Source organism: Glycine soja, chromosome 8 (genome assembly GCF_004193775.1).
Source record: "Glycine soja cultivar W05 chromosome 8, ASM419377v2, whole genome shotgun sequence".
NCBI classification, from domain to species: domain Eukaryota; kingdom Viridiplantae; phylum Streptophyta; class Magnoliopsida; order Fabales; family Fabaceae; genus Glycine; species Glycine soja.
Genome location: NC_041009.1, coordinates 44,989,224 through 45,106,237, shown reverse-complemented (window position 1 = coordinate 45,106,237; position 117,014 = coordinate 44,989,224). Strand labels below are relative to the sequence as shown.

At 31.1% G+C, this 117,014-nt stretch overlaps 10 protein-coding genes across 15 annotated transcripts; 5 read left to right on the top strand and 5 right to left on the bottom strand.

Moving 5' to 3' along the window:
- Positions 1-1,963: 1,963 nt before the first annotated feature.
- On the bottom strand, positions 1,964-5,051 carry LOC114423538 (ER membrane protein complex subunit 3-like). 2 transcript variants are annotated; one of them, XM_028390335.1, is made up of 9 exons: positions 4,813-5,051; positions 4,536-4,706; positions 4,351-4,444; positions 3,932-4,051; positions 3,758-3,806; positions 3,385-3,484; positions 3,249-3,310; positions 3,015-3,073; positions 2,347-2,451 (listed from the first exon to the last, which is right to left on the bottom strand). In XM_028390335.1, exons 2-9 carry the CDS (start codon positions 4,685-4,687, stop codon positions 2,347-2,349), a joined length of 741 nt encoding a protein of 246 aa, XP_028246136.1. In that variant the 5' UTR covers positions 4,688-4,706; positions 4,813-5,051. The 2 variants fall into 2 exon arrangements, with proteins under 2 accessions (XP_028246137.1, XP_028246136.1); XM_028390336.1 differs by lacking the exon at positions 4,813-5,051 and having other exon boundaries at positions 1,964-2,451; positions 4,536-4,687.
- Positions 5,052-9,382: 4,331 nt separating this feature from the next.
- LOC114421143 lies at positions 9,383-12,574 on the bottom strand. Its single transcript, XM_028386955.1, has 6 exons — positions 12,152-12,574; positions 11,055-11,600; positions 10,874-10,969; positions 10,677-10,778; positions 10,472-10,552; positions 9,383-9,937 (listed from the first exon to the last, which is right to left on the bottom strand). The coding sequence occupies exons 3-6, from the start codon at positions 10,910-10,912 to the stop codon at positions 9,614-9,616; spliced, it is 546 nt and encodes a 181-aa protein (XP_028242756.1). The 5' UTR covers positions 10,913-10,969; positions 11,055-11,600; positions 12,152-12,574; the 3' UTR covers positions 9,383-9,613.
- Positions 12,575-18,642: 6,068 nt separating this feature from the next.
- On the bottom strand, positions 18,643-24,450 carry LOC114423535 (WEB family protein At5g55860-like). Its single transcript, XM_028390332.1, has 3 exons — positions 24,262-24,450; positions 22,927-23,137; positions 18,643-20,716 (listed from the first exon to the last, which is right to left on the bottom strand). The coding sequence occupies exons 2-3, from the start codon at positions 23,101-23,103 to the stop codon at positions 18,932-18,934; spliced, it is 1,962 nt and encodes a 653-aa protein (XP_028246133.1). The 5' UTR covers positions 23,104-23,137; positions 24,262-24,450; the 3' UTR covers positions 18,643-18,931.
- A 9,452-nt stretch (positions 24,451-33,902) lies between these two features.
- Positions 33,903-39,488, top strand: LOC114423532 (cellulose synthase-like protein E1). Its single transcript, XM_028390329.1, has 8 exons — positions 33,903-34,271; positions 34,995-35,322; positions 36,215-36,355; positions 36,476-36,610; positions 37,246-37,458; positions 37,579-37,803; positions 37,905-38,252; positions 38,770-39,488. Exons 1-8 carry the CDS (start codon positions 34,003-34,005, stop codon positions 39,319-39,321), a joined length of 2,211 nt encoding a protein of 736 aa, XP_028246130.1. The 5' UTR covers positions 33,903-34,002; the 3' UTR covers positions 39,322-39,488.
- Positions 39,489-44,120: 4,632 nt separating this feature from the next.
- LOC114423531 (cellulose synthase-like protein E1) lies at positions 44,121-52,031 on the top strand. The gene is made up of 8 exons (XM_028390327.1): positions 44,121-44,661; positions 47,098-47,419; positions 48,427-48,567; positions 49,257-49,388; positions 49,521-49,733; positions 49,868-50,098; positions 50,379-50,726; positions 51,258-52,031. The coding sequence occupies exons 1-8, from the start codon at positions 44,390-44,392 to the stop codon at positions 51,813-51,815; spliced, it is 2,217 nt and encodes a 738-aa protein (XP_028246128.1). The 5' UTR covers positions 44,121-44,389; the 3' UTR covers positions 51,816-52,031.
- A 1,335-nt stretch (positions 52,032-53,366) lies between these two features.
- Positions 53,367-56,509, top strand: LOC114423533 (transmembrane emp24 domain-containing protein p24beta2-like). The gene is made up of 4 exons (XM_028390330.1): positions 53,367-53,620; positions 54,675-54,861; positions 54,990-55,097; positions 56,066-56,509. Exons 1-4 carry the CDS (start codon positions 53,417-53,419, stop codon positions 56,209-56,211), a joined length of 645 nt encoding a protein of 214 aa, XP_028246131.1. The 5' UTR covers positions 53,367-53,416; the 3' UTR covers positions 56,212-56,509.
- Positions 56,510-56,909: 400 nt separating this feature from the next.
- LOC114423534 (protein NOI4-like) lies at positions 56,910-59,932 on the bottom strand. The gene is made up of 3 exons (XM_028390331.1): positions 59,772-59,932; positions 57,926-58,114; positions 56,910-57,295 (listed from the first exon to the last, which is right to left on the bottom strand). Exons 1-3 carry the CDS (start codon positions 59,775-59,777, stop codon positions 57,251-57,253), a joined length of 240 nt encoding a protein of 79 aa, XP_028246132.1. The 5' UTR covers positions 59,778-59,932; the 3' UTR covers positions 56,910-57,250.
- Positions 59,933-61,799: 1,867 nt separating this feature from the next.
- Positions 61,800-68,218, top strand: LOC114423530 (poly(A)-specific ribonuclease PARN-like). 2 transcript variants are annotated; one of them, XM_028390325.1, is made up of 7 exons: positions 61,800-62,630; positions 64,132-64,262; positions 64,796-65,118; positions 65,279-65,392; positions 66,159-66,285; positions 66,367-66,637; positions 67,090-68,218. In XM_028390325.1, exons 1-7 carry the CDS (start codon positions 62,275-62,277, stop codon positions 67,922-67,924), a joined length of 2,157 nt encoding a protein of 718 aa, XP_028246126.1. In that variant the 5' UTR covers positions 61,800-62,274; the 3' UTR covers positions 67,925-68,218. The 2 variants fall into 2 exon arrangements, with proteins under 2 accessions (XP_028246126.1, XP_028246127.1); XM_028390326.1 differs by lacking the exon at positions 61,800-62,630 and having other exon boundaries at positions 64,815-65,118.
- An 8,408-nt stretch (positions 68,219-76,626) lies between these two features.
- Positions 76,627-87,973, bottom strand: LOC114423528 (NAD-dependent protein deacetylase SRT1-like). The gene is made up of 14 exons (XM_028390324.1): positions 87,674-87,973; positions 86,237-86,266; positions 86,039-86,131; positions 85,017-85,136; positions 84,777-84,877; positions 84,107-84,215; positions 82,587-82,666; positions 81,836-81,914; positions 80,344-80,397; positions 79,537-79,633; positions 78,834-78,916; positions 78,091-78,158; positions 77,751-77,853; positions 76,627-77,294 (listed from the first exon to the last, which is right to left on the bottom strand). Exons 1-14 carry the CDS (start codon positions 87,770-87,772, stop codon positions 76,992-76,994), a joined length of 1,419 nt encoding a protein of 472 aa, XP_028246125.1. The 5' UTR covers positions 87,773-87,973; the 3' UTR covers positions 76,627-76,991.
- Positions 87,974-105,845: 17,872 nt separating this feature from the next.
- LOC114423526 (nudix hydrolase 10-like) lies at positions 105,846-110,224 on the top strand. 4 transcript variants are annotated; one of them, XM_028390322.1, is made up of 9 exons: positions 105,847-105,993; positions 106,630-106,826; positions 107,423-107,488; positions 107,941-108,078; positions 108,210-108,287; positions 108,378-108,428; positions 108,537-108,571; positions 108,976-109,084; positions 109,864-110,224. In XM_028390322.1, the coding sequence occupies exons 2-9, from the start codon at positions 106,638-106,640 to the stop codon at positions 110,056-110,058; spliced, it is 861 nt and encodes a 286-aa protein (XP_028246123.1). In that variant the 5' UTR covers positions 105,847-105,993; positions 106,630-106,637; the 3' UTR covers positions 110,059-110,224. The 4 variants fall into 4 exon arrangements, with proteins under 4 accessions (XP_028246122.1, XP_028246123.1, XP_028246120.1 ...); XM_028390321.1 differs by having other exon boundaries at positions 105,846-105,993; positions 108,378-108,571; positions 109,796-110,060; XM_028390319.1 differs by having other exon boundaries at positions 108,378-108,571.
- The last annotated feature ends 6,790 nt before the right edge of the window (positions 110,225-117,014 follow it).

Here is a 117,014-nt window from a genome sequence, read left to right as displayed (position 1 = left end):
AATAACATCTCATGATTGATATAGTCAATTTTACTTAACGAGATAAGACTTTGTTATTGTTGTACTTATAGTGTATTTGATTGAACGTCCGGGACCTATGAATAGGGGTGGAAATGAGTTGAGCAGCTTGTCGAGGGCCTTTGGTTCGGCTTATGTAAGGCTCGGCTCGACTTGTTTAGTATAAAGGTCAAGCTCAAGCTTTTTAAAAAACCTTTTTAGATAAAAAGGCCAAGCTCAAACTATAAAAAAAAGCTTATTTAGCTTGACAAGCCGGCTTGTTTAACTAATAATAATAATAATAACAACAACTTTATTTTATCAAATCTTATCTTATCTAGATTTTATTCTATATAGATTTTATTTTATCCAGATTTTATTCCATCTAGATTTTATTACTATTGAATACTGATCAGTTTTTCCTCTTCACCAATTACTTTGTATTTGTTGCTATTAATACATGCATGTTTAGTGCTTGATTAATTGTCTCTGTGCTTAATTTATGTTCATGTTTAATGATTAGTTTCGTTCATGATTAATTGGTGTATGTGTTGTTTAATAACATAATGACAGCCTTATGTTAATTTTCGCTTAGTAATTTAATTTAGGATTGGATTAAGTGGTTGAACTGATTAAGGATAAATTCTCGTAACCTAGGATAAGAAACTTGCTTGTGAATCAAGGGGAAACATTTTTTTTAATTATGGTATTTTCTAATTCAAATTTGTTTGCTGTTTAATTTACAAAAACAAACAACCCCCAATTCGTTACTGTTTTATTACTATCTGTTATGAACGTTTGATTGAACATTGCTCGTTGGGAGACGACCTAGGATCACTTCCTAGATTCGTTATTGCATTTTTAATGTTTATTTGATTCGGGTACGACCTCGATCAATAGTATATAAGATATGACTTGAGTAGACTAAGATGAAATTATTGTAGATATATTTTTTTAAAAAAATATTTAATATAATTATATATTCAAAAAGTTGGATTAAAAATTGTTAATTTAACTAATAATAATTTTTGTTTGGTTATATTAGTGTAAATCATCTCTAATCCATACATTTTTTAATATTATGCTATTTTTATTTTCTTTTAATATACTTTGTGCTTTAACGACTTGAATTCAATATAATTAACGACTTAAAAAAAAGTGTATGACAGGTAATGAGCCTAGTAAAACTTGGCTTGACTTGACTCATTTCCACCCCTACCTACGAACAAGGAATAATCATGTTAAAACATACTCAAAATAAATTATTTGTTGCTTTGGTGATGTGCTTTGCCTCTTTGGAACTGCGTCCATTATTCTACAAATGCAACTCCTCATGAATTTAAACATACGGTTAGTTCAGTCTTCTCTCTTTTCTCATGTTAATAAAATGTTTCAACAATGTTTGAAAAAGTAGAAAGTAGTACGAGAGAAAAAAATTCCATACGGAAAAGAAAATATAAACGTCTTTCATATTATCACATTTAAACAATTCTCAAAATAATAATTGTGTTAATAAGTGACAATAGTTTTTTATTTTATTTTATTTCCAATTGCAAAGTTATTAAACTTTTCCAGAAACATTTTCAAAAATTGAACAAGCAAATATAATTTTTAATTTGTTTTCCAAAATGTTATTTTTGAAAATATCATTCGTAAGAAAGTAGTTTAATGAAGATTCTATGTACCAAATATTAAATCGTTTCGTTTAACCGATTCCAACACAAATATTATATGGCTCAACTATAATTCAGTTGAATCACAAATTTAAGCAATAAACTAATCAGATCACAAGCCAACAATTTACCATTTCAATCATTTAGTTCAATTTTTAAAACATTACTTTCAGCTTTTGGTAATTTGAACATTCATTACATCACATTACAATTTTTACCATCTGATTATAATCAAATGCAGCTCACCTGCATTCTAATTCTGCAACAAAAGCGGGTTAAGAAATGTGAGCGTGTATTCAAATGAGTATTTAACATTTGGGTAAAAATTCTAGGAGTGTGGAAGTGGGACTTATGGGTACCAAGCGTGGATACAGATAGAATAGGTCTTGAAACACATTACAGAACTCAACATTTCCTGGGAAGCCTTCATGCGTCTTATGGTTATGGCATTAAGAAAAATAAGCAAGAATGAATAATTTCAGTTCTAGCTTCAACAAAATCGTGACAACATTCTCTGATAATAAAATGAAAAATGTCAAGTTTCAAGACCACTCATTGTCTCAACATGATCTTTGATATCTTTTGCTGCAAAAGGTACAGCTCCTACCGCAACAATAGAATTTCCAGAGAGTATCCAGCAAATGTAAGCAATTAAGCCTCCTACATCATAACATGGTTAACTGACGACTTTCCTCAACACAGCTTCAGCCCGCTGCTCAAAATTCGGTAAGGCCCAGTCATGCTGGGTTATGTCAAGATTGTCTTTCTCAGCACTTAGACCCTGAAAAATATATTAAAAGACAGCAGAAGTAAGATTGAGATTTGAGATTACTTTGTTAGAGAATACACTAGGATTCATTTGAGTCAAATTTATGTCTTTAACTAATCCGTGTTTGAACACTGTATTTTCCCATTTTCATCATTCAAAATTAATGACCATACTACAAAGCCACGGCAAAGTTTATCCTAACCCCACATTGCACATCTAATAATCTCCAGACAATTAGCTAAGGGTGTGTCTGAACTTACTAATAAATAATAATCTCTTATCAAATAAGAGCTTATTTCATAAGCTAAAAAGATTATAACATAAGTCATCTTCATAAGCTCAAATAAGCTTTTACAAATGCCCCCAAATCCTCAGCAAAGACTATTCTTTTTTCCTTATACATTTAGAAGAATGCACCTACAGAGAGTAAACCACATGGACTCACACTGAAACAAATTATCCCTTTTACCTTGTGGTATGGCCGGGGGAAAGGGGGATCAACAAGTCATGGAATCACATGATAATTTTCAATGATTGATCTTTAAAATTATGAAAAATACCACTCATATTTGTACCTTTGAAGGATCAAATCCAAATCCACCCATTTGCATCATACGTTGTGTATCATCTACAGCTGCATTAAAAATAGCACACATCACAACTCCTGACTATTGTCTAACTAACCCAATCCTTGCTATAATGGAAAAATGACAACATAGTGACAAGAGGTAAAAATTCATATTCATGAAACTGATGAATCAACTAAATGTATACATATAAAAGTGACCAGCTTTCAAGTCATAACTAACCATTTTCTTCACCCAAGATGAGACTAAAGAATCCTCTTAATCCAAACAGATTGAGGAAGTACCTGAAATGCAATCTTTTGACAATTAAACCAGAGTATGAGTGAAACAGGTGAAGATCCATAAAAATGAAGATTACCAAGAGCGACTGCTGACATAGCTAACATCTACTGTGCTAAGGTCTATTCCGTTCTGTAGCATTGACCTAAACCTCTGTGTCAATGGAAAGGGTATCTTGGCTGCATGAAAGTTTAAAACATTTTCAAGAGGTAAATAATAAATAGTAATGAATCCAAGCTATGCCAAGCAGATGACTATCATAAGTCAGCACTTTATGCGCTTATACAAGAAATAAGTTGTATAGTTAATTAATTATTAACAGAAAAAAATGGCATCTTGGCACTTTAAAATGATGTATATATATAAACAAAGGCATTTTAAAGATTGTGGATTCACACTAAAATAATATTCCAATCAAGTAAGAAACAAATAGGGGAAGTATAAAAAATTACCTGCTACAAATCCAGAAAAGAAAAAGTTCACCCAAGCAAAAGTAAGAGTCTGTGGGAAAATAGAAAACAACATAAGTAAAAGCCAGTGAGGCATCTCCTAATAATGGGAAAAAAAGTACAAGAGCATGATCCAAAATCTAAAGCTAGTGCACTGTCAAACTCCAATTTTAACACCTGAGGAATTATCATTGAAAGGTTTTTCTTCATCATATCCATGGCCATGTTTGGATCAGAGAACATCTGTGCTTGCGGATTCTGGCCCTGGCCTTTTGGAACAAACAACAGACCATTTTCCTTCAATGGAAAGACACAAACAATCAGTTCACTGTTGAATTGGTCAGGCACAAGATCATTTAAAGTACTGCACAAATCTCATGACAAAGTTACTAACTTCTAACTAATGAATTCTAGAGCGGATTAAAGAACATCAAATTTGAAATCCGTTTATCAACTAGTAAATTAGCCAGTGAAACAAGGCTTGAGCACAAACAAACAGTATAATGAAACTTCAATATTCTCCCGATCAAGAACAACACACTTAAACCATAAAACCTTCTGGAAAAACAAGAATATACACTAATTATCAAACAAACCTCGTTACAAAAATAAATTTTGCGAGCACGAAAAGCCTTGGAAGGAATAAAATTCGCCGCAGCACGTAAATTCCGAGCTCTAACGATCACTTGCCTGAATTGATTAACATCACTTAGATATCAAATTAAGAGGAAAAATAAAACCCCAGCCACATAAGCAACTAATGAACAAAGGTTAAGCATACCCTTCTTTAACAATTTTGGCGTCAGGGGTTTGAGAAGAGTGCATAAGCTTAGAAACAAAATAACGGAGCACCCCAATGAGAACCATAACCACAGAGAGAGGGATCAGCACCCAGTCTCTGATTGCAGTATCCAGCACCAGATCTTCTGCCATTGCTCTAATTCCTAGTTTCCTACAACCCCATATGAAATTAAAGCTGCTTATAACTCCAAAATATATTTTTTAAAGGTAAAGTGCTTGTAATATTTGGCTTTGCCTATTGAATTTGAAGAACTTACCGTGCCGCACTATCTGATTCAGTTTCGCGGGTTCCCAAAACAAAATCGCGATGCGTCACGGCCTCACGGAGAAAAATGGATCCAAAAGGCGCGTCAATTGGAGGATTCAAGGATGGTGCAGGGTGAATTTGGGAAATTGAAGACAAGTGAGCGAACCCTAATTTCGCGATGGAGGAACAAACTCAATACTAATAATACACTTCGTTTATTGTTAAAAAAAAAACTTAGTGTTAGTGGCATGCTGCGTTTCTTTACGATGCCCTTATAAAAAAATATGGACAAGGTCGTAAATTAACTGAGATTTTCTTTTGTAAAATAAAAATAGTTTCTCTTTTTTTACGAACTAATTTCTATATACCTCTTTAAAAAATCACTTTTTTTATAAATTTTTTTTTGAATTTTTTGTTAAAATTTAAATAAAGTAGCCCTTCTTCCGAGGTGTTTTGTTAGGAATGAATAGAACACATTATTAAATCTGATGTAGTCTTGCTCTATAATTTTGTATAGATAATATTAATATCAATAATTTATCTCTTAATAACATAAATGATTATTATATGATTAAAATAATAAGAATTATAAATAAATATTATAATTTATAAATAAATATTAATTATACTTATGTTTTTTTAGATTATAATTACAAATGAATTCTTTTAAGTATCACAACAATATAATCTTATTCTGTGAGTCAATGTTTTTTCTTTATATTAAAAATTGGTTAAATATTCAACTTATTTTTTTAATTATTTTAAAGTATTCAATTAGATCCTGAATTCATTGAAAACTAAAATACGATCCTCTATTTTTTTTTTAAGTCTCAATCAAGTTTTTTAGTTCAAGGAAGTGACATCATTAACATGAAAATTTCAATAATTTTCATTTACAAACGAGACAATTTTTTACCTTCACTATATTTTTTACAAAAGTGTCATTATAATATTTGTCAATTACAAATTGAAATTGGTATAAAAAAGAAAAGGCGCCTTTTCAAATCTTAAAGTTTCAAAGGAACTTACTCGTTAAATAATCAATTATAACTAACTCAGTTTTTTGGCACCAAATTTTAAAATTTCTCTCTCAATATAACACGATTATAAATTTTCTCTCTCTCTAAATTTTAAGAACTATTTAAAACAAAATTATAAATTTAATAATTCATCCAACTAATCATGTTAATTCTTTGGATGTATTTTATATTGTAAAATTTTCTGTTTACTTTGGATAGATACCATTTTCAAACTATTTCCGTTAACTTAAAAAACTGCATATTTAGTTAATAATAAATTGGTATTGATTTGCTCGTGATAAATTTGTTTGAATGGTGTCATTATAATATTTGTCAATTACCAATTGAAATTGGTATAAAAAAAGAAAGGCGCCTTTTGAAATCTGAAAGTTTTGAAGGAACTTATTCATTAAATAATCAATCATAACTAACTACGATTTTTGGCGCCAAATTTTAAAATTTCTATCTCAATATAAAAGGATCAATTGAATTCAAGAAAACCACACAAGAAAGAAGAAAAAGAAAATCAAGAAAACCACAGCGAAAAAGAAAAAGAAAAGAATGTCTCACGAAGAAAACAAGAATGTCATTGAGTTCCTTGATGAACAAGCTTTCTATTATGACGAGGAAGACGAGCAGTGGTTTAAGGAAAAAGATGATCAGTGGACAAAGAACATACCATGCTACAAAGAAGACGCAGCAAACGTAGTCTTGAATTCAGTCGACTTCGATTTTGACATGCAAGATTTAGATGAGTTCTTGAAGGATCTTGGCACTGAAGATTCTTCCCCTGAGAGAGTTCCTGATCCTGTTGTTCCTGTTACTCCTCCTACTTCTGGACGGGTTCAGGTTCCTTCCCCTCCGAGAGTTCATGCTCCTGCACCTCAGAGGGTTTATACTTTTGCCGATTTGGTTTCTGCTACATCTGCCCCTACAGCTCGGGTTCCTACACCACACGAGTCACCGGAGGAGACATTCAATGGCATTGCATCTGGTCAGGTCCATGCGCCGATCAGCCACCAACACCACTTGCTTCAGCAGAATATGGAGTCCAATCGCGTCATGTTAGCCGGTGACTCATCCCGATCGGTTCCTTGCAAGAAATACACACATTGGACCAGAGAAGAACACATTTCGTTTCTCCTTGGGCTTGAGAATGTTGGAAAGAAAAGTTGGACATATATTTCACAGAAATTTGTTCCATCAAAAAATCCATTTCAAGTTGCAAGTCATGCTCAAAAATACTTCAAACGCAAGAATACCCCAAAGAAAGAGAGGAAAAGGAAAAGCATTCATGACATAACCTTAGACGACATTAACACGATTGTTAATCCCCGCATTGATCAACACAATTGGATTCCTCCTCCACCAAATTTTGCAACGCAACCAAATGAAATACAACAAGCACAACCCATGCAGCAGTTCAACCTACATAATCCGTTTCATCAAATGCAGCAGTTCAACCTGCATAATCCGTTTCATCAAATGCAGCAGTTTCAGCACAATATGTCTAGTCAAATGGACAAATATGGATATTTTAATAATTGGCTTCACGCAATTGAACACGGCAATTGATCTTTGTTGGGATGTTGTTCCCTTTTTTTGCTCTCTTCATTATGCCTGTAAATTTTAGGGGCCTCTTTCTTGTGGGATAATTTGCCTTGACATGTATTTTTGTCTAGTTTCCCATGATGTTTTGTTATTGGTCTTTTGGAAATAAAATTAGTTGAGTTATTGACCGAATATTTTCATCCTTGTTTCCGAGAGTACAGAACTAAAATAGCAAAATGTCTTTTCTTAAGAAGATTCTAATCCTTAGAGAAGGATTCTAATCAATTTAGTATTCAACCTTGTTTCCAAGGACAAAAATAGCAAAAAAATAAATATAAAAAATTTAAAATTTTCATCACAAGACTGCTAGCTTTTTAATGTATTGCTGATCACACATATGCTTGATGTTTTCTGGCAATGCAAGAAAGGCCACTTTGGTGCTGCTTTACATCACCAAATAGCTTTACATGAATCTGTGATGGTATCTCTCCCTTTAAGCCTGGGATAATAATGTTGTCTATCACGTGCTGTCACAAGTTTTTGCATTGCTCATTTTGGATGAGATCAAAATCGTGTTTCTTTTTATTTATTCATTGAATAATTGAGATGTTTTGTATTTCTGAAAAGCATAACTATTCACCACGTTTTCTTTTTCATTTTAATTTTTGCATTGACTTCTTGAGAAAGTTAAAGAAGGTAAAGAAAAGCAATGGACGAATGTTAGTCATCAATGAGGTATGCATTCTCTTTTGTCCTGTTTATATCAACAGTGATTGTAGCAGTAGGTTTCAAATAAGCTACATTTCTTCTTTCAGAGTTTTTGTTTTTTTAAATCTCTATAAAAACAAATACTTAAATATTATATTTTCTGTTCTGAAATCTTACCATTCTAGGGACAAACAACTTTTGTCAGTTTATTTGTAAAGTATAAACATTGTAAGACTGGTATAATAACAATGCCACGTAGTTTTCTACATGCTTGTTGGGAATTCTACTTAGGCAAAGTTAATTAGGCTTGACTCTCTGAATCTGTTACATTGGACAAATTTTGCAACATTTTTCTCTCTTTCATTGAAAAATCTAGTTGATTGAAATTTGTTTAGAGTACTTGGGTTATCTGTTTGCTTTGTTATGAAGTTATTAGTCAATTGGCATCTTCGGAATTTTAGTGTTTCTTCTTATATATATATATATATATATATATATATATATATATATATATATATATTTTAATATCAGTCTGTGAAGTGGCTGGTTTAATCATGTCAAGTAGAGTTATAAAAATGGTGAAAAGAGCAAGTTTTAACATTTAAGAATGAAACGTGAGATATTGATAATTCAACATTGTAACTGATTTTTTCTTGGGGCCGTTGGCTCAAAGTTGTTTAATTTATACAGATACTAGGAAATTTTTGTATGGGTCATTGAGGGAAAGATATTGAAGTTTGGACAGGGCTGATCCCAGTATTGCGTGCTTCTATTTCATTAAACATGCATCATAGATTTCAGTCTTACTTTGATAAGGTTAGGAGTACTAGGAGACAAATTTTTTCCTCTATTTTGCTTCAGCATTGTAGGCTCCAATTGCAGACAGTGATGTTATATTTCTTTATTCTTTATGCTTATTGCAAATTTTTGAGAAAAATCCTACCAAGATCTTTTGAATAATTTAGTTTAATCTCTTTGTACCCCATTGCCCAGAGGCTCTTCGCTATGTGAAGGTATGAGGGAGGGATATTGTACACAACCTTACCCTTGCATATGCAAAGAGGCTGTTTCCGGATTCGAACCCATGACCAACAAGTCACCAAGGCACAACTTTACCGCTGCACCAGGGCACAATTTTTTTAATTTGGACTTGAAAGCATCAAAATTCATTTGATTATATTTTGTGGCATGAACTAGTCTCTCCATGCATGTCAGGGTTGATGTGAACTTATATCTCTGCAGTTTAGAATTTATTCTTCATAAAAGTATTTTATCGTATTTTAATTAATATTTGCTTGGGTGGGGAGAGTTTGCATAATGCTTCAAGTGCATGCCATAAAGATATAAGAGTGGGAAGATTTTTGCATGGACTTGATGTAAACATTACAATATTACATCTAATAACCGGCTATAAGTTTGACCTCACAAGTATAACCCTCCTTATCCAAAAGGGATGATAAAGTAATCAACAAATAAAAGTGGCTCAGGACAGGCCAAAAAACACAGTTACTAGTAGCTTTAGTAGCATTGCTTTCAATGGCCATTAACTGTCAGACCATTTAGTGAGTTGCTAAAGCCATTCTTCTGATTCTCCAATTTGTGGAACTCAGTTTCTATGGTCTTGGCTATTTTGGCATCATCAGGGTCTGACTCTTGTATCTCTACATAGAAGGACCCATGTCTGATTGGTGAAATTGACTCCACAATGATGGATTGTTGCTTGATGTGATTGTAGAGTTGTTGATGGAAAGCGTGATTGAAGGAGAAACAATTTCCAGTTTTTCCTAATGCATGATGTTTGGAAGACTTGGAATCTTCTTTTCTACAGAAGTGTGGGAGGGATGCATAGTCCATTACCTACAACAAGTTTTAAGAGATGAAATCCAAAAGTACCATGACATGAGAGAGAGAGGGAGAGATTCTTATTGAGAATAATAATTATATATATGATGAAGCAATATGAGGAAATATTGGATACATCACATACTCCACAATGCAAAGTAGGACACTATGCAGATCTTGTCAAATTTTCCCTTGTCTAACCAGTTATAAACAAATTGATAAAATCTTGTTTCTTATGAGTTAAATTGACGACAAGATAAAATTAAACATTAGCATCTCTAGAATAGTAATTTGACAGTATTGAACTGGAAACAAGAAAAAAAAAACGCACAGGCATCATGATGCTGTTATCAGGGCTAGTGTAACAACACTAATATGACAAGTGATATAGATTGGGTTAGACCTAGAAGTAAAATATCACTGCTGCAATTATTTTCATTGATGTTACTTTAATTTGTCAAGAGAACCAACAGGCAAACTCTATACATATGGCATTGGTGATATTGTGAGAGCTAAAAATAGATCCTTGAAAATAATGTTGATATTTACCTTCAGTAATTCCTCCTTCCCACAACCTTGCAGCACCTGGATATTTCTCCTTGTTCTTTCTTGCAAAAGAGGCTTCACAACCTTCCAAATATTATTGAAGAAAAAATATTTCAGCCGTTAATGTTTGGGTTTTGAATGATGTTTATGAAATTAAGGATGAAAGTGAAGCAGTCCAAACTCTTCAAACATTAAGACATGCACAAACCTTCCAGCATGCTGAGAATACATATGGCACATTAACAATATAGTATGTGTCTGTCTTTTCCAGATAGTTCAAGTCATCTATTGTAGATAATGCAGTCAACAACTGTAGAAGGTGATCAAACAGAGGCTGTCAACTATGAAGAAAAGGGGAGACTGGGAGAAGGAAAAAAAAATATTTTCCCTAAAGTACGGGCATACCCTCAATTGATTCAATGCTGAAAATTTTAAACCAGTCATATCCAAGACTTTCACAGTGGTGCCAATGTATTGTCCATGTTTCCTTGTAGCTGTTGGCTGAAATAAAAATTTCAAATAACTGAATATGCTACGAGAGCATCAGAGAATTTCTAAGATTAACTAAGCAGTCTATGGTACTCACCAAGATCACTTGATCCCTATATTCATTCAGTTGGATGTGTGATTGTATACAGTATTTTTCCTGAACAAAAAGAACTGGCAATTTAATATCAAATAGATAATTTAAAGGAGCTTAGATGCGACGTTGAGGAACATAGGCAGCAGACACCAAGCACTGAAGCATTTATGTAGAGTAGTGCAATTGTTAATGTCTATTGAAGAAACCTTGTAAGGTGCTAAAAGATTCTCAGAAATTGAAGTTTTCCAGGAAAAGAAAAAAGACCTCTAGTCCAGTAAGGAATCGCTAATGAATTGGTGCAGTCTATGTAAAGGTAAGATGATAAATATCCATACAGATGCTTTATCATATGTACTGAGACCAACACCAACAGCAATGACAGGTAGACCCTGGTAAAATTCAGCCAAAAAAGAAATAAATTAAGCTTCCTACATCATAACATGGTTAACTGACGACTTGCCTCAACACAGCTTCAGCAAGCTGCTCAAAATTCGGTAAGGCCCAGTCATGCTGGGTTATGTCAAGATTGTCTTTCTCAGCACTTATAGCCTGAAAAAAATATTAAAAGACAGCAGAAGTAAGATTGAGATTTGAGATTACTTTGTTAGAGAATACACTAGGATTCATTTGAGTCACATTTATGTCTTTAACTACTCCATGTTTGAACACTGTATTTTCCCATTTTCATCATTCAAAATTAATGACCTTACTACAAAGCCAGGGCAAAGTTTATCCCAGCCACACTTAGTACATCTAATAATATCCAGACAATTAGCTAAGGGTGTGTCTGAACTTAATGACTAATATATAATAATCTCATATCAAATAAGAGCTTATTTCATAAGCTAAAAAGGTTATAATATAAGTCATTTTCATAAGCTCAAATAAGCTTTTACAAATACCCCCAAATCCTTAGCAAAAGAGTATTCTTTTTTCCTTATACACTTAGAAGAATGCACCTACAGAGAGTAAACCACATTGAAACAAATTATCCCTTTTACCTTGTGGTATGGCCCGGGGGAAGGGGAATCACATGATAATTTTCAATGATTGATCTTTAAAATTATAAAAAATATAGAGAAAACCAATAATATTTGTACCTTTGAAGGATCAAATCCAAATCCACCCATTTGAATCATACGTTGTGTATAACTAAACCCAATCTTTGCTATAATGGAAAAATGACAACATAGTGACGAGGTAAAAATTGATACTCATGAAATTGATGTATACATATAAAAGTGATCAGCTTTCCAGTCATAACTAACCATTTTCTTCAACCAAGATTGAGGAAGTACCTGAAATGCAATCTTTTGACAATTAAACCAGACTCTGAGTGAAACAGGTGAAGATCCATAAAAATGAATATTACCAAGAGCGACTGCTGACATAGCTAACGTCTACTGTGCTAAGGTCTATTCCGTTCTGCTGACATAGCTCAATCTTTTTTCTTTTATTAAAAATTGGTTTAATATTCAACTTATTCTTCTAATTATTTAAAACTATTCGATAAGGTCCTGATTTCTTAGAAAACTCTAATAAGATCCTCTATTTATTTTTTTTAAATAAAAAATCTCAATCAAGTTTTTTCGTTAAATTGAAAGTGACTTATAAAAAAAGGGAAGGCGCCTTTTCAAATCTTAAAATTTCGAAGGAACTTACTCATTAAATAATCAATTATAACTAACTCTGCTTTTTGGCGCCAAATTTTAAAATTTCACTCTCAATATAACAGGATCAATTGAAATCAAGAAAACCACACAAGAAAGAAGAAAAAGAAAATCAAGAAAACCACGAAAAAGGAAAAAGAAAAGAATGTCTCACGAAGAAAACAAGAATGCCATTGAGTTCCTTGATGAACAAGCTTTCTATTATGACGAGGAAGACGAGCAGTGGTTTAAGGAAAAAGATGATCAGTGGGCAAAGAACATACCATGCTACAAAGAAGACGAAGCAAACGCAGTCTTGAATTCAGTCGACTTCGATTTTGACATGCAAGATTTAGATGAGTTCTTGAAGGATCTTGGCACTGAAGATTCTTCCCCTGAGAGAGTTCCTGATCCTGTTGTTCCTATTTCCGGAGGGGTTCAGGTTCCTTCCCCTCCGAGAGTTCATGCTCCTGCACCTCAGAGGGTTTATACTTTTGCCGATTTGGTTTCTGCAACATCTGCCCCTGCAGCTCTGGTTCCAGCACCACACGAGTCACCGGAGGAGACATTCAATGGCATTGCATCTGGTCAGGTCCATGCGCCGATCAGCCACCAACACCACTTGCTTCCGCAGAATATGGAGTCCAATCGCGTCATGTTAGCCGGTGACTCATCCCGATCGGTTCCTTGCAAGAAATACACACATTGGACCAGAGAAGAACACATTTCGTTTCTCCTTGGGCTTGAGAATGTTGGAAAAAGTTGGACATATATTTCACAGAAATTTGTTCCATCAAAAAATCCATTTCAAGTTGCAAGTCATGCTCAAAAATACTTCAAACGCAAGAATACCCCAAATAAAGAGAGGAAAAGGAAAAGCATTCATGACATAACCTTAGAGGACATTAACACGATTGTTACTCCCCGCATTGATCAAGATAATTGGGTTCCTCCTCCACCAAATTTTGCAACGCAACCTCATGAAATACGACATGCACAACCCATGCAGCAGTTCAACCTACATAATCCGTTTCATCAAATGCAGCAGTTCAACCTACATAATCCGTTTCATCAAATGCAGCAGTTTCAGCACAATATGCCTAGTCAAATGGACATATATGGATATTCTAATAATTGGCCTCATGAGAGTGAACACGGCAATTGATCTTTGTTGGGATGCTGTTCCCTTTTTTTGCTCTCTTCATTATGCCTGTAAATTTTAGGGGCCTCTTTCTTGTAGGATAATTTGCTTTTTGACATGTATTTTTGTTAGTTTCCCATGGTGTTTTGTTATTGGTCTTTTGGAAATAAAATAAGTTGAGTTATTGACCAAATATTTTCATCCTTGTTTCCGAGAGTACAGAACTAAAATAGCAAAATGTCTTTTCTTAATTAATTTAGAATTTATTCTTCATAAAAGTATTTTATTTTAATATTGACTTTGGTGGGGAGAGTTTGCATAATGCTTCAAGTGCGTGCCATAAAGGTACAAGAGTGGGAAGATTCTAATCCTTAGAGAAGGATTCTAATTAATTTACTATTCATCCTTGTTTCCAAGGACTAAAATAGCCAAAAAATAAATATAAAAAATTTAAAATTTTCATCACAAGACTGCTAGCTTTTTCATGTATTGCTGATCACATATGTTTGATGTTTTCTGGCAATGCAAGAAAGGCCACTTTGGAGCTGCTTTATATCATTAAATAGCTTTACATGAATCTGTGATGGTATCTCTCCCTTTAAGCCTGGGATAATAATGTTGTGTATCATGTGCTGTCACAAGTTTTTGCATTGCTCATTTTGGATGAGATCAAAATCGTGTTTCTTTTTATTTATTCATTGAATAATTGAAATGTTTTGTATTTATGAAAAGGCATAACTATTCACCACATTTTCTTTTTCATTTTAATTTTTGCATTGACTTCTTGAGAAAGTTAAAGAAGGTAAAGAAAAGCAATGGGCAAATGTTAGTCATCAATGAGGTATGCATTCTCTTTTGTCCTGTTTATATCAGCAGTGATTGTAGCAGTAGGTTTCAAATAAGCTACATTTCTTCTTTCAGAGTTTTTGTTTTTTTAAATCTCTATAAAAACAAATACTTACATATTATAATTTCTGTTCTGAAATCTTACCATTCTAGGGACAATAAACTTTTGTCAGTTTATATGTAAAGTATAAACATTGTAAGACTGGTAAAATAACAATGCCACGTAGTTTTCTACATGCTTGTTGGGAATTCTACTTAGGCAAAGTTAATTATGCTTGACTCTCTGGATCTGTTACATTGGACAAATTTTGCAACATTTTTCTCTCTTTCATTGAAAAATCTAGTTGATTGAAATTATTTTAGAGTACTTGGGTTATCTGTTTGCTTTGTTATGAAGTTATTAGTCAATTGGCATCTTTTGAATTTTAGTGTTTCTTCATATATACATATATATATATATATATATATATATATATATATATATATATATATTCTCTTTAATACCAGTCTGTGAAGTGGCTGGTATAATCATGTCAAGTAGAGTTTAAAAAATGGTGAAAAGAGCAAGTTTTAACATTTAAGAATGAAAGGTGAGATATTTTGATAATTCAACATTGATACTAGGAAATTTTTGTATGGGTCATTGAGGGAAAGATATTGAAGTTTGAACATAGGTTGATCCCTGTATTGCGTGCTACTATTTCATGAAACATGAATCATAATTTCAGCCTTACATTGATAAGGTTAGGAGTACTAGGAGACAAATTTTTTCCTCTGTTTTGCTTCAGCATTGTAGGCTCCAATTGCAGACAGTGATGTTATATTTCTTTATTCTTTATGCTTATTGCAGATTTTTGAGAAAAATCCTACCAAGATCTTTTGAATAATTTAATAAATATAAAAAATAATTTTTTTTAATTTGGACTTGAAAGCATCAAAATTCATTTGATCATATTTTGTGGCATGAACTAGACTCTCCATGCATGTCAGGGTTGATGTGAACTTATATCTCTGCAGTTTAGAATTTATTCTTCATAAAAGTATTTTATTATATTTTAATTAATATTTGCTTGGGTGGGGAGAGTTTGCATAATGCTTCATGTGCATGCCATAAAGGTATAAGAGTGGGGAGAGTTTGCATAATGCTTCATGTGCATGCCATAAAGGTATAAGAGTGGGAAGAATTTTGCATGGACTTGATGTAAACATTACAATATTACATCTAATAACCGGGTATAAGTTTGACCTCACAAGCATAACCCTCCTTATCCAAAAGGGATCATGAAGTAATCAACAAATAAAAGTGGCTCAGGAGAGGCCAAAAAACACAGTTACTAGTAGCTTTAGTAGCATAGCTTTCAATGGCCATTAACTGTAAGACCATTTAGTGAGTTGGTAAAGCCATTCTTCTGATTCTCCAATTTGGGGAACTCTGTTTCTATGGTCTTGCCTATTTTGGCATCGTCAGGGTCTGGCTATGGTATGTCAACATAGAAGGACCCTTGTCTGATTGGTGAAATTGGCTCCACAATGATGGATAGTTGCTTGATGTGATTGTAGAGTTGTTGATGGAGAGCGTGATTGAAGGAGAAACAATTTTCAGTGTTTCCTAATGCATGATGTTTGGAAGACTTGGAATCTTCTTTTCTGCAGAAGTGTGGGAGGGATGCATAGTCCATTACCTACAACAAGTTTTTTAAAAGAGCCCGAGCATGTTAAAAGTCTTTTAGTTGCAACAAATGTAGGAAGAAAGGATTTTTGACTCACTCGTTCTCAAGTCTCAAGATGAAATCCAAAAGTACCATGACATGAGAGAGAGATTCTTATTGAGAATAATAATTATATGTAGGATGAAGCAATATGAAATATTGGATATATCACATACTCCATAATGCAAAGTAGGACACTATGCAGATCTTGTCAATTTTTCCCTGGTCTAACCAATTATGAACAAATTGATAAAATCTTGTTTCTTATGAGTTAAATTGACGACAAGGTAAAATTAAACATTAGCATCTTTAGAATAGTAATTTGACAGTATTGAACTGGAAATAAAGAAAAAAAAACGCACAGGCATCATGATGCTGTTATCAGGGCCTGTGTAACAACACTAATATGACAAGTGATATAGACTGGGTTGGACCTTGATCTGAAGTAAAATATCACTGCTGCAATTATTTTCATTGATGTTACTTTAATTAGTCAAGAGAACCAATAGGCAAACTTTATACATATGGCATTGGTGATATTGTGAGAGTTAAAAATAGATCCTTGAAAATAATGTTGATATTTACCTTCAGTAATTCTTCCTTTCCACAACCTTGCAGCACCTGGATTTTTCTCCATGTTCTTTCTTGCAAAAGAGGCTTCATAACCTTCCAAATATTATTGAAGAAAAAAGATTTCAGCCGTTAATGTTTGGATTTTGAATGATGTTTATGAAATTAAGGATGAAAGTGAAGCAGTCCAAACTCTTCGGTTTTTTTTCAGCAATGTAATTTTTTTTTACTGTAATTCGAAATTATGAACTGGTACAAATTAGTCAAACTCCTTACTACGAAACAAGTATTTAAATATTCATTCTTACATATAAATTAGATATTTTCAACTTGTAGTTAAAAGACTAATCTCTTGAAAATATGAAAGTCATTGCAAACTTTATATTTTTAATAAAGCATTTTTATATATACAATCAGAACATTATTGGTTAAATATTCATATAGCTAAATATTCGATGTATCAATCAATTAAATTGGGCATATGTTACTCGTAAAAAATGGGCATGCTGCTTTTAAACTATTATTAAATCTTAAGTGTATGTTTAAGTTTTAGTGGTACAAGTACCTAATCTGTTTTACCTAAAAAAGTACTTAATCTGTTAATCTAGGCAAAAAAAATATTTTTTATTTTTCGTCTCAGCTATAACTTGGATTTTTTTTTTTAAAATAATAGGCACAAATTTCCTACGGAAGGTTGGGGGTTTGGTAACTTCATTATTTTTTAAAAGACCCAATCTTAAAAACTATTGCTGGTTAATCTCTCCTTTAACAACTCATTTTTTTAAAAGAAAAATTAGGGAATTTGACTTTTAATTTTAACATGATTCTCTACTGAACCAATTAAAATAATTTAGGACCGATTCACTTTTTAAAAAATTTAGAGTTAAATTGTACTTTTTAAAAATTTGAAAACTAAATTTATTTATTTTTAAGAACTCGATGATCAAATTAACTTTTTAAAAATTTAAGAACCAAATTATATAATTTAAAATAATTTAGAAACTAAACTGACAACTAAACCATTTTCAAGCTAAGCAAACAACAAGCTGTGAGTTGTGATGCATTTTGACAAACATATGAATTGCATGGCATTAATTTAAATGAAATCTCTGTACATTGCAGCTGAATAATAAATTATGCAATAATAACTTCGTGTCTTTTGCCTAATAGACTTGAACACCCAGTATTATCGCTGACCAAAATCTCATGATTTTCCCTACCATAGTACCAGTTAAACATTTACGGCTAACCCTGAAATTTTATTATTATTTTTAAATTATAAATTTAAATTTTCGCGTGTTTTTAAGAATTATTCTCTTCGTTAACCCAATAACTCCTCTTACATGTTTAAGTTTCAAAAATACTCTATGGTCAAGGAACGTTAAAAAAACGCGTAAGAACAATAATTTAAATTTGAGGCTAACCCTGCATTTTTTTATTGTTGTTACTCCCAATAACCCAAAACAAGTTTTAAGTTTTAACTCAATGTGCAAAATAAAAAAAATAAAAAAATTGGTTAAGGAACTTATTTTCATACTTTTTTTTCCTTATTAGGACCAAATTAAAAAAAAAACGAAATTTGTATAGGAACAGAAAGCTTAGTACCAACAAAAAGAAGAAAAAAAGATAGAGAGATTTTAATCTAACTACTGGTTCAATTTGCATGATGCATCTCCTAGACGAAAAGTGTAACCAACTATTCACATTACACAATCTTTTCCTTCAAATATAGTTCAAACTACCAGACATGAAAGCTTAGTATCAACAGAAAAATACCAATAGATTTTAATCTTACTTCTGGCTCCATTTACATGATACATCCCCAAATTTGTCACCAAACTATAAACACTACACAATTCTTCAAACAGACTACAATGACAAAATCTGATGAAATAAATTCCTCAACTACACACAAATGTTTCTCTCACATTCAAGAGCTGCACAAACTGCTAAACATTTCAAATTTCATACAGGGTTCTCACCAGGCAGATAAGAAGGAGAACCACCCTCAACCTGGTTCTTTTTCCTTTGGAAGATGCCACTAATATTAGGCAAGAGGGCTTTCTTTGAAACTGAAACCTTCTCCTTTTCAAACCTTTTCACCTCCACCGTTGTACGAGGAGGATTCTGCTTTTGAATCCTGTAGTGCTGAGGAGATGATTCTGTTGACACCTGTGTTTCAGCCAGAATTCGAGACGCAGCTTCGGCAGCTTTTTTCTGCTCCCTCTCGCGCCATCTTCGAAGCTCACTCTCCACTGCCCTTTTCGCTGCTTCAGCCATTTCAGCCTTTTTCAAAGCTTCCTGTGTTGCAGTCTTCATATCCTCAATCTCCTTTTGTGTTGTCTCCAACCTTTTGAGAGCCTCATTTTCACTAGCCTTCACAGCTTCAACCTGTGCCTTGGCAGCAGCCACTTTCATATCTGCTAATTTATCTGACTCCTCAACTTTATGGCTTAGTGAGTCAAACTCCTCCTTTGAGATCGTAATCACAGCACCAGATTCAGATGTTGATGCACGTGCAGCAGTAGTCCTTTCAGTTAAAACTGTAATATGGTCAAGAGCACTTTTCTCAGCTGCTTTTGCTGCTTCTGCTTCTTCCAGTGCCACTTTAAGCTTTTTCTCTGCTTCTTCAAATGCAAGCATGGTAACTTCAGCTTCCTTCTTCAATTCTGCTGTCCTGTTCTTCATATCTTCTGCTTCTCGCCTTGCATTTTCAGTTTCAGATGTCAGCTGGCTAAGTGTCAAGATCATTTCCTCGGATGCACCTCTAACTTTAGATTCTCTTGCCATGCAGGCTTCAAGCTCAGACTTGCTTTTGCGGAGCTTGACATGCAGATTCCCAACAATGGATTCAGTCTCAGATTCTTTCTCCTTCAATTCAGAATGTTCTCTTTTTAAATTCTCCAGTTCCCCCTTAAGAGATTCCACCAAGCTTCTAAGAGAGCTTTCCTCATCTGCTACTTTCTGCAAAGACTCCTTAGCATCGTCTAGCTCCAAAGTGACACTTTTCACGGAGTCCAAGTCCGATGTCCTTTTATTTTCCATTTCCTTTTGCAGAGTCCCAATTTCATTCATTGTCTCTGCCAGCTGCATTTCAAGATTCTTGGCAAGCTCGGGACTGAATTCCTTCTTTAAAGCAAGCAATTTCTTTTCAGATTGTCCCAAGGTAGCTTTATATGATTGTCTTAGAACATCTTTCTCAGCTAAAATCATTGTTTGCTGTTGTTGTGCTACAATAGAAGCAAGCTTTGCTTGCTCAACTGACTCCTTTACAGCTGAAATTTCTTTAGAAAGCTCAGATGCTCTTTCTGTGTTTTCCTTCAATGCATCTCCAGCTTCTGCTGCTTGCTTGAAAGCAAACATTTTTGCATCCAAGGATGAATCATACTCTTGCCGAGTCTTGCTCAGTGCTTGCTTTGCAGCATCAAGTTCTGTCATGACAGATGCATACCTTTTAACAGCAGATTCTAACTCTTCCTTCCAAGCACCATTTGTTCCGCCAGGGACACCATACTTTTCTTCTGTAAGTTGTTTTGCCTGACACTTTGCAGCTGCTGTTGCCTCGATTGCTATCTCCCTAGAATCACTGATAACTTTTATCTTTTGTGTCAGATCCTCAACTGTTCTTTTAGCCCTTTCAAGCTCCACAAGAGCTTGAGCCTTGGTAGTTTCAGCATTCTTTACTTGTTCCCTTAACTTGTTCAGCTCTTTTTGGGCTACATGAAGTTGTGTCTCCTTGGCCAAAACTCTCTAGTAAAAGAACAAACTTTTAAATTGCAAAATGAAAAAGACAGTACAATCAAAGCTAACCTTGAAAGAAGGAAATAGAAAATAATTATCTGATAACCCAATTTAGTGGTCAGATGTTAGAGCAGCTTGCGTTACTAGAAAAACTTAAGTGGTGTCCAATTAAAACAGATATTCCTATCTATGGTAATTCATTATCTAAAATGGTGGACATAGATTTACATAATGCTTCATGGAAAGTGTAATGTTACCCTTAAGTAAATCGAAACGTGTACCAATTCATCCATGCACAAGATATTCCCTCTTAAACAATGAACATCACATCATCTTGTATTTTAAAAATATCTAAACAAAACAAAGTATAACAATGTAGTTTTAATATCCTTCAACCATGAACATTGTTGAGAGTTGAGACACCCTAATAATTTTGTTTCTTATTCCCATATGCTATACTGGTGAATACAATTGTGTAAAAAAAAGACCATTTTAGGAACCTGATTTATCCCCCAAACTGTTTACATAGTCAAACTGGGAATGATTATCACTAAAATAAAAGCTAAAACTGTTTAAAATTCTGTCAGAAGATTTAAAAATAATTAAAACTGAAAGGCTATTACTAATAGAATAAGATGCACAAGTTCTTCACTTTTCGGGGGAAAAAGTGATGAGAAAAGGAGAAATTCAATATGACATTATAATATTATTCTTGATTTTAAAAGTAAAATGTTAGGCCCACGAGTAGAAGGATGATACCATGGACAATGTTGAGAATATTTATGCTATCAGACTGCAGCATAACAGAATTTTGATGTGGCAGTGAGAGGAAGAGGAAATGAAATGTTCCAGGGAGTGTAAGGGGAAGAAGAAGAAGAGAGTTAAGCATGAATTGAGTATGGTTTTGGGGCCTTTGGTTTTAGAGGTTTTCCATAGGATTCTATAACTTATTATGTTGAAGTTTTTCTATAGAGAGAAAGAGGGACTTGTATACAGAACCTTCTTCTGGAATCGATACCATATTTTTATCCATAGAGAAAATACCCAGAGTTATTTAATAAAATTCAGTCTGCATTTTCAAGTCCTATAATAAGCACACCAATTTTCACACTGGTATCAGAGTCAAGTGTCTCCTTGCATAATAGAAAGAAACTCAGGACAGTATAAATAGTGTAACACTTTTATTAAGTAAACTAGGTAGGGGTGTGACCGGGTCAGTTTGAGTTGGGTTCGATTAAACCCATGATCCAACCCAATCAAATTTGAATGGGCTGGTTTGGGTAAGTTTTCTAAGAAAAAAATGAAACCCAACCCAAACCAACCCGTTTGTAAATGATTTGGGTTGGGTTGGGTCAAAACATTTAATTTTGTCTATTCTTTTTTAAAATGAAATATTTTTTATAAGCTAAAATTTTTATTAAATGAATCAGACACAATTTTTTCTTGTTAGATTTTTTATTAAAAAGGAAATTTTGTGATGCTGTCACATCCAACTGCACTCCACTAGTTCCTATCTATCTATCTATTTATGAGAGATAGGAAATTAAGCATGCCATATTTGAGATAAGGAATTTCAATAAACATAGTGAGAATGAGTTTCAAACACTTTTTTCTATCAAAACAAATGGGACATTACAAGGCCTACTCTTTGTAAATAGATTTGAAATATTTTTAGAAGCCCATCCGAAGTGACTTTAATTAATAAAACCTTTGTTGCTTTGATCTTGAAGGTTAAGGATGCATTGATACTTACTCAATTCAGGTCGATAAGTCTATATATCAATAGTCAATACTATTTGATTTTTAAAAAAATTAAAAATATATATTATACATTACATATATTAATAATGATAATAATATAATACAAATTAACGGGCTAACAAACCGGGTCAGCAGATTTAGATATTAAAACCTATGACCCAACCCAAAACTCAACGGGTTTGACTGGTTCAGTTTGGGCCTGACCCAAACACAAAAATTACCCAACCCAAACTGTTTGGGTTGGTTTGAGTAAATTCGGGTTTGCAAGTGACCCACACCTGCTTACACCCAAAAACTGGGTAACTATCTGCTCCATCCAATGCATATTATTAATCCTTCATAAGCTTTTTTTCTTTTTTATGTTAAAGGGTTATGCTAGACCATGCAACTTTCAATATAGTCTTGCAACATGGGATTTGTGATTGTGAACACATGCAAATATGAAAATGACAATTTACCTCAGCAGAATAAGGTTTTGCCTTCTTAAAGATAGGTTTTTCATCAGAGAAAGCACCTTCACCAAATAGAGAGACTGCATCTTTAACAGACTGAAAAGGTGGGCTGGTGTCAATCTCTCCAACCTCGGGTTTTGGATTAGGAGACTCGGTAGCACTTTGCCGGATTTTTGCTACCATTGTGTCTTACAATATTAAGTAGTTTGAAACCAACCTGTCATAAACAATAAGTTGCAAGAAAGAAATTAAAATAAAAGTATTATCATCATAAACTAGTAAATTATAAATATCAAACTTAAAAACAACTCCATATTTCAAGAATCACCAGTCAAAACACACAGTAAGACCACTATGAAGCTACACAAACAACACTCCAGATACCAAAAATCTATTACAATGACTTTGTGGCAGACACGGGATCATTATCCCACCAAGGGGAATAAAAATTTACTGTTGTGCAGTGTCAAGAATCACGAGACATAATAGAACCCTAAAACCAGTAATTCTACTGGCCTTAGGTACATTGAAACAGTAAGATTCTTTCTCAAAAATACTTTTGACCTATCAATAGCTTATTTTGGAATTTGGATTAATGTCCAAAATCCTCCAAGATTCCAGAATACCCTTCAATTACATCAACTAAGAACCTACAAATACAACATAACCCTCACACAACAACACCCTCAATGCATAAGCATAAACCCACCAAAGAATCAAGTATATTGCAAAATTAACAACGCATGTATAAGAGCCCATTCACAAAACCCATTATCCACAATGAATTGAGAAGTTAAGTACCTTTCTGCAGTGCAAATAGGCTCCAAACACAATGCAAAAACTTCAGGCAATTCAAACTTTACATGCAAAAAAATAGTACCAAAACACTTCAAATTCCACTCTATTCTTTTTCAAAGGGTTTTTCAGTCCAAACTACCCCCTTCAGAAGAAAAAGACCACATATATATATATATATATATATATATATATTAAAAATATTGAATTTCTATTTTCCAAAATATGAACAGAAGTTTGTCCAGCCTACACGACAGAGTGAATAACACTGCAAATTTAAAGTCCCTCAAGTCGGTCAAAACGACCCGAAAACGACATAAAAACATCATCAAACGCCGCAAACAGAACATGAATTAAAACGACTACCAACGAAGCAAAAAAGCAAAAAGAACGACAAAAACAAACGAAAACCGAAAGCAGCTCGCTCAGACAATTCCACAAAAACCCACCAACAAAACCCAAAACACTCCAAAACCCAGAATCACAAAACCATCAAAGCTTCCACCTTCACAAAATTCACAAAAAAAAAAAAAACAAAAACCTCACCTTCTAAGGCTTCTTCACAGAGCTGACTCTGAAAAATCTTCAAAACGTTAAGAAAGCCTCCGATATTGAATCACTCTGGAGAGAGAAAAAGGTGTTAGAGAGAGAAAGTGATGGATGGGTTTGAGACAAAAAATTTTGTTTCAGCTGCAGTCAAGTTCAAAGAGATGAGAGTGCGTGATCCTTTGCACCCGTTCGTATTATAAGCTCTCCCTTTGCGCAGTGTTGTATTCTTGTGCCTTTTTATCAAATGGCTATTTTGTCCTTTCAATACAATGATAATTACGTGTTGGCGTAGCGCTAGGGTTAGCCACGTCATCGGTGGCACCGTCCAAGAAAGCACCCCTGGGTGACGATGACCCCAAATAGAAAAACGGAACAGATGGTGAGAGAAAGAAATGTTAGACAGCAAAAAGGCAAATTCTTTTAATTTTTTTTCCGTTCCTTGTTTCTCTATGTTTGTCTCCAATAATTGAGAGAAAATTTATTGATGCTAAAAAAAAAAGGTATGAGAAAATTAAACAAATAAAAATCCCGAATCCTTACACATTTGACTTATACAAAAATTGTCAGAATTAATTTTTGATTCAATCACACTTTAAATGTTTATTCTTTTTTAAGTATATGTTCAATCACAATCTTAGCATGTTTTAAAGTTATCAAAATCAGTCCAACTCGATAAATTAGGATGGACAAGGCTTTTAATTCAAGATCTGTAAAGAATCAGAGCTAATTTGGCTCAAATAATTTCCCATTTAGTCTAGTATTTTGTTATTATTTTTCTTATAAAATATACATAAATTTATGGGGAAAAAAATCAATATGATCAATCCAACGAACTAAACAAATCAAGTTGAGACAATAAAACTATGAGGAATTTGAAAATCAGGCTGACTTAGTCTATTTTTTACGTCTTGGCTTATCATATTGAACCAAACAAACTATTTGATAGATCTAGCATGTATTAGTAAACACTATGCACTATAAATTTAATTTCTATATTACATGTGATATTTGAATATAATAAGTTGTTCACGAGGGCAAAATTCTCACTGCAATCTCACATAATCTAATTAGATAGAAAGAGATTGAGTAGGACGAGTAATATTTTGATTGTATTGCGAAAGTAGACAAAATGAACATTGGCTAGTTGGTGAACTGTGCTTGCTAGGGTTTCTTTGATAAGTTTTTAGTTTATAGTTTTTTGAATTGGGGTGCCGAAAGGTGAAAGCTTACATTATAGCATGATAAATACACTTCATACATTGCTTTCTGGTCTTTGATGGAGCTATTGTGGGGTTTGGATAGTGCCATATTGACCTACTATTGGATTTTATAGGACGTTGAACCCTATTGTATATATACAGTTCCATTATTATTTATTGTATCTTTCTCCATCTCGTTATCATGAGCGTGCCCTAAAAAATTAATTACACTATGTCCCTTTTTTATGCAGTAAACATATTATCAAATTTTTTTTCAAGCAAAAATTAATACTTGATAACTTGGAAATTATATGTAAAAGTGAAATTAAAAAATAAAAGAAAATGAAATGTACATTTGAGATTATTTATTTTAAAGAAACTATTAAAAAGAAAAAGAAATCTCTCAAAATATTGATTTAAAAATATTATTTCTTAAAATAGATGAATTAAATATTCACTTATTATATGTACAAGAAGTTGATTTAAGTAATATATATTTATTTATTTTAAAATAAAGTTTTAATTTAAAACATTGTATAAAAAATATGTTAAAAAGTTAATTACACTATAGGTTTTTTTTTTTTTTACTTGAATAAGACCACCTCTTGTAAAAAAATAATTTTGAAATGATCTCTCTGAGATATGCTAAATGTTTGAGATAAATTATATTGTTGACTTATACTGGGCTTTAGTGGGTGTTGATTGAGTCATTGAGATCTTAATGTTCCAGTTAGACGTGAAAATGAGAGATTTAATACTTGTAAAAAAACATTTGAACACTAAAATTTGTAAATGTTTTACTAATGTAACAATATATATCAAATGTTTACCTTTTACCTTACCAAAAAAATATATATATATATTTACCTTCTTATATGATGAATATGATAACATTTATATGGATTGAATTATCTGTACCTCTTGAGATTAGTAAGTTATCTATTTTAGTATAATGATAAAGTAACTTTTTTTTTATTATTCATTACATATCTTAAGCACTTATATTTGAATGTTAACTTTAGTCAACACATTAAACATTAGGCCAAAACATCTTATACCGGGATAACCCATCATGTGGGTTTAGCAGTAAGCCCAATTCATACTATGAACTAAACAAAAACAAAATACGCTCCTATACTAGATTATAAAAATTGTAACACCTATGGTTTTCTGAATGTGTATTGTAAAATTGCACGTATATAGTCTAGTATACTTAATAGAATTTTAGAATTTAGATTAAATGACTGGATAACCAAATCAGACTTAGACTATATATTTTTAACTCAGACTAAATTCAGATCTAACAAAAGCTAACTTTTTACAATACAATACAATACACTACAATACACTTCCACGAGGTCTCTAAGAGCAACACGTAAAATTCAGAAGCACACGTTGAGGCACCTAAATGGGCAAAAGAGTGGTGCAAGATTGGCACTTGGCACAACACATGACCACTCATTGAGTTGTCAAATGGGTTGGGGTTTTAGTATAGCCAGCAATGATGTGATAACGTCATTCGTTTCTTTGTTGTTCTTTCTTGTGTTATCTTTGTGTTGTCTCTTTAAAATTATATAATTTTGATGATTTTTTCTTGTGTTATCTTTGTGTTATTTCTTTAAAATTATATAATTTTAATGATTTTTAAAATTAAATATTAATATAATTGCCCTGAAATGTTATTTTTATAGGACAGCACAGCATGAGAAAGGACAACAAAAAAGTCAGATTCCTTAATTGTGATGGTGTTATTTCATGTGTTGTGGTGGATTCAAATACTACTTTTCACTTTTATTATTATTATTCCTGCAAAATTGTATAATGGATATAAAAAGAAAAAGAGAGAGAAAAAAATGCAGATGTAATAAAAATGAGTTTATATAAAATGAAAAAAATCCTGAGAAACTCAAAGTTGTATCGCAAATAAAGATACTGTAGTCTGTACTCGGTAGGGTGGATAAGTCTCTCACGTGAAAAAGAATAATAAAATTTTCAAAAAGAATAATATAATAAAATTTATTTTACAATTTTGGGTAAAGCGGATAGTGTGGAGAGATGGAAGGCATTACTATTCTTTAGCGTTAATTGTGCAGAGGGATATAAGAGAAAGAAATTAGTAATAAAAAAAGAGAAAGAAATTGAAACACTGTAGAAGCGGAAACAGAAATGTTAACAGCTGTAAAAAAAAAACAACGTTAATAGCTGGTAGAAAAAAAATCACAGCTTAATAAAGTGTTATTGAAGTACTTGCCAAATATAAGTTCTTCTCATTTTTTAAGTATTTAAATACAAAATGTTTATATTATTATAAATAAGGTTAAATTTCTTATTGAAAAAAATGATAGAATTGAGAAGTACTCGTAATACTATTAAACAGGGCGATAACGATATGATAGTACTGTTGACAGAAGCTTATTTAGAGATGACCTAAATCGCAAATAATTTGTGAATCTTTTTAAAAATTAATAAGAAGTTGTATTCGTTTATAAAAGTACGGGTCTATTCATGAAAAAGTGTAAGTACAAAGATTGTATTCTTTGGTGAAAATGTGTCTTCTTCAATAGATGTGTTTTTTTTTTTTTTTGAAGATTTATATTTTTTCACCAAAAGTTACTAGTATATCTCTTCAAAGGATTTTATCTCTTTACCAAAAGTCATGACATATATCTTTTTAAAAAGGTTGTATCTCTTCATAAAAAATGTATAAGATGATATATAAATAGAACTAGTATACATGCAACAAAAAATAACAACACATTTAGTCCGTTTATTTTTTTATAATTTTAAATTTATAATTTTGATTATTTTATTTTTAAATCAAAACATTTAATTTTTTATTTTTTAAAATAATTAATTTTGATCTTTATATCAATTGATCATCTAAGGTGACATTGATGTGACATACATGATATGAAACTTACATAATTTATTAATATGATACTTGTGTGAAAAAAATTAAATAAAATAAAAAATAAAAAAATGTTTAATAGATATTGAGCTCATTATCTTTCTTTATTCATAAACAAGATAGTAAATCACTAGTAAATTTGTTTTGTTTAATTAACTACCTTAACATTATTTTTTATGTATTATTAGTCTAGAATTATTTTTTTTCTTCAAATTATCAAAATTTATAAATTAAAAAATATTTAATATATAAATCTTTTTATTTTATTTTATATCATTTTAAATGTTTTTATTTTGAATAGTTTATATATATTATTTTTATTTAACCAATTTTTCATTAAATTTCATAAATTAATCTATGAATTATTTTTATATTTTTTTTTGTAAATTAATTTTAATATATATATATATATTATTTTTATTCTAATTATTTACATAAAAGTATTCATAGACAAGGTAATAACAAACTTATTTTATTTAGTTGATTATATTAACATTATTTTTTATGTATCATTAGTATTAATTTTTAAAAATATTAAAATTTATAAATTAAAAATATTTAATATATAAATTCTTTTAATTTTATGTAAATAATTTGACTAAAAATAATTGATATTTAATATATAAGTTATTTATATAAAATTTTCATGAATTGATTTATACTGATTATTTTTATTCTAATTATTTACGTAAAATTAAAAAGATTTATATATTAAATATTTTTAATTTATTAATTTTGATAATTTGAAGAAAAAAAATAATAACTCTTGACTAATGATATATAAAAAATAATGTTGATATAATTAACTAAATAAATTAAGTGGGTTAATGATTTATTATTTTTTTTATGAATAAAAAAATTATAAGTTCAATTTTTATTAAGACACTTTTTATTTTTTACTTTATTTAATATTTTTTAGATAAACAGAAGGATCAAAATTATTTATTTTGGAAAATAGAAGAAGTAAATGTTTTGATTTAGGAGTAAATGTTTTGTTTATTTAAATAAAGAATTATAAAATGATAGGTTGATTAGCCACTAATTGTTAAAAATAAAAGACAGGAATATTTTTTTTTTAAAAAAAAAAAACAATTGTCTAACCAATCCAACATCGCACACAACATTAAAAAGTAGTAAGATGTAAATCAAACACTAATAAGTTACAACAACTAATATTAAAGTTCTTAAAAAAGTAACCTAGAAGCTCGACTTGCTTGACCCATCAAAATGGGTTAGAATGACTCAATCTTTTTTTTAATTAAAAGCTAACAGTCAAAACTACAAGGGATTTCTTCGGGGATAAGAAAAATCAAGAGTTCGCTAACAACAGATTACAACAAAAGGACGGAACAATATCAAACGAGTGAATCCCAAAAGGAAAATCATGACCCTTTCCAGCTAGTGCATCAGCAACTAAATTACCTTCATGAAAAGTATGAATGAATTTCATGTGCCAATCTTTAGACAACCAATGCTTAATATACCTTACCATATGAGCATAGTGATTATTATAAATAGGAGGCCCAGTAAGAATGTTCATATTAAGAATGACTCAATCTTTTTTTTATTTTGATACTATAAGGAAGAACTAAAGAACTACAACTTGACCCTACAAGGGAAACTAATCCCGACAAAATCAGCCCACAAAGGGATCATACAAACATCAGAAGCTTTCTCAAAATAATGAGAACCTAGAGATAACTTGTGGCCATATGCTGCCAAACGATCACCCACTGCATTAGCCTCTCTATGAATATTAGAAATACTAACTTGCCAATCTCTGGAGCCAAGCAAAAATTTGCCTAACATAAGTTGCAAAAGGGTGATTAATCACCTTCTGAATATTAACCAAATGCACAAGTACTGCAGAATCACTCTCAATACAGACCTTGGTTAATTTCTTTTCCCCGGCTAGCTCTAAGATAACTAAAATTGCTGACATTTCAGATGGAGAATATCAAATTCTTCAAACCTGCCACACATCACACAAGAGCTTTCATCATCCATTCCACAAAACACTCTTTTTAACTTAGTCTTTAAAGCTCCATTAACTAGAAACCAAAGGAAACATCGAATCTTCTCTGGACCCTCCCATTTCCAAATTGAATCCCAATGAAAAGGTTGTCGCTGATGATCACTAGTCAAGGAGAGAAAAGCTGATTTTGTAGAAAAACAGCCAATGAAAAAAGGTTGTCTCCACAAAGGTTTATCAGAATGACTCAATCTATCCCACCATCTTTTTACAAATTAAGTGAGTTGACCTGCCAAATCATTCATAGTTTTCAACTTTAATTACCACATGTGAATGTGAATGTCGCACCACTACATTATCAAGTTTCTTTTTGTATTTTTTGTATACAGGTAAAGTGTTCGTTTTTATAAGAGAAAAAAAAAATTAAAAAAATGTCTTTATATATAATTTTATTATTCAGTCTTCTATTCACTAAAATAAATAAAATACTTATTTTTTATATATTCATTTTAATAATACATTTTTATTATATATTTCTTTTATTTCTCTTCATTTTTTAATTTTTTATTTGATCCCTTAATCAATCACAACGTTAAAGGTATAATGGATTAATGAATTTTTCCTTATCCTTCTAATGCATGGATTTACTCGGTTGGTATATTTTACACTAGAAAATTTAATGGCATAGTTGCTTCCTGCACTTTCCGAGTTGTTTCTTACATTCTTTACGAAATATTTTTGTGACCTTTTGTATTGGTCATTTCGGAAGTCAAAAGAAGAAGTGTATTTCAGAATGTAACTTTACATTTCAGATCAGCCATTGTGAAAGGTAAAAATAAAGGAGTGCAGGAAGTAATTGAGAAGTACAAGAAGCAATAGCCTTGATGGTTTGATATAGCTCATGGAAGCCCAACTTAGACCAGGTGACCTCTCTCGTCTTTTGGACTGTATAATATAGGGGTGTTGCTAGGTGCACCCAGCATATTTTTAAAATACTAAAATTGTCACTGTGCTTTTTTTGCATTTGTGATGGGTGTGTGTGAGGGTGGTCCGTAAATCGTACGGATCAAGTTGATCCATAAAGTTGATACAGATCAAGTTAATCCGTAAAGCTTCTACGGATCAAGTTGATACGTAAGGCTTCTACGGATCAACTTGATCTGTAAAAGGCTTATGGATAAAGTTGATCCGTAAGTCTTTTACGAATCAACTTAAATGACTTACGGATTAAGGATATTTTTATCATTTCACCTTAAGTATTGGGTGCACCTAACAACACCCATAATATAGGCAATGGTATTGATTGGGCCATCTTAAAGTTAGTAGTCGAAGAAGCTAATTCTTGTGTGTTACTTCATCTTACAGCAAATGAAGCTGAACCCTCACCTGCGTTCATATATAGACACCAAGCTTTCCTGGCTTCAAATCATTTTATTTCCCTTGTATTTTTCAATTAAAAAATAAACACAAATAAAATTTTCTTTTAAAATATAAAATTATAAATCCCCTTTCTTAATTATTACCTCTGATCCTTTTTATAAGAAATAAATTAAAACTTATTTCTTATAAAAATACCGAAAAGAAAGTATTAATTTTTTTTCCTAATACTAGGAGTACCCATATACGAACATTGGACATCAAAGTGATTTGCTCCCCAGTAACTCGTTGAACACACTGCAAGTGACAACTCGGCACATATAGTACACCACGAAAACCTGCATTGCCCTTTTTTTTTCCTAAGAGAAGACTCATAATAATTTTAAAAACAAAAGAAAAAAGTGATAAGAGAATAAAAAAACCTAAATTCATTGTGGGGGAATCTAATACCACTTTCATCCTATTTACCCAAAAAAAAAAGTAACGTACCAAGAAAATATCACTTTTACCCTGCCTCCTCCTCTGCTCGTCTCCATTCACAGTTCACCTACATTTTCATTGCATTCACAAAGCATCTTAGATGGGCTATTATTCAATTTTCATATTCTAAAATTTGATTAGTCTTTTTTTAGAAATTTGTATCTTAATTTTCTTGTGTTGTTCTTTTACTGAGTTTGATCATGTAAAGTTGTAAACGAAAGTGACACACACCCAACATTAATCATTATTCTTATTTTAGGATAAAAAATAATTTCATAAGAAATCAAATCAATTGATATAATTTAAAGGATTGACGTAATGGTGTGAGACTCTCTTGTGTTCACACAAGTGAACAATTTATTTAACAAAAAAACTCTATTCGATTTTCATCATGTAGAAAATTCTTTTAGTTCAACGATAATCACATATCACGAGTAAAATTAGTCTCTCATCCAGTGGAGAGATATACATAATCTCTGACCTAGACAAAAAAGAAATTGATAATTACCTAAGTAAATACGAGATTTTTTTACTAGTGAGTCATGAACAACCACATAAATAAACTTGAAATCTTACTTTAAACCAAAATCTTAAAATTCTAATTTATGATCCTTCTCCTAACTTATATGGTGCTCAACTTTTTCATTACAAATAAGGCCCCAATGAGTACCCCTCCCCAAAGAAGCTTGGTCACGAGGTTCTTTTCCCTCTCCCAAAAGCTCTTTTGGAAAAAAACATGCATCCTCTTGGAGGGTGCCATGGCCATGAATTCTCCATAAGTAGGAACCTCTAATCCTTAGGTTGGAAGCACTCTCTTCCCCTCATTTTCTTTTAGAAAGAGACTTAGTTTTTTTTTCTTTTTTCTTTCTTTTCACTTTCTTTTGGGACAGAGTCAAATTTAGATGAATAGTGTAACATTCTATAGAACAATATCGTAACTCAATTTTAATGTCATGATGAGGAAATTAGAATGAAGGTGGTTGAGGTAGTTTGATGCGAATGGTGAATGTAATAACTAGAAGTTTTTATGTCGGTGTGTAGTGTGTACACTGGAGTTCTATTCAGTTTCCAGCGTATCCAAGTAAATGATTCCACGGTCACCGTCGCCAAATTTGAGACCCATGTTCGTTGGTAATGTCAATTTGTGTGTGTCTCTTCGATTGACTTTGCCACCATCAAATAAAAATAATCCAGTAAACGATTGGATTGAAACACTTTGAAGAATGAAGATATATACTTCAAACCGTAGCTACAGTTAATAAGATATAATAATATAACGTTTTAATTTTTTCGCATATTATAATAAATTCAAATTGAACTATTTTATAATTCTATTTTCTATTGTATTTTTAAAATAGGACGAAGATTAAGCTATTTCATAACTAGTTCTTATAAGAATCACTTCGTTGAATAACTTTTTATACATACCTTAAGTTTTAATTGAATAATTTAAGTTTAAAATTAAATTAAAGTTTTATCGAATAATTTAAGTTTATTTATTTTAAAATTACTTTGTAAAATAGATTTTAAAATAAAAAAATAAAACCCCAATCGAGCACGTCTTGATCATGTCATTCCTGATGCATACATCTTCTCATTTTTGTCCACTTTCTCAGCAGCCACCAAATTATGCAGCAATATCCTTTTAAAAAAAGGCACGCTAACTCAATGGAAAATAAGTCAATTAAATACAAACTTTCAAATGCCAATAATGCCTTAGTATTGGCTACAAATACCAATGCAACTAATAGCAAAAAAACCAAATTGTGTAGAACAAGACACACATAATTAGCATAGTTATTATGGGGAGGGTTGAGTACTCCCCATTGTTTGAGACAAGAAGGTGCAGAGGAAGGTTCATCTACAGGTCCTTTGCAATCTCATTATTTGTGGCCATATGCTTTATATGGCATTACAGATTTAGCCACATAACAAAGGGTGAAGATGGAAACTGGGCATGGCTTGGTATGCTTGCTTCAGAGCTGTGGTTTGGCTTTTACTGGGTCCTTACTCAAGCCCTTAGATGGAACCTTGTGTTCAGACAACCCTTCAAAAACAGACTCTCTCAAAGGTACTGCTACCTACTTACTGTATATTTTTATTTCCTCTATCACTTTTTTCCCCCACATTTTTTCTTTAAATATTTCTGGCTATTATGAGGGGTGAGATTCTATGTTGGTCACTAAATACTCTAGACTCACTCTTTATTAGTAACATCAACATGAGATTTATCTTATGATAAAAGAAGCCAAGATGTATGAACTAACAAAGCTTGATTAGTTAGTACATATAGCCGAACCCTTAAGTTACACTTATTTATGAAGAAAGTTGGAAGATGTCATAAAAAACTATAAAAAAAATTGATTTTAGTTCCTAAAATTCTTGATTTTAGTCCTTATATTTCATCATTTAACCTTTTGGTTATTAAACTTTTAAAAATAAAGTATTTTTAGTCCCTTAGGACATATATTATTAACAGCATTTCTTATGTAGTGTGTGTCCTAAGTATTAGAAATACTGGTTTTTAAAAGTTTAGAGATCAAAATGTTCAATGATAAAATATAAGAATTAAAACAAATTGTTTTACAAAGTACAGGGATTAAAACATATTTATTTTCCATTTTTTTGACACATTTCTTGTTATAAACCATATATTATGCTTGTATTATATTAGTCTTATTTTCTGTTTTAGCTTTCATGCTTTGTAACATTTATTAGGGGTAATAGATGGGTATGATCGTATGAAAAAGTTCCAGAGTGATACATAATTGGAAAAAAATGTGTTTCTGAACAGATATGAGAAAAAGTTGCCAAGAGTGGACATATTTGTGTGCACAGCAGATCCAGATATTGAGCCAGCAATGATGGTGATTAACACAGTGCTATCTGTTATGGCTTATGATTATCCAACTGAAAAATTGAGTGTGTATCTCTCTGATGATGCTGGATCGCAAATCACGTTCTATGCTCTGCTAGAGGCTTCAAACTTTGCAAAACATTGGGTCCCATTCTGCAAGAGGTTCAAAGTGGAACCCAGGTCACCATCTGCATATTTTAAAAGCTTAGTCTCATCAGGTTACCCTACAGACCCAAGCCAAGCCAAAGAACTGGGAAATATTAAGGTACTAAATTAGTGAATTAATGAACTATTCTATCTAAATTGTCTGGTAGTGTGGCCACTAGTCAATTGATAATATGTGTGTGGTCTTATTTAAATATATACAATTTTTTCTTAAAAAAGAAAACATAAATTTTAATATGATGGTCTCACAAAATTGTTATATGATAATTATATAAAAATTAAACATGCATGAAGGGTGAAAAGTCAACATGGATCATTGATCCATTTCTGGTGGCTACAGCCCACATTATTGCTTATATTTTAAAGGGTTCTTAGTTTATAACTTATAAGATTTGACTAGCTTATAAACCTTTAATTAACTTTTAGTTCTGTGAAACATTCTCTAAATGGTCAATTTGTAAGTTAAAACATTTTTTTAAATGGTTTAACTTTGATTTAATATATCGAGATCGAAGGGTGCTCAATTGAAAAGATTAAACTGAAAGCCTTCAATTCTTATTATAAAAAGAAAATTCTAACTCTAGATTTGTCCAACAATTGCTCGTACAAATTCTTTAAAATTCGTTTTCAATTATGTTTTTCTATTTATATATGCTCAAATTTAAAACCTTATTTAAAAGATCAAATTCAGTTTCACTTGAATGTATTGGTAAAATAATTAGATAATTATCAAAATATATCAAACACTTATTTTATTCTTTTTATAAATAATAATTTTTTCTTAGAGTAATGTTTTTTAGACAAAAAAATCTTAATTTAAACACGTAAAAGAGAGATAACGAACAAAGAGAAAGAAATATAAGATTATATTTGTGATGTGACAGAAATGAAGAAGAAAATACATAATACTGTTGCAAAAATTTGTTGTATAAATAAAATTTATGTTTTTCTTGTATTATGGAGATTATAGTTCTCTTTGTTTCATGTTGTAGAAATTATACGACGAAATGGAAAAACGCATTGAAGATGCGACCAAATTTGGTGAAGTAGCCAAAGAAGCACGTTTAAAGCATATGGGGTTTTCTCAGTGGGATTCATATTCTTCTCGACGTGACCATGACACAATTCTTCAAGTGAATTGCTTTCTTAACATGATCAATTCAATAAATTGCATAAGTTTTGACATTTGTCATCATCACACACACGCCCCATTGCTTGTTTACAATTGTATATATCTTGTTTTTTCTTGCTAGATACTACTTCATAGAAAGGACCATAATAATTCAAAAGATGTAGATGGGTTCGTTTTGCCAGCTCTGGTGTATTTGGCCCGCGAGAAGAGACCCCAATATTTCCACAACTTCAAAGCTGGAGCTATGAATTCATTGGTATATATTTTATATACAATTCTTTAATATTCTTAGTTTATATATTTATATTTCACATTCTCACATTTTGTACAACACTTTTTTTCTCCATCATATCACTTGTCTTAATTTCACACTTTTCTCTCTTATCTTCCTCTGTCTCTCCTCCTTGTAGAAAATGTTGTGAAAATAACCGGTGACTAATGAAAACAACACTTAGAGAGCAAATGATGAGTAGACACCTAAATGTTACTTAACACTTAGAGAGAAAAGAGAGAAACATGTAAGTATAATAAGTGATTGAATCTGATATAAAAGGAGAAATAAAGAAAAAATAAGTGTTAACAGAAAATTTGAAGTGAGAAAGGATATTTAGGTATTATTACTCTTTGTACAAAAAGTTTATTCAAAATAAAGTACACATTTTATAGGGTTGATAGACTACTCATTTTTGGAGTATAAATATAAGGTGGAAGTCACACATCCTGTAACAATGAGAAGGTTGAACACCATATTAGTGAAGACAAGATCTATAAAACCTGAACCTTAAGGTTTTGAGTTAAAGTGTGATGTCATTGGTGTTCCTGGTTATGATTATGAGAAATGTAAATTGCAACAATTACTCACGTTCTTTTCTTTGGTTTGAATGCATGTAGTTAAGGGTCTCTTCGAATATCAGCAATGGGAAAATAATTCTAAATGTAGACTGTGACATGTACTCAAACAACTCACAATCAGTGAGAGATGCTCTCTGCTTTTTCATGGATGAAGAGAAAGGACAAGAAATTGCCTATGTGCAGTTTCCTCAGACTTTTGAGAATGCCACTAAGAATGATTTATATGGGGGTAGTCTAACATCAATATTAGAGGTGAGTAATTTGTAGAGTAATTAAGATGGTTCAGTGCAAATTTTTGCTGTGATTACTTCACTTTATATAATATCATCATGCTATTATCATTGATAGTCATAATTTTGTATGTAAATGAAGGTGGAGTTCCCTGGGTTGGATGGTTATGGCGGTCCCTTGTATGCAGGAACTGGTTGCTTTCACAAGAGAGAGTCTCTTTGTGGGATGAAATTCAGTGATCAATATTGCAATGACTGGAATAGTGAAGATGATCAGTTTAAAGAAGCAAACCTGCAAGAACTAGAACAACAATCAAAGGTTCTTGCAAGCTGCAACTATGAGGAAAACACACTATGGGGAAAAGAGGTGCCTCTCCCTTTCTCTCTCTCACACACTTCTCATAATGATGTTATGTAAGAGTAATGTTAAGACTAATTTAGTTATATAATGTTTTAATTAAATTGTAGATGGGTTTAAAATATGGGTGTCCAGTGGAGGATGTGATAACAGGATTGTCTATACAGTGCCAAGGGTGGAAATCAGTGTACTACAACCCACCAAGGAAGGCTTTCTTAGGTTTAGCTCCAACTACCTTGCCTCAAACACTTGTTCAGCACAAGAGATGGTCTGAAGGAGACTTGCAAATTTTGCTTTCTAAATACAGCCCTGCATGGTATGGTTTTGGAAGGATCAATTTTGGGCTCCAAATGGGATATAGTGTTTATTGCTTATGGGCACCTAATTGTTTAGCAACACTATACTATTCTATCATCCCTTCACTGTACCTCCTTAAAGGCATTCCCTTGTTTCCCAAGGTAACAAAACAATCCCTTTCATAACTGCTTAATCTTAATTAAATAAATGGACCCTCCCCCTCGTAATCTGTTGTTTTTTGTTTCAGGAGAAAGAAAAAGTAGAAAAAGGAAGTAGTATAAAATGGAATGTAAAAATGTATTTTAGAATTGTAGGAACTTATATTTTTATTGAATGAAACTCATATTTAGCAAGCTCAGTTAGTCATTACAATTCTGTTTCTTTTTTCTGCTTGTTTTATTTTACTCTTTATTTACATATTAATTTTTATTTTAATTTTATTTTTCACTTTGGGATTTCAAGATGTTGTGGATTTGTAATGAGATGTTCATAATATTGGTCTTTAGGGAACAGAAAACAAAATCAAAGTGGAAAAACATGTTAGGATTATTATTAATATGTGCATGCATCATTATTCTACATATATAGATTTGTGATTATGCATGTAACTTTTCTAAGCAAATAAATAATTATTATTGAGCATACATGTGTTTAATTGATTCTTGGTGGATTCATCAGATATCAAGTCCATGGTTCATACCTTTTGCATATGTCATTGTTGGGGAAACTACTTATAGTTTATTGGAGTTTTTCTTCTGTGGGGGCACATTTCAAGGTTGGTGGAATGACCAACGAATATGGCTATACAAAAGAACAAGCTCTTACCTATTTGCCTGCATTGACACCATTTTGAAGCTTTTTGGGTTCTCAGAATCAACTTTTACAATCACAACTAAGGTTACTGAAGAAGATGCTTCTAAACGCCATGAGAAAGAAATAATGGAGTTTGGAACCTCCTCTCCAATGCTCACTGTATTAGCCACTCTTGCATTGCTCAATTTATTTTGTTTTCTTAGTGTATTGAAGGATGCAATCCTAGGTGAAGGTGACATTGGAGCTTATGAGACAATGGGGTTGCAAGTTCTATTGTGTGGTTTTCTTGTTTTCATCAATTTGCCTATATACCAAGGACTTTTCTTAAGGAAGGACAATGGAAGATTGCCTAGCTCTATTGCCATCAAATCAATAGTATTTGCTCTAGGAGTATTCATATCCTTCATCTTTACATGACCACACAATAAAGTGTGTTTATTAGCACATTATTTAGTTTTGCCCTTGCCTGCTTCAGAGTTTTGTGACAAGAAATTCTTAAGGTAAAACATTAGTTTAAAATCTTCAGAATGGAACTCGAATCCATATTGAATATAATTAATTATGTATGGCATCAATTTAAATAATGTTATTAGTTGATTTTATCAAGTTTATTTAAAATTTTGCGATAAAGTAATATTTACAAGGGTGTTAGCTTACTCGCATAATCAGAAAAAAAAAACTTGCATGAAAAATGATGTACCAATACCTAATTAATCACAGATACTTAGATGTTATTATATATTTAATCAAACAATCAAGATTAAAATGATAAATTTGGAAAATAAAAAATCCTTTCTCTTTCTCCTCTTTTGTTATTGTTAGATTCCCTTTTCTTCTATAGCTTCCTTTCTTTCACACCCTTCTTGACCTTTTCCTCCCCCATTACTGTCATCCTCTCAAACCTTTTTCACTAACACCTAATTAATCACAAATTCTTAAATATGATAGTTTTTAATTAATAAATAAGACTGAAAGAATAAGTTTGGAAAAACAAAAAACCCTTTCTCGCAATCCAACAATTTGGTGCTGGTTTGATGGTCACAATCATGGCCTGGTGAAGATTGTGGGTGGATGTGGTAGGGGAGGGTTGCTTGGTTTGATTGATTTGGATTTAATGGATAAGGGGTGTGTGGATGAATAAGGGTGATGGTCTAGACTATGGTAGAGAAGATGAATAATAGCTGTGTGATTTGGTCAAAGAGTAGAAACTAGAGTCCAAGAGATGAAGTAGTGCTAAAAGGAGAAAAATTTTGTTAGGATTTATTTTTTATTGCTATTCTCTTTTTTATCCTTGGATATTAATACACAAAAAACCCTTTCTCGCAATCCAACAATTTGGCCTAGACTATGGTATTAGTTTTTTCTTTTCTTTTTATTTAATGACAAATTGGACCAAATAAAATTTTGAAACTTTTAAGAAATTAAGCACCTTACTTTTTATAAAAGAGAATACAAAAATAACTTTGAAAATGTTTTTTTTTTCTTGTCCTTCTCATCTCTACCAAATTCGCACTCTCTCTTGCCTTGCTTTCTTTTATCTCTCCCTCCTCTCTCCTCTCTTTCCTGGATAAAAATAAAAAATTATCAAATAATTTTAAGGTAATATTTGACTCAACTTTTTTAGTTTTAACTTTTCTTTAAAATTGAATCAAACTTTTCTTTTTGAGTTAAACTGTCAAATGATTTGTATTTTCTTTTTCAAGTTTTTCTTTTATATATTAACTTAAAATGATTTTAAATAAAAAAATTAAACCAAAGCTTTTATTTTAAATTTTAACTTTAACATAACTTTAAAACTAAAAAAGTTATGCCAAACATCTTGATAATTATTATTGCTAACGTAGATTCATTTTTTTTATAAAAGATATTTTAACAAATTTCATTTTAAGTGTATTTAAGACAATAAAAGTTGTATGTTACTAATATATTCCTAAAAAATAAGTGGATTTAGATTAATAAACAAACATACGCACACACCATTAAATCATATGACACATCTTGACAATTATGCATGTAAAAAATTATAAAAATTAAATATCCACATATATTTATTCTTATACCCAACATTTACTTTATATATATATATATATATATATATATATATATATATATATATATATATATATATATATATATATCAACGACATAAAGTCGACTCAAAATAATATTTATAGTAATTATATATTATTATAAGGTAATTGTTTAAAAATTAATTCAAATGATTTTTTGAATAGGTATCTCACTTGATCTTCCTTCACCAATTGTGAAAAAATAACCTCTAAATTAATTAAGCTTTATTCTTTTTTGAATGAATTAACCTTTATTCTTAGTTAACCAAAATGTTAGTGAAATTTTGATTTATGCTTTAGTTAGAAATTGCCTTGAAATGCAAACATGATGTGAAAAATTAGTTTTTTTTTTTTTTTTTATCTATGGGAATTAAAGATAATACTAAAAAATTTACATACATGCCCAATCAACTGAGATAAAAAATTAGTTTTAATTGTTTAACAAATGAGATTTTTCTTTTTCATCTAATCAAATACCTTATTTTATATTTCCTTTTTCTCCAATGTATTTTTCAAATCCATTCTCCTTTAGTTCCGGTTGATTTTTCCCCTTCTTCTCCATTAAGGGACAAAACAACAAAATATAATATTTATTTTATTTATATTTAATTATTATCATAAGATAATTTTACTCTCATCAACATTTTGTTTTCTTCTTCATTAAGAGACAAAATGATAAATTATAATATTAATTTTAATTTTATTTATTTATTTTTATCATAAGGCAATTGCATTTTTTATAGATTATAAGCTAATTGTTTGAAAATGATTTCAAATACTTTTTTAAAAAAAGTTAGCAAATTTGGTTGCTCATAAACTAGCTAGAGCGACAAATTCTTTTGCTGGTCACTAAGTCATTGTAACAAAGATACTATTTCTGATTGTATTGTTGATCCGGTTGTTCGAGAAATAATATAAGTACGTTCTTATAAAAAAAAATCATCTTTCAAAAATGATGCAAAGATAACTTCTAAATTGACTAACCTTTATCCTTTATAACTAAAAATTAGGGAAAGTTAATGCTTCTGTTAGAAATTACGTACATTTCCATGTGTACACCATGTGAAAAATTGAGTTGAATTGTAAAACAATTGGGAATTTTGTTTCCCATTTAACCAAACATTTTATTCTACATTTCCTTTTTTTCTCATTTATTTTTCTTTTACTTTTGTTGAATTTTCTTTCTTCTTCATCAAGGGACAAAATGACAAAGTATTACAATAATTACATTTATTGCTGATGGTGTCGTTATTCTTGTTGTTATAATTATTTTAAAGTAGTTATTTAAAAATATTATTTCAAATGTTTTTCTGAAGAGATTACTTGATCATCGATCATTCACCAATGAAAGAAAAGTAACTTGTAAATTAAGTAAACATTATCCTTCATTAACTAAAAATTTGTGTATATTTCATGCTTCTATTAGGAATTAGTACATTGAATGTAAACATGAAGTAGAAAAATAATTTTAATGGAAACATGAGAATTTAATTTTACATCTATTCAAATAGCTTATTCTATATTGTCTTTTTTTCTTTCAATTTATTTCCCAAATTCTCTTCTTTTACTCTGTACGAAAAAATATATGACATTACATGAGCTTATTAGAATAACAAGTTTTTATATGAACTAAAAAAAATTGTATTTCATTGAGACCAAAATGTTGATGAAGTCCTAATTTTGTTTTTGTTTTATTTTTTTAATTATTTATTTAAAAAAATTATTGCCAGAGATATTAAAAATTTTAGTTTCTTAATAAGTCATTTTACTGTGAATTAGAACTAATGTTTTTTAAGATGAATTTATTTGAATTGTTTAAAAAAATATATTTTTATAATTTTTTTTGGAAATATTTAAGATTTTAATGATTATGTTTTGTCATTCAATTATAACTCATTCATTGTTAATATAGTTTTTAAAATAATTATTATAAAAATTAATAAATTTATCATATAAAATATGTTATAATTAGATGGCGGTATAAAACCTTTTATACTTTCAGTCTATAATTATTTTTTTAATATTTAATTGAAAGTTAAATTTTAATAAAAAGATGTTAGTTAAAAATTCAACATATTAAGTCAGCCTATCAAATTAAAAATCTTTAGGTTATCTTGGTGGAAGGTTTGGGTAGTTAGTATGAATTTCAGGATCAAATCTTATTTCTGTGACTGACTCACTATATAAAAAAAATAAAATGAAAATGTTACTCTAATATGCCTAATGATTATTGAGATAAATTACTTATTAAATGATTTTATTTTAATCATATAAATTTATAACGCTATATCTTAAAAAAATGATTAACTTTGAAGTCATCATGAAGTGTTCCACTTGCCTTAGGCATATCACTCGCCATGTCCAATTAATTGTCGACAATAATTTTGAACTTTAATGTCATTATGCAGATGTTTCAACATATACCTTATCTTATAGCAGTGTCGTTGCGTCCCTCCATAAATTCTTGAATGTGTAGAAATATAGATCAAAGACATCATCAAGGCATCAGTCAAAGGTTTCAAAAAATAGTAAAAAATACTTTTGATGTTGATTTTAATGCAATTTAATAATAATAATAATAATAATAATAACAATAATAATGTTTGGAGTTTATAAAAGGATAGGCCAATATTTAAGATCATTAGATTAATTCGAGTTGGACCCCAACATAAAAAAATCAGAGTCAATTTAATTAATTCGGATTTATAAACCAACCTTTTTTATATTGGAACCTTTCCTCACCCTTAACCAATTGAACGTTTAGGCACCGCATTGTTGAGAATAGTCAGTATTCAATTAGCTGGTGCAAGCAATTTCCCTTAATTTTTTATTTTAAATAATATCTTATCATATAGCCTTTGACGCATTTATAGCATTTATATTCCAACGTTACGTAACAAAATTGAGTTTGAGATTTTCATAAAGTGTCTTAGTTCAAGTCAAGTATAGTAGATAAAAAGACATGATTAGTGGAAAAATTTAATGAAATAATTGGTCAGGTTTTGTGTGAAAATCAATAAAATTGGTAAATATTTTATTCCTATATAATGAAAAATATAGCACAAATAGTATATATATAAAAGAAAGACTTAAATATGTGTCACATATCACATTTATTAGATGATTCTGAACCAGTGCTTAGATGAAAACTTAAATAATTGTTGCATAGAAATGAGTCTAAACTATTTTATGAGTAATTGATGATGCAAAACTATCTAATAATTCTCCTATGATGGCATGTGATATCAACATCAAGGACAACTGATGGCATGACACAATCGTGTAAATTAGAAACACTGCATTTAACCACAATTACTCTTGACCATAACAAAGTGACAAATTGCGGGGGTGTATTTATCTATGGTGGAATATAAGAATAAAGAATAAGGAAGAAAGAATAGTAGGCAATAGAATAGATGGCAGAGGAAGAGTCTTATCCATTGTTTGAGACAAGGAGGGCCAAAGGAAGGGTCATTTACACAATCTTCTCTTTATCGCTTTTTGTGGGCATTTTGTTCATCTGGGTTTACAGAGTGAGTCACATACCCAGAGAAGGTGAAGATGGGAAATGGGCTTGGATTGGTTTGCTTTGTGCTGAACTATGGTTTGGTCTTTATTGGCTCCTCAGACACCCTTTCAGATGGAACCCTGTGTTCAGGGAACCTTTCAGACACAAACTCTCTCAAAGGTACCACACTCATCATCATCATCATCATGGCATAACACTGTTGATTATTGTTGAGATTCATTCACTTGTGGTAAAGCTTGGTTTAATTAACCTAAACCTTGAAACATATGCTTGCTAAATTAAATAGTAAGTGGACATTTCTTACATATCTAATGGTAGTATAAGAATTAATGGCTGTGTATATTTTAAAAGGGATATTTTCATTAAAATAAGAATATATCATTGTATTAATCTCTCAAAGTGTATAATGTTATTATACTAGTCTCTAAAATAAAACTAAGAAAATTTCAAATAAATTTCTGAAAGTACAATTCATCAATCACATTAATCTAAAATTCAAAAAATAATTTGAGTGAACTTATTAACACATATTTAGAAACTAAAATGATAGGAAGTGATTACATTTAAGAACTCAGATAAAATAATGTAAAATTTTGATAGTTTATTTAAAACTTCTTTAGTTCCATGGATTAATATTACACTTTCAATTCAATAGTAAAATGATGTTTCTCTTAAAATAAAGTAATTAGAGCAGGGTACTTAATTTTTAAACTTTATTAAATATTATATGATTGATTGTCTCGCTAGAAATTTTTATCAAGTGATGTGATAACATATGTATGAATATATCTACTTTCCAATTATTTGAATAAAATTGCAACACATCCTTTATAATTTATTCTTTCTTGTGTTCAAATATGCATCCAGTGCTAGTCTGAATACTAGCCACGAACTGAATTCTAAATAGAAATGCACCAGAACAGAGCTGAACAAGCTTACATGCAAGAAACCTCTCTTTTATGTCATTCTTTTCTCTTCGTCTACAGTCATTTAGAAGTGAAAAGGGAATCATCTCCCAGCATTCTGTTTTTTAGTTTTTAAAATATTTATTTTGAAGACAGTTTTTAAAACTTGAGAAATTTTAGATGATAAATTGATTTGTAAGTAAATTAAGTAAAACTGCTAATCTTGCTAATCAAAGGTACATGTTAAGAATCAAGGAGGTCTAGCACAATAAATTAGTAAATTATTGTAAATTCCTTAGTTATCTTTAACTCTTATGAATAAAAAGAAAAAAGTATTAGTTAAGGATTCAATAAATAAAAAAGTTTTTACTTTAAGAGTTACATTGAAAAATGAAAATCTTGAAGGAGTGTTTTATTACATTTTTTAAAGGAATATTATACTTTAACTAGACGTTTTAGTTAATTTTTTTCCTTAATTAGTTCTTTAATTAGCATTTTATTATATAAAAATATTAACTTTGAATTTTTTTAATGGATAAAAAGCTTGTATTTATTTATTTAAATAATCGATTTTAATTTTAACATATAACTCTAGATACATTGCCATTATTAGTTTACCGATAAATGTTTAAACATCTATTTATATTATCTATATTATCGCTAAAAGCCAGAACAATTGGCACCGAAAGGGGCTTTTGATGTAGTGGATGTAACTCACATAAAGTAGACTAAAAACAGTAAAAAAAAAAACTACAATAATAACTTGAATTAATCATTACAAAATAATAATAAGAAAAAGGATAATCAAGCTAGTTCATCTTATTGTGAACTAGTCCATATATTGCGTTGGTTAAGTTTCGGATTAGATGAGTTTTTTCTTTTTAGCCAAAAATGGCCAAGCAGCTCAAACTCTGCAGGCCAGAAATATATCAATCAAAATATGGTGAAAGAAACAAAGGGGGGGCAGAGATAGCAACCATGGGCATAAACCAAACCCATGTGCAGAACAAAAAGCAAAAAGCTCTGTCTAAACCTATAATAGGGGAGAATTTTTCTGTCATTTACAAGTCATCAATCGAAATACTATGAGAGACAAGTTTAACTGCTCAAGTGTTTTTCTCATGATTGTTGGATGAGTTGAACTAAAATAAAATTATAGGTTAAAAATTTTAAGATTTACATCAATGGATCACGAGTCATCACATAAGGAAATTTCACACCACACTTTAACTTAAACCCTTAAAACTATGTCTATGGGTCTTCTCCTCACTTACATGGTGTTCAATTTTTCCACTTTTGTTCTATGTGAGATTTCATCTCACACTTGTAATCCAACTCCTTCAGGTATGAGTCTCTTCCACATGATAATTTCTTCCTCAAGCGCAAGTCATCGTCCACCAGTATAATCATTAGAACTTATATGCTCCAACTACTTAATTGATGTGCTTACATATATGAAATAATTTAATTAAGTATATTTTTTTTTCTGTCAACAATTTGTTAATTCGAATCTTCACTAAAAAAAACTAACCATTAAAGACTAACGAATAATTGAATATTAACATTGATCGAAAAAAAAAGTATTTTTTCTTTTTTTATGGTTTCATTTCTTTTTATTTTTTTTAGTAAAGTGTAGTTTGACATGGATTATTATTAAAATAAAACCAAGTACATGTATATTTTGAAACAGATACGAGGAGATATTGCCAAGAGTAGACATCTTTGTGTGCACGGCAGATCCAGGGATTGAGCCAGCAGTGATGGTGATGAACACAGTGCTATCAGTTATGGCTTATGACTATCCAACTGAGAAGCTGAGTGTGTATCTTTCAGATGATGCTGCTTCAGATATTACCTTCTATGCTCTCTTAGAGGCTTCCCTCTTTGCCAAACATTGGCTTCCATTCTGCAAGAAATTCAAGGTGGAACCCACCTCACCAGCTGCATATTTCAAAAGTATTGCCTCATGCACTCATCCAAATAATCATGTCAATGAATTGGTCCCCATCAAGGTGACGTTATTATCCACTACTTTATTATCTAATAATAATTCAGAGCATGAAGACAAACTAATCAACATCAGCAATATCATATTATGTTAGATATTTAGTGTGTGTTAAAATTATATTCACATCACATGCAAAACCAAATAAATCTAGTTTCTGTGTCATTTTATCACTTTAACGTGGTTTTATTGCCTCAACTTGGATATAAGATGTTTTTCCTAAAACGCTCTTTAAGAGTGAGTCAAATGAGATAGAATTAGATAAGATCAAATAAATTTTATAAATTAGTTTTACTTGATTGTTTAAATATTTTTAGAGGGCAGAAGAGAATGATTGTATCTCACATTTCTTTTCCGGCCATCTTCTTGATTTTGCCCTCATTTTAATTAAAAAAAAACATTTCTTAATTAAAAGGATTCACACAAAATAAATACTAAATATAATAGAATAAAAGACTTAAAATGACTTTTTGGGTAGATGATGGTTTTTTTAGTGGGTTTTTTTTTAAATGAAATAAAGATAATGATGATTTTTAGTTGTTATTATGTTAAATTAATTATTTTAACATTTAAATATTAACGAAATACTAATTTTATAAATAAAAAGTTGAAGAAAGAATTAAAATGATATCTTTTAGAAATATAAAAGATTAAAATAAAACTTTTAAAACTTAATTATAAAAAAATATTAAAATATAATGGATAAAAATAACATTTAAAGTAAAAAATATAATAATTTCATACATGAAAATATCGATCAATGCTTCAAACCAAATAAAGCAAACTTTCTAAACTATATAAACCCACATACAATTCTACAATTTTATAAATCCATGCATGCGACATTTAATCCCAATACTTCTGGCATCCACACAAACCTTATCAACTTTTGGTTTAATTAATGATTGCAAATTATCCAGTCTTTACATTATATATCGCTTTGCAAAATTAGCATAAAACGGATCATTAATGTATAGAATATTGAAAATTTTATTTATTTTTTCCTTGTTGCAGAAATTGTACCAAGATATGGAAAGCCGAATAGAAAATGCAGCTAAGGTGGGTCAAGTACCCGAAGAAGTACGCCCAAAGTATAAAGGATTTTCTCAGTGGGATTCATATACTTCTCGACGTGACCATGACACAATTCTTCAAGTATGACACTATTTCGTGAGCACTTTAATTTTGGCTTATTAAATCAAGTTATTCTGACAAATAATGTAGAATTTTTGCAATTTTTTATTTTATTTTTTTAAAATTTGTTTTTAATAAATTTCTACATTTAATTTTTTGTAAACTGATATTTTATTTTTTATTAATAATTTTTAATTAATGACTTAGCAGGGATTATTTGTTAAATAAAAAATGTGGAATTTTAAATGCTATTTTTAATAACTTCATAACATAGAAAACATACAAGTTATAAATAAATATAACAATAAGGCTTAAAAGTCTAGTTGAAGTTAGTGTGAGACTTTAAGAATAAGAAAACTTTATATGTCAATATTACATCCTCAATTCCTAGGGGACTATAATTTAAAACCTTGACTTAGAGTTTTAATTTAAAATTAGAAGAGTAATGATATACATATAACAATTTTTACAATTTTTACAATATTTACATTTATTTTTCTTTCTTTATATCTTTTCATCACATCACATTATCTTATCACACATTTCATTATCTTATTTTTCTCGCTATATGACTCGTAAAGCTAATTTTGATTCTTCTTAAATTATCGATGTTCAGTTAATATATTATATGATATGCCAATCATATATGAGACACTGTTTTTCTTTTTAATACTATATCTTATGCCTAATATGTAGTATTTTCTTTGTAGATATTACTTCATGGAAAGGACTCGAGTGCCAAAGATGTAGATGGAAATGTTATGCCCATATTGGTGTATTTGGCTCGCGAGAAGAGACCCCAAGTTGCACATAACTTCAAAGCTGGAGCAATGAATTCATTGGTAATGTACTAATGTATATTAACTATTAAGACAACCTTCCATGCATTAACATTTATGATAAGGTTTGTGCATGTTTCTGTGAAATTAACCATTGGTCATTTGGTTGCGTTGTGAATTATTGGTCTAATGCAGTTAAGGGTGTCATCAATGATTAGCAATGGGGAAATTATCCTTAATGTAGATTGTGACATGTACTCAAACAATTCCCAATCTCTAAGGGATGCACTCTGCTTCTTCATGGATGAAGTTAAAGGCCATGAAATCGCTTTTGTGCAGACTCCACAGTGTTTTGAGAATGTCACAAATAATGATCTATATGGTGGTGCTCTACGAGTAATTTATGAGGTAGATTAGTTAATGATTTAAGCTTATCAAACCAAAGTTGTACATGGATTACTATGTATTGTTTTCTGTCACAAAAGGCACTCGTCATGTATTACCTTAAAGTATGTGATGGTTTGAATTTTTAACATGTGAAGGTGGAATTCCATGGTTTAGATGGACTTGGTGGACCTTTTTATATTGGAACTGGCTGCTTTCACAGAAGAGAGATACTATGCGGAAGAAAGTTCAATGACCAATACAAGAATGATTGGAAAGAGTATAAGAATATTGATCATATGAAAGAAGGCAGCTTGCATGAACTGGAAGAAAAATCAAAGGCTCTTGCTAGTTGTACCTATGAAGAAAACACATTATGGGGAAAAAAGGTCACATTCTTTCTCATTGTCCCTCTCATAGCTCATTATTGTGAAAAATAAGAACTATATATATAAGTACTATAAAATCATATTTGAACAATCAACATTAAGAGATAACATGCATGTAACTTTTTTAAGTGATCACGTGACCATTAATTAACTTTTAATCTTGATCTCCCATGTATGGTTATATGACTCAGATTTATAGTTCTTTTTTCTCATTATATGAATCAAAAAGTGTAATGACTAATCATTAATCAATTGAAGCTATATGAAAATTTGATTGCAGATGGGACTGCAATATGGTTGTGCAGTAGAGGATGTTATAACAGGATTGTCTATTAAATGCCGAGGATGGAAATCAGTGTACTATAATCCTCAAAGGAGAGCTTTCTTAGGTGTAGCTCCAACCACCTTGCCAGAAGCACTAGTTCAACATAAGAGATGGTCTGAAGGAGGCTTTCAAATTGTGCTTTCTAAGTATAGTCCTGCATGGTATGCTTATGGATTGATCAGTCCAGGCCTCCAAATGGGATATTGTTACTATAATCTATGGGTGCTTCTTTCCTGGCCAACTCTGTATTACTGCATCATCCCTTCACTGTATCTCCTCAAAGGCATTCCCTTGTTTCCACAGGTATGAATTAATATGAGACCCTCTTAGCACTTAGCAGCACAAGTATAGTTTGTTAAGGACTGAATCTCTTTTTACGCTGTTAGATAAGGGCATTTTTACCACTTGGGGTTATTTTATATTGAAATTGCTTATTTCCATTTCCTGTCCAATAAGTGACTCATTGCAAAAAAAATAGTAAGAACTTCCTCTAGTTGTAATTTTTTTGCTGGAGTATCTTTGTTTAGTAGACAAAACTTATATGCAGTTTCTCAAGTACTTCTGGTGGTTTTTTCTAATCAGGATTAGAGTTTTACCTTGATGATCTATGTTGATTTTTAATGTTTGCATTAAAGATCAACATTGATTATCAAGATAAAACTCCAATTCTAATTAGAAAACAACATTAAAATCACCTAACAAATTGTACGTAAGTTTTGTACTTTTTTTATTAGGAGAATAGGGAAGGACACAATAAATGAAACAGATCATTTGGTTTCAAAATTTTGGTATCTACTTATGCATTTCTAACTTTTATCTTGGTTCATTGATCAGATGTCAAGTCCATGGTTCATACCTTTTGCATATGTCATACTTGGCGATTCCTCCTACTGCCTGTTGGAGTTTTTGTGGTCAGGAGGCACAATCCAGGGTTGGTGGAATGACACACGGATGTGGCTTTATAAGAGAATAAGCTCTTACCTCTTTGCTTTTTTTGATATCATCTTGAAGTTTTTCGGGTTTTCAGAATCAGCCTTTGTTATATCTGCAAAGGTAGCAGAAGAAAATGTTTCCCAAAGATATGAAAAAGAAGTTATGGAGTTTGGAAACTCATCCCCAATGCTCACTTTACTTGCAACACTTGCATTGCTCAATTTGTTTTGTCTTCTTGGAATGTTACTAAAGCAAGTATTCATAAGTGAAGGGGGTCTCAGAATTTATGAAACAATGGCATTGCAAGTTCTACTAAGTGGAGTTTTGGTTCTTATCAATGTACCTGTGTACCAAGGCCTCTACCTAAGAAAAGACAAGGGAAGATTACCAATATCTGTTGCAGTTAAATCAACAACATTGGCTCTAAGTGCATGTGTCCTCTTTATTGCCATAAGTTAAAATGTTTAATATTCTCACTTTTAGTTTAAAGTGTTCTTCATTTGCAAAGTTTTTCTGTTTTAGTGAAGTAATTTAGAAAACGTGAATGTTAGTCATCTCAATTCACCAATATCCTGATGTTATTTATTCAAGTGCTGAAAAATTGTATTACAAAGAATATATCAAAACTAATTTAAATGAAGGTTCTGAATTTGAGTATGAGTATTCCTGATACAATTATAGATTTAAATCAAGTGTTTTCTTTTAAGTACACTTATAAAGCATTTTGTTGTTGTTCATTTTATTTTTTACCCATGTTCATTTTATTGCTTCTGTTGTGCCACGAGATCCAATTGTAGTTTACATTGCTTTACGCTTGAATGTTAGGAAGAGTAAATCCAACATCAGCTGGTAAGTTTCCATGAAGATGGTTTTGAGCAAAAGTGAAACAGTATAAGGAAGAGATGTTATAGATTGAAGAAGGAACACTGTGCCTGCAGACAAGTAATTCTCATATAGCACAAGAGATGTCAAGCTTGATAAAAGGCCTTCCTCATATTGTATGCTTCAAATGAAGTTGTTTATGCCAAAGCTAATGCGAGACAAAGAAGAAAGGTTTCCTATCCAAGTTGCGATTGTTCCCTGTGTTTGGTGGGGCAAATTTTTTTCATATCGGGGAATCAATTATTCCTGTAAAGTTGATCATGGGAATAATGATTATTGAGAATGCATAAAATACATTTGATTAATCTTGATATATTTCTTAAAAATTAAAGATTTATGTAAAATACTAAGTAAAACTTTTTTTTCATTTGGAAAAGTTGGATTCCTATCCCTTCTTTGCAAATATTTTTGTGAGAAAGTAAGTTAAAATTAATTCTTGAGTATCATAATTTCCTGAAAATATTTTTTATTAATTGTATATCAAATATGAGAATCATAACTTTTCAATCTAATATTAATGAAAAAATAAAAACTTTTCATCAACGAAACGTCCTTGCAGCGAACACTCTTAGTTTTATTGAGTGATTCATTTTTATGTTTTACTTATAAGTAAAACAAAGACAATTATTATCTAGATCTTGTAATAACTCACTCACCCACTTTATAAGTCACTCACACACTTTGATCAGTCTAGAATAGAAAATTTATTTTCCATTAATTCTTCAAGAATTTTCACATTAATTTAATAAGAATCTCTCGTATGTTTATTAATATTCATTTTTAGATGACTTTGAGTCTTGCATGTATGTTTCTGATCATGCCACTTCGTTCTTATGCGATACATTGAATGCTTAAACTAATTTGGAATTCATTTTTGTAACATATATATCACTTATCAGTTGCATGATGATTCCCTGCTTTTCGGATGGATTTTTTTCCTCAGAAAGTTTCAAAGGAAATATATTTTGTTTTACATAATCATCATTTAAAAGATGATGATCAATGTGAAAATTGTGGAAAGGACAAATTTATCATGTTATATAGATTACAAGATAGATCAGTTTCATGCACTACATGGAATATTAAGGAAAATGATGATGGAAAATGGTACAATTTTAAAGAATTTTAATAGCATACTACTCACTTGTGTCTTGTTGAATGTGTCAATTAGTGAAGAGATGAAACTGGGGCTATCAAATTTTGCCACTGCAGTTGTAATCTTTTCCAGCCTGGATGCAGTGCTTGGGATCAGATTTGTGATTGACAAAGAAGATTTTTTCTCTCATAATGTTCAATATGAAGGGGATAGAGTCCATGCTTCATTTGTTGTGATCAAGGTTGATACATCTTGGCAACATACTCATGAGGGTGTAGACCTTTCGGTAAGCACTGTGAAATATATTTCGGACCCTTTTGTGTGAAGTTGTTTTTCTAAACACAGAGATTCCTCATTTCAATTTTATATGCTCCTTAAAAAAAATGTATAACTCTTCCTACGTGGGGTCTTATGTTATTTGAAATGACATAGATTGAAGCATATCATTTCCTGAAATAACACCACTGGTTTGTTCCTACAATAACGAGAAAATGGTGTACGTACTAACAACGTAAATGTAAAGGAATTTTAGTCTGTCATTCAATAACAAACTATTATCTGGGATAATTATGTAAATTTTTATAAGAAATATTTAAAAGTGATATTAATCATGATTACTGATCAGTTTAGTGTGTAATATTTTTACACTCGAAGTATATAGAAATTAATCTCATAATAAATATCTAGGACACTGCTCTGTTTTTTAGTTTATTTTTCTGTGCAATGTCAATTAAGAGCTTCTTCCCATGTTATGATAATAAAACTATAAATTAGGGTCGACTTAAAGCTCAAACAACTCAAGCAAGGGTTTTAGACCCCAAAAAAAAAGGTCCCAAATTTTTTTTTGAGTACTAATATACCTAAAAAAAATTATTGTAAAATTATATTTGAAAATAAATTTTAATAAAATATTATAACTAACTGTTAATTTTTTTATTGCTTCAGCTGAAAAGAGTTTTTCAAAGTTAAAAATAATAAAAATTTATTTAAGATCAATAATGTCTCAGCAAAGATTGAACATGTTGACATTATTGTTTATAAAAAAAATGTTAAATAAAATTAATTACAACAATTTAATCAATAATTTTACATAATAAAAAGCTCAAAAAATTAATTTTAAATAAAACAATGATAATATTAATAAATTATTTTATGAGTAAATAAAATGTTTCATTCTTAAATTTATTTTAGACCTCTCAAATCTTAGAGCCGCCTTATTATAAATTACAACAAATTATTACATATCTTGTTTAAATTTAAAATGAATATTGATATGTTAGTGCATTATAATGCTTTAGAAGTCAACTATTGATCCTATAAATTTTTGTTGGAAGCATTAGGTGAAAGGACCTTCTGGTGAACCAATTAAAGATTTTCATGACATGACAAGTGAAATATTCGAATTTGTGGCACGAAACAGTGGACCCTATCGCTTCTGCTTCATCAACAAGTCTCCCTATCATGAAACAGTTGATTTTGATGTCCATTCTAACCACATTCATTTCACTGATCAGCATGCAAAAGATGGTGGGTGAGCCATACTGAACTGATTAATTCGTTACAGTTTATTAATTAGTCAATCCAAGCTGGTCCATTTTTGCAACTGTGAATAGGTGAGAGTTGCTGTTGACATCTTTTTTTTTTTATCTTTGCAGAGCATTTAACTCCTTTGTTGGATCAGATAGTAAAGTTAGAGCAAGCTCTTTTCAACATTCAGTATGAACAGCATTGGCTTGAGGCTCAGACAGAACGCCAGGCAATAGGTACATCACACATCACAATGAGCTTCTATTGGTTTAACTTCTTGACTTATTCAAATATCTAGTGGGAACTATTGAATAAAAAAGAAGTACCAATAACACACTTGTCAAAACAAGTGAGACACTCTCCACTCTTATTGATTAAAATTTATGGAAAACTCTAAAATTAAAAGAGAGATTCATCAATAAGAAGTGAGACTTATAAAATTATCATTATCAATAAATTTCATCCAACAAGATGTGTGATAAAAAAATGTGTAAGACTCTTGAATCAAATTAGGGAAACATGGTCACTATTATACTTTAGGCTTTGACTAAGTGGCACTAAGTAATAAAGAGATTGTTTTCTTAAAAAAGAAATATTTGTCTTCTAAATAAAAAAAAGTTGCTAGTCTCATTAAAACTTGACCTGAGTTTGGTTGAACCACTATTTATTTATGTTCAACTCTACTAGTCTACTTAGGTTTTAGAAACTCAAATTTCCAAAGAAATTTTGACAGTTCAGTTTTTGACTTTTTGGCCACCTTGCTTCTTGACTATGCTTCTTGGCGTCTTGCTGCTTTTCTAGTCCAAGTAATCAACGGAAGCAAAAGAATAAACAAGCCTTGTAGTTGAACAGTGCACTTCGACTTGCTTTAAATGAAATTAATACAAATTTATCAGTCTTTTCTTTCTGCAGAATTTATTTAATAAATTACCATACCTGTCATAATAATCTATTTTTTATTTAAAAAAAAGGCTATTTTTCTTTAAACTTCGTGATTCTTGACTCACTATTATATCTTCAAGTATACTATACATTTAATGTCAATTTTGATCTTTAGTATAAACTATCTCCTAGAATGTATGTTGATAACACGTGCTCACTCAAGTCCACCAAGAATATCCTTTACAAAGTGACTGGTTTCATATAAAAAATATACTACAGCTGATTATATCTTAGAATTTCATTTATTTATTGGCAATTGCAGCAAGCAATGCAATGAGCTCCAGAGCAATTCACAAGGCCTTACTTGAATCAATGACACTAATGGGTGCCAGTGCCCTCCAAGTTTATCTTCTCCGTCGCCTCTTTGAAAGAAAGCCTGCCTATAGAGTTCAAGTACCTGAACGTTGATTTTGGAGCATAACCTGTTAAGTCCACTAAATTCTGTTGGCCATTAAAGGTTACATTGGAACCACCTAATTGAAGATTATTTAGCTCTTCTTTTAAGGCACATGGACATGCATTCCTGTCTTACTTTATGCTAGTCATGTTAACATTGCTGTCTCCGAGCTCTCCAGCTGAGTCCTCTTAAATTTCGCAGGATAAGTGGACCAGATAAATGATAAATAATTGGCCATAGAACTTGCAAGCATACAAATTGTAATTTGCGATTTCGAGTCACCATGGATGCTTTTCTTTATAAAAATCTATACGCAATAAAGGCAAAGATGCTCCAGCATACTAACAATTATTGTCACGTTATTTTTAACACCATCAAGGCATCTACTTCATACAAATTTCAGACTTCATGGATAACATTATGTAACCTTTATGACAACAAAAACATCATCTTCATAGCATATTTCTATTGACATGATAAATATGTATTTGGAATTTTTATTTATTTTTATCAAACATGCATGCAGGACTAGGTTATGACTTTATGAGCAAAATTAAGCAAACAAATTTGTCTCTGTTTTTTTTTTTGTTTTTTGTTTTTTTATTGTTCTCTTCCAGCTTAGAAGAAGAGTTTAAACTGGAAAGGAACAACTAGTGGTAATGAAAAGCAAGGCATACACCAAATTGAAAACTTGATCAGGGCAAAGAAATAAAAGGAAGGAATAAAATGGGTTCATAAAATAGGATTTGTTTCATAATACAAGCAATACAATGTGACAAGCAACGCTCTAGCTCATAGCGCAAGACAAGGCAAAACAGGAAGCAACCCTGGCTCCTAATAATAAACCACAACATTGATACACACACATAAATAATAGTCTGTCTTCTTTTCTTTCCCCCATTGCAGCTCACTTTTACATCACATAATATAAATTCCGTAGAATTCGCTTATGGCTCTACAGCTCTTATCTTTGAGAAAATACTGTGACGCTAGTTACACATAAACATTGTTCTTCTGTTCAGGCTTTTCACAGGAGCAACCATTGCTATGCTATGATTCGGCAGAAGGGTTTTGCATGCAGCAAAACCATTTTTTCTGAAACCAAGTAAAATTCGTTCATAAGGAGAAAATGGCATACATATACTGTGAATGAATTTGAATGCTCCTTATCTATTTAAAATAATTACATCTCAATTTGACAATCTAAACCCAAACAAAATCCAATGCAAACCACTGTTTCTCTGATCAATCTGGCTAAAAAAAACACTTCATTTCAAAGGTTCACAAATTATCAGGGATAGGTTCACCCACCATAGACCAAAATTATTAGAGAAAATCAAATCAAATAGAAGATAGACCCATCTTTTCCTCTTTTGTTTTGGACATTCTAATGTGTATATTTCAAAAGCAAGAGTGAATACTAGTTATGACTGACATTGATACCAAAAAGAGTTGGGGGGGGGGGGGGGAGAAGAAAATCAAACAGAGATTATAAATTTTACAAACTTAAAATATCATCCAATAGTTTCTCAATTCATGCAAAAAAACACAGGCATACATGATGTGACACCCGGGTGCACACATGTCACAACACAATCAGCATTTTGGCAAGGTTAAAATTTCTGTTCAGATGGGTAAAAATATTCTGCGTTTACTGTTCAGATTACAAATAAAAACAGTGGTGTGTTTGCAGATTAGAGAGAGAATTAATCAAGAACATCTTACAGTCTGAGTTTTGCCAGGCTCTACTGCAGGTTTGCTATGAGGATCAGTAGCAGTCTTTCCTGGTGACTCTGGGTTGCCACCTGTCTTTTTCTCATCCCTGGCCTTATTAAAAATCACCGTGAACCCCTCAGCTGAGGCTGGATCATTGACATCCCATTCACCAAATTTGGGAAGTGGCCGACCCTTTTCCTGTGGGATAATTAGATTTTAAAATAAAGACTCAAAATAATTTTAAAATAATTCATTAACATTTTTATGAACTTGATAATTATAAAACTCTGGAAGGAAAGTACGGAAAGCTGAAACAGAAGAGATTTTCTACATATTACAAAAGTTTGATACACGCATGTCTCAAATAATAAAGTTTGGTGCCTATTAAGCTTAGAAGAAAGAAGACCAAACATAACGCATAAAAACAGAGAAGTTTGATTAATAGTTGTTGGTAAAGAACCCGAACCTTTAAGATCATACACTATTTGTATTATTCTGGGGTCAATTCATGTAAATTGTTCTTCCAAATTCTTATTCAATCTCTAGAAAGAGGCATGTTTCTAATTGCCAGCCCCCTTTGCTTATCCATCATACATCACTCCCACAAAGGTCAAGTCATCATTTAAAGTTTGGACAGCACTTGACATAACTAATCACATCTGATTTGCAGCACATCTACAAACCACACAAGGTTCTCTCTACTTTCTTTTTTTCCTTTTCCCTACTCATAGACTAGCAGTCATTCATTCCCACACACCCAGTGGTTTAAGATCTATGGTATAGACTCTCTTGCATCTTTTTGAGAATGTTGGATTTGTCCTACTAGTCAGAAAACTGTAACAACTTCTATATTCTGTCACCATTCCAAATATTATGGGAAGATCAAACAGGATAAGGCTCTATTACATTGTACAATTTGAGTCCTTTTATGGTTTGGTATTTTAGCATTCTTGTTTCCTTTACACGGATTACTCATTTTCAAGTGATCAACTTCCCTACTTGCCCTTTCTAATAAAATCCTGTTATTTTCTCTAAAAGAAAAAACAATTATCTGGCCAAATTGTTTAAGCAACAAGAACTGAGGTTCACATATCATAATTCATACATAAAACAGAAGAGGAAAAAAAGAGGTCAAATCACGAGGCAGTAATTCCAAAAAGGGCAGGTTGTACCAGAACAAACCAACTAAGAATTCAGTAATTTCACCCCACACAAGAAAAGAAGCAAAGGAAATCAACTAGAAATTATAACATATCTGATCTACAAACACCTCCGATACTGATAAGTGATAACAGCCTTCACGATTCAGAAGCTACTAGAAAAGAGAACAAACCCCAAAATAGCAACAATCCAATCACCCAAACACACGGTGATCCAAAAATAGGAAAAACCCCACACCCAATTTAAGGCAAAACCAAAGTATGAACTAATACATCTAAATGACTTATTCCCCAAACAACATGCTAAAAAGCAGCAACATCCTAAGACTATACTATTCTTTTACATGACATTTGAGGATCGAACCAAAAAGGAACACAAGTAAAAAATTTATACAGAAACGAAGAAAAAAACATGTAATCAGTAGAAATCGAAGACATGAACCTAAAACTCAAATAATCGAAGGATCAAAGTACCAAAATCCAGAAATGAACAAAAAAAGTAAGACAGATAAATCAAAATTAATGGGAGAAAAAAAGCTTAAATTAACCACAGAAAAAGAAAATCGGAAACGCGAGTTAGCGATTGGGGAATCGCAAACAACAGTTCAATACAATGATCAGAGAGAAAATCAAATCAATTGAGAAAATAAAAAGTAACAAAAAAAACAGAAATAGAAAGAGAAAACAAAACATACCGACATCAATACGAAGATGAAATGTTTTCAGGGAAAGAAAAAGGAGCGAGAAAACTCCAATTAATAAAAGGAATCGGAGAGAGGAGAAAATTCTGAGAGAGAGAGAGAGAGAGAGAGAAAGAGTGTGAAAGTGTTAGAGAGAAAAAGTGCGTGATGACGATGAAGAAAGAAAAGAAGAGTAGTAGTCCTTGTTGCGACTTCGAGTTGGGCCGAAAATGGGCCTTACGGAGTGGCGTAACGGGATTCGTCGAACGTCGTTACGTGTTCCGCGGGAACGGAACACTGTGCCGTTAGATTTAGCGTCACACGTGACGTGGGGTGGGGGATATGCGTGGGGAAGGGTTCGTGGAAAAGTGACGGAACGGTGAGCTGGCAAACGGTGACGCCGTGAAGTGCCGTTCGCTTTTTCGATGATGCCTTTCTTGGAAGGGAGCGACTTGGTTCTGAGTTGTTGGTCTCTTCGCTTTTTCTTGTTGTTGATGAGCCTATAAAGATACTACTACCTTTTCTATGAGCAAATTTCTATGTATGTATAGCAGAAATTAATGGCTTCATTAATGTTGATGACTGTATTTGAATTTAAGGCAATGGTGTTGTCATAGGAAGCCACCTTTAAAAAGATGTAATTAATTGACTTATAGTAATAATCATTAAATCCACATATATCTCTTCTATTAACAAATTCTTGACACAAGTAAAACGATCCTAAATTTATTTTAGTTTTTTTTTAAGTAAAATCACTAAAAGTAATTAAATATGTTTTTTGGCGGAGAATATTCATCAATAAAATCGATTCAAATTTAATATAAATGATTTTTTGTGAGATTATTTTTTTATGACTAAACTTTTGTTATGGGAGATTAACTTTTTAATTTATAGGAATGTGTTTAACTAGGATGAGATTTATAATCTTTTTTTTGGTAAAAATATATGTATGCATGAAAAATAATATGATGGGATAAGAAGAGACCGAAAGAGTTAATGAAATTTTTGAAATATTACTACTTATAAAAGTTATTATTTTTCTCTAGGATTTCTAGTTGGAATTAGTGGTGTCATCTTTCACAATAATAGTATTTTACTCTTAAAGTAACACTTCTATTTTTGCATGCTAGTTTTATTTTGATCCAGGTTATACAGCTCATTAGATGGAACAAAAGAAGATGATTTGAAATGTCTGGCCATAAGAAAAAATGGGGCCAAACAAAACTGACAAGGATGAAATTCATCGTAATAGAATTGGTTTTTACTACATTCGATTGTGTCAAGACATGAGATACCTTAAGTTTACTGTTGCTGAATAACTCAGACTACAGTAATGGCAACGTTTTGCTGCCTATGCAAGTTTGCTACGTTCAGCAACATTAATTCTTCTTCTTCTTCTTCAACATTCTCATTCACATGGGACGATGCCTTTCGCGTATTTCAACCTGAAACTGCCACACAACACCGCTCAACTTATCTTTAAGGCTTCTTCCACAAAGTTCAACTATGCAATCGTGCTCCTGTAAGCTGTTGTCAGTGTTTTATAATTGTTTCCTTAGAAAACACAAATAATGAAATGAATGAAGCGAAGTTAATGTCTTGAGAGACACCCAATTGTGCGTTTGTGCATCATCCCTTCTATTTTCCCATAAAGATTTCCCTTTTCGGCTATCGAATTATGGGGTTGGCTAATGTTGAAGGTCATACTAATATATATATATATATATATATAGGTGGAGACAACCCTTATCTCATAATTTAGCTAGCTTTTGGGGTTCCAAATTCAAATTATAAGATGACAGGATAACTTATCTTAATCATTATTGTTAGGCATATGGGACCACTCACTCATGCATATGTTTAGTTTTGTAAATTTTACACTTGAGATGTTAAATTGTAGGTGGAGGGTGTGTGTTAGGCATTCCACATTAATTAATGATATGGCTAAAATAGTAAAAAAATCCTTATCTCATAAACTAGCTAATTTTTGGGTTTCAAACTCGAATTATAAGATGACAACAGAGTCGATCGTGATGATTATTGTTAGGCCTATCAATCAACCCCTATCATGTGAATATGTTTAGTCTTGCAAATTTTACGCTTAACATGTCAAATTCTCAATGCTAGGGTGTGTGTTAGAGATTTTACATTTGCTAGCAGGGTATTAGTCTAATAGAGGGAATATAATTCTACATTACAGATTATTAGTCTTTCTGGAATGTAATCTGGAATGCAAATTTTCACATTCCAGAATGTAAATTACATTCTGGATTAGGGTGCAGGAAGCAAGTCCGAAGGTGCAGGAAGCAATTCCCAGAAAACATTTGATTCCTCGCTGCATTTTTTCTCACCAACTGGATCAAATTCAGATGGGCCGATCCAACAAATTCTGAGCTCAAGCGTAAACGACACTGACCCACACAATAAACGACGCCGTTTAGGTCTCCGCCTTCCTCTACTCTTTCGCTATCCCTCTTCTAAACCTCTGACCGAAAAATGCAGCACAAGTGCACAACCAATGAAACCTCACAAACTTCCTTCTCCGTCGCTCTCACGTGCGCTCGCACGTGCCCTAAGCTCCGCCACCATCACCACGCATTGTGGACCGGCGTTTCCTTCGAAGACCGTTACCACTGCGAACTTCGAACCGTCGCTGGCGGAGCTCCGGCACCACGTCCGGTGTTCGGACTTCGTGGCCATCGACCTCGAGATGACCGGCGTGACGAGCGCTCCGTGGCGCGAGTCCTTGGCGTTCGACCGCTCCGACGTGCGGTACCTGAAGGTCCGTGACTCCGCCGCCAAGTTCGCCGTCGTTCAGTTCGGCGTTTGCCCCTTCCGTTGGGATCCCTCCAACCACTCCTTCGTTGCGCATCCGTATGTTCCCTTGCTATTTCGATTTGATTTCTAAACAATTTATAATATTAGTTAGAGATTCGTGATAGGATAATTTCACTATTCCCTGAATTTACGAACACTGTCAATTTAATCTCTGAACTTACGAAAATGTCTTTTTAATGATTGAAATTGTCAAAAGAAAGATCATTTTAATCAAATGACGTTTTTATAACTTGGGGAACTAATTTAAATTGAACAGCTAATGATATCAGGAACTAATTTGATAATTACTCTCTCTATAGTCTAGTTTTAGGAGTGTGTATGTGTGTGCGCGTTTTTAAATTGGAGTGAATGTAGTTGGTGTTAGGTCAAATTTAGTTTCTATGGAAATTACATGGTGTCCTAATCAATTTTAATGCTGGATGGATGGTGTTCTGAAAACAATCCTTTCAATGTGAAGATGTTTACCATTGAAATGGGAGTGATAAATGAGGACATTACAGTTTTTTACCAGTTTGATAATGCTGAATGCTGCATAGTTTTGTAGTTGTCATGTTGGGTTTCACAATGTGTTGTATACTGGGATTTATAAAATGGAAGGCAACTTGAATTGATTTTCAGTATATTAGGGGTTGTTTGGTTTGAGAAAACATTTTCTATTTTCATTTCCTGTTTCTATTTTTTAAAACAATTTTCATTTTCATATTTTTAAAGTTTAGAAAATGTGTTTGGTTTAATTTCTTATTTCCTGTTTTCAAAAAATAAAAGTCTGGTTTAACTATTTTCAATAAAAGCTTATGAAATGATTTTAGTATAAATTTCATATATAATTTTCAAATGAAAATTATAATATATATCCTTTATAATAATTATTAAAATCATTGTATTATTTCATATAATAAATAGAAATAATAAAAATATTAGACAAAGGAAATGTGAGAAGATATACTGAGGTGGTTACGGAAAACAAATTCGAGGAAGTGGCAGTGCAACACACCTAAAACCGCTGAACAATATGCGTATGGGAAGGAAGGAAGCTTCATATAGTTACGTTCAATGCCACCACTTTACAGTGGAATCGTTCCCATTTTAGTGAAAATGCCAAAAACGTGGATTTTGTGTTTTCAAAATTCCTCTGTTTTCTAAAAATATTTTCTACGAAATCATTTTCAAAATTTTAACCAAACATATTTTCAACATTGTTTTCTGTTTTCTATGAAAATGAAAACAGAAAATGGGCAAACCAAACAGCCCCTAAGTATAATATTCAACTTCCAAGTAATAGAAAAGAGCCTCTATTTTTTTAATAATTGATATGGAATTATGAGCTTGCAAATAAAGTTTATAAGGATTTGTGCAGTTTTCTTTTGATTATTTTATTGGGGATTCTTTCTGCTTTGGATTTCCTTGACAGTTTGATTCTGATTACTGTTACTGTTGGAAATGGTTTCATTTTACTCTTTTTTGTTTCCTTTATTTTCTTTATTTGTTTGATGAATGTTCTGCTGGTGTTCTAAGTTGAAGAATTGCTCCTTGGCAGGCACAATTTCTATGTTTTTCCTCGACAAGAGATTGCAGGTTTGGGTCCATGTGATGAATTTCTCTGCCAGACCACTTCAATGGATTTCTTGGCTAAATACCAGTTTGATTTTAATGCTTGCATACATGAAGGTAGCTTACTTTTCCTTTTATTTCTTGCCACTGCATTTGGTATTAATTGTCAAGCTAATTAGCTAATGAATAGAAGAAAAGAGTTTGTGCATTAACATCTACCATAAAAGGTCCCAGCCTTGGTAACTGAGATTACCTTGCATGCTTTATTTCTATACATGGAAAAACTAAGCTAAAGATGCTTCACTTCTGGGTCTATAACTTAAATGTTTGAGTGGTTCAATGGAAAAAGAGGTAATATACAAAGAGCTCTGTGTACTCTACTTTTAAGGTTATTTGCAAACTTTAATGTCTTTATATACATGAATTTTAGAGATATAGGAAATTAGTAAATTATGGGGACATTAAAGATGCTGAAGGCCTATGATCTTTAACCAGTAACCATATTTTGAATTTCTGGAAATATTTTGGCGTTGGTAGATCTTCCAATTCTGTCACTGGCTCCTAGGATAGGTATTTTGGTTGCATGTATAACCTCATCATGACTTTTATGGCTTCTCTAGTTTGAGAATTTGCACCCTTGATAATGTCAGGAATATCTTATTTATCCAGAGAACAAGAAAGGGAAGCATTAAGGAGTTTGAATTCTACATATGATAATAGTGAGTGGTCAGACATTGGTAAATTAAAAAATGTTAGGGACATACCACTGCTCAGCACGGCGGACATTTTGTTCACTGCAAGAATGAAAAATAAATTCGGTGAATGGCGTGATGGGTTATTTCAGGAGCAAAATCAAGAAGACCAAATTCAAGGAATTTCAAAAGACTCAAAATTTCAAGTGACTTTTTTTGAGATGCATCCAGCTCTTAGGCTTAATGGATTCACGTCTCACCAGCTTAAATTGATTCAGTTGGTAATGTTTCTATATTTTGTGCCATCAGCTGATACGTTTACATTTTGTTTCTCATATTGGTATTTTCATTGTGTCATTTATCTGTATCCTTGGGCCAAAGACATAGTAGTATTGTACATATATTAAGTTTGTGCTGACTATAAGCTTAAAAAATTTTCAGGTAATCAGAAAACACTTCAAAGATCTATCATATGTCAGTGTGAACAGTGAGACTTCTGGTTCACAACAATTAGTTGTATATACAGACTCAAAGGATGAATTAAACTTACTTCTGGTAATAAGTCTTGATATTGTTTTGTTCACTTTTAAATTGTAACGTGTGATTTTACATTGCTAATGGTTTTTGAAATTTTTTTTTTTATCAGCGAAAATATGTTCTATATATTATATATACTGTAAATAAAACTGTATAGCACCAGTGGTGCTGGTATACACAGCCCTTATGCATCTTAACAGATACATTTGAGATGTATAATAGAAAGATTATTTGGATTTGTCACTGAGTGAAAGCCCCCACCTCAAAAAATATTCTCACAACAAAAAATTTCCACTGATGCTTTTCTACCACACTCCTCCCCTTACAAAATTCATTCTAGCATTACTACTCCATACTTGGAATGGGACATTAAAACCCTTTTCCAGTGCCTTCAGCCACGACCAAATGATGGTGGAGGTTTTTGAAATCTAATTGCTCCTTCTGCCCTTTTGAAATAATGGTGGAGGGTAACTGACTAAGACTTACCAGTAAAAGTGAAAATCTGAATTGACTTTATATTGGCATTAATTTCTAATTTAAAATCTGTTGATGACTAAGCATTTTCTATAAACAAAGCTTAAGCCTGATTTAAGTTATAAATGGACACAATGAATATTAAAAATTAATACTTCTATATTTTATATAATTTGGCATCTTATGTATAGGCCTAGCACAGTGGTGCTGAAAGATGAGAAAGGTATAATATAATGCACTAATGTGTTTTATTGACAACAAATCACTTTATTATATTATTAAAAGATTTTTTTAAATTAATATCTGGCAGAAGAAGGTGAAAGAAGAAAATCACAGGGCAGAAGAGAAGAAGATCCAAGCTGCCGTGGGATTTCGCCATGTTATTGATCTCCTTTCATCAGAACAGAAGTTGATAGTTGGTTACAATTGTTTTTTAGGTACCAATGACATTCTAAATCCTTGACAAGCTATTTAATTTTATAAGACACTAAGATGATATATACCATTCCATGATACAGATATTGCTCATGTCTACAGCAAATTTATTGGCCCTCTTCCGGGGAGTCCTGATGAGTTTGTCGCCTCTGTTAACAAGTGCTTTCCACACATTGTTGACACCATTATACTCCTGAACACTAATTTGATGTTCCAAGAAAAGATGAAAAGGTCCAGAAAATCACTGGCCTCTGCATTCACTTTATTTTGTCCACAAATTGCGGCTGGCTCCAGAAGCACTGATCTAGGTTCACTGTCACATGTGAAAGTGGATGTTGAGGTTGATGGTTCGAGGTTTGTCGCTGCTTTCTTTCTATAAATCCTTACCTGATTATTGTGATTTAAGTTTACCAATCTAGTGGTGCAAAACCAGCGCCTCGCCTATTTAGTTTGCATAGGATTGTTGTTACACATTTTCAACAGTTTTCATACATGACACAGTTCTTTCCTTTTTTTCTGTATTTTTTTTTTCTGATATCTAACCTCAAAATGAAAAGTTTATAAAAATAAAAGAATACACATTTTTTATTTTATTTGAAAAAAAAGTTCAATGGTAGGTGGATAACATTTTAATTTCTTGTGAGGCTTTTCATTTTCTACATTGCACATAGCTTGAGGTGATTGCTTCAGAATTTGGACAGTCAAGTCTAAAGATTTAATGTCCTACTTGTCTTAAAGTACTGCTGTCCTAGCTGTCTCTTTAGATAAAGGTATTTTCCATACTAACATTAGATGCATATTTGCAGATCATGCAGCTGGAACCCTGGAGGCAAGCATGAGGCAGGATATGATGCCTTCATGACTGGATGCATCTTTGCCCAGTTATGCAGTGATTTAGGTATTGATTTTAAACTCCGTGATTCTTCAAACCAATTAGCCCTCAATGAGAAACTGCAGAAGTACGTTAATCGTCTATATCTTAGTTGGATACACGGGGACATCATTGATCTAAATACTGGTAATAAGGTTGCAGATTCTTCACCCAGTCATAGCCTGAAGAAGCGGTACCCAACAATTTTGTTTGAGAACATTGTTATTATTTGGGGATTTCCTTCTAAGCTGAAGGCAAATGAAGTAAGAGAGTGCATATCTAAAGTATTTGGACCAACTTCTGTAGTTTCTGTCTTCCACTTGGATGCAACTGCAGCATTCGTTCAGTTTAGCAAAACTGAATTAGTTTCTGATTTTCTATTAGTGAAGGATTCCTTAGAGAGAAGTGATGGTGCAATCTCGGTTTTGCATCCACTGTCAAAACTTTTGGAAGGTGGAAATACATGTGCTGCCAATTATGATACTTACAACGAAATATGTGGTTCACCCTTATCAGAAGGTCTGTTTGCTGATCAGGCAAAGAAAGTTGGTATAAAGTGGAAGACCAAATTAACAGAATGCAAGGTAGCATCCAGGGGTGAAGAACATGAAAATCCAAGTTTACAAGCTAATGATGTAAATACAGCTATGAAGAATGTAGAAAAGACCAAGCCAAACACAATTGATCAGTTAGGAAATGCTTCATCTCGTGGACAAGTCTCAACTTTTGAAATTGAAGATTCTTCTCGTGTTGCAGAAGCCAACTTGTGATTTCTGACTAATGATTTGTACACGGTCAGAATGAAGATGTAATATTATATTAAATTAAATTTTTTGAAGCAACCTGTACTTTGGGCTGATATTGTGCGAATTTAGAAAATGTAGCAGTCTGAGAAGCAGAAGGGCATGAAATATTGATGCCACTTACAAATTTTCTGTGATATAGTTTTACATCTACGAAATATCCATACTTGATAACCCAGCGTAGATTTCCACCTGTGTGTCTAGGTAGGATAAATGTAATGGCCTTGTTCTGGCGAATAAAGGGTGACTTCCAACTCTCAAGACAGATTCTAAAGAAGTATTTTCTATCTTTCTTTAGAAGTCTTCCTTTCAGTTTGTCATAAGTCATAACTAAGTGAAATATCTTATCATAACTTTCAAGGCATTGGATCATTACTTCCCGAAATCTCTAATGTCAAATTGCTCTAGACTACACCTCTAGATATTAGAGATTTCGGGTTGACATTAGAGATTTCCATTTATTTTTTCCTTTTTAAGTATAAAACATGTCATCTTGTTTTTATTATGTTATCCATTTTTAAAAGTTTGTATGGTGGTGAAAATATAAGAGGAAATAGATTATTTTTTTTACTTTTTTCTATACAGATTTTTTTAAAATAAGAAATAAAATAGAAATAAGGTAATATTTTTGTCGTTAAAAGTGAAAATAAAAAATGTTTTTTTAAAGTTAAATTACCCTATAAAGTAAATGTAGCTTTGGCTCTACTTTATGCTTTGAAGACCTACGGCATTAGCAGTTTAGTAATGTGAACGTGATTATGGTGGATCCGAGATAGCAATGGCAAGCTCCTTGCAGCTTTATTTAATTAGGGGTTTCACGGCATTATTGATCCTCTATGTGAGTAAATTGATGGCAAACATAATTGTGATATTCTTAGAATGTTGTGTTATATGTACTAAATAAATTTTAAAATACTCCCTTAAAAAAATAAATTAAAAAATAAAACATTATCATATAAAAATTCATATAATAAGAACATTTGAATAAAATTGACATTTCAATGCTTTGTTAACTCAACAGCGGGTATATTAAATTTACACAATAATCTCTCTGTGAATTGTGAAATGTTCATTTTCCCCAACGAAGGTGGAGAGGTCATGTACTACTGCTCAAGGGGTCCATTACTATTTGTTTCCATACGAATGATTCGATGAGTCGTCTAATGACCGTTGCAAAGTTTTCATTTGTTATGCTTTTTTACATTATTTGCTTTCCAATGTCACATGCTCTGTTTTTTCCTCATGTTAAATGTTTGAATTTATGTAAGCAATATCCATAACAAATATATACTTTTTTAAATTAAAGGCATCCATCAATCGTGTTCACCTCATCTCATTATGTAGATAGATTGATTGATACAATTCCAATTCCAAGCCAAGAAATTCAACTTCGTTTGTACATTAAAGTTAATGCTTTTGTAGCAATTGCTTCATATAATCTAGAATTATTTAATAATTAAATTATTTTCTTATGGGCACGAGATTTTTCTTTTTGGGAGTTTCTTTAAAGCTCAATCTTTTTTCGTTAATTTATTTCTTGGTCAATGGTCATAATGGGTTTCAGACTTCAGAGTTTGCCTCATATAGCCGTTACACAAGTCAATCGCATCTGGCTCCTAGTCAAGCTGCGAATAATGCAAATTAACTTATGATTGAACTAGTCACCAAATTTTCCTAACATATAGATACGTTGTGAGCCTTAGCATTAATCTTCAATAGGAAATATTTAATATTTTATGCAATTTCTTAAAGGACCCATGCTTGTGCATATAAAACAGTCGATGATGATTGAAACATTCAAATGATCCTTTTTTATTTTATTTAAAGTAAAAAAAATCATTTATTACATAAAAAATATTTAAAGCTATGTACTTAATGCATAGAATAGAAAAAACAATTCAAATCAGCACACAGGCCAACACGTGTCGGTGCTTTGGTGTCAGAGTCTGAAGCCAAAACATAGGAATAACAAATACTACTATTTTGTTGAACAGATTCCTTTGTGCCTATAGAATCCATTTCACTCAAAAATTTGCAACACCATTCTATTCAAAATTAAAGAGAATATATTTCACTCCAAAGTAATGTACAATACAATTGTTTCACAAAGCAAACTTGAGAAACATCTAATCTAATATATATGACCAGAAACAAAGTGGATTTCCGTATATACTAAGCTTTCAATGTTCATGAATAATTATTGTTGCCATGAAGTTCAATGTAGTAGCTTGAACTCCAGTTAGTGAAGTGAATTTCCATAGTATATGCCACATTACAAACAGAAAAAATGTCATCATGAGAGAAAGAACAAAAGAATCAAATGAATAATAACAACAAAATGCAGAATCTTCCTAATTTCAATCAATTTTGATCTCACAGACAACCTGTCCACAATTAACCTCTTCCTCAGCATCAGAAACAATCTCATCAAGACTCAAAGGCAAGCCAGAGGAGAAAGTAAGTGTAGGTTTCTCATTAGGCACCACAAGAGCCACTCCTTCATTATTATTATTAAGAATCTGCAAAACTCTTCTCATGGAAGGCCTTTGAGCACTATCAGGGTTAGCACAACTCAAACCCAAAAGCAAAATCTTAATTTTAACTTTCCTTGAAATTGAATCAAATTTTTCCTTTGAGTTAAACTGCCAAACAATACAATTTTCTTTCTTTTTTAAATGATTTTGAAGAAGAAAAAAAACAAATATATAAACCTTTATTTTAAATTATAACTTTAAAGAAACTTTAAAACTATAAAATTTATGCCAAACGTCTTAATAATTATTACAGTTTATGTATATTGATTTGTTTTTTTACTAAAGATATTTTAACAAGTTACATTTTAGGTGTCTTTAAGAAATTCAAAGGCCTAACTTATTAACATAATCCTTTTAAAAAACAAGTGAATGTGCATTAACAAACAAACACATATATACACCACACACACTCACACCATTGAATCATATGATAACATCTTGATGATTATGCATGTAAAATTTATATAAATTGAACATTCACACATATTTATTCTAATATATCCAATATTTAATTTTATATATATATATATATATATATATTATGCTTATCAATGGTAGAAAGTCAACTCAATGAGGTATTTTCTAAAATAAATATATGAATTTTGGTTGAAAATGACAAAAGCAACATAGAGGTATTGACCGAGTATCTAAGTCTCTAAAGATATATCAATACAAAAGAAAACTCATATATATATATATATATATATATATATATATATATATATATATATATATATATATATGTATGTATGTATAAGAACTTTTGTTTTATTTTGTTGCGTGCTTATCAGAACTTGATTTTGCAAGTTGATCATAGTGAAAGAAGAAATCTTGATGTTACATAGCATTTGAAAACACACAACTAGCTACCTCTTTCTTAAAGATTATAAAAATAACTCAGATTTTGAGGTTAAATTCTTGAATATGACACTTGAATATATCCAAGTCCAACCACTGAATTTATACTAGGTGGAGAATGGAGGAGAAGGATAGAGTCCAAATGATAGTATTGAGATATACAAAATTTGATTTTCTTAATAGCTAACTTGTAAGTTTTGGTGGTTAAAGTAATACATTTAATGTTAAATTTATTTTCTCCCCCAACATTTTTTTGGTTAAATTATCATTAAAGAAAACAAACTATAGCATTTTTTTCTTGACTTATTTAAGCTTTTATTAATTAGGTAACATTTATTAAAAATATTGTAATAATTTCACTTATAAATCCAAATAATTTCATTAATTTATTTTTGAAAAAAGTAAACAATTAATTGCTTATCCAATTTGTAGATTAGTATTATTAAAATTAAAGATTAATTGACGTGGCAAATCTTGCTTTGTCTAAATTTGTAAATGTTTATATGAAGATGTATTCCTAAAGTTAATTTTATATTAAATGTGTATCTAAGATGAAAAGCTTTTACTATTTTTGAAGAAAGAATTTGAGTCATTTAAATTATAGGTTAATTAAAAAAATAAAGATTTTTTTAAATTATTTTAAGAAAAGAGTAATTTAATCATTCTACTATTATATATGTGGGGAGGGATTCCCTTACTCCACAATAAATCAAAATTTGGTATGTCAATTAAGTTTTACTTTTAATGATAATAATAATCTCCAAATCAGATAATTAATTAATTATATACTTTTTAAAAAAAATACTGAAAATATTTAGATTTATAACTGAAACTATTACAATATTTTTAATAAAATGGTATCTAATTATGATATAAGCTTAAAAACCCAAGAAAAGAAAAAGTTCTCTAGTTTGTTTTCTTTAACAATAAGTTTAACAAAAAAAAATGAGTATGCAATGACAATGTAAAAAGTTTTACATAATCATTTAATTACAACTCATCATCTATGACAAATTTGTTAACTTTTAAAATTATTATCTTAAAGTAATTCAAACAATGATTTGTGATTTGATGACAATGTAAAATTGTTTTATACTATCAATATAAATATATAGACATTAAACTCAAAAAGTATTTGGCGGAGAAAACCAATTTAATATTAAATGTATTACTTTAATCATCAAAACCTAAAAGGTGACTCTTAGGTGAACTAAATTTTGTGTATCTCATTACTATGCACTTGGATACAACATCCTTCTCATCAATTCTCCACCTACTATAAATTTGGTAGTTAATATATTCAAGTGTCAGTTTCAAGAATTCAACCACAAAAATCCAAATTATTTTTAGGGTCTTTAATGAAGAAAAAATAATTAGTTGTGTGTTTTCAAAGGCTATGAAGCATGAATGTTTCTTTTTTCACTATGATCAACATGTGAAATAGAGTTCTAATAAACACTCAACTGAATAAAATAAAAGTTGTTATACATAAATAGACATGGGCCATTTAGTGGGTATAAAACAAACCATACAAATCCATCACAATAAATTTTAATTATGTAGTAAAATTGCCCTTTTAAGTAATAAAATACCTATTGAATTTAACCACAAATACCATAATTGTTGGAGTTTTACATTTAATTAGGTTAAAAATGGTTTAAGTTCAAGGGACTATTCATTTTGGAAGAGACTAAGCAAAACTTGTAGATCCCTTTCACTTGTCACTCTAATTCAAGAAGTTAGTTTATGATTACACTTTAGGAATTATTATCGCAGTAAAAAAATTTGCCACCAAACTTGAGCCAATGTCTTAAAATTTGGGCTTAAGACCTAATTCAATCTTACAAAACTTGTTTGTAAGGTGAAGATTGAGGACTATCAAAACTTTATAAGGACTACATTATCCATGTCTCTAGTCAATGTTGTGTCTCAACCCTCTAAGAGTCAATGTCTTAGTGACTTTCTAACACACTTTCTCATGCCTAGGGCTATGGGAATGGAGCATGACAATGTAGGTAGTCTAATGATAGATTTACGATAGACTTTAATATCATTTTAGAATTTGGCTTTATAGCCAAACTCAACTCTCAGAAATCTAGGTTGAACTGGTGAAGAACACAAGCTTTATAAGGACTATATTGGCCATACAAGAGTGGACAAATAGACAAGGAGAGAGAAACAAACATATGGATAACAAAGCACTAAAAAAATAGACTTGAAAGATAAAGCAAAAAAAAAATTACTACAATGATAAGGAAAAAAGTCACAATCATTACCTTGCCCCCCAAGCATAACACACTATATATGTGCATGTGTTTGCAATGCTTCTTAAAAGGATTCATCAACTTTGGAGGAAACTATTCCTACACAAAATATTGTCATAGGTGTCCATAATCATGATATATCGATCAATTGTGAGCCTACAAACTTGAATGATCATGAACCATGACTGGTTTCCTACTCACTGTTCAAATAATTGCAAACAAAATTAGCTCGAAACATCTGTTAGTGCCATCTTTAAGGACTTATTCATTTAGTGCTCAAGTCTTTCAAGCATAACAAGCACATCCCAACATAGTTGGGGAACAAAACTAGAAAGAAAGATTTATTCTTGATATGAACTCAAGAACTCATATAGAAAAGGCAATAACAAAAAAAATGTGGGAGAGAGTGATGAGTCTTAGAAAAGTTTTCCATAATGTATATTTATAAAGAAAAAATAGTGAGACCAAGTGAAAATAATAAAGTTAGACAAAGTCAAAATAAATGTCTACTTTTGATAAGCATGATACCAACATCACTGGGGAACAAAACTAGGTAGCAAGATTTATTCTTAGTATAAACTCAGGAACTCATAAAAAAAAAGAGAAAACAAAAAAAATGTGGTAGAAAGTGTCTTAGAACACTTTTTAGGAATAGATATTCATAAAAAAAATTAAGAATAGATATTTATAAAGAACAAATAGTGTGAGACCAAGTCAAAATAAAACATATCTAATTTTGATAAGCATGATCCCAACATGGTTGGAAGAACAAAACTAAATAAGCATGATTTATTTTATATATGAACTCCGGAAAAAAAAGGAGAAAACCAAAAAAATGTGGAAGATAGTGTGTCTTAGAACACTTATTTAAGAATATATATTTATAGTTTTTTTTTTGCAAAAGAAAATTACGTTAAGAATAAAGAACAAATAGTATGAGACCAAGTCAAAATGATAAGGTGAGACCAAATAAAAAAAAACATTTTTTATAAGAAGTTAATTACTCTCAGCAAGATATAATAAATTAATCAAAAACAAAAAAAATGTGGGAGAGTATCCTATAAAAGTTTTCAAGAATAAATATTTATAAAGAAAAAATAGTGGCACCGAGTGAAAATGATGAAGTGAGACTAAGCCAAAATAAATATTTACTTTTGATAAGCACAATCCCAACATGATTGGGAGGAAACAAAACTAGATAACAAGATTTATTCTTGATGTGAACTCAGGAACTCAAGGAAAAATGTGAAAACAAAAAAAATGTGAGAGAAAGTGAGTCTTAGAAAAAAAATTCAAGAATAAATATTTATAAAGAAAAATTAGTGTAAGACTAGATAGCAAGATTTATTCTTGATGTGAACTCAGGAACTCAAGGAGAAAGGCGAAAACAAAAAAATGTGAGAGAAAGTGAGTCTTAGAAAAAAAAATTCAAGAACAAATATTTATAAAGAAAAATTAGTGTAAGACTAGATAGCAAGATTTATTCTTGATGTGAACTCAGGAACTTAAGGAGAAAGGCCAAAACAAAAAAATGAGAGAAAGTGAGTCTTAGAAAAAAAAATTCAAGAACAAATATTTATAAAGAAAAATTAGTGTAAGACCAAGTCAAAATGATAAGGTGAGTCAAAATCAATAAATATTCATTTTTTATACACATCATTAATTTCAAAAAGATATTATCAAATTAATTATAAGATCATTGACTTGTTTAAATTAACCTTTGAAAAATCCATAAGTTTGACATAATAGTGTAAGGTGTCAAATATTCTCATTGACTGTTTTTCCTTCTTCATAAACAGACAAAATAACAAAGTATAATATATATATATATATATATATATATATATATATATATATATATTATTTCAAGGTAATTGTTTGAAAATTAATTCATATGATTATTTCGAATAGTTAGGTCACTTGATATTCCTTCATCAATTGTTGAAAGATAACATCTAAGTTAACTAACCTTTATTGTCAATTAACCAAAAAGTTAGTGAAATTTTGATGCTTTAGTTAAGAATTATCTTAAGCATGTTGTGAAAATTTAATTTTAATTGTTTTACAATGAGATTTTAATTTTTCATCTAATCAAACATCTTATTTTATATTTCCTTTTTCTCCTATGTATTTTCCAAATCCATACCCTTTTTGCTTCCATAGTTTTATTGACTTTTCTCTTTCTTCTTCATTAAGTCACAAAACAACAAAGTATAATATTTTTTAATTGTATTTAATTATTATTATTATGAGATAATTTATTTTCATTAGAATTTTCTTTTCCTCTTCATTATGGGACAAAATGATAAAATATAATATTTCTTTTAATTATATTTATTTATTATTTTTATTATAAGGTAATTGTTTGAAAAATATTTCAAGTACCTTTTTCAAAAAGTTAGTTCATTCGATCATCCTTCACCAATGATACAAAGATAACTTGTAAATTAACTAACATTTATCCTTGATAACAAAAAAGTAGGGGAAAGATAATGGTCCATTCGGGAATTAAATTTTTATGGATACACCAAGTGAAAAGTTAATTTTAATTAAAAACAAATGAGACTTTTGTTTCCCATTTTACCAAAAAATTCTACATTTCCTTTTTTTCCCATCAATTTATTTATTTTTTACTTTTGTTGATTTTTCCTTTCTTCTTTATTAAGGGACAAAATGACAAAGTACAATAATTGCTTATGCAAACTACACAAATCCCTCACCATTACATTGATCCTAGTAGTTATGTCTTGCCATTTAAAGCATTTTGCACCTTTTATAAGTAAAATATTTCATGATCATCATTTTATTATTGTTTATTTAGATCTCTTTTTTTTTAGACAAGATATAAATGAGAAAGTACTAAAAAATGTACATAAAGAGTATTTAAAACATAGCTAGAACATGATTATTTCACCATTAAGCACAAATTTCAAGTACTTGACTAATTAATATCCGCAATCAGCAATTTGCACTTGCATTTCAAACTCCAAATAAGATCAATTGGACAAAAAAATAACATTCCAAGTTGAGCTCTGAGAATTTGAAAAGATTCAAGATAAAAATAACACTTCACCGGGTAAAGGACAAAAAAATAAACACTTTTACACCAGTTGAGCTCTGCATATACTCAGATTTTTCAAACTAAATTTCGTTCTACACCTATAATTAACATCAAGTTGTCTGGAATTTTCAATAAGAAACATTCCAAAAGCCACACCAAGAATACCCACTATATTAGTAATTACGGTATCAAAAGCCTTTAGTATCATGGACACCATTTAGGGGAGACTGAGTGTAACATCTAACAAAATTCACTCAGTCTCTATGTCAGTTTCTAATGCTTGATGTTATCATACGTACAAAACCTAGATATGACCCCTAACATTCTCTTTTACACTTGGAGGACACTTTTGAACGCTTCCTAGATGATCCAGTACCAGTCACACTAGCTTTTCTTTTTTTAAAATCACCATTACTAAGAGAATCAAGGGCTGCTTTACATGTTTTGCTGTACTGAACAACATTGGTCACAATGGCATAGGTAGTGACATCACTTCTAGGCGTCAAGATGGCCTTTCTCTCAATAACAGCATTCTGACCACATCTTGATTCCAGAACCGCCTTGTCTCTCAGCTTTTGGAATATGTAGTCCTTATCAAAGTCAAAGCAGTCAGTTGAAACCTGCAATGATAAATTTTCAGGTATGGTGTTAGCTAGAGCCCCAGACAAATTTTAAGCATAATGCAAAACCTTCATTTTTGGATAAAAGAAAAGAGTTTAATGAGTGTGCATTGTCATTTTACACTGTCAATCAATCAAAAATCACATTTAATATGACTGTTAAGGTAATTATTGTAAAAGTCAACAAATTCGCCGTACATGGTTGTTTGTAATTGAAAAACTGTAAAATTGTTTTACATTGTGCATGCACTATTTTCTCAAACGAAAAATAGCATTAGACATAAAGAAAACAACGAGAAATGTATAATGTTGATTCAACCTCCATCCCTCCTAAAGAGTGGGATTTTTAAATAAAAATGGTGTTTCCCGAACTAGCATTGTCACTTTTAATTCACCTATTATGGAAAGCAAGACATCATAAGAGAAGATAGGTAAAAGTTGCACAATAAATCTCACCTTAAAATCAACAGGGACATCAATTTCAAGGGATGAGCAACCACAACCATCGCTAAAGTTGAGTTTCAGAACCATTTCAAATGCTTTGTTATATGCTGTTCTCCTGAGATATCAGTCAACCATATGTAAGGAAGAAGGTGCAAGCCATTACATCTATTGTGAGAATCTACAATTAAGCAACACAAAGAAATGAAGGATTCTGTTCCAAAATTCTAGAATTCACCTAGATTTTCACAATTCTTCAAAATCAGTTTTATCTCGTCTAGTTCACAAGGACCAATAAACTGAGTAAAAATTGGATCAATGGCACAAAGAAACACATTGCATAGTGTGTGAAAACCTTTTAAGCCGAAATGGTTGCTTATCCAGAATGGCTGCTTTGTAATCTTCCCTGTCCAAGAAGGAGATCTGCAGCACAAGGACAGATACACTAGTCAAATTCTAGGCTTAATCCTAATTAATTTCAAATACATAATAACCCTATCAAGAACCAACTTTCATGAAGGCTCTTGGATTAATGTACATGAATGATTTTGTTATATATCTTAGCATCTCTCTTCAAGAAGCTTTTAGGTTTTAAATGTGGACATTGCATTAGCCCACTTTTACCATGTCTTGAAGTTCATCTTTTATTTAAAAGAACGGTGGTGGCAAGGATCAAACTTAGACCCCTTTGATCATTGGAGGCTCTAACCCCATGTCAAAAACCATTTTTCCCCAAAACTTAAGTTGTTGGGTGAAGGCACATGAATGATTTTATCACATCTCTTAAGAAACCCCAAGACAATAAAGAAATTAAAAAATTGGAGTAAACTCCCAATATATTATTCCATATACCAAATAATCCTGATATCCATATTCTATATATTGTTATTTTTATCCCATTCAACATAAGTTTCACCTACAAGTAATGATATGAGCAAGGGATCCAACATCAAGATTTCCAAAAAAACACAATGAGCAAACTAGGAATGGAGTTACTATTTTAAAAAAACATTAATACACCTCAAAAGTCAGTCTGGCCAACTAGAAATGTGGATATAAAAGAATACAAGCAGAAAGAGATTCAGCATATGAATTCACCTCAACAGACTCGATGAAAGGCAATGCTGCTTTTTGTCCATGAACACTTGCAACCTGGAGAGTCCAGTTCACATATCTTTCATCTGCAATGCAAGTTAACAGACCGTGTAAGACACACACACACACACACACATATATATCAATGCCTCATGCAATAGCTAGTCATTACAGTATCCTAGTACTTGGTTGTGTAATGTGTGCAGTCCTCAACCAAGAATTATGAGAATATGAACAAGGAAACCAATTTCTGAAGACAGGATAAAATGAGTCGACAGAAAATATCAGGAATAAGAAGACACTAATTCTATTATGTAAAAAAGAAGCTTTGTCCAGTAATTTCGACATAATAAGAAATCTGAGAGGCAGTTGGTTTTAGTTTAGAAGAACTGATGGTAACTATTGATATAAAAAAAAGTACAGAATCTTCCTCATTGAAGCTAGAAAATTGTATTATCAACTTAAATATCCTCCTGTTATAACATGAAATAAATTGAAACTTATGAAGAGTCTTAGGTGGATCCATGAATACAAGTTATGATTTTCACAGCTTGCAACAGCACATGGCATTGAAGAATCAAATATTAAGTTCATATTAGTTTGAACACGTATGTAGCATTGTGAGTATGTATTAACATATTGAATGCATTTGAATTCAAGAACATGCTGAGATATAACTAAAAAGTTACAATTAAACATTGGTTACCGTTGCTCAAAGCTTGCACTAGAATAATCTGGAAAAGATCAATCCTGACAAATGGATGAATCTGCATATTAAGCTGGTCCATGACACCCGCAATTACCTGCTCCAGTTGGAATTAAAGCATGTTAAAATGCATTAAAGTATATCTGCATTTATTCCTAATGACAACTAAAAACCAAGCCACTTATCTACCTCAAACTGAAAATCTTAGGATATGAAAACATAAGAAAAATTTTAAATAAAGAAAATAGATAAGGATTGATATTTTGGCATGCCATATACATTAACAAACTGGAACACAAAGGAATTCATCAACATGGTGAAAAAAGACCTGAATGATTGCTTAATTTCTTTTTTCTTTTTAGGAAAAAAAAGCTCCATGATTGTATTTTTAATGTTGTTCTCATGGAATGCTAGTAATGTGCACACCGGTGTCTACCCTAATCACCAACATCAAACATATTCATACTAGATAATAATTTTGCAGTATTAATATAAAAAGGTTACAGGTTATGTCAATAGAAGTTTAATTAAAGGATAAATTATTGCTAAGTATCTGCTGTTTGTGTTTAATGTTAGAAAACAACTTTCTTCAACTCTAAATGAATCAAATTCTAGGTTGAGTGTTTGACACTACAAGTCATAATACATACAACTTGAATACATGTACTTGTCTCTACCATTGGCTATCTATCAGTGCTTTTTCACAACATTAACATCAGTGTAAACTTTAATACAGAAATCTCAGGGAAAAAAACACAAAAACAATGAAAAAGAAAACATCTATGATCAAGGATTCAGATCAAATACCTTATCTACAAACCCATGTATGACTAAACTGGCTTTTTTGTCCTTTGGAGTTTTCTGTAGAGTTCAAACATTTATAGTTTAGATGTTAACAATAATGAACAATTATATAAGTATGATAAAAAAAAAAAACTCAGCAACTTGGAAGCCAGACAGCATGTTCAAGAAAGGAGTTGATTTATAACATAATTACATAGTTAAACTTTGATAGCATCATAGCTCTAACAACAATAAACATCCCAGAATTTTAAGACATTCTATTGTCTTAGAATGTGGGTTTGGGCCTAACTCAACCCCAAGCTAGCTCATAGGGTGAGGGTTGCCTCCTACTTATATACTCTATTTTAGCCTTATCTCTAGCCGATATGAGACTTAAGTTTTTCTCAACAATGATAGCATGTTGATAAACTGATATTTTGATATCATAATAGAAAATATAATTGGCCAATAGAATCTCTGAGCACTAACAAATACTTATAGCCAAAGACCCTGACAAACCCTAACTAACTCTAACAATCTCTAAATATCTATTGTAACTAACTAACAAATAGAGTTAACTTACAAATTATATAATGTAACTGACAGCTGTACTAACTAACAGGAGTTAACTCTAACAGACAGAGTTAACTTACAGAGTATACACACATTTAGAAAATAAGGTTTATCTTGACCACTTTGGATTTGTCAAACTGCCAGTAAATTGGGGCACTCTCAATTATGTTTACAACATGCATAAGCTGATCATAACAGTCAAGCCAAAGATTTGTTACATAGTACTAGCAAGAACTATGATTGCAGTGACAAATGAGGAAATCATAAGGATCAAACTAGAAACGCACAGCAGGATGCAACAGAAATTAATGCAACAAGAAGAAATGAGTACATATTAAGTCTGAGAATTAATAAAAGTAATACAGTGGAAGAACTCTTCTACTGTCACGGAGCCAAGCTACTACAGAGAGCTATTTCACTCCATTCAGAACTATCATAATGTTTTCCATGTGATACCCCTATTACCCCACATTCCCACCTATATACTACCGTAAACCACAAATCAGTAACAACCCTCTTCTTTATTTCTCTCTCTCTGTCAACTCAGCATTCTGTCATTCCTCCCTTTATTCTTCCAAGTGTAAACTCTCCAAACCTTGAGGCCACGTGCCAACTGATATAAACAGCTGATCCTTGAGATCCAATGACCCCTTTTTGGGCCATAAGAGAGAATGAACTAAATACAAACTTACATAGATTTCAATTGCTAATCTAGTAAGTGGAGCAATAGCATTATTGTTCTCTCAAAGCAAAAACAGCAACTTTAACATTTTTTCTTAACTATTATAATTTCATGTTAGCAAAAAAAACAAAAACGAGTAGAAAATAAGAGGTCTCTACCTCTTAAAACAGCAAAGAAAACTTCATTTTAGAAGTTAGGAGATGGTGTCAAACTAAATTAACGTATAGAAGCTAGCTAAGAAACTAAAAAGGAGAAACATACCTGGAGATTTACAATAACAACTTTACCCCCACCACGAAGTGCTTTCAGAGGCAAGTTGCATGCTGGAGTTATTTGTAAACTGCATTGAGATTTTAGCCATGATATATCAAATAAAAAAATATAGCAAAGCAAAATATTTTCGAAAAATATAAAAAATTGATCATGCACGACTCATTGATATCCCCTTCAAAGACATGAAATATGGCCACAGATTTATTTTTCAAATTGGTTAAATGTATTGCTAGCATAATATGGCCATGATAAAACAAACCGTACAAATCCATCACCGTAAATTCTAATTATGCTGTAAAATTGCCCTCCAAAGTAATAAGATACCTATTGTCTATTGAACTTAACCACACATGCCACAATTGCTGTGATTCTACATATAACTATGTTAAAGAGGGTTCAAGCTCGGGCTGTTCATTTTGGAAGAGATTAAGCAAAACCTGAAGATCCCTTTCACTTATCACTCTAATGCAAGAAGTCAGTTTCTCAGTACACTTAGGAATTACTAGAGCAGTAAAGCTTTTGCCACAAAACTTAAGCCAATGCTTATCAGGTCTGTTTAAAAATAGACTTGTTCTATTTTTACCCATTTAACAATAAGCAATTAAGCGCCTACAAGTGTGGACAAAAATGTAAGGAGAGAGAAATAGACATAACAATAGCATAGTACTGAAAAAAAAACTATAGAAGAAAAAAGAAAATTAAAATAAAATTGTTGGAGTGATAGGAAAAAAGTTATTACCTTGTACCCAGGCATAACACTATATCTGCCTGTTTGCAATGCTTCTCAGCAGGATTCATCTCCTTTGAAGGCAATGCATCCTGTACATGCAAGGACATAAACTCATTTAAAGGGAAACACGGATATGCAGTCAAAAAAGTTTATCAACATGTCCATAATCATCCACCCAGACACAATAATTTTCACAAACATCAACAACTAGTCAGTGTCACTTAATGGTTAGCTACGCTAAGGACAATAAGGGTCAATGTAAAACTTCAACTAGACCCCAGAATAAAATCTTTTCTATTTTTGAGCGAGCATCTCTGGGACTTGTGTATGTGTCCTTTTGTCTAGAAGTTTATAAATCTTGTATCATATATTATTATATAATTGAGGCCTGGTGGTGAAAGACTAGCATTCCTGAGAGACCAATAAAACAGTATGCTAGTTGCAGGAAAACAAAGAACCTCAAGCAAGTTTGCAAACCTTTGGCAATTACCAGTCACTGTTATGATTTCTTACAACGTCCACCCACCACCAACGGATTAAAATCAAGCCACAATACTAAAACACCATGTCATGAATCCAAATTTAAACTTTAAAGCAGCTTAAAAGAAGGACAATCATAGCAACTTGCAAAGTGGAGAAAAGGCAGATAATTTCATGATTGGTTTTAAACAGAAACCACTTTTGGTTTATATTGAAATTTTAAAAGACATTCCAACTAATAGCAAGTCAAGGCTAAATGACCATTTTGATCCTGTATCTTTTTTTTTTTTGTTTAGTTTGGTCTTTTATCTTTTAAAAAGTTCGTTTTGATCCTTTATCATATTTAAAAGGTTCAAATTGGTCTTTTACCTTTTCAAAAGTTCACTTTGGTACCTCATCTTATTTAAAGGGTTCAAAATGGTCTTTTATGTGAGTCTTATTCGAAGGACAAAGTTGAATATATTCAAATAGTTGAAGGACCATTATGAATCTTTAAATAAGATAAGGTACCAAAGTGAATTTTTTAAAAGATAAATATCCATTTTAAACCTTTTAAATAAGATAAAGGATCAAAATGATCATTTAGCCACAAGTCCGTATTCCTCCAATCGGCATGATCAACAATCGACCCATGAATATTTTTATTCATCTTTGAGTTCAGGGAAGATCAAAGGTGAGAGGCATAATTGTATCTAGTCTCAGCAAAAAACAGCAGAAAAGCTTTTGTCTCTGGTTCAATATCTTAAAGAAATAGAAGCCATTATTCTCTTCAGTTGTCTATAGATGAAGCAAGGGCAAAATAAACATCTAACAACACCTACTCGCATCTCTTACAAGCACATTAGTTATGCAATGATGATTTTTTGGCCAAATATTCATGTAAAGAAAAGATATCAATCAAACTTTATTGCAGTAATAGGATTGGTTTGAAATTCTATTTCAATACCAAAGTAAACAACAAAACCCATGTGGCACAACTTGCAACCAAAATGAATCATAATTTTTGAGACTCAACCAAATTACTGTCAAGCAAATGAAAAATGTAGTACCTCCCAGTCAAGGACTGTATCCTTAAGTCTTGTCCCACATTTGGCAACTGAACAACGCCTTGATGTCTCCTTTAAACCGATAGTTTCTACCTCAAAATCACGAAAGTACCTCAAAGATGTTTCAATTACACAATTAGATTACAATTCTTTTTTTAAGGGATAATATTTTGAAAAATGACAATGTGATAGTGTTACATAAACACCAAAAAGTAGACAAATTTTTTTTTATAAAAGGTCACCCAAAGGTGGCTATGTAGCATCTGTACAACATGAGTGAGATGGATATTCTTGACAGGTAGAAGTTTTAGTGTGCAAAACTAAATATTGAAGAAAAGAAGGCATAATAGAAATGACTAAAACAAACATGAACCAAAGTCACCACATGATTGGCTTAATGCAAGAAAAAGACAAACCAGGCCAAGTTTGTAGCAGAATCTACAAATATAGTATAAGAAATAAGAAACAAACGATTAAAATATAGAAACTACAGGGTAGAACTTTATTGATGAAAGAAATGTAGTTGTTTTTGTTTTGCTGATAATTACTAGCATCTGCATTATAAATATTCATAGCTTCATGGAAGAAATTTGATTGAATATGCTAGATTAATTAAATCCTACTTAGAGGAAGCTTATGCAAAACTAGGATGTGATGAGCAATCAAATCTTACTCTTCTCCACAAGAAGGGCATGTCTCCATGAAGGAATTCCCGTGCAATTCAGCAAGTTTCTCCCTTGGTATTCCAGATCGAAGATGGAGACCATCAACATTCTATCATAAGAAAATAAAAAGATGGCTAAACCACAATTCAACAAATTATTACCTGCACAAAATTACTTCAAAAAGCTAAAATATTTACATATCCAAAGAAAATGAGAATATACATAGAACAAAAACGCAATAACTCTACCTGACTGATGACGAACTTCAAAATACCAGCCTTTTCTAATTCAACCAGAGCCATGTGTGTCAAGCTTGGTGCTGCACGATGAAATGGCAGTGATGCTTCCGGCAGGGCTTTACCTTCACGCTGCAACAATAAAGATAATCGGATAAGAAGATTCCCATATGAAGTACGTAAACAACAAAAAAAAGATTTTGATTTCTAAAAGAATGAGTACTAACAAATAATAATAGTATCTGACTTTCTTTTTTATAGTTTGGCACAACTATATCAGTTATATTATATTTTGCCTCTTACTTTGGTAGAAAAATCTATATTCAAAGTTCAAACACACCAGCTTCTTTCTTTTTGTTGGAAAACAAATTCACTAGACACCATAGAACACATATTGCCCATGTTAATTGTTAGGGTTGCCAACAAATCAAGTGCAATCGCAACTAGAACAATAAATACTTATATTAACTGCTTTGAATGTTCATCTAAGCAAGCATAAGCATAATGGGCACATAAGTTAAAATTTCTCATATTCCAATTCCCAACAAAAAATTGGAGGTTCCTATCTTGATTATGGGATACCTTCTTGAACATTTATTTCAATTTCAAGAAACTTGGCAACAGTATATCCTTGACTGAGAAATACTATTCGAACCAAGTCAAGTTGAAATTGATAGAATATACTATGGTTTATGTATTGAAATTAAAAAAGCAATGAATTCTAAAACAGATGCACTATATTCTTGTGTTCACATCACTACAAAAAAAATATGTATACTTCAAACTGGTTAATCAACTTCTCTGCCAATAATATGAGAATATATAATCTGGAATTTAAGAAATATAGAAAAATTCATAGTATATATATTGAAACTACAAAAATATTAATAACACTGTTCTCATTAGCATTTACATTCTAAATCTAATAGAAATTGCTGAGTCAAGCATACATTCACAACCGTATGAATCACCTAAAGGAATAAAATTTTAATTTTGATTATAGTAAAAGCATTTCCAAGCTTCAAAATCATCACCTGAAGCGTCCAAATTCCCTTGGGACCTCGAAAATCAGGTATACCACAAGAAGTTGAAATTCCTGCACCTGTAAACACCACTAGATGCTTACTCTGCAAGTAGAAAAAGAAAACAAATTAAGACTGACTATATAAAAACTTAAAGCAGAGAAAGGAAACTCCCCAATATCAACATAAGTTAGTAGCTGCAACCAATACCTTTTTTATCATGATAGCAAGTTGATCTATCTGCCAGGAAAGAAAAGTTATGTTAGCATATGAAGCATTAATTTTGGTTCAGGGTAGATAATGATTCCCTTTTTTTTACACATATGTATACTCTTTAGAATGAAATGAAGGAAACTTTTCACTAGGTGATACTCTTTCAAAAGAAATTGAAGCCTGACAGACTTCTACTTTGTACCAAAATCTTGCATAGGGTATCATCAGCACATGTTCATAACTGGAAAGATATATTGTATCTCTAAGGTACATAACCATTCAACTGTCTAACACTGTAAAGGTTTGGATCAACCAACAGCTGACAATGCCAATAAACATATCAACTTGCACAAACAAATATATGCATGCTACCTGTGGATCGTAAATCAGTAAGCTCTTTCTTAACTGTTGAAATTCATAAACAAGCCTAAAGTTTTATTCATTTTTAAGATGGTAAATTAAAAACTAAGATGACAACCCTGGCATCTACCAGGCCATAGCTATTCCATACAAAAAGGAATGATGCAAACAGAAATGAAAAACTTGAACAACCCCCAGCAATATCATCAAGAACAAAGTTTCAATTCAACTTCAACCCCCTAGGCTAACAAATCCAGATGGCACCCTAACAGGGGAGTAATTGCTACCAAACAACAAAACACAACCTCCCTTTTCTGATGAAAACCATACTGAAAAAAGTAATTAGTGAACATACAAGTACAACAACTTTATGCAAGACAACAAGTCATGTCTAACATATACGGATAATAGCATCACCAATATTAATCATCTTCAGTTTATCAACCAATTGTCTATCAAAAAACCTTCCCACATTGTGGTGAAACACAATTCCAAAAATACCTAAGCACTTACCTGGCCAACATTTCAATGTTTCAAAGCATTAATCACTCAATCAAAACCCTCATACTAGGTCACCTATCCAAACCATGGTTTAAAAAAACTGTCTGGGACCGCGATTTTGGCTGCAACATCAAGGTTTTTGGGCTCACCACAACCACAATTGCGGTTGCATTTACCCGTGATTTCCTGCAATGTCAAGGATCGCCACAAAACCACAACTTTGACGCCAATTTAAAACCTCATTCCAAAGTATTCGTCATCCTAATCCAGAATTACAAACACTCACAATCATGCATGTGATCACAAAAACACCACCAAATTCCATCCAAATTTCATCCTAATCACCCCAAAACCACTAAATTAAAGCCATTATCAACCAAACGTGCAGCACATAACAACAAACAACACAAAGCATCATTTCATGGCAGTGAAGGGCCTCTCCAAGAAGCAACCAACAGACACAAAAGCTGCACACGAGAGATCAACATCATCCATAGAATTTATCACAGGCAATAGGGGCACAAGAACAAGATATGGGAGCTTCTAGAAGGAGAATGGAGACAAGGGACCCACTTTCTCTCGCAAAACATGGGATGGGTCGAAATATTCGACCATTCCAACGTTGCCCACATCTTCTATGTAGGAAAGCTTCTCGGCATACCCCAGAGACATGGTTGATTGGTGACTCAATGTGCTGTGATGACAGAAATTCTCTCCAAGTCCCTCACTTTCTCTCTTTCTCTCTCAGAGGAAATTGAGAAGAAGTGTGCTTTGTTCTTCAAACACGGAGAGAGAGAAAGAGAAACAGTTGTTTCTTTTAAGGAGACCCCAACAGGCCAATGTACTCTCGTACACACTGTATCATCCCCTGCAACATTATGATTTATGAAGCACAAGCACATATCACAAGCATTTAATTACAACAACTCATTTTCTAAAAATAGTATCTTTTTCTTGATGTTTATTAAAATAAAAATCATTTACCTTAAATACTATTCCATACATCTCTTAGTAAATGTTAGACTATAATAAAACTAACTTAAAAGATTAACGGAAAATCGGAAAAAAATAGTTGAAAGTTAAAAAAAACTAATTTTTTAAAGAAAATGTATTGAATAAAATTAATTTTTGAAGTGACTGAAAAATAAAAATATAAATGAGATATTTAAATAAGTAATAAGAAAATTAAATAAATATTTTAAATAAAAAATATAATAAAATATAAAAAGTTAAAGATTTGTAGTTGATAAAACTAAGTGAAAAACTAATAAAAAGTTAAAAAATTAGTTAAAAGTTAAAAAAAAATTAGCAAGTAATTTAGCTAGAAACCGGCAAGAAGTAAGTGAAAATATAAATAATGTATTTAAAAAAATAAAAAAAATAGAATAAATATTTTAAAGATAAAAATAAAATATAAAAAGTTAGAATTTAATATTTAAAAAATATTATTTTAAATAAAATTTCAAAAAATATTAAAAATTATTAAAAATAATTATTTATCCAACAATCAAATAAATTTTTTATCAAATAAATAAAAACTAAAAACCAGCTGTGGATCGTAAATCAGTAAGCTCTTTCTTAACTGTTGAAATTCATAAACAAGCCTAAAGTTTTATTCATTTTTAAGATGGTAAATTAAAAACTAAGATGACAACCCTGGCATCTACCAGGCCATAGCTATTCCATACCATTATAATATTTTCTTGAATGAAGTTGTTGTTGTACCGCTTGGTTTCCAAAAAAATAATAATAAGATTAATCTCGTAAAACTGTTGCACTCATTCATTTATCGTTTTTTATGAACTATAAAAAAAAAGTTAGAATAATACTTATTATGTAACAGATAAAATTATTTTACTTAAGATTATGATAGGATGTGGATATAGGTTAGGATTAGCTAAAATATTGATCCATTTAAATGTGAACTTATTTAGCCTGATTTGTTTGTGTTTAGTATGTAGATTAACAAGTTAGTCCACGAGCTAATAATTACGTTTTTAAATATGATTTATTTTTATATAATTTTATTTGTGCATTTGGATAATTGCTAATTGATGTTTGATTAATGTATGTTTACCTTCCTTCTAGTATTTGAATATTTATAATTTTTTTAGGTAAGAAGTTAGAGATATCCCCAAAAAAAGTTAGAGATATTAATATTAAGCTTTTTTTATATTGTATTTCATGTTTGAATGACATAGTCAAAAAGTTATTTTAGATTTTACTATTTTATCAATCCATGCATATTTTCTTTTACTTTTTTTAATATTATTTTAGACATTTTTTTATTTTTTTTTATCATTTTTTAATATTTTTTCATTTCAACTTCAGAACATTTTTACTTTTTTTTTTCAAAATTTTATTTTTTTTATAATTAGGCTCGCAGCCAGCCCTTTGATTTGTGGACTAGGGTATGTATGGTCCAGCTTTTTTTGAGTTTTTCTTTTTCTTTTAAGGAAAAATTAGTCCAAATATCTATTCATAAAAGCTCTTTAAAATAAAGGTAACTTAATTTTATTAAAGAAGATATGAAAAAAGGAGCATAAAAATAAGCTCTCTTGAGCAAAATTTTTATAGCTTTTTGCTGGCTTATGTGCAAACTCCAGCCTTCGAATCCCAACTTCTTACTATTTTTTTTATTATAATAAATTTTTAAAAAGTCTGCAATGTTTTTATGCGGTAATATATTTCTTTTTTCAAGTCATCTAGCGTAAAATATGTCATTATAACATATATGTATTTTTTATTAAAAAAAATCATTATCCGTTTCATATTATAGAATTATTATTACAATTATTTTATTATAGAAATACTATTATATGTTTATTATTTTCAAAATAGCATTAAAATAAAATTTTATTAACTGAAGTAATTTTTGAAAATTTTAAAATTATTATTTTAAATACTTGTATTTTTTATTTATTTTGTTATCGTTAAAATAATTTTACAGTTAATTTCTTTTATTTTATAAATATAATTTTTATAGGACAAGATAATTTTAAATAAAACTAAAGTCATTTTTAACAAACAACTTTTGGCTTAAAAAAAAACCAAACAAACAAACAACTTTTAATTTAAAAGGAGCTTTCAAGTTAAAAGTAAAAATAAAAATTGACAAACAACTTCTATTTCGGTTTTTAAGCTCTTATTTTTGGCTTCAATTTAAAAGTAACTTTTAAGTAAAAAAAGAGGGCCAAACATACCCTTAAGTGGATTAGACACAAACCAGATAAATAAAAAAACACGATTCATTTAACAAGTTAACTTAATTCCATCCATTTAATGCAAACTAAAACAAACCGGATCTAAGTATATCAAATTGATTTATATGCCCATCGATAATTATTAGGAATATGATCTCTAGATTTGTATGTATAGAAAAACATAATTAGTTGTGCAAAATCCACTTAGTGTATATTGATAATTAGGATAAGATTATTACTCAATCATTATGTACGTAATTAATTGTTTGGTGCATCAATATAATATTATTTGCTTATCCTATTATCTAATCTTATTTTGTTATACATTGTATCTCTAATCTTGAAAGGAGAGTTGGGTTAGAAATCGACATTTCTACCATTTTTTTCAACAATAAAAAACAAATTTACGAAAGAAAAAACTAATATTGGTAAAGGTTTAACAAAAAGTTTCCCTGCCAAATACGTTAGATGCATAATAAATTTAAAATCGTTTTTAAAAATTTTAAAATTCATCAAGATAAAAAAAATTTGAATTTTTTTAAAAGAAATTTAAGAAAAATGTGATATATATATATATATATATATATATATATGAGTTTTTGGTGTATAAGTGTGTTAAATACTCAATTTTTTTTTTACAATTTATAATAATTCTACTTGATTCAAATAAGATTGTCAATATCATGATTTATAAAAAAAATAAAGATCTTATAAATATAGACATAACAAATAATTATTTCAAAAATTATTACTTACATTCGTTTACTTTTTTTTTCTTTTTCATCCTTTTTTTAATCATAGTTAGCACTACTTTTTTTTCCTTCATTTAATTTCTCTTTTCCATCCATCTCATCTACCCAAAATAGGATGGACGATACCTAGTGTCTTGTTTCATATGATGTTTCAGTTACTCTCAGTCATCGTCGGTGGGTAATTTCAGTCTAAATATGTTTAAGTTATTATTTTTATTGCTACCTGACTGATCAACACTTATCTATCTTGATATGTATAGACAATTCATTCATAAATAATGTGTGATTTGTCAACAACAACCATATATGGAATTCTATTATTGATCCTTGTTAGCTGTCACACTGACTTACCTCACATTAAAATCCATTGAAAGAGTTTATTGATGGCTCTTGGTAGCATGCATCCAAATTTCGTGACATTTTAAATTTTTTACGGTTTTAAGAAAGTTTAATTTTTTAGTATGCATTAGTGTAATTCTGATTCCACAATCTAGGGAGTTATTTGTTTAGAAAAATGTTACACATATACAACCCACTTTTGATGTTTATGAATAGAAAGAAGGGAGAAAAAATAAAAGAAAGAAGATAAACTAATAGATAGATAATTAGATATGATGAGAAAAAGAGAGAAATATTACAGGAAGAAAATGTTTTAAAAATGATATAGAAGAAAAATCAAGTATATGAATATAAGAATTTTACTTTTTTAGAAATATATATCGGGTGAACCGGTTTAATCATTTATTCAATCACTAACTCATTAAACCAATATCTTAATCATATTAATGATTGGATTGATTTTTACAATATTATCATTGAGTGTAGATTAACATTACTTATAATTTTCTAAAAAAAAAACGTGACTTATAACTAACAATTAACATTGCCAAATATATCAAAAGAAGGTGATACATTAAGGTGATACATTAATATTGCAATCAAGTAATTTTTAAGAATTTAATTAAAATGTGATAAATATTTTTATGTTGTTGTGTGATTATAAATTATCCTGCCTGATAAGACAAATTGATTTTTAAAAATTATTTAAAAAATATAATCTGGAATAAATTTTAATTAATAAATAATATAAATGTTTACATTTACAGTATATGAAAATCAAAATTTTTAATTTAATTTAACTCTTGATCAAAAACATAATCTTACGAGAAATGTTATCAACACAACACACTGGATATATATAGTCTTAATTCCATACATATTTTTTCCTCTTCAGCACGTGGATAACCCATGAACACGAAGAACCTTACCAATAAGGGTACGTACTAAAAGGCTAAAAGCCAAGACCTTGACATCTCATCTACAACTACAAGCCACTCAAACACTGAAACTGAACTGAATCCTATCTACAAGCCACACTCGAATTAACTTTACTCTTCTGAAATCAAATCAAACCAAGACAAGACAACAAGACAACAAGACTACATGCAAGAGGATTCTCCCTTACGAACCGACACTGTGGAGGCAAGCTTGAGAATCAACAAATCTCCACCAGTGATATATGAGAATATTCTTTCTTTGTCTTTGGATTTGGATCTAATATATATTATAGTCACCCTGGCATCCTCATTTGTGAAAGAGTGGTTTTGGTGTATGTGCAACGCATCATTCTACATGTCACATCACATTCCTCAAACCAAATTTTGTTTCTTTATATATATATATAGTTACCATCCTTCAATTGGTGTTAAATGTTAATTAGACGATTTGGTCTCTAGCTTAACTAGAAAATATACCTGCACTTGTTGTTGGGCGTGGATGCATGTCATTTAAAAATAAACTTCCTTTTGGCATGGCCCATAGGAAACTCTATGTTTGAAAAGCTGTTGGATAAATTACTTTTGAAACTTAAGTAAGTTTTTCAATGCATCAAGATTATTATTTTTACTTTTATTTTGTTCAATTTTATCGGTTGAATTTATATTAGAACGCATGTCGCAAGTTTTTTAACTGTAAACTAAACATATTTTAATGAGTCTTCAATATTTCTATTACTGTAGTAATGCATTTTTTGCATTGTTAGAAATAAAAATAAAAATAAAAATATGGTTCATGCAACAACAACCCTAGCGACCAAAATCTTCTGTTGCAACTTTTTCCCTGGCCTCTCTCTATGCCAATATTTTTGCCCAGCCTTCCCTGCCCCAAACTCAAAGTAGTATATATTATGTTTCCTCTCTCTTGGGCCATTGTATTGTATGTGAAGGCTCCACTGTGCTTCTAATTTTGAGTGTACAAGTCCCCACACTAAATTCACTAGTAAACAAACGTAGTTAATTGTGTTAGTCTTAGAGAGCAAAACCTGACATCTAAATCCACCGAACTTCATGATCAGCATCATCAAAAAAAAAAAAAAAATACACCGAAATTCTGCCATAATTTTACTAATTTCATGCTTCATGGTGCACTTTCTTTTTCGTTAACTTAACATTAATGACAACGTTATTGTTGTCGTTCACTGTAGAAAATCTGGAAGTAAGGACAACCAACCATAATATATAGCCTACACGAGAACCATGTCCCAACCACAAGAACCATGCCATAGCGAAAGCGACATGCATATATAGGCTTGTAAAGGATGATGAATCAAGTCCTAATTAATTATAATACGCGTATCCAATGATCTCTCTCTTTCTTATAGTAGAGCCAGAAACGGAGACAATTAATTAAAATCTAGGGAGTGTGCAAGCGGAAAAAAAAGAAGAAGAAGAGGGCATAAGGGTTTTAATTTGTCATATACTATTAATTAAAATAAATTATAATTAAATTAAAGTTTCCAAAATATATAGTTTCATATTGTGAATGCCATGCAACTAATTTAAACTCACGACCCCGTAACTATACTAGGTAGAAAGCAATGACATATTTATGCTATGCATGTTACATAATTGAATTTTAATATTTCTTTTTTAAATTGATAATTAAAATAGTAATTTAAATAATTGATTATAAATTTAAAATATAATTGATTTATTTAAATATATTTATTTAGTACGATTCTTAATTATAATATAATTTATATATTAAAAATATTTATTTATCATAAATTTTATTCTGTAAAAGTATTACGTATTTTATAATGCCCCTTATTTCTATTTTTACTATACAACATGCATACCGGGTGTTTAATTGCACACGAAGACAAGGAAAAATAAAATAAAATACTCTTTCGATCTAATACAGGCAATCCTTAGTGTATGGCACATTTAGGTTGTGCAACAAAGTGTTTCAGATACTGAGAGTATAAGGGAATAAGAAAATGTTTTTGAAAGTTCAACGTATATTAATTATATATGTAGATCAATTTTGTCAAAAAGTTGTGTTAATGATCAGTGACCAAACTGGTTAGGCGTGAGCGAATCAATAACGTACCATAACATTATAAGATCTCAAAAGCACGCACCAGCTCAATTAAAATCATAATTAAGCAAAAAATATTCAAGCCCCCGAATTGTGAATACTCATATTACCCGAGGAGAAAACGACCAATTGTAATGTCACAGTGAAACGTTTTTTTGTCGGTTCAACGTATATTAATTACATTGATCAATTGTCAAAAAGTTATGTTAATGAATAGATCATTAGTCTCTCTCCGGAGACTATCATAAATCATAATGTTCCTGTTTAATTCTAATGAATTCCGACCAAACTACTTGATTTTTCTTTTTTCAATGGAATCTTTGATCTTCGTGTTGAAACACGGAGAGGTATCTATGAAAGGGATTTCAACGAGTGAGTCAGTAATACTCTGAGATGTTTATGTGTCTATGTGTGGGATCAGTAAAATGTACTTGGGGATCTCCCCTTTGGGTTTATATATACATGTCCTACATTGAGGGAGTTACGCAATGTTCGGAGCTACGTTGGTGAACTGCTCATCTATGCATCATGGCCGAGTTCGTAGGTGGTAGTTGGGGATCACCACAAGTCGAGCATGTAGGGGCCCCACGAGTCAAGTATGTGTTAAGTTTGACGAACTGTATGATACATAATCCCCCTAAGCTCTAAAGTCATTATGAATGATAGAGTTTCATGTGTGATCTCAAACTGCTTCCGTGGGCCGAGTATGTGTCGAGGTCAAGGGTCGTACAAAACATAAGCCCCCCAAGGTTGCGTGAATAGCTTGGCCGAGTTACCTCAAATGGACGAATTAGCCATGTGGGTTGAAACTAAGTTTCGCAATGAATGGACATAAATACCATGTGTGTCTTGGCCCTTTCGGACATTGAGAATTTTCCAAGGATCGGGTGACACGTGTCTTAATCTGTGTGGTTGGCCGCCAAATGACCTTTGGGTGTCTTCTCACTTTGAGGGGCGCGACGAAGTCATTAACATCATGACATTTTTATGGGGTTTTAACACTCTATTTTTCATGTCACCTCGGTACCCACACCTCCACGTCAATGGTCATGACTTTTAAAGTGACGTTTGAACAAAGAGGTATTGGAGGGTTTTGGGGTGTGAAAACGAAGAGGCGATGGTGAGTGAAGGGTTCGGAAACCTTTATAAAAGGGGAATCACGTGCCAATTGAGGGTCATTCCCTCTTTCGTGTTCCCGTGCTATTGTTAGTCTTTTCATCTACTTTCTTTTTCCTTTGTTTACTTGGTTCATTCCCTTCTTCCTCTTTGTTGTTGCTATTAGTCTCTTTGTCTTGGATTGACTTGTTTTCTCCTTCCTTCCTTGCTCCTTGTTCCTTGTGTTCTGTTCTAGGTATGCTCCCTTGCCTTGTTTCTTCTTTCTGCATTCCTTTCCTCTTTGTTTCCATCCTCATGTCTTCCTCTACTATGGAGGATGAGTCTCCTGTTAGGGGTAGGTCCCTCGTGGCTAGGGAGGTTAAGGGCACAGGGGAAAATAGGAGTGAGGATGAGTTGTCCATTTCGTTTCCCTCATCCACCTCCGACTCAAAAAGAACGAAGAATATTCTAGTGAGTGGTGGTAAGGAGGCAAAGAAGACAAAGAAGAGTGGGGGTAGTCAGCAGATGGACGGTGTTGTAGGTAGTGGTAAGGGGACTAAAAGTGGTAGGGGGAGCAAGTTTGCCCCTATCACCATCCATGGGTACGGGTGGGTTTCCGTGGAGGTCGGCTCGTACCCTACTTGGTTATAAACTCTTGAGTCTATCGAGGGTTTGAAGGGGAAGGTCAATATGACAACCTTGGATGATTTCAAGTTGTTGATTGTAGAGCCCTGTAACGCCGATGAACGTGTTTTTATGAGGGCGGTGAAAGGGAGAGGTCAACTTCATATTATGTACAAGGACGTGTTGAAAAAGCTAAATAGTCAATTTCCTTTTACAGATTTTGAATGTGAGATGTTGAGCTTGATGAATGTCGCCCCTGTGCAACTTCATCCTAACAGTTGGGCTTTTTGCACATTTTTCAAATTCTTTGCAAGAGTTTCAAAATCAAGTCCACTGTTAATAAGTTCATGTGTTTTTATCAATTGAAGATGGGTGTTAAGGTCAGGCGGACCTCCTTAAATGCCTTCAAGTTTGGGAAAATGTTTCAATTGTATAATTAGTCTTGGAAAAAGTTCAAGTCGAGCTTTTTCCGAGTTCATCCAAACCTTGCTTATGGAGACTTGAAAAATTTATTCTACAAGGAGGATGGGAAAACTCCCAAATTTCCCTTTTATTGGCAATGTTTCCCTTTCAAGTTCAAATTCCGTCCCCACCAACTATTGTTGGCCCAGGAAGTCAAGGATATTAAGATCATAAAGGAATGGTCACGCGAGATGTCATGTAAATTCATTATGGCTATTCCAATCTCATGTTTTAAGTAGTGAGTATCTTTATGTTGCAATGTTTTGCTGAAAAATTGTAGGAGTATTGATCAGTTTATCTTGTGTTTTGTAGAAGTCATGAAGGGCTACGACTACAAGAACTTGAACAGTTTGGTGGTTAATGACCAAATGGAGGTTGGGAAGACGAAAAAGAGGAAGTGTGCTAAGGATTCCTCAAAGTCTGACCTTATGAAGAAATCAACTAAGTCGGTGAAGGGGCCAATTAAGGGCAACAATGCCAAGGTGGAGGTCACTCACTTGGATGAGCCCGAGGTGGTAGACAAGGGATTAGAAGAGAACAAAGTGGTTGAAGGTGATGCTGAGTCTTTAGAGAAGAAAATGAGGGGAAAAAAGGCCGAGAAGGAAAGAGAAATGGAGCTTGCATGAAAATCAGCCCTAACTGAGAACAAAAAATAGGTGGAGGTGCTACAAAAGGGACTCCGACGAGCAAATCAATGGTGCTGAGGTGTTTATGTGTCTATATGTGGGATCAATAAAACATACCTGGGGATCTCCCCTTTGGATCTATATATACATGTCCAACATTGAGGATTGGTGAACTGCTCCTCTATGCATCATGGTAGAGTTCATAGGTGGTAGTTGAGGATCACCATGAGCCGAGCATGTGGGGGCCCCATGAGCCGAGTATATCCCGAGTTTGACGGCTTGTACGATACAAATAATTAATGTCTCAATAAAAGGTAAACAAATAACGAGTTAATGAATAGATATGAGCATAATTACATGACTAAGAAATTTCATTTCACACTCAGGAACGCGGGTAACAAGTTAATGAATAGGTTTGAGCATAATATAATGGGTAGATACTTCATGTTAATGTTAAAGTGACAAACAAATAATATACTTAAATATATTTTTGGTTTTTAAAATATAATCATATTTTATTTTTTATCTCTGAAATAATATTTTTTATTTATTTTTTGTTCCCGTTGTTAATTTATATGGATCAAAACAAAAATTAAGTGTATTTATATAGGGATGAAATATTTAAAAAAAAATAAGGACTAAAAGTCCAACAAAATTTATTTAGGACCAAAAACAAAATATAAGTATAGACAAATAAAAATATATTTAAACTTAAATGATATACGTAAAAAAAAATGTCGATAAAGTGTTTATACCCATACATGTATTAGCATAAATTAAAATGATGAAACATTAATTAAGTGGGGAATGCACTCTCATGTTTTGGACGAATGAATTAATTGTCTTAAGTATATGTGAAGTCTCATATCCAATAGAAGTGAAAAAGTTGAGGATCATATAAGTGAAAAAAAAATCATAAATCTTAAAATTTTGGGTTAAGATGTGATGTTAAATTGTTTATGTAGTTGCTTATGTAACTGCAAAACTCTGGAACTGGAAAATAGTAAACGGCGGCTTGAACTTGAGTTATCCGTTGACGGAAGTTGATGCAAGCTTGGTTATTATGTAATATGAATTTCGACATACTAGGAAAGAAGGTTCTGAATTCTGATGATACCCATAATCTTGTTAGGTGCCCGTCACTGTCAGAATATATATCCTTATGGTGCATTAAGTTAATCTTTCATTATTTCAACTTCAATGTTAACAGTGTTATTATCACGATGAGAAGGTGCGATTATTTCGATATCCTGATCGTTTCTTTAGTTTAAGATATATTTTTGTTGATATACACTTAATTTGGTTCAAAACAAGTTATTTATAATATAACAATTATATAAAAAAACTAACTGAAAGATAATCATTAGAATAATAAAATTAGCATTTAAGCCTACGATCATGCGTGCCAATTTACTCTAATTTACCTATTTATTCATGAATGTTTCTTCATTTGTGATAAAATATTAAGTGCAACTGCGCAAGTGCAAATAATAAATGAAATATTTATTTTTTGATTTCTTATAAATATCCTTTATAATCATATTCAAAAGATATTTTTTTTATCAATAAATATTAATTATTAATTTTTTAGTTTTTGTTTAATGGAATGGATTTAAACCTATAATTTTTCTTTTTTTATCTCTTTAATTATTAAATCAATCTTATAACTCCATATTCAAGATATGATTTAATATTAAATATGGATATGTTTCTTAATTAGAATTTACTTCCTTAATTTAATGAATTGTGATAATTTAATCTTTTTTATGATCCAACTTTATTCTAAATAAATGAGAAATATTTTTGGGTAAGTGTATGTATTTATATATGAAAAATATTTGATAGACACAATATATTATCTAACACATAAAAAAATATAAATATGATAGAATTTATGATGTGATAAAAAATAATAAATATTAATAAAATGTTTAAAATAAAAAATAATTTGTGTATTATTATTTTTACTTATACTTTTATACTTAAGCAAGATTAGATCAACATATTGGGCTTAGTCTAAAAAAAATTCAAATGGGCAAATAAAAAAATAATTGAAATTGAAACTATTTGATGCCATCACCTTGATACGCCATCGTCATAAGGTCATGTAAACCGTCACTGTGAGTCATTCAAATGCTCACTGAGCACTTGAATGAAAGCATCATGACGCTGGGCAACATTATTATTAGCTTTTGCTATAATGATGGTTATTATATTTATCAACATACCATGAAAATTGCACCCACTATAACTTTAGCAGCCACTTGCGTTTTATCGCTCTCCCCTGCAAAATAAAAAATGCCTTTCAATAATTATTCAAAATGCAGACACTTGAATTTGATTCAACTGATTTTTCAAAAAGTGCCCTCCGTCTTTGGCATGTTTTTCTATGTTTTTTATGCTTGTGTTCAACACTTGATGAATATGCATGCATAAAGTTTCAAATTTTAACTAAAATACTTTGCAACATAAAATTTTCAAGAGACTAATAAAGTACTTTCAAAACCCATAAATCCTCAGTTCTTTAGTTTTGAGTTTTCACTTCTTTCATCCTTGTATGGCCGGTGGAGTAACTTATCTTATTATCTCAGTTATAGGTTAGTATTGAGTTTAAATAATATTGACTCTAGCCTAAATCAATAGAGTCTTAACTCTCGGTCAATGACAGCAATGTCGAATCACTGTCAAAAGCATTACTTTATCCCCAAATTTTGCAATATAGGGAGTAACCTAGGTCGAATCTCAATAGACACAAACAATTCAAATTTAATCATAGATAGAGGGGAGGGGGATTTGCAACAGATTTAACAAAAATTTGAGAATACAGGAAAATCAATACAATGCAACAGTAATTCATTATGCAAAATTATCAATCTGAGATTCTGATTCATGCGATAGAATTTTCATTGTCACAATTGGATTTCAAATTCATACACATTCGTATCAACTTGCATTCATCTAGACAATCAGCTAGCATGCGTTCACGCAAATTGAAATCGCAATCACAATTCGTCTAATTTTCGTGAATTCAAGCGCGATTAACAGTTGATTTAGGAAATCGATCGATCTCCTAACCTCAAAAACAGAATATATTGGATCAATTAATCAATGGATCTGGTCTACTCCGTGCCAATTCTCAAACGCATCATAATCACAAACACAATTGAAATTGGAAAGAGAGAAAGAAAGAGATGTATGAATCTGCGATTAAAGACGAAACTCAAATTCTAACCACAATGTGGGAACCTCAAATTGATTGTGGATCTAGCCTTCCATGAGGAACTCCATTGAAGATCAGATATTAGAGAGCACAGACTCATGAAAGAGAAGAGAGAAAATTCTAATTTGGAGCCAAAATGAAAAATGAATTCAAAGTTCTCTCACCAATTATGTTTTTCTGTTATTTATACAGATTTAAACTAGAAAATTCTTGGGCTATTATGACCCAATAGGAAGGTTTTGAATAAGCTTTCGAAGGAGATATCATATGTCCAATTTGGGTCTAAAATGAGGGAGATAGCCCAAATTTAATACAAATTTAAACTAGAAAATTCTTGGACTATTATGATCCAATAGGAAGGTTTTGAATAAGCTTTCGAAGAAGATATCATATGCCCAATTTGGGTCTAAAATGAGGGAGATAGCCCAAATTTAATACAAATTTAAACTAGAAAATTCTTGGGCTAGTATGGCCCAATAGGAAGGTTTTGAATAAGCTTTCGAAGGAGATATCATATGCCCAATTTGGGTCTAAAATGAGGGAGATAGCCCAAATCTAATGAGGTCTAGAGGTAGTAACTTCACGTGCAAAATTGACTCTCAAAACGTGTGCGAATTGGCCTGAGATTATGATAGACAAAGTTGTAGATCGTTGACTTATCTTTCCAAATAGCCATAGATCATCCAAATCCAAGTTCTAAAGCTCAAGATATTCCTTGCACACCACTATCGTAATGAGAAAAAATCCAAAAATGAACTAAAATCAACAACTAAGCCATTTAGGTCCAATATTCCAAAATTCAAGCCAATGTGTTAATATTAAGCACAAATATATGTCAATTGAGCCCATTATTGTTCACAAATGAATGTCTTTACAATGCTCTATCATTCAACTTGTGACCCAACTCGATCCAATTATATTGGATTGAATCTTTCGAGTGTTCAGGTTGAATCCAACCAATCAATTAAGATTTGATCATATACGAGTTAAGTAATCGGTTGATTTGGATCTATTTTTTTAAACCCAACTCAAATCATATAATTAAATTTATTATTATATAAATTAATTAATAAATACAAAACACACTCACATAATTTATTAAATTATTAAGTTAAACTATTTATGATTTTTAAGTTGTTGTTTTTATCTCTGTGTTGATTTTTGTCTATGTTTTTTATATTAATACACTACATTATTTCTATCTAAAATAAAAATATCGTATTAACATTGAAATCATAAATACTATTAGTCAAATATTATTACAATTTAATTTATTTTGAGTGCATTTAGTTATTGCATACTTACAAAATTTTAGACAAAAACAAATTATTATTCTTAAAAAACTAACTTTTACAAAATATAAAATAATTTTTAAGTATTGAAACTCAATTAATCCAATCCGACCTAATTTATTTATGATCAGGTTAAGTTGAGTTGTGTATGTAAAAAACATCACAAATCCAACTCAATCCAACCCGTTAAATTTTAATTGTTAGTGAGAATAATTTATTTAGCGAGAAAATTCATGTTTGATTTTCAATTTGTGTAAAATTTCCTTGAGTCAATGATAATCAGATACTGCAAGCAAAATTAATCTAACTTAGTAGGTTGAAGACACGCATACTCTATGACCTATAACCAAAAACTTACGTTTTTTTGTTTCTTTTTTTTATTACAAAATGGATGCAAATATATTTACTTCGTAAAAATTAACATTTTTCTTTTTAAATACATGCTGGTATGATTTCTAATAAAACATTATTCTTTTTAATTTTTTAATTAATATCTTTAGGACACTAATTAATAACATTATTTTAATCAAGGATTTAGATTATACCAGACAAAATGATCATATAAGGGATAACATAAATGAAACTATTGATGATGATATAAATAATAATGGAACTATTGATGGCATCACCTTGACACGTTCTCATATCGAGGTCACTGAGTGATATATCACTCTGCATATGCTTATCGTTTTCATATTACAGAACATACCATGAAAACTGTTGCTTCCACTATAACTTTAGCAGCCACTAATATTTATCCTCCTCTCTTCCTTCAGCTACTGCAAAAAGTGCCTTACGATACGGTGTTTCATCAAAATATGAAGAGAGAGGATTGCTAACAAAAGTTGATCCAATTAATAAATAGACTTATATGTCACAAATACGTGTAAAATCGTTCATTAAGTCTTGATGTTTATTCTAACTCCGATGAACATCAAAGATTTAATTACCTAAACTTATTATAATAATTATAATAAAATATATTATATATTGAGAGATTCATTTGAATTTGATTCAACTAAGAAAAAAGTTTTCTATCTGTACGCGTTTTCTATTTCATTTTCATCTATATAAATGCCATATTATTGTTATTTTTAATTAATAAAACAATAAAATTATTTTTTATTAATTTTTTATACTTTATAATAATTTAAAATAGATTAACATTTCTGTAATAAAAGATAAAAAAAAAGGATCTTAAAAAACCATCCAATACCTTTCTTAAGCAATTGTATACTTCATTTTTTCTAGAAATTTTTGCTTGGTTTAAAATAGAGAGTAAAAGGGAATAAAAGAAGAAAAAAAATATATAAAATGAGATTATATTATTTGGTAAGAAAAACAAAATGAAAGTAAAGAAAGTTTTAAAAAAATCTATCTTTTGTTTAATTGAGTAATTAAAGGGGGAAATTATATGAAATACATATATAAACGTGCATCCTCAATAAATAAGAGAAATATGAAAAAAAAGGATAATTTTGTTTTTTATCACAAAAAACTTCTTCACACTCTTTTTTGCCCACTTTTGAATGGAATGTTTTTTTCTGTGATTCTCATATTTTTCTTCCTTCCTATTTTTTGGATCAACAAAAGCATGGAATGAAATCTCATCTTTTCCTTCCATATTCTTAATTTCCTTTCCCATTTTCTGGAAACAAACACAACATTAACGTTTTTTGGACTTGTGTAATTGTGTTTCATTGCATGAAATAAAGTTTTAAATTTTAATTGAAATATAGGAAATATAGGTTGCAATATAACATTTTAGACTATAATAACCATTGGCAAAACTCTTACATGTTCCTGTAAAATTTCAATTGTTAAGCTAATGAGTGGAGTTTCAATAGCATGTTATTCCCTCAAAGCAAAAGCAGCAAATTTAATGTTTTTTTTTCCTTTAACTATTAAAAATTCATTAGCAAAATAAAATAAAGAAGAGTAGAAAATAAGAGGTCGATCTCCACCTCTTAAAACAGCAAAGAAAACTTCATTCAAGAAGTTAAGAAATGATGTCAAACTTGATTAACATAAAGAAATTAACTAGCTGGGGGGATGGGCAAGATACCTGGAGATTTACAATAACCACTTTTTAAACGGGGCAACATGTTAGTGTCAATTTATCCTATCTTTAAATTTTCATGTTTCATTTAATCTTATAACATATCAATTGCAATCAATTTCGTTCTTGTAATGATGGTTTTTCATAAATTATTTTCCTTAAATGACATATCGCTATATATGGTCATTTCAAGGAGCTTGGCAATTCTTGAATATGAGGTGGTGTTATTATCTCTTGACTTGGTGGTGGTATATTAACCCTAGCCTCCTTTTCTTGACCATGAAGTGGTGGTGTGTTACCATCTCTTGACTATGGTGGTGTCACCATCCATTCCCTTGAATTTAAAGAAATCAAAGTCGGCAACAATGTTAACAAGTCCATGATAATTACAATCTTGAATTTCAGGTTTTTACTACTATAGTATCATGCGTAGGCTGATCCAAGGGAAATAAAAGTACGAGTCCACTCAATTTCTTTAAATAATAATAAAAAAAAAGTTACTGTGCAAACCTAAATTATAAGTAATTTTATTTAACTACAACTGCTTAGCTAACTCTTGATGTTAGAGAATTTTAGTCGCTTCGGAGCATGGATTCTCGGAAAAGGTAGTTTTAAAAAATAACTATAACTAATTTTGTATAACTAGTTATATAAAATTAGATATAAAACTATAACTAATTTTATAGTTATGAGTATTTAAATAACTTATTTTTATTTTAAAACTAGTTATAGTTATAAAACTAGTTTTAAAAATAATTATAGTTATAAAATTATAAGTAGTTTTATAAAAATGTGTATTTCAAATAACTTATTTTTATTCATTTATAATTAGTTGTGTAATTGATTTTAGATATAACATGTTATATAATTGGTTATATAACTAGTTTATTCATAACTAATTATTTACCCATATTTTAAAAACAATAATTAATTATATCAAATTATACCCGTATTTTAAAAAATAGTTACAATTATAGTTATAATTATTTATTAATTATAATTATTTAAATACTCAAATCATGAACACTCTAGTCAGAAGGAAAACTGAGTCCATTTCTATAAGAAAGACGAGAGTAAATTTTTGGATTTATATATAAAGTTCTTATAGAAAAAAATTCGGTACCAATGTAAAAAACTTAATGATTACGTTAGTTTCCATCGATATATTATTTATCTAAATAGAATTTTAATTGGCTTCATCCTAATAAGTAATGAAGTATAATTTAATTTTATCGATAATGGAAATTGATGTATTCGGTGCTTCGTGTTGGTACCATGATAAGCGAGACCATTAATGTAAACTTATAACATAGACTAACAGCTCAAATTTTGTTAGAAGAAGAATTATATAAATGAGAACGAGCTAAACAGTTAATATTTTTTTTAGCTCTAATATCATGTTAGTAAACTGAAAAGAGAAGAGAGTATGAGAAAAGATCAATCAAATAGAATTGATTGAGATGACTAGCATGATTAGATCAAACATCGACTTGGCTTTTATATAATATGAAAAGTAACTAATTAGTAACTAGTTCTTAATTCTTACCTAACTATATTTCTAACAATTATAAAATGCATGATACATTTTAGTATATGTAATTTTATAGTATTTACTTATCTTTGTTAATCTTTCTCCTTTCCCTGGAGTGTTTTCTGTCCCATCCTTGTTTATGTAAATAAATGTAGGAGCAGTATTTGAGGACAAAACAACCTCATGGTTCATGAATGAGACCAGAAAGGGTCACCGAGTCTTCTAAGGTTTGAACTCTGAAGACAGACTTGCTGAAAAATGTGAACACAGGGATACCATTTTCAAAATCATGTACCTTAAGAAGAGGGTAAACTTGTTCATACTGCTTCAAGGAGATGTTGTTGACCAATGACCAAGTTTATCATATGGGCGGCTTCTAATGAATTGAAGGCATGGCATGGCAGGCTTTAGTTCACAAAAAAGGATGCAGTGGAATCACGTCACCACGCACTCATTAAACTCAAAGAGTAGTGTGCCTGTTATAAATTGCAACCTAATCACTTGTAACTCTCCAAGTTCCACTAGCTAGTGCTCTCCCTTTGTGTATATTCCCTGTGGTCCCCTTTTACTCATTTCCAAACTTTAGCCTTTAAATTCTCAAGTTTTCAGTTTGAGTTAATCCTCATCTCTTTTTAAGTTTGTTGTCTCTAGGTAATGCTCTTTGGTGTGGTTCTTCTTTGTCACACTGTTGTGCTAGCTGTTTCTAGTTACCTGTGGAACTTGCTTGTGTATGGCCATCTTGGCTTTTGTGCTGTATTGTCTTGTCTCTCAGACTGCATATGCCTTTAGTTGAGACTTGAGACTGAAAAGTGTTTTTTAGAATTTGCCATATATGTTTTTCCTTTATTCTATTTCGATGAGAACTTTTGGAGTGAACTAATATTCTGTGATGGATTTTGCGAATTAGCAGTTGAACTGCCTTGAAACCAATTGTAAAATTTAAAATAGTTAGTTACTCTGTTATCTAGAAGTACCAAAACAAAAATCCAGGTTTGGATAAAAAGTTCTTGGATTTCACAATCTTTCCACTCAATGGGAAGGCTCTCGCCAAAAGTTTTCCTATTAAGCTTTAGGTGGAGTCACCTGTCAGTTGTACAAGTTTGTGAATCCAATACAAAGTGCAGGTTTCTGATTCATACAGTTTTGGACTGTTTCTAGAATGAGACAATTTATGCAATTAGAGAAAGAACTTCAAAAGTGAACTAGATGTGACATGATAAACTTCTCAAATTTTTTTCATGTTAGTTTAACTTCTTTGGACTTTATCATTTTTTATTTATGATGCAGTCGAACCCATGCCAGTCTCAGCTAGTCCAGCGCCACTGTTAGGGGATCGACTGTGTGAAAATGGATTTGAGTGTGTTAAAATTCTCCCTGCCACCAATGATGCACATGGAGGAGTCATTGTGGACTTAAAGGAGCCTTTGCACTCCGAAGTTTTTGCTACTTTGCTTAGATCTTCACTTTTACATTGGAAGCAACAGGTGAATATTCTGATCCAGAGCCTAAAATGGTACTTTGTTGCATTTAGTTCTCATCTGAAAAAGTTTAGCCAATTTGTCAATGCCTATTTCCACTTCTAATCGTTGGCCACTTTCTTTATTTAGGTACAACAAGTAGTTCACATGGTAGTTTGATATCATTTGTTTGACTTGAGAGTACCTCTTTATGAGTCAAAAGTTGAAGCTAATATAGTTCTTCTAAGTAGGGATTCTCTATGGATTCTGTTGACCACACACCTTAAAACCAACCATTAAATAATACAAATATGAAGTCAACTGATAAATGTGCTGCATACACGCTTCAACTCAAGATGAATGTTTTTATCCCAGAAAAAAAATCATACTTTTCAAAGTCCTCATTAATGCTACAAGCACATTATGAATTTTGTGACCTTACTCAACATTTCAAACCTTTATCTGTATGTTTGTGTGTGTATAATCCTTTATCTGTAATATAAATGTCAGCATTTTTTGCCCGCATAACTATATTATACTGTTCTTGCCTAAAATTCATTCAGTCATAAAATGAAAACCTCTGACCTCTAGTTAGCCTTTATTAACTTTAGTATGCATTTCAGGGAAAAGATGGTGTTTGGATCAAGTTTCCTATTGAGCTTGTTAATCTTGTTGAAACTGCAGTTAAGGTAATTTTGCCATATTTTCTTTGGGAGTTCTTTTTGTAATTTTTTTATGCATGGTTCCCCATCATGCATACTGTGTATCAGATCCAATACTAAGAAAAACTTATGATAATAATGAAAAAAATGACAAACTCATATTAACCATATTATAACCATGATCTTGTATTCTCTATTCTCTAATTTTGAAATGCAATGGTAATGTCTAGTGTCTGATAGACGCCACATGTTAGCCTGATTTTAACCATTTCTTATTCAAAGCATATTCTTGTGTCAAATTTGACCATGTGGGGTAGCTACTAGCATGTAAGGGGCAAGATCACATCAGTCTATATTTCTATTTTATATGTTCTCGTGTCATGTTAATAACTGAGTTTGAGGAAATTGATGGAATCTTGATATTTGTGACTGATAATATAATTTGGTCATAAATGTTCTTTGTGTTATGTGTCTGGCAGGAGGGTTTTTGGTACCACCATGCAGAGCCAAACTATCTAATGCTAGTTTACTGGATTCCCAAAACTGACTGCACAATACCTCCAAATGCTTCTCATTGTGTAGCAGTTGGAGCTATTGTCTTGAACGATAATAAAGAGGTCTAAAATGAGATCAAAGATTGGTTATGCAGATCCACATGTTTTGTTACAAATATTCAACCTTTTTGTCATTCTCTTACTTTTTTCTTATTTGTTCCCTTTGTTTTGGGGTATGGTGGGCTTGTTTGTAGGTGCTTGTGGTTCTGGAAAAAAAAGGAGGATTTCATGGGATTGGTGTTTGGAAGATACCTACTGGAGTTGTTGATGCAGTATGCACACTTTCAAAGACAAGTTCCATCTATTCTTCTAAAAAAATTACAATTTGATTGGCAACATGAAACTTGGTTTTGTACCTGCAGGGTGAGGAGATTTTTGAGGCAGCTATTAGAGAAGTAAAAGAAGAGACAGGAGTAAGTATAAAGTGTCAAGAGTACATGTTGCATTCCCATGTCATAGAATCTCAGAATTATTGTATTATGGTGATGACTTCTATTTTGGTCTGCTTTATTTTTGTTCAGATTGATACAGAATTTGTGGAATTACTAGCATTCAGGTAAGAATTTTCTAATTTGTGACACCTAAAACATGAGAGATACCCTTTAGTTTGAGCTTATATTATATAAAGGGAAAGGCTCCAAGGTTCAGTATACAAATGAAAAAAAGAAGTCATGCTGATGCTTTTGAGGAGAAATTTCATATTTATATAGATCCATGGATTTAGAAAGAAAATTTCAACCACAAGGCCAAATAGAATTTACTGAGTTAAATTACGTGTAAGCTCATGGAAAACACTGAAGACACTTGCTTTGTTTTTCTCTTCTAATAATTAATTTGGCATCCTAATAAACTAGAGTTCATAAGAGAAATTGAAATTTTCCAACATTTGACCTGTCTTTTTTCTTCTTTCTTTACTATATAATTAATTTCTTTTGACATTCTCTTGTTTCTGATTTTCAGACACACACACAATTCATTCTTTGGAAAATCGGGTCTATCTTTTATTTGCATGCTTCGCCCTCTTTCTTTTGACATCAAAAAGCAAGAACTGGAAATTGAGGCAGCTCAGGTATTTTTGTTTGACTGTCAGTGTCATATCATGTCTTTTTTTTCTTTTTCTTTAATGTAAATACCTCACAAATGATACTCTAACATGATAGATGCAGAACATAAAAAGGTGACATCGAATTAATGGATGTTCTTCTTCCCTCCTCAACTTAACCATGCAAATCAGTCTTATCATGTCAATACTCTAGCTCACCATTCGTCAACAAAGTCAAATTGTGCCAAGCACTATGAAATATGAATAACTGAAAACACAAAAAATTTGCTTTCCATAAAAAAAAAAAAAGACTTATGAACAAATCACGTTACCTTATTAGAATGATTAATAATTTTTTTCACAAACAAATGCACAGTTATGCTTATTGAGTGACATTATATGACCACTATCCACATAATAAAAGTTCAAACATTTATGATAGTATTGGAACTGATAATTGGAATTTGTTCAAATCATAATAAAACGGTTCCAATGATGGTCCTTCAAGTTGTTGAAGAATGACTGTGGAACTAATTGTAGTATTATAGTACTGGAATCTAAGCACATATATGATAGAGGATATTTTTGGTTCCAAGTTCTTCAAAAGATAGTTGATAGGATGATGGTATTAAAATTCTGCGTATCACTTATTGCTGACTTTGCACACCATTGCCATATAATTCATTGTTATTGCATTTGCATGTTTACCTCTAGTGCTATTATGACCACATTTTGCAGGTGTTGGTGATGCATTTAATTCTCTCGACTAAAATCTTTTTTGTTGTGCTTTGCATTTTCTCACAAAGTGGATGCCATTCGAGGAATTTGCTGATCAACCTTTTAATCAGATGCATGAACCCTTCAAGTACATGATTGAATTATGCTTGGCAAAGGTTGAAAAAGTCTATAATGGATTCTCTCCGCGACCCATCTCATCATATTTCGTGGAGGAGTTGAATTATCTATATTTGAATAGTCATTGCCTGGACAAGTCTTCTTAAGTTTTACAAATCAACCTTGGTCGTCATCCATAAAAGTTTAGTTTGATATTTCTTTCTTGTAAGGATTTAATTAAGCTTTTTCTCCTTAAATTTAGGTTACTTCTGTTTTTGTCCTTCAAATTTATTTTTTTTAGTCCTAAAATTATGAAAGATGTTCTTTTTACTTCCTCTTGCGGTAAAAAATTGTTACAAATGGTGCATTCAAACCACAAAAATTCAATCAAGGAGGATTAAAAAGAATATTTAAAAAAAATTAAGAGATTAAACAGACAAATTTAAATTTGGGAATAAAAAACAAAAGTGACACAAATTTGACAAGAAAAAAAACATATTTAAATCTTCTTGTAAAACCTGTTGGAGTTTTGTGTATCATCATTGTCTAATTATTGATTTAATAAAATTTTAGATTATTAATATTAATTATGAAAATTAGATTTAGAATATTTTAATTGATAGATATTAGTTGTTTGATCTTATGATGTGAGTATTTGTCTATTATTACTAAGGTCTTCATTTGATTCTTAAGTAAGAGGTTATGCTTTCTTCTAATAGTTATAAAATTATCGTCTTATTAGGTAATTTTGTGTGACACATTATTGTAGGAGAAAACCTAATCATCAAGTAGAGAAAAAAAAATATTTATTTTGGTGTTTGTGATTCAATTTGGGCAGCAAACATGGATTTCATTTTCTTTTATGCACACCTACCAATTTTTTATAATTATTTTTTTATAATTATTGTTGTGCGGTTGTTATGACTAATTGACTATATATCATGTTATTAATTTTTTTTTACCCTGAAGGAGTGTTAGTAATACACTCTTATCTCAACATACTATCATATTGATTAAAATTTATTAAAAAAAACTATCTAGCAAAATGGTTGGATCTAAAAGGCGGGGTCAATTGGATCACCAAAAACTTGTTCAAGATTTTGCTCTTATTTTTGAAATACTGGCTAGCAATGAACCAAAAAACTTGAAATTAGTTCGAGATTCAATTACGAATTAACTCATTAAATTTGGTTTGTGAACCAATAGAACTATACATAGTTGGACTCATTTAATTAATAATTTTCTCAACACACCACAATCATATAATTAAAATTAAATAACTTTTCTAATTACTTTCATAATTTTGCTTTTGTATTAAATAAATAAATAATAATATATAGTGTAATCAATTAAGTTGAGCTAATGATCTAATTGAAGTTGTTTGCAAACTTGAATTAATTTGAGTCCAAGATGAAAAAAAATTCATATTGAATTCGACTCAATCTTCATATCAAATCATTTTTTATTGAGTCAAGTCAAGTTCAACAAAGTTTGAGCATAAGATGAGTGAGTACTATATCCTCAAGTCTACTCAAGTTTCATGTTGAATCATTCTTGGCCTTCAATTGGACTCATTTCTAGCCTTATCTGGTACTAAAAATGTGAAGAAAGATAACATAAAAGAATTCAATAACGACAAGGTCGGGAATGCAGTTCAGCGTGCATAGCCTAACAAAAAGTTCTTCAAGGGGAATTGCAATTTCTGTAAGAAATTTGAGCATAAGTTGAGTGATTACTATATCCTCAAGGGAAAAAAATAGAAGGAAGGAGTTTACAAGCTTGATGAAGCTAAGGGAAACTGAGTACCATATCGTTGTAACAAGTTTTCTTATATCTACCTTTTGGACATGTCTTAGGTTTATGCTCTTTTATTTAGCAGAAATTTGTTTTCAATTTCAGCTTTGAATAATTGTAATTACATCTTTTGAATTTAGAAATGAATTACTTATTATTTATTTCCATATGTTGGATGGAGAGTTTAGAAATGGAAAACTCATTTGAGTGTAACATTCTGTTTTTTTAAATAAATAAAAAAGAGTTTTATTAAAAATAAATAATTTTAGGAAAAAATAGTGTTTTTGTAATTAAATAAATGACTGAAAAAATGATTTTATTAATTAAAATAATAAGTTTTGAAATAAATAAAATAAACATATGTTTTAGAAAATAAAGAGATATTTTAATGGGATATTTATTTATTTATTTAAAAGAAGTTAAATAGAGTTTTTTTTATAAAATAAAAAAAATAAAGTAAATAATAAGATCAGAGTACCCTATTTATAAATAGAGACATATTAGGTCAGTTTTTATAATTACTACACGTCTCTACCCTCTCCCTTTTTTCCAAATTTGTTCTCTCTCTCCTAAAATCCTCTATTTTTTCCATATACACTCAAATCTCAAATCTGTTCTAATAAAACTAAAATCTTAGATTTGTTAACCATTGGATTGTCATAAAATTCAGTCACCACCTTTGTATCTCAGCTCATCACATTCCCACCGTTGGAATTTATGAAATAATATTTGTAGAAAGATATATGACCCTCACATGAAGACACTAAAATTGAAACTTTAATCCCTTCTCCTTTTCTCTAACGCTTGTAAATCCTAGTAGAACAATAAGAAAAAAAACTTATAGAATCTTAGGGAACCATTAGAGACACCATTATTGCAGTCGGACTACACACGTGAGTCCGCTTAAAAGTAAGGAATGAGTTATTTACAGTTAGAGAATAGTGAAAATATGTGTATAGATCCTTAGAGGATCAATTGGGAAGAGTTTTAGGGTGTTTTTGTAATTTTTATTCTATCTTTACAATTATAAATGTGAATTATATATGTTTGATGACCAATTGATGTCCCAATGCAAAATTGTTGTGGAATTGATGTGTTCTTGCGTTGAGTGAGAACCCTAGAAATTGATTTTTTTTTCTAATTAGCGTGAATTGATGAAACTGAGGGATTAGTATGATCTCTTTACTAGTTAATTAGCATTATGAGTTTATATTTGAATCTAATATACTGAGATAAAGAATAAATGGTTAAAATAAAAAAACTCATCTCTGTTTGTTTTGCATATTGCGGTAGATTGAAAAAAGGTATTGTAATGTTATATTAAAATAAACTCATATCAAAATTGTATGCAAATTTTTATGTCTTGTACCACTCCACTTTTGATATTTGACACCACACACATCAATTATATTTTATTAAAGAACGTGAATTGTACTCTAAATAATCTTTTCTTTAGTTGTTTATTTTATACAAATGATTGCTTTTGTCATGTATCTTCCGAGGATGATGAGCAACATGTTATATATACATTGTAATAATAAAATAATTTATTTTGACACAATTTTAATTTAATTTTTGTAGAAACTCTTTTTAATTGAAAATAATATAGTTCAATTTAATATATATATATATGTTTCGTATCACGCAAATATTACTACTATGTGATGTGTATATGATTCATGAGACATGATAAATTATTATATTGAGATTATGAAATTGTGATTGAGATTGTGTGTAAGTGATAAATTGAAGATGTGTTAAATTGTAAGATACATGTGTATTAAGATATTGTACACATTGAGTTGTGAGTTATGAACTATACAATTACACAACTGTAAGATCCTTTAAAAGAGACGAGTTAATGCGTGATGAGTATTATGATGAGATTCATTGTGGGAATCCGACGAATTGAATCACTTTGAGACACGGCGAGTTAAAATGATTTTGGAAACAATTGAGTAGTTATGTGTATTGCATAATTCATAGGTAAAATTTGTGTTTGTGTCATGCATATATTAATACTGTATAATATGATTCATCAGGTGTGATAACATGTTGCTTTAGGATTATAACGTTGTGATTGAGATTTAGTGTATGTGATAAGTTTAGTATGTGTTAAATTGTGAGATCACGTGCGTATTGAGATGTTGTGTACATTGAGTTGTGAGCTATGAATCGTATAATCACATGACTATAAAACTTTCAAGAGTGACGAGTTAATGCACGTCGAGTATTGTAATGGGATCCACTATTGGAACCTGACGAACTGAATCACTTTGAGACGCGACAAGTTAAAATTAATTTGAGAACAATTGAGGAGTCGTGTGTTTTGTATAATTCATAGATAGAGTTTGCATATTAAAATATTTTCTGAGTTGGACTTGAATCAGGAGGGAAAGGCCTTGACAGACTCTTCGGAGTCTAAGTCATGGGGGTAAATACACCTGATTTGAGTACTCCTTTAAGCCTATGTCAATCTCACATAGTTGGAGCATTTTCGCAAAACAGCATGACCCTGACTGGTCTTCCTATGATTTTACCTTGTGAGAGTGACCTGACTAGCTTGTTTTGTCATGTACTCCTAGGTGTCCGACCAGATTTTTCACTGACATAGTACCATATTGCATATAGGATTGAGTCTTAGTATATTTGTTGCATAATGTCTGTATAATGATCATTGTGACTTGTTACGTGATGTTGGATAACGAATTGTATGGGTTTGAAATATTGTGTAGTACTTGAGATGTGTTATTCTGAACACATGAATAATGTAAATGTGTGAAATGTGATTTTGTGATTAAATCCTTGGGACAAGTAATGTTACACAATGAGTGATAAAATGATGTGAATTATGTTAAGTTGAGTTTGTTATATTTATATTATGTATGTGTGCGCGCGCACTTTCGTTTATCTCTACTTGTTTAGAAATATGATAACTCACTCACTGTGTGTTATTTGTGTTCGGATCATATGATGATCTCGAACCTTATATTCGTAAGAGCAGATAGTTAGGTGAATGACTTTAAAGAACCTCATGCTAGAGGATACTGGGACGCAACACTTTGACAAGATGTCACATTGAAGCATGAGTTTCTATATTATTTGCATAATGTTCTGAACATATTATTTTATGTTGTTTCACTGCTTAACTTGTTTTTCTTTTGTAAAAAAAAATTGAATAATCTTGTTTTTGGTTAAAGATATTTTTAAACGTTTATTTGTTAAGTTTTTAATTTGATGATTAATGTAAATATGAATTTTTTATCTATATGAACTCTTCTATGCTTAAAAAATAAAATATTTTTTTATTATCCCAAAAAAGAAAAAAAAACTCTTAAAAACAGATAAGGAAAAGTAAAAGTGAACGTATTAAGTTTTTAACAATTTGTCAGCATTAGGAGTCATGTAAGATGATTGCAATTTGTTTGCTACTTCAATATCATAATGACAAATGTTCTGCCATGCGGCATCATATCCCAGATAGCAAAAGCGGTGACAAATCCAGGACCTTATTAGACAGCTGCTGATATTCATATATATCTTATTATATATGTGTCTGTAAGATCAGCAATGTTCTTCTAAACCTTTCTTTCTCTAGTTAGAAATTAAGGAGAAACAATTAACTCAATGGAAAAACAAATGTTTCCAACAAAGTTTCTTCTAGTTCTTACCACCATATGGTTTGCACTATCCAATTTTGCCTTTAAAGCTTCAGCAGATGATGTCACTCAAACCCCAATAACATGTCTGAATTGTTCCAAATGTGAATACCCTTGTCAACAACAACCCTCACCCCCACTTCCTTATGTTGCTCCACCACCACCACAATCCCCTACACCTTATGGTTACTCTATATATGGAGCACCACCACCACCAAAAGAGAAAGAGAAAGACCCTAGCAAGTGCCCTCCTGCTGCAGGTGTTCAGTGCTGCACCCCTCCAGATCCTTATGTTTTTTCTCCTCCAAATCCTTACACTCCTGTGCCCTATGGTGAAGGCCAACGCTCGGCTTCAATGCTTCTTCAAGTTGTAGTTCCACTCATGATGCTTTGCTCTTCCTTTATTTTCCTCTTCTGAATTTTGTTGGTGTTCATTTAATTATTATCATTGTCAAGTCTAGGACAAGTAGTGATCATTTTAAACTGGATATCAATATCATGTGTAATAATATCATATCAGGTTGTCAATACCTGTATAAATTATATTGTAATATTCAACGTTTTGGTGCAGCTCCGTATTAATTATAAGTGTTTTTCTTAGGAAGGTTCTTGCTCTTTGTTCAATAACCATCAAGATTTTAAATTGATGTTGACTCAAAAATCTTGATGTTGGGGTTGAAATTGGGATTATATATAATTGTGTTTCTTGATATTGTGAAATTTATAATTAAATTATAAATAAATGTGATTGATGCAGCTATAGTTGTAATCTTTTTATTTATAAGAATCGAATTCAACTATTAGAGTTAATCAATGAGATTTTTTTTCTTCTAATCACCATAATTAGAACCTTAACTCTTATTTGACTTATTTTCATATGTTTTGATCTTTTAAGTCAGTTTTGAGACTAATTGTCGATCTAACACAATTTATAGTTGAGATTAGATACCTAAAAAAATTGATGTTATAACTATAAAATTGTAGTGGTAGACCTTTTGTTAAAAGCTTGGTAACCATTAAACTCAATTTTGATGTTATACCCATTAAACTCAATTTTTCTCTTTAGAATTGAAAATGTTCATACAATCCTTCACATAAAATTCTACTGAGGGAAAGGAAAAAATATAACCCTGGTTGATGAGAAGGCAAAGTTTATTGGATGTGTCCTAGCTAACGACCAAAATGGCCTCAGGATCCTTACACAATGACAAGTGTTTGAGGGCAAAACATTTTTCTTTATGTATGTGAATCCGGTGAGTAAAAGAGTAGTTTCTGCATCTGGGAGAAGAGGGAAGAAACAAGAAGCCCATGATTGTCCGGAGCTAGGCCACCGAATGCAATTAATGTTGGACTGGACCACCTATTATTTATTTCTCGAGATAAATTATGATGTCATGACAAACTCACACCTTATGAGAAGCTAGTTTATTCCAAGAGGGAAAAAACCCTCTGTTGCGAAGGGAAACTATCCTCTAAGTACTCAATTGTCACTTTATTACATAAGGATCTAACAAATTACAAACCTTTCTCCATGTTTTGATTAGTAATATAATCTTAATACTAGAACGCGTCCTTTATTAAAAATGCATCAGAAACTACCCCTCTAGTGACTAATTAGCATCTACAATTAACAATTAGCAATGAACAAAGATTGAGATTGGATTGTGGAG

What these genes read in the sequence shown, in the direction of transcription:
- LOC114423538 (XM_028390335.1), bottom strand. Translation starts at nt 4,687, where the DNA reads ATGGCAGAAGATCTGGTGCTGGATACTGCAATCAGAGACTGGGTGCTG. An exon ending in TATGTCAGCAGTCGCTCTTG is followed by an intron (nt 3,311 to 3,384) that starts GTAATCTTCATT and finishes ATTGCATTTCAG; the next exon opens with GTACTTCCTCAATCTGTTTG. An exon ending in CATCTTGGGTGAAGAAAATG is followed by an intron (nt 3,074 to 3,248) that starts GTTAGTTATGAC and finishes TTTTTAATGCAG; the next exon opens with CTGTAGATGATACACAACGT.
- LOC114421143 (XM_028386955.1), bottom strand. Translation starts at nt 10,912, where the DNA reads ATGACTGGTTTAAAATTTTCAGCATTGAATCAATTGAGG. An exon ending in CAGCATTGAATCAATTGAGG is followed by an intron (nt 10,779 to 10,873) that starts GTATGCCCGTAC and finishes CACCTTCTACAG; the next exon opens with TTGTTGACTGCATTATCTAC. An exon ending in TATTCTCAGCATGCTGGAAG is followed by an intron (nt 10,553 to 10,676) that starts GTTTGTGCATGT and finishes AATATTTGGAAG; the next exon opens with GTTGTGAAGCCTCTTTTGCA.
- LOC114423535 (XM_028390332.1), bottom strand. Translation starts at nt 23,103, where the DNA reads ATGGTAGCAAAAATCCGGCAAAGTGCTACCGAGTCTCCTAATCCAAAA. An exon ending in CAAAACCTTATTCTGCTGAG is followed by an intron (nt 20,717 to 22,926) that starts GTAAATTGTCAT and finishes TTCTTTTACTAG; the next exon opens with AGAGTTTTGGCCAAGGAGAC.
- LOC114423532 (XM_028390329.1), top strand. Translation starts at nt 34,003, where the DNA reads ATGGGGAGGGTTGAGTACTCCCCATTGTTTGAGACAAGAAGGTGCAGA. An exon ending in ACACACTATGGGGAAAAGAG is followed by an intron (nt 37,804 to 37,904) that starts GTGCCTCTCCCT and finishes ATTAAATTGTAG; the next exon opens with ATGGGTTTAAAATATGGGTG. An exon ending in GCATTCCCTTGTTTCCCAAG is followed by an intron (nt 38,253 to 38,769) that starts GTAACAAAACAA and finishes TGGATTCATCAG; the next exon opens with ATATCAAGTCCATGGTTCAT.
- LOC114423531 (XM_028390327.1), top strand. Translation starts at nt 44,390, where the DNA reads ATGGCAGAGGAAGAGTCTTATCCATTGTTTGAGACAAGGAGGGCCAAA. An exon ending in CTGGAGCAATGAATTCATTG is followed by an intron (nt 49,389 to 49,520) that starts GTAATGTACTAA and finishes GGTCTAATGCAG; the next exon opens with TTAAGGGTGTCATCAATGAT. An exon ending in GCATTCCCTTGTTTCCACAG is followed by an intron (nt 50,727 to 51,257) that starts GTATGAATTAAT and finishes TTCATTGATCAG; the next exon opens with ATGTCAAGTCCATGGTTCAT.
- LOC114423533 (XM_028390330.1), top strand. Translation starts at nt 53,417, where the DNA reads ATGAAACTGGGGCTATCAAATTTTGCCACTGCAGTTGTAATCTTTTCC. An exon ending in ATGAGGGTGTAGACCTTTCG is followed by an intron (nt 53,621 to 54,674) that starts GTAAGCACTGTG and finishes TGGAAGCATTAG; the next exon opens with GTGAAAGGACCTTCTGGTGA. An exon ending in TGATCAGCATGCAAAAGATG is followed by an intron (nt 54,862 to 54,989) that starts GTGGGTGAGCCA and finishes TTATCTTTGCAG; the next exon opens with AGCATTTAACTCCTTTGTTG.
- LOC114423534 (XM_028390331.1), bottom strand. An exon ending in AGCCTGGCAAAACTCAGACT is followed by an intron (nt 57,296 to 57,925) that starts GTAAGATGTTCT and finishes ACTTGGTTTCAG; the next exon opens with AAAAAATGGTTTTGCTGCAT.
- LOC114423530 (XM_028390325.1), top strand. Translation starts at nt 62,275, where the DNA reads ATGAAACCTCACAAACTTCCTTCTCCGTCGCTCTCACGTGCGCTCGCA. An exon ending in TAATGCTTGCATACATGAAG is followed by an intron (nt 64,263 to 64,795) that starts GTAGCTTACTTT and finishes TGATAATGTCAG; the next exon opens with GAATATCTTATTTATCCAGA. An exon ending in TGGTTACAATTGTTTTTTAG is followed by an intron (nt 66,286 to 66,366) that starts GTACCAATGACA and finishes TCCATGATACAG; the next exon opens with ATATTGCTCATGTCTACAGC.
- LOC114423528 (XM_028390324.1), bottom strand. Translation starts at nt 87,772, where the DNA reads ATGTCTCTGGGGTATGCCGAGAAGCTTTCCTACATAGAAGATGTGGGC. An exon ending in TACATGGGTTTGTAGATAAG is followed by an intron (nt 79,634 to 80,343) that starts GTATTTGATCTG and finishes CAACTGGAGCAG; the next exon opens with GTAATTGCGGGTGTCATGGA. An exon ending in AGTGCAAGCTTTGAGCAACG is followed by an intron (nt 78,917 to 79,536) that starts GTAACCAATGTT and finishes CTTGCATTGCAG; the next exon opens with ATGAAAGATATGTGAACTGG.
- LOC114423526 (XM_028390319.1), top strand. Translation starts at nt 106,638, where the DNA reads ATGCCAGTCTCAGCTAGTCCAGCGCCACTGTTAGGGGATCGACTGTGT. An exon ending in TTTTACATTGGAAGCAACAG is followed by an intron (nt 106,827 to 107,422) that starts GTGAATATTCTG and finishes TATGCATTTCAG; the next exon opens with GGAAAAGATGGTGTTTGGAT. An exon ending in TTGTTGAAACTGCAGTTAAG is followed by an intron (nt 107,489 to 107,940) that starts GTAATTTTGCCA and finishes TGTGTCTGGCAG; the next exon opens with GAGGGTTTTTGGTACCACCA.